Source organism: Somniosus microcephalus, chromosome 13, assembly GCF_052327205.1.
Source record: "Somniosus microcephalus isolate GS21.2 chromosome 13, FLI_Smic_1.0, whole genome shotgun sequence".
Classification (NCBI taxonomy): Eukaryota; Metazoa; Chordata; class Chondrichthyes; order Squaliformes; family Somniosidae; genus Somniosus; species Somniosus microcephalus.
In genome coordinates this window covers 134,407,280-134,551,458 of record NC_140999.1, presented here as the reverse complement: position 1 = coordinate 134,551,458, position 144,179 = coordinate 134,407,280, and the positions used below count along the sequence as shown (strand labels likewise).

Genomic DNA, 144,179 nt, shown 5'->3' with positions numbered 1-144,179 from the left:
CCAATCCTCTATCCTCCCACTAGATTTGGCTACCTTATATGCCTTTTTTTTTAGTCGAATACTATCCTTAATTTCTTTACTTAGCCACAGATGGCTGTCTTTTCTTTTACACCCTTTTCTTCTCAGTGGAATATATATTTTTTGGAAGTTGTAAAATAACTCCTTAATTGTACACCACTGATCATGTATCGTCTTACCCTTTAATCTATTTTCCCAATCCACTCTACTCAATTCCGCTCTCATACCTTCATAGTCTCCTTTATTCAAGCTTAGCACGCTTTTTTGAGATCCAACCTTCTCACCCTCTAATTGAATATGGAATTCAACCATGTTATGGTCACTCATTCCAAGGGGATCCTTTACTAGGACATTTTTAATTAATCCTGTCTCATTACACAGGACCAGATCTAAGGTTGCTTGCCCCCTGGTCGGTTCAGTTACATACTGCTCAAGAAACCCATCCCTAATACACTCAATGAACTCATCCTCAAGGCAGCCCTGCCCAATTTGATTTGTCCAATTAATATGATAGTTAAAATCCCCCATAATTATAGATGTTCCCTTATTACAAGCCTCAACTATTTCCTGATTGATACTCCGTCCAACAGAGTTGCAACTGTTCAGAGGCCTATAGACTATGCCCACTAGTATTTTTTTCCCTTATTATTCCTTATCTCCACCCAAACTGTTTCATTATCCTGATCTTTTGACCCAATATCATTTCTCTGTATTACAGTGATTCCTTCCTTTATTAACATAGCCACCCCACCTCCCCTTCCTTCCTGCCTGTCCTTCCTGATCATTAAATAACCTGGTATGTTTAATTCCCAGGCATTGTCACCCTGCAGCCATGTTTCTGTAATGGCCACAAGATCATACCCATATGTAGTTATTTGTGCCATTAACTCGTCTATTTTGTTACGAATGCTATGTGCATTCAGATAGAGAACTTTCAAATATGTTTTGTGACACTTAGTTCCTGCTTTTGCCCTTTTTATTACTTTACCTTTTACTCCATACCTTTTGCCCCTTCCTGACACGCTCTGTTTTTTAATTTCCCCACTGCTACCTAAGTCTATGACCTTCTCTGTTGTCATTTTTATTATTTGCTCTCTAGGAACCTCCCCTCCACTAGTTAGTTTAAAGCCCTCTCTACAGCCCTAGTTATATGATCCGCCAGGACTCTAGTCCCAGCACTGGCCAAGTGAAGCCCGTGCCAACGGAACAGCTCCCTTCTACCCCAGTACTGGTGCCAGTGTCCCAGGAAGCAAAACCCATTTCTCCCACACCAGTCTTTGAGCCACGCATTTAACTCTCTAATTTTATTTGTCCTAGCCAAATTCGCTCGTGGCTCAGGCAATAATCCAGAGATTATTACCCTTGAGGTTCTGTTTTTTAATTTGACCCCTAGCTGCTCATACTCCTTTAACAGAACCGGCTTCCTAGTCCTATCTACGTCGTTTGTACCAACATGGACCTCGACAACTGGATCCACCCCCTTCCAGTGCAAGTTTCTTTCCAGCCCAGAGGAGATGTCCTTAACCCTGGCACCGGGTAGGCAACACAGCCTTCGAGACTCTCGCTCTCAGCTGCAGAGAACTCTATCTATCCCCCTAATAATACTATCCCCTACCACTACAACATTTCTATTTACTCTCCCCTCTTGAATGGCCCCCCGTTCCATGGTGCTGTGGCCAGGTTGCTCATCCTCCCTGCAGTCCCTGCTCCTGTCCCCACAGGGAGTAAAAACCTCAAACCTGTTGGACAAGAGCAAGGGCTGCGGCTCCTCCAACACTACCTCCTGGATCCCCGTACCTGCCTCACTCATAGTCACACCGTCCTGTCCCTGACCATGGGCTACATCTGAATAAATTAACTTCATAAGTGTGACCACCTCCTGAAACACAGAGTCCAGGTACTTCTCCCCCTCCCTGATGTGTCACAGTGTCTGAAGCTCAGACTCCAGCTCATCAACACGGAGCTGGAGTTCCTGCAGCAGCAGACACTTGTCACAGACGTAATCACTGTGAGCCTCAATGGGGTCCACCGGCTCCCACATCTCGCAACAGTAACACATAACCTGCTCCATTCTATGTAATTAATTAAAATTTTTATTGTTAGGTATGGACACCCTCTGCCCGATTTTAGATGCTAGTATCCCCTTTAATTAATTGGATTTAAATTAAATCAATCCCTCTAATTACACCAGTTAAATGGTTTACCAACAGTCACTCTGCACCAGAAAGGCCTTATTAACTACAACCCACAGAGTTAAAGTTTGAAAAGAGCACCTAACACCCCACTTACCCTAACTCACACTTACCCAAACTCACAGCACTCTCTGCTGACTCGCACTAGGACTGGTCTTTTTATACTGTTTGTTTGTTTACAGCCAAATGAGTCACCCCTGCTGATTGGTTAGAAAACTGGTTTCCACGGCCTGCTGTGTCAATTTACTCCTACTGCAGTGTAACCTTGTTTTACTCTTCTTAAACCAACAGAATCCCAAATATTTAACTTTTCCCCTTTACTTAAACTGCTTAAGTAATCTTATCAAGAATGATTTAAAGAGAAATAACAATTAAAGAACTCTCACACTTACCCAAACTCACAGCACTCTCTGCTGACTCTTCTATGTTTCTATGTCTGCTGGGGAGGATACTTCCTCCCAGAAGAGGGGAAGAGCACCTCCTTGTTAGCTGTGACTCCCTCTACTAACACTTGGAGGGAGTCATCGGTGAATCTTGGCGAGGCCTTGGGCCTTGAGGTAGGATCCCCAGGCTTCCACAGGATCAGCAAAACAGGCGCATAAGGAACAAGCCAGCGTGGAGGCCTTAAATCCAGCTAGATAATTGGCAGCAGCAGAGGTGAATTTCAGTCACAAAACACTAATTGACACAGGGGAACCCACACGCCCAGAATTCATTGGCCAATTAGGGTAAAATTTCAACTTTTTCTGACCTGACAACGGTGGGGGGGGGGGGGGGGGCAGGAGGGGGGGGGCAGATTCGTGACCCTCCAGCCACCTGACCTGCACCCAACCGCCTCCAATGTGAAAATCCCGCTCTTTTTACCTGGCTGTTCAGCTTTGAAAGATTGGCTGCTCTTGGACAAAAGCAACATGCACACCTTAAAAGAAAGTAGACATTTGCACTTAACTATTGCAAGAGTTCATGTAGTTCCTATTTTCAAAAAAGGAGACAAATCAGAGCATGGGAACTACAGGCCTATTAGCCTAATATCCATTATCAGGAAGATGCTAGAAGAGATGCCCTTAATGATCACTGGGAAAGAGAAGGGGCCGTTTAAAATGCACAACACGGCTTCTGGAAAAATAGGTCATGCCTAACAAATTTAAGAGAGTTTTCTGAGGAAGTTACTAGGGTTGTGCATGAGTGGAATCTTGCTTACCTAGACATTCAGAAAGACTTTCATAAGTTGCCCCACACTAGGTTACTTCATAAGATAGAATCTTGCGGGATCAATAGAAATCTGAAACGCTGGATTAGAAATTGGCTCCAATCCCACAGCTAAAAAGTTGTATTCAACAAATGTGGTTCAGCTTGGAGATGTGTCAGGAAGGGACAGAAGGTATGGAGTAAAAATTAAAGTAGTAAAAGGGGAAAAAGCAGGAACTAAGTATCACAAAACATATTTGAAAGTTCTTTATCTGAACGCACGTAGCATTCGTAACAAAATGGACGAGTTAAGGCACAAATAACTACATATGGGTATGATCTTGTTGTAGGAACGGAGGTTCCTATCTGAATAATGAAGTTCGACTCAGTGAAACAAAATAATAAAGTTTATTAAACAAACAACTTAACTGGTATCACTACAGGAGAAGATGTACACAGGTCTGTGCAGCCTCCTAGCACCTCAAAGACTGCTGCAAAGTACTGGAAGCTGACGTCATGATGTCATCACGTTCTCCGCGCCAACTGGTGGTCACGTGATCGGCGTCATGACGTCATCACGCGGAAATGCAAGAAAGTACATACAGTTTAAAGGCACAGTCCACAGCTGCACTATACGGTAGTTAAAGGGATGATTACTAATTGCCCTGAGTCTCTTAGTGGCTCCGCCACAGGCGCCCCCCCAGAATTCTCTTTAACAGACAGTGTCAAACGAACAGGAGATTTGATGATCCTGCCCGAACGACTACGAACTTCAGGCAGTGGAACGTTGGGAGACGAGCCGGTGCTTGGCTGTGTCTGAAGCGGTGCATCCGGGGTGGAGGAAACAGTGGCAGAAGGTGTGGGCCAGGATGAGGCAGAAGCAGGCAGTTCAATGGTGGGCTGTTGCATAACTGGTCTGGTAGTCAACGGTGGTCGTCCACGGTGAGGTGGCTGGGCGGCAACAACTGGTTCACTCTGATCTAGATGGGCTGGTTTAAGTCGGTCGATAGAGATGGTATCGGACTTGCCTCCCACTTCGACCGTGAAAATTTTTTCTCCCGATGAGATGACACGAAACGGTCCAGCATAAGGTGGTCTGAGTGTATCTCTATGAGCGTCCTGCCGAATAAAAACGTAATCGGAACTCATAAGTTCTGCCGGAACATGAGGCCTATGTAGGCTGTGATGTGAAGTTGGAATAGGTAGGAAATTATTTGCCATCTCGTGATGCTGAAGGAGCTGCTGAGCAGGCGACCACGGTTCTGTATGTGGAGGGAGGAAGTCCCCTGGTACTCGAAGTGCTTGACCCTAGACTAACTCAGCCGATGAAGCCTGGAGGTCATCCTTGGGGGCTGTGCGGAGGCCAAGCATCATCCAGGGGAGTCTGTCCATGCAGTTGGGACCACGCAAGCTGGCACGGAGGGACGCCTTGAGAGGCCGATGAAACCTCTCGCATAGACCGTTCGCTTGCGGATGGTAAGCGGTGGTACGGTGCAGCTTGGTACCCAAGCCCTGTGCAAATGCGTTCCACAACTCTGACGTGAATTGTGGACCTCGGTCAGAGGAGATGTCAGATGGCACCCCAAACCGGGCCACCCACGACAAAATAAACGCCCTGGATACGTCCGCTGCAGTGGTAGCAACCAAAGGAATCGCCTCTGGCCACCTGGTAGTGCGTTCCACTATTGTCAGGAGATGCATGAAACCCCGCGAAGCGGGGAGGGGACCCACTAAGTCCACATGTACGTGATCGAAACGGTGTTCTGGCACCGGGAAGATGGCCACTGGAGCCTTAACATGACGATGGACCTTTGATTTTTGACAGTCCACGCAATTGTTTGTCCAGTCCCGAACGTCCGAATGCATTCCCTTCCAAACAAATTTGCGGGACATGAGCCGTTGTGAAGCTCGTATCCCTGGGTGTGATAAGCCGTGTATCGCCTGAAAAACCTTCTTACGCCATTTGACTGGCACAATGGGCCATGGCACTCCCATGGATGTGTCACACAAGAGCGTGGTTCCTGCTGATTGGAACATAACATCGGCTACCTGCAAACTAGAAGGCGTAGTCTGATACGCCTGAACTTCGGGATCTGCCAGTTGTTCTTCCGCCAACCCGACAAAATCAATTCCCAGGTGAACTGCCTGGACTGGGGCACGTGAAAGGCAATCAGCCACGAGATTATCTTTGCCGGACACATGTCGTAAATCCGTCGTAAATTCGGATATAAATGTAAGGTGGCGCTGTTGCCGAGCTGACCACGGCTCTGCCGTTTTGGCCATTGCGAAAGTGAGCGGCTTATGGTCCACGAATGCAGTGAACGGGCGCCCTTCTAGGAGAAAACGGAAATGCCGGATGGCCAAAAACAGGGCCAGCAACTCCCTGTCAAAAGTGCTATATTTTCGCTCGTTCTTGCGCAGTTGGCGGCTAAAAAAAGCCAACGGCTGCCAAGTCCTGTCGACCCATTGTTCTTGAACCGCCCCAATGGCGTAATCGGAGGCATCGGTAGTAAGGGCGATGGTCGCGCCCGGGAGTGGGTGTGCAAGCATAGTTGTATCTGCCAACGCCGCCTTGGTGTCAAGGAACGCCTGGTCCATCTGCGGTGTCCAAATGATAACATCTTTGCCCGACTTCCCTTTGAGTGCTTTGTACAGCGGCTGCATCAACTGGGCTGCCTTGGGGACAAAACAATGATAAAAATTTACCATCCCCAGGAACTCCTGAAGAGATTTGAGTGTGTGAGGCCGCGGGAATGCCGTAACTGCCTCTACCTTGGTGGCCAGTGGGATGGCGCCTTCTGAGGTAATCCTATGCCCCAGAAAGTCAATGCTGGTTAACCCAAACTAGCATTTGGCTAGGTTTATGATGAGGCCATGTTGGCTGAGACGGGCAAAGAGTATACGCAAATGGGCCATATGCTCCTTCGTATCCTTACTAACGATGAGAATGTCATCCAAGTAAATGAAAATGAAGGGAAGGTCCCGTAACACAGAGTCCATGAGTCGCTGGAAGGCTTGAGCCGCGTTTTTCAATCCGAACGGCATTCGGAGGAACTCAAAAAGGCCAAACGGTGTGATGACCACCGTTTTGGGGACATCTTGAGGGTGCACAGGAACTTGGTGATATCCACGGACGAGATCTACTTTGGAAAATACTGAGTTGCCAGCCAGATGGGCCGAAAAATCTTGTCTATGCGGTATTGGATACCTATCCGGCATAGTGGCTTCGTTAAGGCGTCTGTAATCCCTGCAAGGCCTCCATCCACCACCTGGTTTAGGTACAATGTGTAGTGGGGAGGACCAAGGACTATCGGAGCCTCGGACAATCCAAAGGCGCTCCATGGTCTGAAACTCCGCCTTTGCAGCTGCAAGCTTTCCGGGTTCCAATCTTCGTGCCCGAGCGTAAACAGGCGATCCCGTCGTAGTGATGTGATGCGCCACACCGTGCCTCGCGACTGCTGCCAAAAATGTAGGCCTGGTGAGCTCCGGGAACTCACTGAGTAGGCGCATAAACCCTTCCTGCGATGGAACCACACAGGCGACCGACCAGGAGGCAGCGGTGCTGCGGTGGCAAGGCACCGCGTGGAAAGTGGACGCATTAATGAGTCGACAATGTCGAACATCGACCAGAAAGCCATTGGCACAGAAAAAATCAGCCCCCAGGATGCCCTGTGATACTTTAGCCGTTACAAACTCCCACACAAAACGCTGACCTCCGAGAGTTAAATTAACTGTCGGTTTACCGAACGTGCGAATGGCCGCACCATTGGCTGCCTCGAGGGAAGGTCCGTGACCGCCGGATTGCAGATCCAGCTTCGAAACTGGCAAAATACTGCACTGAGAACCAGTGTCACACAGGAATCGTCACCCTGTCGTGGAATCCGTAATGTACAGGAGTTTTCCCGCTGAACCGACTACCATGGTGAAAAGGGTGTGTTTTTCAGACCCTGTCGTACTCATCGCAGCTCGCGGGCCGGCTGGAGATTTTTTTTCAGCAAAACTGCAGGGAGGACGGCAGCGTCGAGCCTTGGCGCCAAAACGGGCGTGGTACATACACCAGCCTGCAGAAGGAGGGCTGGGCTTCGCTTGCACAGGGGCAAGGCACCTCGTGGCTGCACAACTCAGCTGTGTGACCGTAAAAGTTTTGTCTGCCTCTGTAGCGAGCTCGGCACAGTCCGTAATCGCAGAACTGGCCAAGGCTGCCTGAACTGGTTCAGGTAGCTGGCAGAGGAAGAGTTCTCGTAACAAAAAACATTGAGGCTCCGAACCCAAAAGCGTGAGCATCTGGCTCATCAATTCCAATGGTTTTGAGTCCCCAAGGCCAGGCATAGCAATAAGCCTGCGTGCACGCTCTGACTTATTTAAACCAAACACCTGTAGCAAACAAGTTTTTAGAGCTTCACACTTGCCCTCTGCCGGTGGATTGCCAAGGAGGCTAAAGACCCACGAGGCCGTGGCGCTGTCGAGAGCGGAGACCACGTAATAATAACGGGTCGAATCCACTGTAATATCCCAGAGTGCGAATTGGGCTTCTGCCTGGAAAAACCATGCTGCTGGTTGCTGTTCCCAGAACTGCAGCAATTTAAGGGCGACGGCTTCGTATTCATTATAAATATCTCAACGAAAGTTGTCCGACGAGATCGGGGTCACCAATGTAGGAACGGAGGTTCCTATCCGAATAATGAAGTTCGACTCAGTGAAACAAAATAATAAAGTTTATTGAACAAACAACTTAACTGGTATCACTACAGGAGAAGATATACACAGGTCTGTGCAGCCTCCCAGCACCTCAAAGACTGCTGCAAAGTACTGGAAGCTGACGTCATCACGTTCTCCACGCCAACTGGTGGTCATGTGATCGGCGTCATGATGTCATCACATGGAAATGCAAGAAGGTACATACAGTTTAAAGGTGCAGTCCACAGCTGCACTACACGGTAGTTAAAGGGATGATTACTAATTGCCCTGAGTCTCTTAGTGGCTCGCCACATTGTGGCCATTACAGAAACATGGCTGCAGGGTGACCATGACTGGGAATTAAACATACCAGTTTATTTAACAATCAGGAAGGACAGGCAGGAAGGAAGGGGAGGTGGGGTGGCTATGGTAATAAAGGAAGGAATCACTGTAATACAGAGAAATGATATTGGGTCAAAGGATCAGGATAGTGAAACAGTTTGGGTGGAGATAAGGAATAATAAGGGGAAAAAAACACTAGTGGACGTACTCTATAGGCCTCTGAACAGTTGCAACTCTGTTGGATGGAGTATTAATCAGGAAATAGTTGAGGCTTGTAATAAGGGAACAGCTATAATTATGGGAGATTTTAACTATCATATTAACTGGACAAATCAAATTGGGCAGGGCTGCCTTGAGGATGAGTTCATTGAATGTATTAGGGATGGGTTTCTTGAGCAGTATGTAACTGAACTGACCAGGGGGCAAGCAACCTTAGATCTGGTCCTGTGTAATGAGACAGGATTAAGTAAAAATGTCCTAGTAAAGGATCCCCTTGGAATGAGTGACCATAACATGGTTGAATTCCATATTCAATTAGAGGGTGAGAAGGTTGGATCTCAAACAAGCGTGCTGAGCTTGAATAAAGGAGACTATGCAGGTATGAGAGCAGAATTGATTAGAGTGGACTGGGAAAATAGATTAAAGGGTAAGATGGTACATGATCAGTGGTGTATATTTAAGGAGTTATTTTACAACTTCCAAAAAAAATATATTACACTGAGGAAAAAAGGGTGTAAAAGAAAAGATAGCCATCCGTGGCTAAGTAAAGTAATTAAGGATAGTATCCGACTTAAAACAAGGGCATATAAGTTAGCCAAATCTAGTGGGAGAATAGAAGATTGGGAAGTCTTCAAAAGACAGCAAAAAATAACTAAAAGATTGATTAAGAAAGGGAAGATAGATTATGAAAGTAAATTAGCAAAAAATATAAAAACAGATAGCAAAAGTTTCTATAGTTATATAAAAAGAAAAAGGGTGGCTAAAGTAAATGTTGGTCCCTTAGAGGATGAGACCGGGAAATTAATGGTGGGAAACATGGAGATGGCAAAAACACTGAACAAATATTTTGTATCAGTCTTTACGGTAGAGGACACTAAGAATATCCCAACACTGGACAAACAGGGGGCTCTAGGGTGGGAGGAACTAAATACGATTAAAATCACTAAGGAAGTGGTACTTGGTAAAATAATGGGACTCAAGGCGGATAAATCCCCTGGACCTGATGGCTTACATCCTAGGGTCTTGAGAGAAGTGGCGGTAGGGATTGTGGATGCATTGGTAATAATTTTCCAAAACTCCCTGGACTCAGCAAAGGTCCCGGCAGATTGGAAAACTGCTAATGTAACACCCTTATTTAAAAAGGGCAGTAGGCAGAAGGCTGGAAACTATAGACCTGTTAGCCTAACATCTGTGGTTGGCAAAATTTTAGAATCCATTATTAAGGAGACAGTAACGGGACATTTGGATAAACATAATTTAATAGGACAAAGTCAGCATGGTTTTATGAAGGGGAAGTCATGTTTGACAAATTTGCTTGAGTTCTTTGAGGAAGTAACATACAGGGTGGATAAAGGGGAACCAGTGGACGTAGTGTATTTAGACTTCCAAAAGGCATTTGACAAGGTGCCACACAAAAGATTATTGCTCAAGATAAAAAATTATGGGGTTGGGGGTAATATTCTGGCATGGGTGGAGGATTGGCTATCTAACAGAAAGCAGAGTGTTGGGAAAAATGGTTCATTCTCAGACTGGCAATCAGTAACTAGTGGTGTTCCGCAGGGGTCAGTGCTGGGTCCCCAACTCTTTACAATCTATATTAACGATTTGGAGGAGGGGACCGAGTGTAACATATCAAAGTTTGCAGATGATACTAAGATGGGAGGGAAAGTAGTGAGTGAGGAGGACATAAAAAACCTGCAAAGGGACATAGACAGGCTAAGTAAGTGGGCAGAGATTTGGCAGATGGAATACAATACTGGAAATTGTGAGGTTATGCACTTTGGCAGGAAAAATCATAGAGCAAGTTATTATCTTAATGGCAAGAAACTGGAAAGTACTGTCGTACAAAGGGATCTGGGGGTCCTGGTGCACCAAACTCAAAAAGCTTGTATGCAGGTGCAGCAAGTGATCAAGAAGGCCAATGGAATGTTGGCTTTTATTGCTAGGGGGATAGAATATAAAAACAGGGAGGTATTGTTGCAGTTGTACAAGGTATTGGTGAGACCGCACCTGGAATACTGCATGCAGTTTTGGTGTCCATACTTAAGAAAAGACATACTTGCTCTCGAGTCAGTACAAAGAAGGTTCATTCGGTTAATCCCGGGGATGAGGGGGTGGACATATGAGGAGAGGTTGAGTAGATTGGGACTCTACTCATTGGAGTTCAGAAGAATGAGAGGCGATCTTATTGAAACATATAAGATTGTGAAGGGGCTTGATCGGGTGGATGCGGTGAGGATGTTCCCAATGATGGGTGAAACTTGAACTAGGGGGCATAATCTTAGAATAAGGGGCTGCTCTTTCAAAACTGAGATGAGGAAAATCTTCTTCACTCAGAGGGTAGTAGGTCTGTGGAATTTGCTGCCCCAGAAAGCTGTGGAAGCTACATCATTAAATAAATTTAAAACAGAAATAGACAGTTTCCTAGAAGTAAAGGGAATTAGGGGTAACGGGGAGCAGGCAGGAAATTGGACATGAGTCTAGGTTCGGAACGGTCATGGCCCTGTGGGTAGCGGAGCGGGCCCAGGGGTCGTGTAGCCTGGTTCTGCTCCGACTTCTTGTGTTCTAATTCTGTGTTAGATTTCAGGAGATGGTTCTATTCCTGTTCCTGGCTGGGGTGGAGATCACCTTTTACAGAAGGTAAGTACTGTGAAAATATAGGGACAGAGTGATCTCCTGGACGAGTTTCGATCACCTAGATGGGTCGGAGAGGAATTTCCCAGATTTTTTCTCCCAAATTGGCCATTGGGTTTTTATCTGGTTTTTTGCCTCTCCCAGGAGATCACATGGGTTCGGGTGGGATGTAGAGTGATAGTAGATTTGAGATTACGATCAGATCAGCCATGATCTTTTTGAATGGTGGAGCAGGCTCGAGGGCCGATTGGCCTACTCCTGTTCCTATTTCTTATTTTCTTATGTTCTTATGTTCTTATGGTGCCCCCCAGGGGGCGGTCCTCGACCCGTATTCTTAACGGTCTTTATTAATGACCTGGACAGTGGGTTGGGAGTATGATAAATATCTTTGCTCGGTTTAAGACAGTGGAGCAGTGTACTCAAATCCAAAAAAGATTTCCATGTGCTAAGGGAGTGTGCCACACATTGGCAACTGGTGTTTAATTTAGATAAATGTAATCTCATGCATGTTGGTAGGGCCAACACAGAATGCACATATCATTTGCAGGGATCAATACTGAAAGAATGAGAGAAAAAAGGGTCTTGGTGTTATTCTGGTGGGTGATATAGTGGCCTTGGAAAAGCTTCAAGAGGAGAGCTACAACAGTGATTCCGAGCTTAAAGAACCTCAGCTACTCAGATAGGCTCAAGGACCTTGGTCGATTTACTTAAGAGTCGCGTAGACTTAAAGGTGACATAATAGAGGTCTATAAAATAATTAATGGTCTGGATAGAGTCCCTGTTGACAGATGATTCCAGTTTAATATATTGGGGAGGGCCATGGGACACGAGTTTAAACTTTGTAAGAGTAGGAATAGACTGGATATTAGGCGGTTCTTATTTTCCCAGAGAATAGTGAGCCTCAGGAATATATTGCCAGCTAGTGCGGTGGGTGCTGACTCTCTGTACGCCTTCAAGAGGGAGCTGGACCAGTTCCTGACGGTAAGTGTCTTTATAGACAACACTTGGTCCATGTGATCTCCTGGACTGGTTTTGATCACCTGAGGGGGTCAGAGAGGAATTTACGGAGTATTTTTTTTTCCCTTATTGGTCCTGGGTTTTTCTCTGTTATTTGCCTCTCCCGGGAGATTACATGGCTGTGGGTGAGGCGAGGGGAGAGGGGTGGTCGGGGGAGGGAAGAAGTGTTTAGCCATAAATAAAAACAGAAAATGCTGGAGAAATTCAGCAGGTCAGGCAACATCTGTGAAGAGAGAAACAGAGTTAACGTTTCAGGTCGATGACCTTTCGTCAGAACTGAAAAAAAGCAAGAAATGGAACAGATTTTTTAGCAAGTGTAGTGGCTGGGAAATGGGGGAGGGGATGAAAGAACAAAAGGGAAGGCCAGTGATAGAATAGAAGGCAGGAGAGATTAAGAGATATTCAAGGCAAAAGGAGATGGTAATAAGACAGGTTAAGAAACAAAGGATGGCTCTAGATGAAGTGTAAATTGCGCTGGTAGAATGAAAGACAGCTGCCATGTGGGGGAGAAGAAAAAAAAGGCAGACAAAGAGCATCTGCAGTATTTCCAGCATCTGCAGTATTTTCTTTTTGTATAAGTGTTTAGCCATGATGGTTTGTCCATCATAGTGTGGGGCAGGGTTGCTGGACCAGCTGGTCTTTTCCTGTCCGTCAATTGTGTATGTTTGTATTTGTCAGTTCCTGTAGCATTTAAGCAAATAAGAGTAAAAACATCTTTGCTTTCTTACTCCCAGCATCCAGCAATCGTTTCCAAGTGAAATACACTAGACCTGTCAGTAATAGATGGCTTTTGGTGAAAACTCCACTGAGGATGGATGGCATTGTAGAGACCACATCATTTCCTGTGGGCTCATTTGTCAGCCTTTTCTTCACAATCTCCCTTGAAATTGATGATGTAGCAATGTTTTCACCTTGTAGGTCACTGATGTTCATGGCACCTGTCCAGGTCAGTGGTGTTCAGCAGTAACACTGATCCACAAAAGGCACTCTACGTCCACTGGTTACTGATTCAGGGGAAGAAAACGGTCTCAACACAGTTTCCATCTCTCTCTTTTTTTCTGTAGCCGTTGGTGTTCTGGTACCACTCTGAGAGGAAATATTCCCAGTATCTTGTTGTCCATTTGGGATTTTATACATTCACTGAACTTTCACCCTGTCTCTTAAGATTAAAATCATATTACATAGAATATAAGAGCAGGGAGGTTATGATGGAGCTGTACAAAATGCTAGTTAGGCCACAGCTGGAATACAGTGTGCAGTTCTGGTCGCCACACTATAGGAAGGATGTGATTGCATTGGAGAGGGTGCAGAGGAGATTCACCAGGATGTTACCTGGGCTGGAGCGCTTCAGCTATGAGGAGAGACTGGACAGACTGGGGTTGTTTTCCTTGGAGCAGAGAAGGCTGGGGGGGTACCTGATTGAGGTGTACAAAATTATGAGGAGCATAGATAGGGTAGATAGAAAGGAACTTTTCCCCTTAGTAGAGGGGTCAATAACCAGGGGGCATAGTTTGAAGGTAAGGGGCAGGAGGTTTAGAGGGGATTTGAGGAAATACTTTTTCACCCAGAGGGTGGTTGGAATCTGGAACTCACTGCCTGAAAGGGTGGTAGAGGCAGGAACACTCATAACATTCAAGAAGCATTTACATGAGAACTTGAAACCCCATAGCATACAAGACTATGGACCAAGTGCTGGAAAATGGGATTAGAATAGTTAGGGCTTGATGACCGGCACAGACACGATGGGCGAAGGGGCCTCTTTCTGTGCTGTATAAATCTATGACTCTATTTTGGTCACCTGCCCGAATTTCTCCTTATGTGGATCGGTGTCAATTTTTTTGCCTTACAATACTCCTGTGCAGCGCCTTGGGATGTTTTACTACGTTAAAGGCGCTATATAAATACAAGTTGTTGTTTGGCACCACGACATTGAATGAGGGGCCAGATGCTGGATGGTTGGGATTTCATAAGTCCAGTTGTAAGAGAGTTGAGAGAGAATTTTTTCCAGGGGCGGACACAGAAGGAAGTAGGGTTAGGGGGAGGTGGAAGGGGATGTGGGTTGAGAGCGATACGAGAAAATGGTCAGAGATGGCCTTATCTGCAATTGACATGATGGGAGTAGTGAGGTCACGAGAGATGACAAGGTTGAGGGGGTAGCCGTGAATATGGGTTGGGGAGTTTACATGAAGGTAGAGATTAAGGGAGGATGGAAAGCTAGTGAACTCAGAGGAGAGAGAGCATGATGAATTGAGATGGAGGTTAAAATTACCGAGGATGAGAAGTCATTCGGTGCAGAGGCTGAGGGAGAAGAACAGTGAAGAAATCTCAGTAATAAAATTTTTACGGTACTTAGGTGGGCAATAGAGAACAAGAATTTTAAATGAGGTGAGATGGGTGAAATAAGGTGAGATGCTCAAAGGAGGAGAAACTGCTGGAGGAATAGAGGGACAGACCAAGGTGTGATTTGGTGATGAGAGCCACACCGCCACCACAGCGGTCTGAGCTGGGCAAGTGGTGGAAGCTATAGCCAGGTGGGGAGGCTTCATTTAAGGGTAAGGTGTCATCACCCCTCAACCAAGTTTCCGCCTGGGCCATGATGTCGATGCAATCATCCACGATAAGCTCATGGATGGCAAGGGCCTTGTTCGCAAGTGAACGGACATTCTGGAGGGAGATGCGGAGAGCGTCGGTGATGGCTGCCCCACTGCCAGGGTCCACAGCATCAGTGCTGGGGGGGATGAGTTGGATGGGGAGGAGATTGGCAAGATTTGCCCCCCAGTGGGCGCGCTGGGCGGGAAGGTCAGCGAGAGAGTAGGATGGGACCGTTGGGATTGCTGCTCATAAGGCGGCAGTGATGAGTGCCTCGATGGGCCCTTCGTAGGATGCCAAGAGAGGCGCAGAGGGAAGCTGCGGGCTTATCTAAGAGGAAGTCAAGCCTGGGATGGGGCAGGAGAGTAGGAAGGTCGAAGAGTAATGAATGAATGGGGTAGGGATTTGGGAGGCAGTGTATCCGAGAGAGGAGAGATGAAAGGAGGCATGACGACAGGAGAGTGCGGTCAGGGAAGGATAGAGAGAAAAGGAAAATAGGGGGAACGGCAGCCAATGTGCGCACGTGAATGGACATGGGAAAAGCTCATAGGCCTGTTTAAATGTAATAATTAATGGAATACATATTTCCTGGTAGCAGGGAATAGGTTCGGGACAATAGTAGGGAAACCATATTACATTGAAACCATGGTTTGGATTTCTGCAACATGATATACTTCTTTGTCAAACCAAAATGCCAACATTCTGTAATCTATTGTAACAGTAACAGAACAGATGAGAAAGATAATACTAGTGTCAGCAGAAATGGAATGAAGTCTTTGCAAACGGGTGGTGGAAGTTTTGTATATTATTTTTAGACACAAAGGCCGTGATTTTGCCGGCGCTCAGAGGGCGGGTTTGGAGGCGGGTCTGGAGTTAAAATGATTGATGGCGGGTTGCGAACCCGCCGCCATCCCGCCTCCTCACAACTTTACAGAGTGTCAGGTCTGCGAGTCCCGATCAGACCCGACACCAAGCGGCGGGAGAGCTACTTAAGGCAGTTAACAGCTTGTTAACTACTGGTTTAATCCTATTTTGAGAGGATCTTCCCATTTTGGCACATTTTCAGCATGTTCCACATTGTTCAACAAACACGCCAGCTGATTGTATCAGGTATTGCAACAAGCTGAATAATTGACAGCTGCAACTGCAGCATAAAAGCGGACCTGCCACATCAGTTCACTTTTAGATGCCAGAACTTTCTGGTTTCAGGATTTGGAAGACATATTTCAGGTGTATTGAGGTTGTAAGTGTTTGTTCTGAGATCCATATGCACTGTGACCTCCTTGGAATACCCTCTCCCCACATTGACTGAGCGCTTATAACACCTCTTCCTCAACTGACATATATACCAGCAGAATGGGAACCATTTATACCCTCTCATCCTGGTCCTCAGAATCGGAGGAAGAGAAGCCGTGGCAGCAGCAGAACCAGGCACACCAGCAGTACCAACAACAAAAGCGCCAACCTTCTCCTCAGCCACCTGATGCTGCACACGGCAGAGGCCGGCAGCGCAGGGCTGCACCGCGCCGCAGGAGATACCCCCAACACAGAGTTTGCAGGCAGAGATGAGCTTCCTCAACATGACTGAGCAGCAGTACCAAAGGAGGCTGAGACTTTCGCGAGAGGTAGTCACTGACATCTGCAAAATGCTGCACCAACACCTGCAGCCCAGAGGAGCGGGTGGACACACCTTACCAGTGGATGTCAAAGTCACCACCGCACTCAACTTCTTTGCTTCAGGGTCCTTCCAGGGATCAGCAGCAGACATCAGTGGCATCTCCCAGTCGGCCGCACACAGTTGCATCACACAGGTTACCAATGCCCTCTTTGCCAAGTCCCACAATTACATCCATTTCTCCACAGATGAAGCAAGTGTTACCGCTCATGCGGTTGGGTTTGCAAATATGGCAGGCTTCCCAAGGGTGCAGGGTGTCATAGACTGCACACGTGGCCATTAGGGCACCCCATCACAATGCAGCTGTATTTGTTGTATTGATTTCTTTGTAGGTTCAATGATGAGACATTTATGAAAGAGAATGAGTTTTAATCTAAAGTCTGTTCAACTCTTTTATACAGCTTTTACAGGAGACACGATGCTGTGATGCATCTAGAACGAAACCGAAACTAAACTAAACTGCCTTGCTTGTCTCGGTCACATGACCTCTGCTGGTAAGGCACAAGCAATCAATACATGCAATCATGCTGGTAGGCATCATAATCGAACAGGCAAATAACATCACTATTTGCTGATATCATTACATCTCCTTTTCTTAAAACAAAAGTATTTTACTTTTAACTAACAACATGTTTTCTTTGTATTAATCTGCATTTTAACTGTAACACTTAATGAACTTACATTATCATTATCATGATCAAGGTTTTTTAACCTTGCTTTGTGTGTTCACATGAAATATGTAACTACACTAGAACTTGAAGAAAGAATAAGATAACATTACTTCCTTCTATAACAATAGTCCTTAAATTTGCTCAATGATTCTCTCAGGAGGCTTCACGTGTCTTGAGGATTTTCTGATTGATTGTCCTTGAATCTGAGTTGTTGCCTCAGATGATTGGTTCTCAGCTGTGTGATCAGGTTGTTCAACAGTATCAGTCTCTTGACCTGCTGTGGCTGGTCCCATGAGAAGATCTCGATGATTTCTTCTCAGAACAGTACCCTCATCTGTCTGAATGGTGTATGATCTTGGTTGAACTTCACTCAGGACAGTTCCCTTCTGAGTCCATGTGTTTGTTTTGTCTTTGAACCTTACTTGGTCACCAGTGTGGAGTTCAGGTAGGTTTTGTGTTCCTCTGTCATAGTAGTACTTTTGCTTTTCTTTCTGTTGTTCTTTGAACTTCCTCACTTTCTCCCCCCCTTTTGTTTTCAGGAGGTTCTCCGGGATGGGTAGGTTTGACCTTAGCCGACGTCCCATCAGGAGTTGGGCTGGTGACTTACCACACTCGAGCGGCGTTGTGCGGTATACAAGCATGCTTTGGTAGAAGTCAGTTCCACTGTCTTTTGCCTTGTACATCAGTCTTTTCACTGTGTTTGCAGGCTCTCCTGGGTCAACAGCTCTGGACAACGTGTCTGCTGTATACATCAGCTTACCCGGTGTGTACGCAACATTCAGTTCATCAACGAGGACTCTCTTTACCAGGTTCAGTCTCTCACAGGCTTTTAAACCTAGTATGGCTTGCATATCCTTTGGCACCACGATTAATGCTAGCGTGTGCTCTCTGTCCTTGTGTGTTACTTTGACAATGCATCTTCCTTTCACTGGTATATCAGTACCTGAGTATCCTCTCACTTTCACTTTTATTCCATGTATCTTTGGTCTGGGTCTAATTTTCTTAAAATCAGTCTCTGATATCACATTAACATGTGTTCCAGTATCCAATTTAAATGGAATGTGTATGTCATTCACTTTTAGTGTCAACATCCAGTCTCTTTCTTCTTCTTTGTTTTCAGACACAACATCTACATTGAACTCCTCTATCTCGCTTTCATCTACTGTATGGACCTTGCTTTGTTGCATTTGGTTCTTACAGCAACGGGCATAATGGTTGTTCTTGTTGCAACTATTGCATGTTTTACCATATGCTGGACACTTTCTTGGTGGATGCTGTGTACCGCATCGACTACATGACTTTCGATTGTCCCTTTCATTTTTGTTTGCTGGCCACGCCTCTTTTTTCACATTGGCGCTCTTTTTGTTAAACGGTTTGTATCCGTTCTTTCTCACTGCATCCACGTTGCAGCTATTGTCACTGAACAGCTCCTTTGCCTGCAACTTCACAGTCTCTGTAGCCCTACACAGTGCTATGGCTTTTCCCAGGTCTAGATCTTGCTCTCTTAGCAGTCTTTCCCTTAGACCATTATCCGGAATACCACACACCAGTCTGTCTTTTATCAGCGAGTCTGTCAGTCCTCCAAATTCACACGATTTGCTTCTGTTTCTCAGTTCAGTCACATACTGATCAATAGTCTCACCCGTTTTCTGTACACATGTGAAAAATCTGTGCCTCTCAAACGTCACGTTATGTTTAGGTATGCAGTAGGCCTCAAACTGTTCCATTATTTTATCTAGCTTCATTTTGTCTCCATTAGCAGCGAATGTGAAGTTATTATACACCTCCAGCGCTTCATCACCCACAACATGTAAGAACAGTGACGATTTATTTTTATTACTTTTCTCGTCAGCTCCGATTGCTGATAAATACAACCCCACACGTTGTTTGAACCTTCTCCAATTGTCAGCCGCATTACCTGTCAACTGAAGCGTCGCTGGTGGGTGTAAACCTTCCATTTTTTCACTTCGTTAGCTATTCTCCAATGGTAAGCAACGATGTTCTCTTTTGGCTTGCTAATTTGTGGAGAGCTGATTTAACTTCAGATGTTTTCTCTTCATCTCTTTCAGTCACTTCTGACACCATGTATTGATTTCTTTGTGGGTTCAATGATGAGATATTTATGAAAGAGAATGAGTTTTAATCTAAAGTCTGTTCAACTCTTTTATACAGCTTTTACAGGAGACACGATGCTGTGATGCATCTAGAACGAAACCGAAACTAAACTAAACTGCCTTGCTTGTCTCGGTCACATGACCTCAGCTGGTAAGGCACAAGCAATCAATACATGCAATCATGCTGGTAGGCATCATAATCGAACAGGCAAATAACATCACTATTTGCTGATATCATTACATTTGTCAATCGCAAGGGCTTCCACTCCCTTAACGTCCAGCTGGTGTGTAACCACAGGAAGATCATAATGCATGTTAGCAACAAGTTCCCAGGCAGTTGCCATGACTCGTTCATCCTTTGGCAGTCTACTGTGCCTCAGTTCTTCAATCCATCAACCTAACTTTCCGGATGGCTTCTTGGAGACAAGGGCTATCCCCTGAAGATGTGGCTAATGACACTGATGAGGAGGCCATCAAACAAAGCTGAAGAGCGCTACAATGAGAGCCACATTTCAACTAGAAGCATCATAGAGCAAACCATCAGATTGCTCAAAATGTGATTCAGATGCCTCGACAGATCTGGTGGAGCCCTACAGTACGCACCAGCTAGGATGTCCAGAATCATCGTGGTCTGCTGTGCCCTGCACAATATCGCACAACAGCATGGCTCACTGCTGCCTGAGGAACAAGTGGCACAGCGCACAGCCTCCTCCTCAGAAGAGGAGGAGCCGACTGAGGCGGCAGGTGAGGAGGACTGCGGAGGCGGCTGTGCCAGTGCCACCAGCACGTGAGCACATTGTTGGCCGTGAGGCAAGGGATGCACTAAACTATGCCACATTCGCGTAACTTTACGCTTTATGTGCTTTTACGTGGTGCTTCCCCTGTGGCTTCAGCAGATGTAGAGACAATTCTCATAACAGGGAGGTCTGTGTACCTCAGGTTCCTCTCCATGATAGATGCCCATCTATCCTCCATAGCTGACCATCTATTTAGAAGAGTCACCATGTTCATTTGAGTCTGGCAATTTATGTCCTCCATGGAGGTTGCCATCCTTTCCATGGCGGCACCTACATTCGCCATTGAGTGCTCCATGGCATTGCTCATGTTTGACATGAACTCCTCCATTCTCTGCACACTCACAGTTACCGTGGATACAAACCCAGTCAGAGCCTGCTGCACTTGTTCCTGAAGCTCCAGCACCGCACTCTTTCTGGATTGCCCCAGAGGCACAGCATCTACTTGCTGCTGAGCAGAGATAGGAGCATCCAGCACCCTCTGATGAGGACTCTCTACTTGTGAGTTGTGATGCACCAGGTGACAACACTACTCTATCTCGCAAAGGACCCACCGAGGTAAGCGTCTCTCTGCTGATGCTGGGTGCACTCACTTCTGCTAATGCTGCTTCCTCAGAGCCTACAGCTTCCTCTGAGGAGTCATCCGGCTCATCCGCCTGGACAATGGGGAGGGGGGCTCGCGATGGTCCTGTGGGGAAGTAAAAGCATGAGTTAGACATGTAATATTTAGGTAGCAGACACATTCCATTGTGCAGATGATCTGAACTCAATTTGTATGAACATCAGATGCCATATCAGTCACTCATGAAATCTAAATGAGAGGGTTGAAAATCTATTATGTCACCAGCTTGCTCTACTGTACCTGTCTCTCCGTCCCCCACTTCCAGCTCCTCTGCACCTCCAATGATCTCGATAGCAGCCTCCTCAGTGTTAGTTAAATGCGCCATCAAAGGTGGGGCTCCTCCTGTCCTCCCCCTCTCCCTCTTATTGTGGGCTCTCTTTTCCTGCAATGAGGGACACAAGTGGAGTTTCAGCGAGATTGATTGAATGAGTGTAGAGAATCGATAGCATAGATCACTCTCAAGTTAGCAGGAGTCCAGGTAAAGATAGAATTGGACACAGGATCAGCCCTAACAGTCATAAACCGACGGGACTACGAGCGGCTATTCTCACACATAACCTTGAGAGACACAAAAATTATTTTGAAGATGTATACGGGGCAAAAAGTCTACCCCAAAGGAAAAATAAGGGTGACCGTTATATATAACGGTAAGGAAACACCAAAACTAGACCTGTATGTATTGCAAGATGGAGGACCACCATTACTGGGACGTGAATGGATCCGGAAAGTACAACTGGATTGGCATTCCATACAGGCACTGACTGTGGCTGACAAAAAGGATGACGACGTCACACCTGGGCAACTGTCAAAGATCCTAACTGACGTGAAAGAAGTGTTCCAGCAAGGACTCGGAACACTAAAAGGCATGACGGCGACGATTAAAATTGATGAAAACGCAAGCCCAAAATGTTTTAAGGCTAGACCGATACCTTATACGATCCGCCCAGCCTTCGAAGCAGAGCTGGAGAGCCTGGAACGTTCAGGTGTACTGTCCAAGGTAGACTGGAGCGAGTGGGCTACACCCATCGTCCCTGTGATGAAAAAGTCGTTGAGCAGCACGCCTTGGGAACCAAGGAAGGTTCGCATCTGTGCGGACTTTAAGGTAACAGTGAACCTGGTCCTTCACACCGTACAATAGCCACTTCCGCGGATTGAAGATATTTTCGCCTCGCTATCTGGAGGGAAACGCTTCACTAAGATTGATCTGGCCCAGGCGTATCTGCAAATGGAGGTAGAAGAAGCATCAAAAAAATACCTCACAATCAACACCCATAAAGGTCTCTACAAATACAACCCGCTGGTATTTGGGGTAGCATTAGCTCCGGCTATTTGGCAGAGGGCAATGGAACAAGTCCTGCAAGGGATCCCAGGGACCCAGTGTTATTTGGACGACATCCTGGTCACGGGCGTAAATGACAGTGATCACCTTGCCAACCTGGAGCAGGTGCTCACTAGATTGCAGGAATATGGGCTCCGAGCTAACCGCCCCAAATGCGAGTTTTTTAGAAAACAGTTCTCGTATTCGTAGTGTATGTAACTGTTCTACCTTTAAGAGAACTATTGTATGTAACCATCCACCTTTAAGAGAACTATTTTAGGTGTGGCACTACTTTATCCTGGCTGCTGTATACTGTAATACCGACGGTGACCACACCGGTATATAAGTGCTGTGGCAGAATTTATTGGGCAGATTCGCCCTGACCTTCGAATAGTAAAGTCCTGTTTAAGTTACTCTTGTAGTCTGTGTATTACTTCGTTATACAACCCACAGACTTTACAGTGGCGACGAGTTCGATCTTACCCTGCGGCAACAATACTTCTGAAGAAGTAAATGAGCGTCGAAAAGAGGCACCCGCCCTCGTCGTTTTGCTGAGAGAAAACTCGAGTCTGCAGACCAAGAAAGGAGGAAGATTCAAACACGAAGTCTTCCATCAGCAACAGGCACGGATTGTCCCTTCTGCCATGGTGGTGAGTGAGCCGACCAACACGAGAAGCAAGTCGGCCACGGTGACTGTGAGTAAAGGGAAAATAGAAACAAATAAACGGAGGATAAGGGCGGTGCACTCGACCACGGTCAAGGGGGAAAGGAGCCGGACAGAAGTCGGTCCCAGAGGCGCTGAGACTGGGGCAGCGTGGAGCAGAAGCCGCGGTACAAGCGGGCTGGGGAGTGTCGTGAGACGACTAGACCGCGACGGCGAAAAAGGCCGGACAAATACCGCGACCACGAGGCGCTGCGACCGGGATTGTTAGGCGCGGGAAGATATAAACATAAATAAGCCACGGAGAACTCAGCCGCAGCCGGGGAGGAAAGCACCGGACTGCGAGAGGGCTGGGAGGCGCGATTGGAGCGAAAAAGGCCAGGCACCTACCGAGGCCGCGAGGCGCTGCGACCGGGATCATAAGGCGCGGAGGCAATAAATAAATAAATAACTATATAACCCGCGAAGAATCAGCCGCAGCTGGGGAGGAAAGGACCGGACTGCGGGAGGTCTGGGAGAGGCATTTAAAGCCGCTGAGGGAGAGCCGCGCGAGCGGGAGAGACAGAGCCCGAGAGAGAGAGAGCGAGCGAGCGGGAGAGACAGAGCCCGAGAGAGAGCGAGCGAGAGAGACAGAGCCCGAGAGAGAGACCGAGCGAGGTTCCGGCCAGCGGCTTGCAGCAGCTGCCATGAAGGACCAGGAGCTGGATCTGTCCGACGCCAACTGGTTGTCCCCAGCGCCGGTTGCCCCTGCCGAAAAGAAGAAGGGGGGGGAACAAGGAACGCGATCGGCTTTTCTAGCGCGCGCTTCAGAATAAACTGAAGCCGGCGCACAGGCTACAAACCCCGTAAACCAGCGGTCGCCGCCCGAGGGCAAAGCTTACCCCTCCCACCAGAGGAAGAAGTCAGGAGCGGGAAACCGCCATTTTGCCAGTAGGGGGGAAGAAGACAAGCGCGGGAAACCGCCATTTTTGGAAAAAAAAAGAAAAAGTTAAAAAGTTAAAGAGAAATCCTGTTGTTTCGCAGAAAGATAGTGAGAGATAGTGAAGATGCCTAAGCATGGTAACATCAACAACTTCGATGCCGAGGTGGAAGATTGGGCCACGTACGTAGAACGTATCGAGATATATTGTGAGGCCAATAAAATATAAGATGATGATAAAGCTATAACCTTGCTAAACTCGATGGGCGCGAAGACATATGGGTTATTGAAGCACCTTCTATCACCAGCTAAACCGGCGGATCAGACTTTCGATAATATTGTTGCTGTTCTGAAGGATCACTTGAACCCCACACCGCTGATGTTGGCGGAACGATTCAAATTTTATGTGAGAACGCAACGGAAAGAGGAAAGCAATGCGGAATACTTGGTCGAACTGCGTAGACTAGCGAAATACTGCCAGTTTGGAGGAAATCTGACAGAGGCATTGCGAGACAAGTTCGTGTGCGGGTTGTCGAAGGAAGGAACGCAAAAGCGACTACTCGAAGAGAACGACCTTACACTTGAGAGGGCTGTCCTTATTGCAGCATCGCACGAAGCCGCAGCGAAAGGAACTGCGGAAATGCAACTAAAGGCAGCGGTACTCAGTGTGGATCAAATGACTTCGGGTACAACGAAATGTTATCGTTGTGGGAAGACAACACACGACCAGAACCAATGCTGGTTTAAAAACCAGGAATGTAGAAAATGTGGCAAACTGGGTCACATAGCTAAAGTATGCCGGTCAGGAAAGAAGACCAACAACCAAAAAAAGCCATCACAGGGAAAGTACAACAAAGTACACAAGGTGGCTGAGAAGAGTTCAGACGAACAGAATTCGGATTCAGACCCAAACGGCCAGGAACTGGGTAGTCTGAGAATTCACAATGTGAGTAAGAAAGCTGACCTACAAACTATCTGGGTCATGCTAAAAATAGCCGGAGTCCAAGTGAAAATGGAGTTGGACACTGGATCAGCCCTATCAGTCATAAATCGAAGGGATTACAACCGGCTATTCTCACACATACCCTTGAGAGATACCAAGTTCGTATTGCAGACATACATGGGGCATAAAGTATACCCCATGGGGAAGATAAGAGTCAAGGTGAGAGACAGGGGCAAAGAACACCCAGGAATGGACTTATATGTACTACCTGAGGGAGGACCACCACTTCTAGGACGGGAGTGGATCAAGAAAATAGACATGGAATGGCACTACCTAAAAGCAACAACGAGTGAGGACTCGGTGCAGACAATCAGCTCAGACTCTGAAACGGATGACGATAAGACCAGCCCAAGTATGAAAGACAAGGCTAAAATGGACTTGCTGACTGAGGTTGGAAAAACAAAGGCGTGCATAAAGGCTTATGCGCCAGAGGAGAACAAAGTTTCAGAACAGAATTCCACTGAACAACAACAACATAGTTTGACAGAGAATTCTGAGTCTGTCCAGTTTACAGACATATACATTACTGAGGAACACCGGGCTCAAACTCAACTTTATTTCAAATTACAACAGCAATTAGAACAATTGAGTCGCCGTCTTGAGCAAGAGACAACAGCAATGAAAAAGTTCTTGGACACAGAGTGGGAGAATCTGGAAAGACAACAGAAGCAGCTGAGGGAGAAAATGGAGCAGGAGCACACAAACCATCTGCGCGAAGAGGCCAAACGAATCAAAGCTGATTCGGTCTCTGAAGGTGCGTGCTCTAATCTGGTGGAGCAAGATGTTCAGCAACTGAAGGCGCTTGTTAGCAGATTGCAGGCAGAAAAGGCTGATTTGGTCGCCATGAATTCCGAGCTCCTACTGAAGTCGGGTGCAGCATCACCGGACGATTCAATTGTGGAAATTCGAATGGCGGGGGCTGCGGATGATGGCGAAGTACAAACAGCAAAGCAGCCCCAGGGCAAGGTTCTAAACAGCCCTGCAGCTTATGGGAAATGGATGATGGCAGAAGAGTTAACAGTCAGCCAACTCCTTCATATGCTGAGGGACAAGACTCTGAAATGGGAAAAACTTGAACACGAGCCTCAATCTTCAAAGAAAAGGGGTTCGGAGCTCTCAAAAGTTATTGAAATAGCTGAAGTGGCAACACAGACGGAGAAGACGGCAGCAGAGCAGCCCTTGGATGCCAAAAGTACGCTGACTCACATCAATGTAGAACAACAGAATGCTGAAACAGCTACTTCAGTAGAGGGATTGAATAGTCCGATCAATCAATCTCCGAAGGAAGTTGAAGTATTGAAATCACAAATGAGGTCATTAGTAAAAGACTTGCTGAAAGCCCAGAAAAAGCTGGATGAAGCGGAACACATGAAGAAGTCTCTTCAGGAAAGATGTCTGGATTTGGAACAAAAGCTGGCTAACGTCCAGCTGGGTAAGGAGGAAATAGAAGACCCTCTCGCTGGCCTAGCTCAGGACAACACCGAATATTACCATGATCTGTTGAGTGACACTGAATATTACGAGGACCTGGTCTGCCCAGCTTGTGCCGAGAACTCCCAAAGTGCCGAAATCAGGATGAATCACTTAAAGTCTAAGGAACATAGGGAGATGGTGGCGTTACAGCTGGCAGCTGACAATGGAGCCCTGAGAGTCTCCAAGAAGCAAAAAAGGAAAAGACGAAGCAGAAGATGATAACCATCTGAACCATTATTACCTCTACCCGATCACACACGTGGTCCCCCGAACGGAGCCAAATCAGTTGGAAAGTAGGAAAATTTCCCAAGGCAATCCAACTGTTTTTTGTTTGTTTTAAAAAAGTCAGCAATGCTGGTTCAGAAGTGATGGAAGTAAAGCTGTTAAGTCTAGGGAAGGACTATGGGAGGAGTCCCTCTAGCAAGGTGACCCGACTACACCACGGAGGCGTGGTCCGGACCGAGTCAAGAAGATCAGAGACTGAATCTGTGAACTGTTTCCCGCAGAGACTGAATCTGTGAACTGTTTCCGCAGAGACTACCTCTGTGAACTGTTGTAACATGAAGTTGGATATGTTATGATGTTATGTTAATGGGGAATAAGTATGTTGTAAGCTAAAAAGGGAGGATTGTAGTGTATGTAACTGTTCTACCTTTAAGAGAACTATTGTATGTAACCGTCCACCTTTAAGAGAACTATTTTAGGTGTGGCACTACTTTATCCTGGCTGCTGTATACTGTAATACCGATGGTGACCACACCGGTATATAAGTGCTGTGGCAGAATTTATTGGGCAGATTCGCCCTGACCTTCGAATAGTAAAGTCCTGTTAAAGTTACTCTTGTAGTCTGTGTATTACTTCGCTATACAACCCACAGACTTTACAGTATTGTGGACACATTATCAATAAAGAGGGGTTACATAAGTCCCCAGAGAAGATTGAGGCAGTAGTCAAGGCTCCAGCACCAGAAAATGTGTCACAACTGAGGTCGTTCCTCGGGCTGGTAAACTACTACCATAAGTTCTTGCCAAATTTGTCTACAATACTACACCCACTGAACACCCTACTGCAAACTGGGGTGCCATGGAAGTGGAGTGACGAATGTAGACGGGCTTTCCAGAAGAGCAAAACACTAATCACATCAAAAGAGGTATTGGCCCATTACAACCCGGCATTACCAATTCGGTTGGCATGTGATGTGTCACCCTACGGCATTGGAGCGGTGCTAGCGCACAATTCTCGGACGGCTCAGGGAGGCCAATAGCCTTTGCGTCACGATCACTAACCTCAGCTGAGCGTAACTACGCCCAGATTGACAGGGAGGCCCTCAGCCTAGTGTGGGGAGTGAAAATGTTCAATCACTATCTGCACGGGCAGAAATTCACCTTGCTGACTGATCACCAGCCTCTTGTCTCCATTTTTAATCCGAAGAAGGGCGTTCCGGTGATGACTGCGCAACGACTACAAAGATGGTCACTTTTTCTAGGGGCGCACCACTATGAGATTGAATATAAGGGCACGAAACAGCATGGAAATGCTGATGGGCTATCATACCTGCCACTGCCTACTGCGGAGGAAGCACCAGCAGTGGATCCTGTTGAAATATTCCATTCGACTATAGTTGAATACCTACCGGTAACTAACGCTTGTATCGAAAAGGAAACCTGAAATGACACGACACTGTCTCGGGTATATGATTTGACGGTGAATGGATGGCCAGCACATGGCGACTCACTGTTGCCAGCATTCTCGACAAGGAGAGAACAGCTGTCAGTGTGCCAGGGGACCTTGATGTGTGGATCCCGAGTGGTAATTCCACCCATGTTAAGGGATAGAGTGCTCAATGAGCTTCATGAGGGTCATCTGGGAGGGGTAAAAATGAAAAGCCTAGCCAGGGCTTATGTGTGGTGGCCGGGAATCGATAATCAAATCGAGGACCTGACCAAGAGCTGCTCAGGATGCCAGAAAGTCTAAAATGCACCACCACAGGCCCCTCTACACCCATGGGAGTGGCCCTCATCTCCATGGCAACGGGTGTATATTGATTTTGCTGGTCCATTCATGGACTCAATGTTTTTAATAGCGGTGGATGCGCACTCGAAATGGCCTGAGGTCATCAAAATGTCCTCCACCACCACGGAGAAAACTATTGCAGTCCTACGGACCATTTTTGCCAGGAATGGTTTGCCAGAACAGATTTGCTCCGACAACGGACCACAGTTTGTGTCCGAAGAGTTCCGGAGGTTCTTGAAAAAGAATGGGGTAAGGCATTAAACATCCGCCCCATATCATCCAGCCACAAATGGATTGGCTGAAAGGTTCGAACAAACCTTTAAGGAGGCAATAAAGGCTATGTACAATGACAACATTCCGCTGCAGCACAAGGTGGACAATTTCCTGTTCGCCTACCGGAATGCGACACATGCAGTCACCAACCAGGCCCCAGCCATGATGTTCTTTAACTGAAGGTTAAGATCTCGCCTGGATTTGCTCAGACCAAACATACGAAGAGATGTTGAGAGTAAGCAATTCCAGCACATTCATGAGAATCCAACAAGGAGCTTCAAGATAGGGCAACCAGTCTTGGCCCGCGGCTACCAAAAAGATAAATGGCAGCCAGGAACGATATGCACACGGCAGGGTCCACTAATGTACACAGTGGACGTTGGGGAGAGCATCGTGAGATGCCATGCTGACCAGATCCTAGAGTCAGAGGAACAAGTCAACCCCATGCCTTGCCCCTACGTACCTGGTGATGAACCCGACGTACAGGTCGCATCTACCCCAGAAACAATAGCATCGGAAGCTGATGAACCAACCGACGACAGGGGGCCAGAATCGCCTCCGCACCAAGAGCAAGACACTCGGGAAAGGCGCTATCCAGAAAGGCTCAGGAAGCCTCCCCAAAGACTGAATATATAAATAGACTATTTTCAGCTAATGTTGCATGTTAAAAGTGTTAATTGTAATTAGTTTGATATTTAATTGTTAAATGAGTGTTATGGTACTGTTAATCTAAAAGGGAAGGAATTGTAATGTATATACCTTTAAGGGGGGAACTATCTTTTACAGCTCATGTATACTGTAGTACCGGCAGTGACCACACCTGTATATAGCACTGAGTAGTAATCTGTACAGATCAGTTCCCGTGTGAGCCACGTTGAGTAAACACCTGTTGTACTGTTCTCCTGCAGTCTGTGGCTTATTATACGCAGACACAACAACTACAAGGATGTGAGAGGCTATCCTAATCCAAGAAGGGACTCCTATATTAGTGAACAGGTCCCACCACGGTGGGGTTACTATATCCAATATGCTTGTCCCTATCTCTAAAGTCTTCTGCTCCAGTGTGTAAAAATGTTTCTGTGAAACGACAACGGCTTTGAATATCTTGGTGAGGTGTTCAGGGAGAGGGGGAATGATATATCCAAAATGTGCAACGAATTGTTGCAGATCGGTGAAATTCTCTTTAACAGTGATGTGAACAGTGGAAGGTTCAGGAATGGGGACAATTCGCTCTTGGGCCACTTGAACTTCTGCCTTGGGCTTGAAGCAGAAACTGCTGTCACTTACCGGACACCAGCCGTGCTGTCCATGTTGGTAGTGGGGCGCTGCAGTGGTGACACAGTATGTCCCACTTCCTATATATGCCACCTGCGGGGGCACATGGCCTTGTGCCATTGCCTCCATGGTGCAATTTATAGGCTTCGCGCCAGCAGTTCTGAACCCACACTGTGGTTTCGAATAGGCATTCAAATGCTGGGGACACAGGATGATGTGTGCTCCCTGGCTCCGGCACCCCGAGAGGTCGGTACCCGTCATTGCATGCTCCCATCGAATGACGTAAGGTGGGACCGCTGTATAGCAAATGTGTGCACCCCCCTGAATGACTCCAATGTTCTCCACCCTGTATACCGGGGCGGGTTTAGCTGTCTTTCCCATCACCGGCATTCTTACCACTATACCCATAATGGTGTGATTAGACCGCCCACAGTCCACTGGGACTGGGTAGGCTTCTGAAGCTAGTCTGAGCTGGCACGGACTTAATGCATTCTCAAAAGGGTGGAGGGTTGCGAGGTGCTTGTTGCTGATCCAGGAGGGGACTAAACCTTGTTTTAAATCCTCCAGATTACTGCGGCCCTCGCCCAGTAACCACGCCCCGTACAGCACGCAAGCTTCATTCTGCGCAGCCTGACCGGACGTATTCCGATCCTCCCTGATGAGAGCATTTACCGTTTTTGCGTGTTTCTCCAGCTCAGCTATAATTTCTTTTAAGTGTAGTGTCATGGCCTGGTCCTCATGTAACTCAGAACCCACTACCTTATTCTCATCCATCAGTATCTTTCGTAACTGTTTTTAAACCATTAATCTGGGTCTGCAGCTTCACGTCATCCAGAGTGTTGATGACGGAAGTCCCTGTGTTAAAAGCAGTGAAAATATCATTTACTGCAGCCCTTCTTTATCTCCCTATCCTGTCCAAGACCTCATGTGGTGTGGTGTACAATTCGGCTCTGTCTACATCAGAAAAGTCAAATTCGTAAAACTGCATGAACATGTTTGTTAACAGGACCTGGTACAATTGCTCCGTTTCCTTGGGGCACCACTCTGGCAATCGCACCTCGGTGAGGTTTAAAATCACCGAGGCCACCGCGTAGTGCACCCCTTGGTACAGCACCTGACCTGTGGGTACTAATACCAATCCGTTCCTGGGTCCCTGGTAGTGGTGGGGCACCCTTCCTTGCGGGCTTTGGCTACCGGAATCGTGGGCAGGGTCTTGCGGGGGCGGGTGATGAGCTCAGTGACGTTTACTGGGATCTGAGATTATGGGACTCCGCATGCCCGTGTGCTGACGTCCCACCTCATCCCTTTCCCAGCATCTTGCCACTGCCTTTGGAAATAGATGGAGACGCCTGTGGGGCAGGCGCATTCTGAACCCCACATACAGATGTAGATCCCCTCATCTGGTTCCCACCATTTGTCCCAACAGACACTCAACCCCCCTTGAGTCCTCGTAATAGTCCGATGGGTATTGTTACCCAGTCTCTCCCACTCGACCGTGGAGTTCTTCATGGTCTTACTCAGCTTCCAAAGCCACCACCAGCAGTCCAAAAGAACATGTCCATTACAAACCAGGCAAACCTTCTTCCCGATGGTGACGCTGACTCTGGGTGCGATGACCCTCACTCGGGGGCACATCAAGGAAGTCTCTCGGTACGCAAACCCAGAGTGGCTGGAGTATTCCGTAGAGTTCAACCCCAGCCATCCTGGCCACCTCCCTTCGTGGAAATAGGTGGCTGTCTCCTCAACATCCCGCGTGCCCGACCCATCGGTCGCGGTGGGGGCTGTGTTCCCCGAGCACCCGTAGATCATGGAGTCCTTGGTGAGGCCCCGATAGGCCCAGCTACACCCGATCACTGCGAACGCGACGAGAATTCCTCTCGTCATCTCTTTGGTCCCTGTAACAAATTAAACGATACAGCCAGGCTCCCGAGAGATTCTGGCCTAGGTGAAGGCATGATCGGGTCTTTCGACCTCGATCCCAAACAACACACATACTGGGCAGATTCCAAAACTACTTATAACACTAATCACTTTAATATTTACACACCTTAAACTTAATTAAACTTAAACTTAACTTATGTACAGCGCCGCCCGTCCCCGGGCGGCTTACCTAATCCCTGATTGGACTGCAGCTTGCCGCTCCTTGTGGCGGGACTGCACTGACCTGTGGTTTGGGTCCCCCGCAGCCTTTTGCCATCACTTGGGGACTGCGTTTTGCCAGGGATTTCCCAAGTCGGCGTTTACTGAAATCGGGGAAATCGGGCCAAGGTTTTACTGGCTGAGGCATTCGAGCCGACCTGCGAAGAGGCACTTTGGGCGTGGCTTCCTTAGCGAGTGGACCTTCGGTTGGGACTTTAGCCCTCACAGCCCGTGGCACCTCCACGGCTGCCGGCTTCGGCACCCTTCCCTCAGGCTCCGCCCCTTTGGGATTTGGGTCTGTGGCAGGTGACTCCTCCTCACCTGTCCCTACAGGTGGAGGATCTCCGCCCCCAATTTCTACCTCCCCTAAGCTTGAGTCGAGGGCGGGACCTCCGTCCTCCGACTCCACCTCCTCCAGAATCGTGTCGAGGGCGGGGCCTTGCTGTTCGGGCTCCCCCCGATGGCGTTCGGATCAGGAGGAGGGCCTTGGTCTTCGGGCTCCTCCTCGTCCGAGTCCCAGGCCAGTGGGGAAACCTCCCAGGTGGGCGGGACAGTTTCTCCCTCCAGGCAGGCTGCGGTTCCAGCCTGTGTGGTCTGTGACTTATTGCACGCCTCAGGCTGAGGATTTTCACCTTCAGACCTGGCCTCAGTTGTTGGCTCCTTTGCACCCGGCTTAAACAGTTTGCACTGACTGATGTGAAACCATTTAGTGCGCCGGGGCAGCTTCACTGCGTAAACCATGGGGCTGGCTTTGTCTACAATACTGTAGGGCCCCATGTACAGTGGTTCTAAACTCCCCACTCGGGCATAGTTTCTCACCATGACCTGATCTCCAATTTCCCACTCCTGTGTCTTACGGGGTTCGAGCAGCAGTCGGTTGCCCTGATGCTGTTTTCCCATGTTCCCAGCCGCTTGCCCATAAACCTGTTTTAGGCGCTCCAAAAGGGTCCGGGCAAACTTGTCTCGGAGCTGACCCTCAGTGAGCACCGGGGCTAGTACATGGATGGGGGTTCGCATGACTCTCCCAGTCATTAATTCATGCGGGGAGTACCCCGTACTTTTAGACTGGCTAGCCGCGGGGTCATAAACTACACACCCTGTGAGTCGTTCGCCAGCAGATACCGTGCTGGAACCGTCTACGTAGATCTCGCAGCCCGTGGGATGTATCCCGGCCCGTAATCCTACGTTTACTTCCCATACCCCCTCTACAGAACACCGATGGGCTGTTCCGGGATATACCATGTTGGCCGTGAGCTTGGGCTCGCAGAGACCCTTTACCTTCAGCTCCATCTGTGAAAGGAGGAGGGTCCAGCCCGCAATGCGGGCACTGCTTACTGTCCCATCCTTAATCCTTCCATCCAGAAGCATCCGAGTGGGTGTGTGATGGGTGAGGAGAGTGATGGGAGAGGTGCCTGTGAAGATCAGAGACCATTTCACAGCCCAATGCGTGGCCAAGAGATGCCGCTCGCAATTGGAAAAGTTCCTTTCCACATCGGTGAGCACCCTGGAGGAGTAAACCACCAGCCTTAGCTTGCCGTGTCGCTCTTGAAGCAGTACAACGCTCAAGCTATCCCCGCTAGCCGCTGCCTCCAGGAAGAACTCCTCCCCCCCTTCTGTGGCCCCCAGAGCTGGCGCGGTCAGCAAGTCCCTCTTGAGTTTTTCAAATGCTGCCTGGCAACCCTCATCCCAGGACCACTCCACTCCCTTGTGTAGGGGTCGGAGCAGCGGGGCTGCTGTGGCTGCATAGTCCTCAATGAAGTTTCTGCAGTACCCGGTCAGTCCCAGAAAGGACCTCACACCCGTTACGGTGGTGGGGATCGGTAGATCTTGTACCGATTCCCGCCTGGCCTTATCTATGGCTCTTTCACCGGCGCGGATGGTCAGACCCAGGAATTTTACTTCCTGCTGGCCAATCCGTGCCTTCTTCGGGTTCACCTTGAAACCCTTCCTTCCTAACAGCTTCAATAACTCGGCCAATAGTGGGCCATGCTCCTCTCTGGAATCTGTGAACAGGAGCAGGTCGTCCACATACTGCACTAGCTGATTGGGCTGGCTGAACTCATTTAAACTCCATGCCATGCATTGATGGAAAATGCTGGGGCTGTTGTGGAAACCCTGTGACAAGCAGTTCCAGGTGTACTGTTGCCCTTTAAAGGTAAAGGCAAACTTGTACTGATCCTCCCTCCTTAAAGGGATGGACCAAAACCCGTTGGAAATATCCAGCACCTTGAACGTGGTCGCGGAGGCTGGAATACTCCCTATCAGGTCGGCAACTGCTGCTACCGTCGGCGCGCAGGTTGGGATGTTGCTGTTGAGGACTCTGTAGTCCACCGTGGCTCTCCAGGAATCGTCCGGCTTCCTCACCGGCCACAAAGGAGAGTTTACATGGGTGACTATCGGCCTCAACACGCCCTGCTGCACCAATGAAGACATTGCCGTCTCCATGTCGGGCTCCGCTTCCCGGGGGAAGTTGTACTGTTTTTGGGGTCGGGCCATGGGGTCTCCGTCTACTCTGACCTCAAACCCGGTGACCCTCCCGCAATCATGTTTGTGAGTGGCAAACGTAGTCAGGTGGTCTGACACGAATGCCTGTAGATCTTGTGGGATGCCTGCGACCATGAGCTCGAGGTCATAGCCCTCTTTTGGCTTCATGGTGCACAGGGTCCCTCTTTCTCCTTTCTCTGGGATGACGACTACTTCGCCCTGTTTACCCTTACGCGCTCCCCAAAGACAATGATTTCTTAGATCCACGAGAATCCCGTGTTCTGCCAAGAAATCGGACCCGAGGATCCCCTTTCCACCCTCCACCTCCCACTTCATCAGTATACACTTCCACTTGGTGCGGAGTGGTCCTAAATGAACGGAGAGGGGAATGGAAAATGCACCAGCCTGTTCCTTGCCTGTGAAGCCCGACAGAATATATGGAACCCCGGTGGACAGAGGTGAGGTGGCAGGGTCATCTGTGTGGATCACGGTGCATGATGCCCCCGTATCCAGCAAATAGATCCCTTTCATCTCCTCCACCTCCATCTCCACGAGGGGTCGCCTCCATACATCATATCGCAGCACACACAAGTAAACGGGCTGCGCCGGCTCTAGTCATTTGGGCACAGGGGTCGGGGTTTCGGGAACGACAAGACCAGTGGTGACAGCTATCTTCCCCTGCGCGATCATGAGAGACCGCATTGTCTCTAAAATTGATTCTATCGCAGCGGGATACATTGCCGCACCGGCTCCCTTAGCTGGGACATGAGCTGTGGCTTGGGTTTGTGCTGGTGCTGGGGCGGTGGTCTGGGCTTGGGCTTGGACTGCGGGAGATTTCCCTTTATTATCCTTCCACGGATTTTTACAGTCCTTGCGCCAATATCCATCCTTCCCACACCCGTAGCAATTGAGCTTGGCTTGGGCAGGGCGGTTCCCCTCCTGACGCCACTCTTTCTTACTTGGGGCTGCGGGTTTTGCCTCATGCACTTTTCCCTTAGAGGGAGGCGTCTCCTGACTTCTACAATTCTTGTATGCCACGGTGAGCTGGCGGAGCACCGTTTCCTCCGTGACACCGGGACCTTGGGGGTCAAAGCAAGATTTGGCTAGGGCCTGTATCTGTGGCAAGCTGTTGGCAACCAAGCAACGGAACCAATGAACCCGCTGTTCGGCGTTCATTGCAACCCATTCAGGCATGCCCGGACAACTGCGTCGATACACTGGCCACAGCCTTTCTGCGAAAACCCGTGGGGGTTCTCCAGTTAGCTGCACAGTCCCTTCCACCCATTGGAACGGATTACCGTCGTCCACTCCCATAACTTCCAAGACCTCATCCCTGAGAACCGTATACCCTTTTCGCCCCCTCTTACTCTCGTCTGAGAGGCGCTGAAGGATTGTGCTATCCAGGGAGAAGAGCAGCATATTTGCCTGTTCAAGATCATCACAATCATTGATGGCGGCTGTCTCCTCTATCTCCCTGAAATAAACTGAGGGATCTCCCTTTACCGTGAGTCTTGTGAGGTGACTCACCATGGATCTTAGTTGTGGGGCAGCGTAGGGCACCACGATCTGGTTCACGTGGGGTCCATTTCTGCCATCTGTGGAGTTGGGACCGAACCTCTGGTGCCGAGTCGGACACATTGGTGCCGGCTCCGGCTGTACTACCAGGGGCTGTTCCTCCTCCTGTACCATCTCGGCTACCCTTTCTTCCACCACCCCCTTTTCGGGCCAAGCCTCACTATAGCTTGGCGGGGCTGAGGGTTCAGTGGCTGGTGCTGCAACTACTTCGCATGGAACCAGCTGTTTGGATTCCTGCAAAAAGTCGATCTGACTTGCTTTTGGGCTTACGAGGCATACCGTGCCTTTTGCCTTAACCAGGGCCGTTCTCAGGTCCTCTATGGTCTTTTGGCAGGGGCCATGGTCTGCGCTCTCAAACCCATGTTCAAGGGATAGCTTGTAAGCTGCCTTAACTTCCACTACTCTCTCCTCCTGCGCTCTTATCTGTTGCGCGAGGCGGGCATTTTTCTCCCGTATTCTCGCTTCATGGATCTTTGCCTCAGTAACCTGGCATTCCAGATACTCTATTCTAGCCTGATGTTGGCTGGCTACAACTTGGCATTCCTGATTCAGCGCATGAAGCGCTGTGATGAGTTTTTCCCCACCCATGGCCTTTTCCTCTATCTCTGCTGCCTGGGTTGTGATTCTGGCTGCCTGTGCTGCAACGACCCAGTTCAAAATCTGGACCTGTTTCTTGTAGCACATCAGCCACACTGCCTTTTCCACTGACTTCTTATGCTCTTTGCTCTCTGTCCACCTGATAGCTGGGTCTACCAGACGCCCATCCAGTAAGAGATCGGAAATCCACTGCTTAGTGAGATTTACCTTACCAAAGACATAATCCGCTATCCTCTCATCCATTGCATTTTGACCATTCAAACTTGGGTCTAATAGATTGCAATCCTGCTGCCAGTGTCCTGCCGTGGTCGCCATTTTCTGTATGGGGTTTTCCTCTCTGAGATCGCAGAGGTTCCTCTCGCCAGAGGCCTCTCTCTCTCTCTTGCACAGTAAAACCTTGAGTGGTTCGACCCACTCGCCCCTTAGATTCTAGACACTGGACTTAGGTGCAGGAACTACAATGCAGAGAAGACTCTGATAGACCAAGTTTAATGAATCAAAATGGAATTTTATTGCATATGGAAAAACAAATCAAGTGCAAGCAAATGAGAGGGTACATGGGAGGGAAAAACAAATCAAAACAATACATTACTGACTAAAATAGGTACAGGCATATTATACTTTACAAAAGTCATCATGAAATGGGGAAACACACGGAACATCGAAGGACAACAACTCATGTTAATTATACCCAAATTGACCACCCTCTTTAACCTATCTAGATCCGATTATGAAGGGCCAGAAACATGCTCACCAATCCAGTTGGAAAAGTATAGAGTTTTGAAACAGGTCTGTGTTTTGATCCCCTCAGGTGTCCTGTTTCGTCATGGTCAGTGGAGCCACAGCAGGCTGTGCCACACCTCTCACTCTGTCTCTCGAGGTGAAGGTCACGGACAGGCTGGACACTGACGGGCCTGGATGTCAGTGGAGATCATCTGCTTGACCACGGTTGGAAGCCCCTAGCCGGCTTTCATGTAGGTTTCTTCAGTAGTTTTTCTACCCTCCCATTTCGTCAACAGCCCGGGGTTGGTCGATGATCTTCCGATGTTTTACCCCGGGGCGGGACGCCGATTCGAACCGTCTTCTTCTCCGAACTCCAGCTGCTATTGAAGGTAACGGTTATTACCGAAGATCTCACGAAGATGATGAAGAAAGGGACATTTTGTTTTCCCGCCCTCCCCTCACCACAACTCTACCCTTGTGCCTTCCTCATTTCACACACCTAAGAAATGCAGCCTGCCCAGCCAGTGGGTGACCAAAAAGAAGGAGAGGAGAGTGCAGAAGAAGAAGAAGAAGAAGGTGACGACGATTGATTTGACACTCCCAGCTACCAGCTCCTCAAGGTCAACCAGCAAGGCCATTTGCAGTGTCCCCGACCGAAAGTCAGCAGCCTTCCACCAGCCATGCTGCAGCCACTGGGGTAGCACTGCATGACATCAGTAGGATAGGCAAAGGCACACATCAGACAGTCACGAAGGGACTGCATAAGGATGATGTGTTGTTTTCTTGATGTCATATTAGATGGATAGATGGATAAAGTTGGATTGGAAAGTTTGTTTTATGGTGGCTTTTAGTTCAGCATCATAGCCAAGAGGACGCTGTGATGGTCAGTAACAGAGGGAAGGGAAGATGTGGGAGGAATGCTGAAAGGGGGAATTGAGGTTGTGGTCACTGGTACCACAGGCGGTCATTCCATCCCAGATATCCCAGCCAGAAAGGGGCTGCCTGGGTTGCATCCTTTCTTATGCTTCCTCCTCTTCTGCGTCTTCCTCTTCGGATGCTGTAAATCTGAAATAAAAGCATAAAATGCTGGAAATACTCAACCGGTCAGGCCGCATCTCGACCTGAGATGTGAACTCTGTTTCTCGCTCCATGGATGTTGCCTGACCTGCTGAATATTTGCAGCATTTTCTGTCTTCTCGGAGACCTTCCTTTACCATCCGAGGCCTTGCAAGCTTCCAGCAGCACTCCCTGTCCACTTAAAAACTTTTAACATGTATTGCAGCAGCCCACTACTTTAATAAAATAAATAAAAATCCAGTCCAAAAACTTAAATGCAAACTTAGCTAAAAGCTGTGTGTGCCCCTTTAAGAGGTGCTGACAGCGCTCTGAGTCTGCTGAATGCTGGGTTTTCATGGTGAGCTTTGGACCCAGTGCTGAGCTCAGCACTAATGTCCAAATTTCCCACTCTTAAATATATCAAGGAATACTTTTAAAGCAAAATTTTTTTTTTTAAGTTCTAAAATGCTGCCCGATTGCACTGGTTTATGGCAGATTTTACGTTCGGCGGTCTGCAAATGTGTTTGAATAAAAACTTGAAAAAAAAAACACTTTGCAACACTAGTGCAATTTTGGGCTCAATTTGCACCCAGACCAGCGATTGCCCAAAGCGGAAACTCCAGGCCCATATACCTTACCAGTTCTTGGGTTATATAGTGGCACAGCAAGACAGAAAAATACTCAAACTACCCAGACTACTAGTCTTGCTTAAATGTTTCGCTACCCTTTGAAACCCAAGCTGTGACAAAGGTAGATCAAACGATACCTTCACAATTAAACAAAATTGTCAATAGATTTCAAAGGGATAACAACTGCCTGACAGGTTTCCTGATTCAAATTTTTAAACCTGTAGAACTAAGCAGCACTGCCACTATGGTGAGAGTCTCCCGCACTCTCCCTGCTCTCCCCATCCCCAACAATTTCCCTCCATGTGCTTCACCCAAGCAAACCTTTACCCCCAGTGCAATAAAAGGAAAATCTACACCCAATCCACAACTGCAATACAGAGAAAGAATCAGAAACGCTTTTGGTAGCAACAAAGAATCATTTTCTAATATGACATGAACCATTTGCCCCTAAATAGAACTAACTTTAGGCATGCCAGAGATTACAAATAAGGTAGTTAAATTTCCATTATCTTCAAATTTGGCACTTAACCTTGAAGTAATATACGCACTTAGAAAAATATCCATCTGAAATGTTCATATTTAAAATATTCTCTAAATGACAAAAATGCATGAAATTCCAACAAAATTGATCATTTAAACTATAAATACTTGATTAAACTTTAAATAAAGTAACACGCCATTAAACTCACCTCAATCTTAGTTGTTAGCACGTGCAGCGGGATGTACTAAGTTTATCATTTAACCAATTTAATTGTACTCTTTTTTAATGAGTGATTTTGTGAATTGCTTACACGTGTGCAAGCTTGTGGCCATAAACAGATAACCTGAACTTGTTTTGCAGGAACTAGATCATTTAGCAAAATAAATTTTGCAAGATAAGGAATGCCTATAAACTAAGCAAATTTCAATGGCAGTCATGGACCCCACTGCCATGTCACATCAAATATTCTGATAGCTCAATGAATAGTTAAGAAATGCAGCCTGCGAAAGGTCCCTGGCCTGACTTACCAGTGAAGACAACAGTATAGATTGTGCACTTAGGGCGCGATCTTGCTAGCCCTGGGGAGGCGGGTTTGGAGGCGGGACTGCAGGAAAAATGGCAGAATTTGGGGGCGGGTTGGGCACCCGCCCCCATGCCATCTTGCCAAGAGACGGGTAGCCGACCCGTGCCGGGTCCCGTCTCCTTGGAGGCGGGAAGTGATTGCATCCACTTAACTGCCTGTTAACAGGTAGTTAACAGGCAGAAAATAGGATTATCCCCTTTTTTCCTACACAAGTGCGGGCTTCCCGAAGGCTCCGAACCCCGCCAGGTCACCGAGGCAAGTAATGGGTCGGCGGGGTCCAAAAGTGTGCTGTGGAGGTGAGTGATGGGTGCAAGTGTGGAGAGGTGAGTATGTGAGCTAAGTGCAAAGTGTTAGTAAAAGTGTCCTTACCTTTGTTTCTTCCTGCAGGCTTCAGCCGGTGTGTATGCAGAGAGTCTCGCACATCCACGGTAGAGATGACAGATGGCCGTTGCATTCTCCAATGCAACAACCATTTGATTTCTGCAAAAGAAAGAGGTTTGATGAGGTCTTGATTTAAAGACCTCATCAAACTACAGAGAATGTCACTGTTTGACAGCTTCACAGAGCTGTCAAACGATGATATTTCATCTATCAAAAAATTTTGACAGATGAAACATCATACGTTGACGTTCTCTGTAACCGGCTTTCCCTTAATTGGCCTGCTAAGCCTGCTGGGCGTGATTGACTTATTGAACACTTTAAAATGGTTCCTGCAGTCCCCAGACAGCCTTTGTGGATTCAACCTACAGTAAGTTCTGGAAGCCCTGGATTAGTGGATTGGCGGTTAGGATCAGATCAGCCATGATCTTATTGAATGGCGGAGCAGGCTCGAGGGGCCGATTGGCCTACTCCTGCTCCTATTTCTTATGTTCCTATGTTCTTATAAGCCGTTTCTGAGAGAACGAAACCAGACACCCACACATACATAACGACTGGATGCAGATCCAGTCAGTTCGACCTGTAGATAAAGGCCATCTAAAGGTTTACCCAGACAAAGGGGACAGTTCCATATTCATAAAGAACACATCAAGGACCCGTTAAAGACATCAAGAAGACATTAAAACATTACCAGGTCATTCCAGACCAGAGATGGCCATCACCGGCCATCCCGAAAGCAGTTTAAATATAATAACTACTCCGCTGTGCCATAAGCCCGCCAAAAGTTAAACAACGACTAACCTTGATTTGGCGGGAGATAGAGGCTTCTTCTGAGAAGTATAATTGGAGACACCGGGGGTAGCGAAAGAGAATGCTCCATCTTAGATATTGGGCATGCGAGAAGGAGGATAACGTAGGAGGATACCAGCATCTTGTATTCTTTCAGCCCCGCTGCTGGCCAAGTGCTCAGCCATGCTCCTGCCAAGAATGGCCCAAGGGAGTGAGGTGAAGCTAGGAATGGGAGGTGTGCCTCGTGATTGGTACAGATTATTGATAGGTGAGTGATGGGGGTGGGGGGAGTCCTGCATTCAGAAGTGTGTGAGGCTATTGCTACAGTTGGTAGGTGACGCTTTTGAAGATGCATTCACTGACCTTGACCAGTGGTCTGAGGTCATGAAGCATCTTCGGGCACTGGAGCCAGGCGGTGGGAGTGACGCTATTGGCAGTGATGGCCTCGGTGATCTGGTCCCACATCGTTCTTTCTGGAGGGCCTCCTGGCCCCCGTGGGTGGAGGACCTCTCTTGCAGTGTTGACCCCCTGCACAATGCTGGAGTGCTGTGTGCAAGACCCTGGGTGCCCTTTCCCTGGCCTGTTGAGCCATTTGTGTTTGTGCTGAAGCACTTTTTTCATTTTTTGAGGTGTGGAAGGGAATTTGGCTTTAAGAACTGAAGACTCCCATTTGGGAATATTTTTTCAAATGTTAATTTTTTTTTAAAAATGCAGCAGAGCTGTAAGGGCTGAAAACTGCATTTTTTTTTTACATCATTTATATTTTTATCAGTTCAGAATGCATTGCCCTTTTAAAGAAACAACAATGCAATGCCCTTTTAATATCCTACAATGCCTAGCAAAATCATAGCCTTGCTTCCAGAGACTGTTGGAAGATGCAACGTCGCTTCTGGATGCCACATTCGGGACTGATGCCGGGACGAACGCCACCAGGCGGGCATTACACAGTCAGTTTAGGGCTGGGCTAATAATCTTTCGTCCCCAGCATGAATTTTTCACCCCTACCAGTGCCTCCATTTTCAGCGGCCGTTAACCTGCTGCCGCAGTGGCACCGGCAACTTTCGTGTCACAGCCGAATTTCTAGGCCTGAGAGTTTTAACCGAATAATCAATAGAAAATTTACTTTTACTGACTCACCATCCCAAATGATCCTTATAAGTATTCTACCAGATTAAGGGTCACCAACCATCCCTCTAAGCAAACCCTGCATCATCTATGAACTGGAGTGTGTCTTTAGCTGCTCCATATTTAGATAAAAAGTAATGAGGTCCAGGATTGAAACAGCGAACACTTGTAACTGGGAATGTATTATCTGCCATTGTATGATTTTCCTTATCTTTAGTAGGTGGATGAACATGCATTCTATCAAGCCATAAAGTAACAGACAATTTATTTAACATTAAGCAGGTAAATAAACAGCATTCAGTACAAACAGTATATTTCTAATAGTGTGTTGTGTATGTAACCTGTTCCACCTTAAGAGAGCTTAAGCCTGTTCCACCTTAAGAGATGTACTACTTTCTCAGGCTGCTGTAGACGTAATACCGGGGGTGAACACACCGGTATATAAGCACTGTGCAGTAATCTTGTATTCAGTATAGTCCCTACCTCCAACCAGTAAAGACCTGTTTTTATTGTTACTCATTAGTCTGTTTTAATTAACTAAATAATTCACAGACTTAACACTGGCGACGAGTCAGGTTCTTACCCTGTGGCAGTTATTCCACGGCGGTTGAAGAGAGGTTTCAAACCTCACCACTCACCACCCCACTGGAAGTGACAGGCATTAGGACCCTGAAGCCTCCATCAGCTTGTGAACCGGAGTAGAAGACAGGACTGGGGAAGAGAGAGGTATAGGGCGATAGCGATCGGCAGATAAGGGCCGGGCCGCTTTCAAGTGCGAGGCGCAGCCGGGCCATCGATCGCATCCGCTGATAAGGGCCGCACTCGGGGCTGAAGGGAGACGGCGTCGGGGGACGGGTGAAGACCGCCAAGCGCGGGAAAACCGCCATTTTGTGGGCTGAGGACGACGGCAAGAGCGGGAAGCCGCCATCTTTGATAACAAGTAAAGAAAAGAAAATCTGAGAAATTGCAAATCTACAATGCCTAAACACGGGAATATTAGCACCTTTGATAGTGACCTCGAAGATTGGGCCATATATGTTGAAAGAGTAAAAAATTATTGTAAGGCCAATAAAATTCGTGACCAAGATAAAGCTCTAACATTATTAAATTTAATGGGTGCGAAGACATACGGGCAATTGAAACACCTGTTATCACCAGATGAACCGGCGGATAAGACGTTCGATGAGATTGTTACTGTCCTGAAAGATCATCTAAACCCCACGCCGCTGATGCTAGCGGAACGATTTAAATTTTATGACAGAAGGCAGCTACAGCATGAAAGCAATGCTGAATATTTGCTGGAATTGCGTAAATTAGCGAAATATTGCCAGTTTGGAACGGGACTGACAGAGGCACTTCGAGACAAATTTCTGTGTGGTTTATTTAAACAGGATACACACAAGCGACTGCTCGAGGAGAATGAGCTGACGCTTGAGAAGGCGGTCACTATGGCAGCAGCACACGAAGCCGCAGCGAGAGGCACGGCAGTAATGCAGCTACGGTCACCGGAGCTCAGTGCACACAAATTGGGTGTGAGTTCTGGCAAATGTTATCGTTGTGGAGAGACAACGCATGATCAGAACCAGTGTTGGTTTAAAAACCAAGAATGTAGAACTTGTGGTAGGCTTGGACATATAGCTAGAGTATGCAGGTCAGCGAAGAAGACCAGCAACAAGAAGTCACCGCAAGGGAAATACGCAAAGGTACACAAGGTGGCCGAACAGGAGTCCGATTCAGACGCAAGCAGTATTGAACTGGCTAGCTTAAGGGTACTCAACGTTGGTAAGGGTGCAGACCTCCAGACAATTTGGGTTACTCTTCAGATAGAAGGAGTCCAAGTAAAAATGGAATTGGACACTGGATCGGCATTGTCGGTCATGAATAAGAAAGATTACAGAAGGTTATTCCAACATATTCCCCTACAGGATACGGAGATTATATTGACAACCTACACGGGGCAGAGAGTGTACCCCATCGGGACAATAAAGGTTGCAGTGGCCAACAAGGGCGAAGGAAGTCAAATAATGGACTTATATGTGCTACCGGAGGGAGGTCCACCACTACTAGGCTGGGAGTGGTTTAGAAACATAAATATGGACTGGCATTCGCTAAAAGCCATAAAGAGTGAGAACTCGGTGCAGATAATCAGCCCAGACTCTAGAACTGATGATGGTAAGACCAACCCATGTGCAAAAGACAAAGTTTCAGCACAGAATTCCACTGAGCAACAACAACATAGTTTAACAGAGAATTCTGAGTCTGTCAAGTCTACTGATATGCACATTTTTGAGGGACACTGGGCTCGAACTCAACTCCATTTCAAACTACAACAGCAATTAGAACAAATGATTCGCCGTTTTGAGCAAGAGATGAATGAAATAAAAAAGTTCTTTGTTACAGAGTGGGAGAATCTGGAAAGTCAACAGGAGCAACTGATGGAGAAAATGGAGCAGGAGCACACCAACCATCTGCGCGAGGAGGCCGAACGAATCAAAGCTGATTCAGGTTCTGAAGGTGCGTGCCATAATCTGGTGTCAGAAGAGTTAACGGTCAGCCAACTCCTTCATATGCTGAGGGACAAGACTCTGAAATGGGAAAAACTTGAACACGAGCTGCGATCTTCAAAGGAAAAGGGTTCGGAGCTCTCAAAAGTCATTGAGATGGCTGATGTGATGACACAGACTGAAACGACTGCAACAGAGCAGCCATTGGATGCCAAAAGTACGCTGACTCACGTCAATGTAGAACAACAGACCGCTGAAACAGCTGCTCCGGTAGAGGGATTGCATAGTTCGATCAATCAATCTCCAAAGGAAGTTGAAGTATTAAAATCATAAATGAGGTCACTAGTAAACGACTTGCTGAAAGCCCAGAAAAAGCTGGATGCAGAGGTACACATGAAGAAGTCTCTTCAGGAAAGATGTCTGGATTTGGAACAAGAGCTGGCTAACGTCCAGCTGGGTATGGAGGAAATAGACGACCCTCTCACTGGTCTAGCTCAGGACGACACCGAATATTACCATGACCTGGTGGACGACACCAAATATTACGATGTCCTGTCCTGCCCAGCTTGTAACTTCGACTCCCAAAGTGCAGAAATCATGGAGGAGCACCAAAAGTCTACGGAACATCGGGAGAAGCTGGCTCTACGACGGAAACAGGAGGAAGAGAAGGAGGAACTGCGCATGCAGCTGGCAGCTGTGGCAGCTGACAATGGAGCCCAGAGAGTCTCCAAGAAGCAGAAAAGGAAAAGTAAAAACAGAAGATGACCCATCTGAACCATTATCACCTCTATCAGATCACACACGTGGTCCCTCCGAACGGAGCCAAATCAGTTCGGAAGTTCAAGCTGTTAAATCCATAAAAGGACTATTGAATGAGTAACGTGAACCGACTACACCACAGAGATTGAATCTGTGAACTGTTTTCCGCAGAGACTGAATCTGTGATATGTTACGTTAAACATGAAGTTATATATGTATATATGTTATTACGTTATGTTAAATGGGGGGATGACTATAAAGCTAAGAAGGGAGGAGTGTTGTGTATGTAACCTGTTCCACCTTAAGAGAGCTTAAGCCTGTTCCACCTTAAGAGATGTACTACTTTCTCAGGCTGCTGTAGACGTAATACCGGGGGTGAACACACCGGTATATAAGCACTGTGCAGTAATCTTGTATTCAGTATAGTCCCTACCTCCAACCAGTAAAGACCTGTTTTTATTGTTACTCATTAGTCTGTTTTAATTAACTAAATAATTCACAGACTTAACATAGTGTACAAATGTTGTTATACTCTTCAAAATGCCAAAGCAATAAAGACACGTCTCCTGCCTTCAATATAATATTAAATCTTGGAATCAGTTGTTTACTGCTTACGTGATGAAACACTACTACAGAATGGGTTCAGTGCAGTTTTTCTGCTGGCCTCAGACTGACTGATTAGGTTGGGCACCGGCAGCCCAGGTATGTCAGCACTGGGAAGCTCAGTGCTGTACATGAAAGGAACTATGAAGAATCATTGGTGCTATCCCTTTCTCATAGGTCTGACCCATGCTCTTACTCCATCAGTCAGGAATCAATATCGCAGGATAGCTTGACTCATTGCTTTGTGCTGGATAACTCAGATAACCTGCTCAAACCCCCATGAAGATATGTCAGAACAAAAGGCGTTAACAAACTGTAGCTCCCATAACAATACTAGATCAATAGTCATTCAAATAATACTTTAAAACTGATTCACAGGATACTGGTCTAAGGTGTATTGATTGTCCCACCCCCAACTGTTGCTGCTGTAACATCTCAATTGTCGCCTGTTTGAAACCGCTGTTGAAACTCAATGGACCAGGCCATCCATCAGAGAATTAGTAATTACTTATTCACATGCCTTTGAGCCATGTGCAGGTTCTGATGTTTTTATAAGACTGTGTGATATCAATGTGGCCCAATGTGATACAAAGTTCATTGCTATTCAGCACTTGTTATTTTGCTGAAAGTTCAGTTCTAATATAATTTTTATCGTACAGCTGTATTCCTGAGAAGTGTGAATTAATCCCTTGATTGGCAGGTGAGGGTGTTGATCTGTCTGGTGACGATTTGATTTAATCTTTACAACTTGGATGTAAACTATTCACCACCATCACTTCAGAGAATCATAGATGTTTACGGCACAGAAGGAGGTCATATTGCAGATGACACAAAGCTGGGTGGGCGTGTGTGCTGTGAGGAGGATACCGAGAAACTCCAGGATGATTTGGACAGGTTGGGTGATTGGGCAGATGCAATATAACGTGGATAAGTGCGAAGTTATCCACTTTGGTGTCAAAAACAGGAAGACAGATTATTATCTGAATGGCAATAGATTGGGAGAAGGGGAAGTGCAATGAGACCTGGGTGTCCTTGTGCACCAGTCGCTGAAGTTAAGCAGGCAGGTGCAGCAGGCGTTTAAGAAGGCAAATGGTATGTTGGCCTTCGTAGCGAGAGGGTTTGAGTACAGGAACAAGGATGTCTTGCTGCAGTTGTACAGGGCCTTGGTGAGACCACATCTTAAGTATTGTGTGCAGTTTTGGTCGCTTTATCTGAGGAAGGATGTTCTTGCCGTGGCGGGAGTTCAGCGAAGATTCACCAGGCTGATACCTGGGATGGCAGGAATAACGTATGAGGAGAGATTGGGTCAATTGGGCTTATACTCGCTGGAGTTTAGAAGAATGAGAGGGGATCTCATTGAAACTTATAAAATTCTGACAGGACTGGACAGACTAGATGCAGGAAGGATGTTCCCGATGGTCGAGGAGTCCAGAACCAGGGGTCACAGTCTAAGGATAAGGGGTAAGCCATTTAGGACAGAAATGAGGAATTTCTTCACCCAGAGAGTGGTGAACCTGTGGAATTTTCTACCACAGAAGGCAGCAGAGGCCAATTCATTAAATATATTCAAGAAAGAGTTGGATATATTTCTTAAGTCTAAATGGATCAAGGGATATGGGGAGAAAGCAGGGACCGGGTACTGAATTTGGATGATCTGCCATGATCGCATTGAATGGTGGAGCAGGCTCGAGAGGCCGAATGGCCTACTCCTGCTCCTATCTTCTATGTTTCTATGGCCCATCGTGCCTGTGGTGGCCAAAAAAGAGCTAGCCAGCCTAATCCCACTTTCCAGCTCTTGATCCGTAGCCTTGTAATTTACGACACTTCAGGTGCATATCCAAGTACTTTTTAAATGTGATGAGGGTTTCTGCCTCTACCACGCTTATAGGCAGTGAGTTCCAGACCCCCACCACCCTCTGGGTGAACAATTTCTCCTCAACTCCCCTCTAATTCTTCTGCCAATTACTTTAAATCTATGCCCCCTGGTTGTTGGCCTCTCTGCTAAGGGAAATAGGTCCTTCCTGTCCACTCTATCTAGGACCCTCATAATTTTATGCCCCTCAATTAAATCACCCCTCAGCCTCCCCTGTTCCAAAGAAAACAACCCCAGCCTATGCAATCTTTTCTCATAGCTAAAATTCTCCAGTCCTGGCAACATCCTCGTAAATCTCCCCTGTACCCTCTCCTATAGTGCAATCACATCTTTTCTGTAATGTGGTGATCAGAACTGTATGCAGTTTATGTTTTCATGTTCTTTTATTGCAATGTCACTTTGAACAGTACTGTCATAAATCGCAACGTCTACAAGAAGTACTACTGAACGGCCAGCTGAGGGCGCCGCCCGAGTAGTATAAATACTCGGGCATGGGCCCACCTTGGCCAGAGACAGTCTGGAAACAGGAAGCTAGTGACTACTAACTAGGCCTCCATGCTTGTTACAAGTCGATTAATGCCTTGCTTTATGTACAACCAAGTGCGTAGTGAGACTTTATTACGTCAAGTACCACAAACTGAAATCAGAATTGCCAGATCGGGAGAAAAAAGTGAGACACTGGGTATAAAAATCAAGCACAAACTTTAGAAGAAATACTTCAGGAAAATAATTCCTGGGTCGCCACCTCAAAGTTACTCGGATTAAAATTAAAACGAATCCCATACTCCACAGAAAAATGTTGGCTGCAATACAAGAGTCATACTTTAGTGCATGCGGAAGTTTACAATTGAAAAAAAAAACCTATCAAACAAAGCAAAAGAGAGAAAAAAATCTAGAGTATGTTCTCTTAATGAGCACTTGCTTGGATCCTGCTGCTTAAGAAGTCATCAATAACCTGCCAATTTTTTGAACTTTTTTTGAAAACCTACTGACCTCCTACAATCAATCCTCCTTTTCAGTCTTGTTAAAATCACTTCCCACGTTTACCAAATTAGCTGATGTATCTTTCCAAGGGTAACTATTCTGCCAAGATTGTCCTCTCACAGAAGTTCAAGGCAGGACACCTGTAGTGTATGTAACCGTTCCACCTTTAAGAGAACTATTGTATGTAACCGTTCCACCTTTAAGAGAACTATTTTAAGAGTTGCACTACTTTATCTTGGCTGCTGTATACTGTAATACCGGCGGTGACCACACCGGTATATAAGTGCTGTGTAATGATTTATTGGGCAGTTCCGCCCTGACCTTCAACCAGTAAAGTCCTGTTAAAGTTTACTCTTGTGGCCTGTGTAGTAATTCGCAATATAACACACAGACTTAACAGTGGCGACGAGTTTGATCTTACCCTGCGGCAGAGATACATCCAAGGCAGTTTAACGGGCGTCGAGAAGAGGCATCCGCCCTCGTCATTCTGCTGAGAGAAGACTCGAGTCTGCAGAGCAAAGGAAGAAGGAAGAATTCTGACACGAAGCCTTCCATCAGCAACAGGCAGTGATCGTCCCTTCTATCATGGTGGTGGGTGAGCCGATCAGCGACGAGAAGCAAGTCGGCCACGTTGACTGTGAGTAGGGGAGAAAATAAAAAAAACGGAGGATATAAGGGCGGAGAACTCGACCACAGCCGGGGAAAGGAGCCGGACAGAAGTCGGGGCCAGAGGTGCTGAGACTGGGGCAGCATAGGGCACGGAAGCCGCGGTGAAGGCAAATGCAGCCGGTGTGAGAGACCGGGCTACAAGCGGGAACGCAGCCGGTGTGAGAGACCGGGCTACAAGCGGGAACGCAGCCGGTGTGAGAGACCGGGCTACAAGCGGGCTGGGAGACGCAACAGCGTCGAGAGACAGCTCGACCGCGACCGGTGAAAAAGGCCGGGCAGCTACCGAGGCCGCGAGGCGCGGGAGAAAATTAAAAAAAAACCACGGAGAACTCAGCCGCAGCCGGGGGGGAAAGGACCGGACTGCAAGAGGGGCTGGGAGGCACGATTGAAAACCGCTGAGGGGAGAACGAGACCGAGCGAGCGAGGGAGAATGAGACCGAGCGAGCGAGGGAGACCGTGCGAGCGAGGGAGACCGAGCGAGCAAGGGAGAACGGGACCGAGCGAGGGAGACCGAGCGAGATTTCCGCCCAGCGGCTTACAGCAGCTTTCCGCAAAGGACCAAGAGCTGGAACTGTCCGCCGCCAACTGGTTGTCCCCAGCGCCCGGTTGCCCCTGTCGGGAAAGGGAACAAGGAACTCAATCAGCTGTTCTCGCGATTTCAGAATAAACTGAAGCCGGCGCACAGGCTGCGAACCCCGAAAGCCAGTGGTCGTCGCCCGAGGGCAAAGCTTACCCCTCCCGCCAGAGGAAGAAACGCGGGAAGCCGCCATTTAGGCGGGGAAGAAGACAAGCGCGGGAAACCGCCATTCTCGGAGGCGGGGAAGAAGATAAGAGCGGGAAACCGCCATTTTTGAAAAAAAAAGTTAAAGAAAAATTTCGTTGTTGTTTCTCAAAAAGATTGCGAAGATGCCTAAGCGTGGTAACATCAACGATTTCGATCCTGATGTGGAAGATTGGGCCACGTATGTAGAACGCATAGAGATATATTGTAAGGCAAATAAAATATCAAATGATGATAAAGCACTAACCTTACTAAACTCAATGGGTGCGAAGACATATGGGCTATTGAAGCATCTTCTATCACCAGCTAAACCGGTGGATCAGACTTTCGCTAATATTGTTGCTGTCCTGAAGGATCATTTGAACCCCACACCGCTGATGTTAGCGGAACAATTTAAATTTTATGCGAGAACGCAACTGAAAGAGGAAAGCAACGCGGAGTACTTGGTTGAACTGCGTAGGCTAGCGAAATACTGTCAGTTTGGGGAAAATCTGACAGAGGCACTGAGAGACAAGTTCGTGTGTGGGTTGTCAAAGGAAGGAACACAAAAGCGACTGCTCGAAGAGAATGATCTTACACTTGATAAGGCTGTCTCTATTGCAGCATCGCACGAAGCCGCAGCGAGAGGCATGGCGGAAATGCAGCTGAAGGCAGCGGTACTCGGCGTAGATCAAATGGCTTTGGGTACAACGAAATGTTATCGTTGTGGAAAGACAACACACGATCAGAACCAATGCTGGTTTAAAAACCAGGAATGTAGAAAATGTGGCAAGCTTGGTCACATAGCTAACGTATGCCGGTCAGGTAAGAAGACCAGCAACAAAAAGTCACCGCAGGAAAAGTGCAGAAAGGTACATAAGGTGGCTGAGAAGAGTTCGGATGAACAGAATTCGGATTCAGACTCCAACAGCCAGGAATTGGGTAGTCTGAGAATTCACAATGTGAGTAAGGAAGCTGACCTACAAACTATCTGGGTCACGCTCAAGATAGCCGGAGTCCAAGTGAAAATGGAATTGGACACAGGATCAGCCCTAACAGTCGTAAACCGAAGGGACTACAAGCGGCTATTCTCACATATACCCTTGAGAGATACCAAGAATGTATTGCAGACATACACGGGGCAAAGAGTATACCCCATCGGAAAGATAAAAGTCAAGGTGAGACACAAGGGCAAAGAACACCAAGGAATGGACTTATATGTACTACCTGAGGGAGGTCCACCACTTCTGGGATGGGAGTGGATCAGGAAAATAAATATGGACTGGCACTCCCTAAAAGCAATAAAGAGTGAGAACTCGGTGAAGATAATCAGCTCAGACTCTGGAACTGATGATGGTAAGACCAGCCCATGTGCAAAAGACAAGTCTAAAATGGACTTGCAGACTAATGATGGAAAAACAAAGGAGTGCATAAATGCTTATGCTTCAGAGGAGAACAAAGTATCAGAACAGAATTCCACTGAACAACAACAACATAGTTTGACAGAGAATTCTGAGTCTGTCCAGTCTACAGACATGCACATTTCTGAGGAACACCGGGCTCGAACTCAACTCCATTTCAAACTACAACAGCAATTAGAACAAATGATTCACCGTTTTGAGCAAGAGATGAATGCAACGAAAAAGTTCTTTGACACAGAGTGGGAGAATCTGGAAAGACAGCAGAAGCAGCCGATGGAGAAAATGGAGCAGGAACACACAAATCGTCTGCGCGAGGAGGCCAAACGAATCAAAGCTGATTCGGTTTCTGAAGGTGCGTGCTCTAATCTGGTGGAGCAAGATGTTCAACAACTGAAGGCGCTTGTTAGCAGGTTGCAGGCAGAAAAGGCTGATTTGGTTGCCATGAATTCCGAGCTCCTACTGAAGTTGGGTGCAGCATCACCGGACGATTCATTTGTTGAAATTCGAATGGTGGAGGCTGTGGATGATGGCGAATTAAAAGCAGCAAAGGAGCCCCAGTGCAAGGTTACAAACAGCCCTGCAGCCTATACGTCAAAAACACATGACGACGATACTGGGAAACGTCTGATGTCAGAAGAGTTAACGGTCAGCCAACTCCTTCATATGCTGAGGAACAAGACTCTGAAATGGGAAAAACTTGAACACGAGCTTCAATCTTCAAAGGAAAGGGGTTCAGAGCTCTCAAAAGTTATTGCAATAGCTGAGGTTGCAACACAGACTGAGAAGATTGCAGCAGAGCAGCCCTTGGATGCCAAGAGTACGCTGACTCACGTCAATGTAGAACAACAGAATGCTGAAACAGCTGCTCCAGTAGAGGGATTGAATAGTCCGATCAATCGATCTCCGAATGAAGTTGAAGTATTGAAATCACAAATGATGTCATTAGTAAAAGACTTGCAGGAAGCCCAGAAAAAGCTGGATGAAGCTGAACACATGAAGAAGTCTCTTCAGGAGAGATGTCTGGATTTGGAACAAAAGCTGGCTAACGTCCAGCTGGGCATGGAGGAAATAGAAGACCCTCTCGCTGGCCTAGCTCAGGACGACACCGAATATTACCACGACCTGTTCTGCCCAGCTTGTGGGGAAATCTTCCAAAGTGCAAAAACCATGAAGAATCACGAAAAGTCTAAGAAACACTGGGAGATGGTGGCGCTACTACGGCAACAGGAGGAAGAGGAGGAGGAACTGTGCATGCAGCTGGGAGCGGAGCCCAGAGAGTCTCCAAGAAGCAGAAAAGGAAAAGACGAAGCAGAAGATGATGACCCGTCTGAACCATTATCACCCCTACCAGGTCACGCACGTGGTCCCTTGAGTCAAATCAGTTTGGAAGTAGAAAAACTTCCCAAGGTACTCGAGCTTTTAGAAGTCAGCAATGCTGGTTCTGAAGTTACGGAAGTTCAAGCTGGTTCTGAAGCTACGGAAGTTCAAGCTGTTAAGTCCAGTGAAGGACTATTAGATGAGTCACCCCAGCAACAAGAACCTACTACACCATCAAAAACTACTACACCACCGAGGCGTTATCCGGACCGAATCAGGAAGCGCAGGAGGCGCCACCGCAGAGACTGAATCTGTGAACTGTTTTCCGCAGAGACTGAATCTGTGAACTGTTTACATGAAGTTGTGTATCTATGTTATGATGTTATGTTTAATGGGGAATATATATATTGTAAGCTAAAAAGGGAGGATTGTAGTGTATGTAACCGTTCCACCTTTAAGAGAACTATTGTATGTAACCGTTCCACCTTTAAGAGAACTATTTTAAGAGTTGCACTACTTTATCTTGGCTGCTGTATACTGTAATACCAGCGGTGACCACACCGGTATATAAGTGCTGTGTAATTATTTATTGGGCAGTTCCGCCCTGACCTTCAACCAGTAAAGTCCTGTTAAAGTTTACTCTTGTGGTCTGTGTAGTAATTCGCAATATAACACACAGACTTAACAACACCCAAGCTCTAAATGATGATGCTGTATGACAAGAAAAGCAGGACACCATGCCACAGACATCAAATATACAAATCTACAGAGCAACTTGGCTATTGCTGCTTAATTACCTGATTGCTTTAGTTATGAATTTAAGTCTTTCATAGATGTCTTCTCAGTTCAGTAGCATCAGGAGCTTAAGTGGTCTGAGAGTCTGCCTTCAATGAGAGTTGACTCAAACTGCCCTGTATCTACTTGTACAATTGCATAATCTGGAGGAGTAACTGGAGGAGTAACAATAGCATCGCCTTATAATCTGGACTGGATAATCATGTCTTACGCCCTTGTATCGCTACAAAGACGGACTGAGTCAACACTAGATGAGGCGAAATTTGTTTGAAACATAAGCTGCTTTATTCCATGGAAAAATTAAATGTACAGCGCAATAGGTATGATTAGCATCACTTAGCTTAATCAATACAATTTGGCTTCACATAATGATATGAATAATTATGAATGTGTAACCCTATCCCACTAAACAGTTAATTTTATCTCCCTGTATACATATTTTTTTGGTTTTCTGCTACTATTCCACTTGCTTAAAACTTAGCCAGTTGGTTTTCCAGTGATCTTCTGTCCCAACACTGTGTTTTAGGGCTTCTTTACTCTAGATATTTTTGGTCCCATGTTTTAGACCACTCTCAGATGTGACCCCAGAAGAAGCGTTTTCACTTGTCCAGATAAATAGATAAATTCATAACATAACTATGGCTAGAACAGAGAACCATCTGAAATTTATTCCAGCTACTGGTTTGTACTCTGCTGTGCTCCTCATCTTCAGAAGAAGACAAAATTAATGTTACACTAGACTTTCATTTTGTCTTTAACTAACAAAAATGTCTATTAAACAATAAGAGAACAAGTTAAAACATAGCAGTAACATGACATTATTAGAGGAATAGTTCAGCTTAGCCAGCTCTTTGTGTAGTAAAATAAAATAGTTTGCCCATGCTGTGCTAAATTAGAAGTAATATTCTTACGGAGCAGTTCTTTTTCATTTTCTCACCATTTACTGACCTCATCTCCTCTGGAGATCTTCTGTCCAAAGCCTCCAACCTCATAGAATTATAGAATGGTTACAGCACAGAAGGAGGCCATTTGGCCCATCGAGCCCGTGCCAGCTCTCTGCAAGAGCACTTCAGCTAGTCCCACTCTCCTACCCTTTCCCCGTAGCCCTGCAAATTCTTTTCCTTCAGGTACTTATCCAATTCCCTTTTGAAAGCCACGATTGAATCTGCCTCCACCACCCTTTCAGGCAGTGCATTCCAGATCCTAACCACTCGCTGCATAAAAAAGATTTTCCTCATGTCGCCTTTGGTTCTTCCGCCAATCACCTTAAATCTGCGTCCTCTGGTTCTTGACCCTTCTGCCAATGGGTACAGTTTCTCTCTATCTACTCTGTCCAGACCCCTCATGATTTTGAACACCTCTATCAAATCTCCTTTCAATATTCTCTGCTCTAAGGGGAACAACCTCAGCTTCTCCAGTCTATCCATGTAATTGTAGTCCCTCATCCTTTGAACCATTCTCGTAAATCTTTTCTGCACCATCTCTAAGGCCTTCACATCCTTCCTAAAGTGCGGTGCCCAGAATTGGACACAATAATCTAGTTGAGGTCGAAACAGTATTTTACAAAGGTTCACCATAACTTCCTTGCTTTTGTACTCTATGCCTCCATTTATGAAGCCCAGGATTCCATATGCTTTTTTAACCACTTTCTCAACCTTCCTGCCACCTTCAACGATTTGTGCACATATACCCCCGGGGTCTCTGTTCATGCACCCCCTTTAGGACTGTACCCTTTAGTTTATATTGCCTCTCCTCATTCTTCCTACCAAAATGTATCACTTTGCACTTTTCTGCGTTAAATTTCATCTGCCACGTGTCCGCCCATTCCTCCAGCCTGTCTATGTCCTCTTGAAGTCTATCACTATCCTCCTCACTGTTCACCTTACTTCTAAGTTTTTTATCATCTGCAAATTTTGAAATTGTGCCATGTACGCCCAAGTCCAAGTCACTCATATATATCAAGAAAAGCAATGGCCCTAGTACTGACCCCTGGGGAACACCACTGTGTACCTTCCTCCAGTCCGAAAAACAACCGTTCACCACTACTCTGTTTCCTGTCACTTAGCCAATTTTGTATCCATGCTGCCACTGTCCCTTTTATTCCATGGGCTTCAACTTTGCTGGCAAGCCTATTATGTGGCACTTTATCAAATGCCTTTTGGAAGTCCATGTACACCACATCAACCGCATTGCTCTTATCAACCCTCTCTGTTACCTCATCAAAGACTCAATCAAGTTACTTAAACACGATTTGCCTTTGACAATTCCGTGCTGGCTTTCCTTAATTAATCCATACATGTCCAAGTGACTGTAACTCTGCAGCGAAGTACTGCTCTCCGGCATGGCTATCAAGTCCGCATGGCAAATCCGTTGATGTACAGCTGAATTCTACTATGAGAATTATCGACACCAACACCTTGGCTGCCCATGTTTGCAAACATCGCACCACCACACCTACGCCGCGAATATGCAGTCTCCAGAGAATACAACCGCTACACCAGCAAAGACATGCCGATCCAGGTCGACTTGAACAACCTACCACCAACCCATCTCAAATCTAAAAGGCCATTTTGGACTTTCGCCGAAGCCCTTCAGCGATCTCCCCTCAGCCTTGATGACTGATGGCGAAATGCTTGAAAGAACTGTGACATACGGAATGGATTCCTTAAGAGGACCACGCAGTACAACCTGAAGGATCAAACCTTCCTCGCAAACCTTCCAGCTTTTGCCTGGATATCCAACTTCGATATTAACATTTGATTTGCTGTTGGTATTGATTCTGCTATTGGCATTTAGATCTCCTTTTGTTTCTTTACCCATTACTATCCCCCTTTGCCTTGCACCATCATCCCTTTTGTCATTTAATCTCTCCTGCCTTCCACCCTATCACAGGCCTTCCCTTTTGATCTTTCCTCCCCCCTTTCCCTGCCTCTGCATTTGCATAAAACCTGTTACACCTCTAATTATATTACTTGGTTTTACAGGGCATAATTTCAAAGTTTTCAGGTGACTTGAAACTCGGAAATGCCGTAAACAGTGAGGAGGATAGTAACAGACTTCAGGAGGACAGAGATAGACTGGTGAAATGGACAGGCACATGGCAGATGAAATTTAACACCGAGAAGTGTGAAGTGATTAATTCTGCTGGGAAGAATGCGGAGAGGCAATATAAAGTAAATGGTACAATTTTAATGGGGTGCAGGAAAAATGATACCTTAGGGTGTATGTACACAAGTCTTTGAAGGTGGCAGGACAAACTGAGAAGGCTGTTAAAAAGGCATAGACGTTCTCGGGCCCCGGAAAAGTTAGCGCCCCCTCGCTGGAAATTGAGTGGTAGTTCCCCAAGAGGGAGGCGGGGCACTACTGGAAGCACCCTGCCTCCCTCTTGGGGCGCTTCGAGGAAATATCGCAGCACTTTGTGCCGTGGTATTGCAGGCCTTCCTTCTCTTCTTAAAGGGGAAGGGCCTTGCGCAGCATGTCCTGGTGCCCAGCTGGACCCCCGGGGATCGGGAATGCGGGCAAAAGAGCCCGGCACTCGAGAAGTGCCGGGCTCTTTGAGCGCAGCCGGCACTCCCGGGACGGGGGTGGACCGTTCAGGAGGCCAGGGACGGCAGCACAGGCAGGTGTTGGCAGGCGGCCAGCAACAAAAATAGCTGCCCCGCACCTCGCCTTTAAATTGTGCCTCCCCGGCCGCAGGTAGGCCCCCCTGACCCCATCTGACATAGCGTCCGGCGGTAAGTCAGGAGGCGCTCCCGAAGATCGCGGCCGTGGTGCGAGCGGGGCGCTGTGTACAGTGATGACGTCATTGCTGGAGGCGCAGCGCCGCAGGGTGCTACCAGTTAGCAACGTCGCTAACCTCCTGCTGAATTTCGTGAGAGGCATGGGTGGCACCACGCCTGGGCGCTAGTTGCTTTGTGCCCCATTAGTGCCCTCTTATGGTGCTAACGGGAGACGCAAAGCAACCAAATTTTTACCCCCTTGGTTTTATAAATAGAGGCATAGAGTACAAAGGCAAGGAAGTTACGCTAAATCTTAATTATAAAACATTGGTTAGGCCTCAATTGTGTGCAATTGTGGGCACCACATTTTAGGAAGGATATCAAGACCTTAGAGAAGATGCAGAGGAGATTTACAAGAATGGTTCCACGGATGAGGAACTTTAGTTATGTGGATAGACTGGAGAAACTGGGGTTGTTCTCCCTAGAGCAGAGAAAGTTAAGGATAGATTTGACAGAGGTGTTCAAAATCATGAAGGGTTTTAAAAGAGTAAATAAGGAGAAACTGTTCCAGTGGCAAGAGGGTCGGTAACCAGAGGACATGGATTTAAGGTAATTGGTAAAAGAACTAGAGGCAACAAGAGGAAAAGAAATTTACACAGCGATTTGTAGTGATCTGGAATGCACTGCCTGAAAAGGTGGTGGAAACAGATTCAATAATAGCATTCAAAAGGGAATTGGATAAATAAATTGCAGAGCTATGGAGAAAGAGCAGGGGAGTGGGACTAATTGGATAGCTCCTTCTAAAAGCCGGCACAGGCACGATGGGCTGAATGGCCTCCTTCTGTGCTGTATTATTCTATGATTCTATGCCACACCTGCCAGATTGGAAATAATACATTTCTCTATTTGCAGTTGCAAGTCAGAACTGGGAAGGTGCCAGAAATAAATGTCATATTGTCTATTTAATAATTAGACGCTAACTGTAAGAATCAGAAACAATCAGCTCAATGGAACAGGCTCAGTAATACGTGTTTCAAAAGTATAGATTTCTGGAAACAGATACAATGAAAACAAAAAGGACTTACGTTCATGTAACACTTTATCACATCTCTCAGGAATGTCTCAAAAGATTGGTCATACAGTGAATTATTTAGACGTGCAATGGCGGTTGTTATGTATTTGAGTGCAGCAGCTATTTTGAATATAAGGTCCCATAAACAACAATGAGAAGAGTGACCAATCAATCTGTGTCTTTGAGGTTTGGATTGAAAGTCAAATGTTGGCCAGGACACAGATTGACTCCTTGCTTTTCTTCAAATAGCGCAATGGGATCTTCATCATCCACCTATGCCAGCAGAACAGGCAGATGAGCCTTGGTTTAACATCTCATCCATAGGGGAGCCCCTCAAACAATACAGCACTCCCTCAGTACTGCACCAAATTGTCAGTTTAGATTATATGCTCAACTTCTGGAGTGAGACTTGAACCAGTAGCCTTCTGACCCTCTGGCAAAGGAACTGCCAGCTGAGGTAGTGATCCAAAGAATCGCCTTATAAATAGAAAACTCTGCCCATTGATCTCATTTGTTGTGAAATGTATAAAAGTCTGTATAAGAGAGTGAGTAATTTAAAAGTAGTTGGAAGTATTGATTCTAATATTACGTAAAGACACTCTCCCATGATTACAGTTTCATTACTTAAATGACTTGTTATTTGCTTTCTGCTTATCAGGACCTTCCATTCCCAGTGATTGAAACATTCCCATTTTATGCACCATCCAGACTATTCCCTCTGGGAATCACTGACGATTCTTGTTGCTCCACAAGTTTCTCCAATAGCTTCATGTGTTAGACAACATTTCAAGCTGAGTGATGGAAACAGCCAGTGCAAAACTCTTTGCCTTAACCGTCTCTCCATAGATTGTCGTCCTTTTTTAATGAACACTTTTTCCCTGCAGTTCTTTCTCTTTTTAATTCATTACATCCCAAATCATTTTACCTCCCCACCCCACCCCCTGTTTTTCCTTTTAACTTCTGAAAATGTAACCATGGCAAACGTAGACTGCAACAACACTCCCCACATCTCTGTGCAGAAGTTGGTAAACACCAGACTGTGAAGAATTACTCATTTTTCAGTTTGAATACATAATGTAAAGGATGAGGTCTACCTTTCTGACTAGCTTGCACAATATTGTATTGTGATTCTATTTCTGTCAACGCAATCCCAAACTGCATTTTGGTAGCTAAAGCAGAGCAGAAAAAAAGCTTATGGTGTTTAGAAGCTGTCTATAATAGGTGTTACTTCAGTCATAGTGCTTGTCTATTTTTATACAAGGTGTTGATAGGTTGTCTTCCTGGTCGTCAGTGTTCTTTCACAAAAGTACTTTTCTGTATTTGACATTGGAAGTCTTATGTTTCTTTATAAATAAGTTAGCAGCCTGAAAAATCTACTGTCAGTATTAACCAGCTGAGAAGTCTACTGTCAGATATGATGAAAGCTGACAACTTTAACCTATATTATCAGAAACGCATTGTTTGTGTTTACAAAACTGAGTGGAAAGCCAAAGGTGATCTGTGAGGATTGGGGTGATATGTAGGTGGAACTTAGTACAGGATAGGATTTGGTAGTCAAGTTTTGGATCAGTTGGAGTTTATGTTAAGTGGAGATCAGGAGGTTGGTGATGACAGCATTGGAGAAATTGAGCCTGGAGGTAACAAAGCCATGGATGAGGATTTCAGCAACGAGAAGGAGTAAGGTTGGGGTGAAGGCAGGTGACATTGCAGAGATGGAAATGGCAATCTTGGTGATGGACTGGCTTTGAGCTTTGAAGCTCACCTCAGTGTTGAACAAGACACTGACATGTACATTGTTAGGTTTAGGCTGACCAAGCAGCCAGGGATGGAGATGGAATCAGGGCTAGGGTGTAGAGTTTCTGGCAAGAAAAAAACAAAAGGGTTTTGGACATGCAAATGTTTAGTTGGAGGAAGTTCTGCCTTATCCATGACTTGCTGACACACAGGCAGTTGGATAGTGCAGCATCAAGTGGGACTTGAGATTACTGGCAGAATATTAAATGGTATGGATTAGGTATGCAGATAATGGGAAGAACTCCTTTACTCGCCTTGTTAAGATAACGGATAAAGGTGTTTCAACTGAATAGGTTAATGCACAGTGTGATTATAGCTTGTTGAAGTCTGTTGAGAGAATGAAGAATTTGATCCTTGGGTTTAATGCATAGAAAGGCCCTGAAATCTCTTGGGTCTCAATTAAGCAGATATGCTGGGATGGCCTGATGGTGCCCTCCAGCATTCGCCCCTTTTGAATTTGTGGGGCCAGTAGGAGGGCACCTCGTTAGCACAGCACAGGCAGGTGCAAGCAGCACTACATCCACATTTTTTGTACCTGTCTTCCCCATGTCCACAGAATATGGGCCGTTTGGCTGCCCTGGGGGAGGAGTTACCCAAACGCCCCTCACCTCTTCGCCCCCCCCCCCAAGCCTTGATGCATTCTCCCCTCAGAGTAAAAGAAAGGTTCTGAAGTCATCAGGGGTGCAGGCTGCTTGGTTGTACTGGATACACCGGTATGGCCCTCACACGCACTTGTGGAGGGCGGCGTTCTTCTGCTCACGTCGTGTATTGGTTGTAAAAAGAAAGACTTGCATTTATACAGCGCCTTTCACAACCTTCAGTTGTCCCAAAGTGCTTTACAGCCAATGAAGTACTTTTGAAGTGTAGCCACTGTTGTATCGTAGGAAACACGGTGGCCAATTTATGCACAATATAATACATTTGAAGTCCCTTTGGACTGTCTGTTCAACAGATCGAAGCTGACTTCATATTGTTAACAGCTATGATTTTTATTTAAGCATAATTGAGACTTAATACATTACAGTATTTGAGCAGCAGTTTACAAAGTACAATTGAAAAATATATTATCCGTTATTGTCCTTTGGGTAGAAGGTGTGACTCATTCCTCATACCTTCTACTCACATATGCGTCTACACCTGTCCGGTGTCCCCCTTGGCCCTTCTACATTGAGAATGATCCAAACCCCCTATAGGATATAGCCCAAAAACCGGGACTGCGGGAAAATCCATCCAATCATAGGCACGGCAAGTTCTGTCTTGGGCCTCCCTTATCTGTTTATGGACTTAGCATAAGCTTTTTCTGTTTTCACAGTTGATGACGCAACCCATGAACCTTGATGACAACAAGAGTTCTAACCGTGAATAAAACTTAGATTTAACAGCTTTTCCCTAATTCTATCAGAGGAGAAATAAAACTAAAGTAATAAAACAATAGACTAGCAACCTTAATATTAAACTGTAACCTAGCAAAGCTTAATACTCAATAATAGTAAAAGGGGATTATATTTGATTATATTTCAACAAATATCAAAAGTTTTCAGTGCATTCCCCCAGACATAAGGGATAAGAGATATCTCGCTGTAGATAGCTAGTTTTTGCAATAACAAGGACACTTAGTCAGAAGGTTGTGGGTTCAAGTCCCACTCCAGGGACTTCAGCATATAAAGGTTGGCTGACACTCCAGTACTGTGCTGAGGGAGTGCTACACTGTCGGAGGTGTCGTCTTTCGGATGAGACATTAAACCGAGGCCCCGTCTGCTCTCCCAGGTTGGCGTAAAAGAAGAAGAGCAGGGGAGTTATCCCCGGTGTCCTGGCCAATATTTATTCTTCAACCAACATAACAAAAAAACAGATTATCTGGTCATTATCACATTGCTGTTTGTGGGAGCTTGCTGTGCGCAAATTGGCTGCCGTGTTTCCCACATTACAACAGTGACTCCACTCCAAAAAGTACTTCATTGGCTGTAAAGCACTTTAAGACGTCCGGTGGTCTGTCTGTCTGTCTGTCTGTATGTCTGTCTGTCTGTCTTTCTTTCTTTCTATCTTTCTTTCTTTCTTTCTTTCTTTCTTTCTTTCTTTCTTTCTCATCATCCTGAGTGTATGAAAACAGAGAATTTTGCAGAATAGCAGTTCTAGCAAAAAGCTTAGGGTTATTTGACTCTTGCATTACTTTATCCCTCTAAATAAGCCTATATTCTTACAACAGCAAGGTCCAACAAACAGCAATTTGATAATGACCATATAACCTGATTTTGTTATGTTGGTTGAGGGATAAATATTGACCAGAACACTGGGGAGAACGTCTCTACTCTTCTTTGAAATACTGCCATGGGATCTTTTACATTCACCTGAAAGGGCAGATGGGGCCTCGATTTAACACCTCAGCTCCCCCAGTACTGCAGTGGAGTGTCAGCTTAGATTTTTGTGCTCAGGAGTGGGAAGACACTGCCCAAATCTATGCACTTCCATCAAGCTTTAATTTGCCTTACAAAGGGCACATGGAGGTCCCACCCTTTACAAGAAAGTCAGGAAAGCCCTGGATAGAGAAGAGACTGGGTCTCCACTGTGGGTTTTGCTGGTTTCCCACTGTACTCTGGTGGGAGGCTGGGAGAAACCCTGAAGAATTTCAGCACCAATGTGTTTCAAACACAATTATTGTGTAGCATTTTCAAAAATTAAATGAACTGTTTTTATTTGTAAAATTCTCTCCCCCAGGGCAGCCAAATGACCCACATTCTGTTTTTTTATAATTATAATTTGTGATAATATTTTCAATTGCAATATTCAAAATAAACATCTAGTAAGCACTCTTTGAAATCTGGATGATATTTAATCAGAGCATTCATACATTTTAAGATATCTTTCAATTTAACTAATCTATTCACATCTAGTTTAATGTTATGTAATGGCATGTCCATTGGACCTCCTGCGAACGTCATAGACTTATTTTGTAATGTAGAAGAAAGCAGACACTGAAGGCTGCATTCTCCTAATATTAAGGAATGAGATGCCCAGACTGTAGAGCTTGTTATTCAGCTAAACACAAGGTGCAGTTGGCAGTATGACTGCTGTCTGTAGAGTACCTGCAGTGCCATCAGAGTTCTATAGTTTGATGCACAGTTTAGCAGACACAAGCTCTTCAGTGTTTAATGGGTTTGTGCTGAGCTGTACAGGTCAGGAGAGTCCCAGGCACAAAACCTGGTCTGCTGAGTTTGCTATTACTTTCCTCAGCTAGGGGAAAAGAAAAATCTCGAGTGATCTTGCTTCTGATTGCTGTTGAGTGATCCCTGCTGTTGAGGACAGATTCATACTCAGCTGTGGCATTCTCCAAGATCAAATAACTTGCTAATACTAAGGGGGAAAAAATCAGTACCGACCATTTTGGGGCATTAACATCCCCTGGATGCTAACTTTAGCGCCCGGCGCTAATTAGCACCGGCGACTGCGAAATTGAGTTTTAGCGCCCCAAGAGGGAACTGGAGCGCTAAATCAAGCGCTAAACACTTCACTTAGGGCTCTAACGTCGGAAAGCGGGATGCTACCTTCAGAGCACTAATCAAGTTCTGGTGCTGTCTATTAGAAAGTAGTCAGACAGCCTGGCGCCTTCCAGTTCTTAAGTGGAAGGTTCAGTCATGCTGCACAGCCTCACCCTGATCATTGCTGCTTGTGACCTGGGCCTGCAAGGAGCTGCAAACCATCAACCACAAATCTCATGGCTGCTCAGAGGCCCAGGGAGAGAGCTCGCCGGTTCAGCGACCACACCTTGGAGACTCTGATTACGGCCGTGGAATGCCGACGGGCAGTGTTCTTCCCGAACACTGGCAGGAGGCCATTGCCACAGGTGTTTAGGATGTGGAGGGAGATCGCCCAGGATGTGTTGGCCAGAAGTGTGGTCCACAGAATTCTCACCAGTGCCGGAAGAAATTCAACAACCTCACTCGGGTGGTCAGGGTGAGTAGATGCTTCAAAATCCTCTGCATGCCACCATCTCAACCTCACTCTGTGCGCACACTGTATAAACCATCACATCCCTAACACTCAGCCACCAACTATGCCCACCTAATAAAAGTCACATCCACATCTCACGCCTTGCATACATTAACAGCTATTCAACAATGGTAGGCTGCACACTCACGCTTTCCTTTTACTTGCAGGCCAAACTTGCTCACACCAGGAGGGAGTAGCAACGAATGGAAGGAGGTGAGGCGGACCTGCAACCCCTTACAGACCTAGAGGAGCCAGTGGGCAGCATCATTGGGGCCCAGATCGTGGGCGCTGCAGCTGTCAGAGACATTGACCCCCTTGGGGACAACAACAGTATGTTCATCACCTCTCCCTCTTCTCTCATATCACTTCCCCCTCACACCACTTTCCATCTAAATATACTGGCCCAGAAATTCGGGTCGGAGGCTTCCTGCGGGTGCAAGCCTCCGACCTGCACTTACCTTGCGCGCCGGCCGTTGAGCTGTGGGCCCCCGTGGAATTCCGATCCTGGGCCTGCTCCAACTGCCAGCATGCAGTGCTTGCGTATCCCAGGGGCGCTGTTAGTTTGAAGCGTCCCCTGGGATCACGTGGGCCATGGAGAGACAATGGTAGTAGGGAATGCTTCATTCATAAGTTTGACAGGAAGACCTGTCAAACCTATAAATACTATAAGACCCAAAACATCACTAAATTTTCAAATAAATTAAAAAAATACATCACATTTTTTAAATAAACTATAAATTACATGAAATAACTATTTTAAACAATAATTTAAATTTTTGAAAAAAATAATTTTATTTTATAACGGGGCTAAAAATAAACTTACCTTGTTTTAAAGTATTTACAAATAATAAACCTGTGGAAAAAATGTTTTAATTTTAATTAATTCATCACTTACCTTGTAAAAAGCAGGCCTTGTGACTGCTTTTTAAATGTGTAAATTCTGGAGACTTACCCTCCCTCTAAATAACCTGCAAAAAAAATGTAAGTTTGATGCGCACGCGCAGCCTCTCCTGTGCACACGTTCGAACTCTGAACCCATCTTTCAGGGGAACGGAAGAGCCGGTTACCCACGCATGCGCAGTGCATGCAAGAAACCGGCACTTCCATTGGGCCTACGGGTGAGTACCCCGTGCGTACTCACCCGTGGAGACCCGAAGTTCTGGGCCATTGGCCTAGAAATTCAGTATAGCCACTTTTGGGGCGGTAAAGTCGGGCGGCCGCTAAAGTTTGCGCCCGCCGGAAAGTGGAGGCCACTTCGCCGATATTCAGTAGCTTTGGCCAAGGAGTTTGCTCGAGCGCTAAAACTGGCGTTGCACGCCTATCTTTAGGCGCTAAGCCGGCGGTGCAGACTGATACCGCCGAGGCCGGGCGCAGCGCAGGTGCGGTCATGTTTTGATTGACAGCAGACACCCTGGCGCCGGCCAGCTCTTAAAGGGGGAAGGGTCGACTTGGTCTGCTGCCACGTCCTGGATACTGCAGCCCTCCAGCTAGGCCTAAACACTGCTACTGGAGAGAAATAGCACCAGGAAGGATGCAGAGGGCCCGTGAGCGAGCGCAGCGCTTCTCTGCCCATGATTTAAAGGTGCTGGTTAGGGCTTTGGAGAAGAGAAGCCATATCTTGTTCCCGGACAGTGGCAAGAAGCCTCCCAAGAGGGTGTACAGGAGAGCCTGGAGGGAAATCGCCCAGAGGGTCACAGCCAACAGCGATGTCCCCAGGACTGGTGTCCAATGCCGGAAAAAGTTTAACGACCTCACTCGGATTGTCAGGGTGAGTACACTTTCCAGTGTCCTCCTCATCCTTGCATGTGCACCTCACATTATGGGCAAAGGGACCTCAAAGGCCTAATGGCCAACCCTCATCCAGCAGCTATGGCACTGGCATGAACATCAATTGCACTTTCTGCACTTTACACACTGGCCAAGCTATTCCACCATGGGAGGCAGTGCACACAACAACAGGGCACCACACTGGCCAAGCTATTCGACCATGGGAGGCAGTGCACACAACAACAGGGCACCACACTGTACTTAGAGGCCGTCCTTTCTCTTGCAGGCCAAGCTGGCCCAGAATCTGAAGAGCCGGACTGTCACCAGGGGAGGCCGTGCCCAGTTCCAGCAGCTCAGTGACCTGGAGGAGCGCGTGGGTCGAGTCATGGGTGCCCGGGTGATTGGCCCCGTTGCAATTGGAGATGCCGACCCTGTGCTGGGCCCCAATGGTAAGGACATGACCGTTTGGACCTCTCTCATTCCCCTTGCGCTTCAGATCTACATCCTTTGCCACTGTCCGACCAATGCGCAGAATGCCACCACTCATGCCTCCCTCGCTGATGCCCTGTCCTCACTCTAAAGCTACTCTTGTGCCTTCCTGCTTTCAGCTGGTGAGGAGGAGGTCCCTGAAGCTGCGAGTGTCAGTCCCTCGGAAGAGGAGGACGAGGAGGAGCAAGAGGAAGGCGGCACATCGGGGGAACCCTCATCCGCGCCAGGGGATGGCAATGGAGGGGACACGTCTTCCCTGGAGGAGAGCCAGGGGGAAGTGTTGCAGGGGGGTGTAGCTCCTGTGCCCAGTGGCGTCCAGCCACGCGGGAAGGGTCGGGCAGCTCGGCTGCCTTCTCCCCAGAGGGGGGAAGTGTTGCAGGGGAGTGTAGCTCCTGTGCCCAGTGGCGTCCAGCCACGCGGGAAGGGTCGGGCAGCTCGGCGGCCTTCTCCCCAGAGGGAGAGTCCGGCCTCCAGTCCGGAGACGGTCCTCGCCCAGGAGGTGCGCCTCCTTGATCAAATGTCCGCGGACTCGGATCGTCGGCACACAGAGCTCATGGGGGTTGTGGCACGGTTGCCTGAGGCCATTGAGTCCCTGGCTCATAGTGTGTCCGATTTCGGGGCCTCACAGGCCAGGGGTTTCGAACAACTCGCGGCAGCACAGGCCAGGGGTCTCGAACAATTCGGGGCATCACAGGACGCGAGTCGGGCTGAATTCGGGGCATCACAGGACGCGAGTCGGGCCGAATTCAGGGCAGCACAGGACGCGAGTCGGGACGACTTCAGGGCGGCACAGGCAGCGAGTGGACAGTTGATCAGTGGTGCCGTGCAGTCACTGGCTGGTCTGATGCGGGCACAGACCAGGGCAGTACGGGCACTCACTGCTGCCACACTCGCTGTGTCACGCATGCATCGCCCGGGCACCTGCCGCGCTGCTGCAGCACAGCGGTCTGGCCTTCACCAGATTGCTGCACTTGCTGCAGTGCCAACCCGGCCGAGTGCCAGTGTCTCTGGTGACCAGCGAGCGCCTGGCATCAGCCAGCTTGCCCCCATTGTTGCAGCCGCCACTGCCACTCCCCCAGCAAAGCTGCGACGAGCTGCTGGAGAGACTGATGCTGCCCAGCCACAGCTGCAGCAGTCAGCAGCCGGCCCCTCGAGGGCCAGAGCTTGTCTAGGCCGACCCACATGGGCATCTGCCGTCACGCAATGTGCCCCTCAGGAGCCTTCCCCCAGCCTTGCAACACCCACAGGGCCCAGGTTGAGGCGGAGCAGCAGGTCGGCCAGGGGCCGGAAAAGGCTGGACAAGGACTCGCCCTCTCGGCACACAAAGTAGAGTGTGTTGGCAAATGTTTTTTTATATGGGGGTGCTTGTGCTGTCTATGGGGGGGGTTCTTTTGGTAAGGCCGAGGATGAAGGCAAATGTTTTTTTATATGGGGGTGCTTGTGCTGTCTATGGGGGGGGTTCTTTTGGTAAGGCCGAGGATGAAGGCCATTTGGATGGACAAGTTTTGTTATTCCTCCCCAGGTTGTGGGAGTGAGATATGTTTTTGACTGTTTTTTGGGGGTGTTGTGTGTTTTTGGGTTTCATGTGGGAAGGGCCCTGAGTTTGTTCAATAAAGCTTTTTCTTTATTCAGCTTGTCCATGTGTGATGTTTCAAGTGGTTGTTGCGTTAACCGGCTGAGGGCTTGCGGAGCGGCTGCATTCATGTGCCTTCATTGCCACAAGCCATTCCCTGACAGGGGGCCTAGAAGTGTCGTTCAATAAGCAGCCGACGGACGGCCATTGGACCTTGAGGCTCCCTCCTGGGCTGGTACTCCTCCTCCTCCTCCTCCTCCTCCTCATGGTCCTCCTGCTCGTCCTCCTGAGGTGGTGGTCCAACGTGAGGTGGCAGTGCCTGAGTCCTGCGGATAGCCAGGTTGTGCAGCATGCAGCAAACGACGACGAACTGGGAGACTCTATCCGGCGAATACTGCAGAGATCCGCCGGAGCGATCCAGGCAGCGGAACCGTTGCTTGAGGATGCCAATCGTTTGCTCTATGATGTTCCTTGTGGCTTGATGGCTTTCGTTGTATGCCTCCTCAGCAGGGGTCCTGGGCGCGCGGAGCGGGGTCATGAGCCATGTACACAAAGGATAGCCTTTGTCCCCGATAAGCCATCCTCTTGGGGGAGGCTGTGCCTGGAACATGTCAGCCACAGTAGTCTGGCGCAGGATAAATGCATCGTGGCTGCTGCCTGGAAAGCGGGCATTGACAGCTAGGATGCGCTGCCTGTGGTCACACACTAGCTGTACATTGAGGGAATGGTAGCCCTTCCGGTTGCGGTAATCCTCGGCATTGTCGATAGGTGCCCGCAAAGCCACATGCGTGCAGTCAATGGCGCCCTGCACCATGGGGAAGTTGGCGATCCTCACAAATCCGACTGCACGCTGCTCCTGCCTCTCTAGGGTCATGGGGAAGGAGATGAATTGGTGTCTCCTTGTGAAAAGGGCATCGGTGACCTGCTGGATGCAGCGATGCACGGCGAACTGGGAGATGTTAGCTATGTCCCCAGCAGCGGCTTGGAAGGAGCCGCTTGCATAAAAGTTCAGAGCCACCGTGACCTTCACTTCCACCGACAGAGACGTCCTGCACATCAGCTGTGGACGCAGATCTCTGTGAAGCAGCTGGCAGATCTCTGCAACCACCTCCCTTCTGAAGCGCAGCCTCTTAACACACTGCGCGGCAGTCATGGTGAGATAGGACACCTGCTGGCGGTATTCCCTGAGTGGGTAAGGCCTACGTTACCGACGCCTGATGGCCCCTCTGCGTCTAGGCATGGCTGCCCCTCTCACACAGCGTCTGCGAGCCCTTCGCACATAATGCTGGAACTGAGGGTTGGAACCCCATGCAGCCCCCATAATATACTTGCAAACAGTGAAATCACAATGAGTCAAATTTCCAAGCTCTGGCCAGAAGCCAAAAATACCTCTCCTATGTTGGCCCAAATCAGTAAGGTCTCTTCCTTGGTCTCTGTCCAGAAATCCGTTGCACTAAAGTCATTGCAGCAAAATGGCTGGCCTTTATAGTTCAGTCTAAGTGCCCTTTAATTAGCGCTCCCCGAGGCCCGCAGGGCCTCTGCTGCGTTCCACTTCACAGTTCTTAACAGCGCCACGCCCACATTGGGCGGGCGCCACTGAAGTTCCGGTTTGGGGCGCACAAAGGGCGTTGCACGACGAAATGACGTCATAAGTTGCGCGCGCAGCTGAGCGCACGCAAACACTTTGCGCCGGCGCTAAATGTCTACTGAAGTTGGGCGTAGGCGCAGATCGTTCTGTGCCCGGCCGCTAAGTGCCTAGCGCTCGAGATCTACTCCTCTTATGGCGCTAACGGCTGGTGAACGCAACTGAATTTCTAGGCCATTGTCTTCATTCCTTGCTCCAATCCTGCCCCCCTCCCCTGACCTTAACCCCACTCATGTGCCTTTATGCTTTCAGATGATCAGCCACCATATGACCAGCCTGTCCCTCAGCCTTCCAGTGGCAGCGATGTGGGAGAAGAGGAGGAAGAACATGCCAGAGCCTCATTGCCTGTGTCTCCCGAAGGCTCTAGCTCCGATAATGAGGCGAAGCGGTCGCTGGAGGGGAGCCTAGTACAAGGGTCTGATGTGGGTGAATCCCCGGGGCCCAGCGGCCTGCATCAACGCCACAGGGAAAGGGAAGCTCCGGGGGCCATCTCCCCGGAGGGTGAGTTCACGCGCGAGTTCTGCTGCACAGGACTCAGATGAGGAACTTGATGTGGAGGCGATGACCAGACGGTCGATGGGCATGCACACCGAAGTCATGGGTGCAACGGGAAGGGTGCCCGAGTGCATGGATGCACTGGCTAGGAGCGTGGAGGAGTCCGCCTCCAGCATTGCACTCACCTCTGCACACACCATCGAGCCCATCCTTGGCACTTTGCAGAGGATGGTCGACTCACAGAGAGACCGTGGAGACCCAGGCCTCGTGCCGCACGTCATGGATGAGGTGGCAGCAGCTATTGCAGCACAGGCCGAAGCAACGCAATAGTTTAGTGCTGTAATGGAGTCAGTGGTTGCTGGCATCCGGTCTCAGATTGCCCTCATGCAGTCTCAGATTGATGCCACGCAAGCGTTGACTGCTGCTATCTTCCCTGGGTCGCCCACAGTCCACCGGGGATCTCACAGCGCTGCAGCAGGCCAACAATCTGTGCTCGAGCAGATTGCTCCGGATGCTGTGGTTCTGCCCCAGGGGAGTGGCAGTGTGTCAGTCGAGCAGGAAGGTGCTGTCCTCTCTCAGGAGGACAGCATTCCTGCTCCCACCACTGCCGCTTTGCCATTCCACTTGTCGCAGCCTGTAACCCAGCCATCCCAGACTGCTGCTGTCCATGCTGCGGTGGTGCAACCTGCAGCCAGGCCCTCCAGGCCCAAAGCTAGTCGAGGGCATCCTGCAAGGCCATCTGCAGTCTCTGGCTCCCAGAGTCAGCAGCCTTCTACCAACCTTGTTGCAGCCACTGGGGCCACATTATGGAGAAGCAGTAGGGTTGGGAGGGGGGAATTCAAAAGGGGGGGAAATCATTGAAGAAGGGGGAGTAAAAAATACTTTAGTAGAAAATGGGGGTAGTGTGTGTTAATAAATTGATGTGCTTGTAAATATAATGGCCCTGAAATTAGGATCGGGCGCTTGCCGCGCGTGCAAGCCCCCGATCTGCACTCACCCTGCGCGCCGGCCTGCTTGCATTTCCTGCCACTGGCCTGGTTCAGATGTCGGCGCGATGTGCTTACCTTATCCAGCGGTGTAGTTAGTGCGATGTGCCGGCTGGGATCAGGTGAACACTGTGCAGCCAATCAGGGGAGGGGAAACTCATTCATGAGTTTGACAGAAAGAGCTGTCAAACTCATGAAAACTCCTGGCCCCAAAACACTACTTAAACCTGAAAGAAAATTTAAAAAAACATTGCACTACTTAAATGAACAATAAAGAACTCTGAAAAACTATTTTAAACAATAATTTTAAAATTTGAAAAAAATTTTTTTTTTTTAAATCGGGGCTAAAACTAAACTTACCTTACTGTAAATTCTTTAAAAATAACAAACCTGTGGAAAAAAAAATTCTCAATTGTACTAAAAGCCCACTTACCTGAAAAACTAAGGGCTAGATTTTCAGTAGCTTGCGCCAGCAGTTAGCGCCTTAAGAGAAGTGATTTCCGGGCGCTATGCGTGTAGCGCCCGGGCGCAGCGCAGTTTGCGCTCCGCCCCAAATTAAGTTGCCCGTTAGCGCCGGCGCAAAGTTTAGCGCCCGCCCGGATGCGCGCGCAGAAAATGACGTCACATCCTCGTGCAACGCCCTTTGGCCGCCCCGATTGCAAACTTCAGTCGGACCGCCCCATTGTGCGGCGGGCGGCCGGAGCGTTTGGAAAAAGGAACGCAACACAACCAGCGCGGGCCCCGGGGGGCGCTAATTAAAGGGAACGTCCTCTCCAGTATAAAGGCCATCCTTTTTTCAGAAAACAGTCTTGTGCAACGCATTTCTGGAGACACAACAAGGAGGATAGCTAACTGGTTTCAAGCAGCAAGAGCCAGGTATTTTTGGACTCAGGCAACAGCGCTGCAAGTGGCCATTTGGAAATTAGAGTGTTTGCCAGGATTTGATGGGGGTTGCATGGGGTGCCAATGCGGAGCTGCAGCTCCATGTCCGTAGGGCTCGCAGACGTATTGTGAGAGGGGCAGCCCTGGCTAGAGGCAGAGGGGGCTACAGGCGTCGGCCACGTAGGCCTTACCCAGTCAGGCTATACCGCCAGCAGCGCTCCTACCTAAACATGAGTGCCGCGCGATGTGTTAAAAGGCTCCGATTCCGAAAGGGGGTGATTGCAGAGATATGCCACCTGCTTCGCCGAGATCTGCGGCCAAAGCTCAGGTGCAGGACGTCTCTGTCGGTGGAAGTGAAGGTGACAGTGGCATTGAACTTCTATGCCACCGGCTCCTTCCAATACGCTGCTGGGGACATAGCAAACATCTCCCAGTACGGCGCGCATCGCTGCATCCGCCAGGTGACCGAAGCACTGTTCAGAAGGAGAAGCCAATTCATCTCCTTCCCCATGGCCCTGGAGAGCCAGCATCAGCGCGCATTGGGATTTTCCAGACTCGGGGAATTCCCCTTGGTGCAGGGCGCCATTGACTGTACGCATGTGGCTTTGCGGGCCCCTCTGGAGCATGGCGAGCAGTATCGCAACAGGAAGGGCTACCATTCTCTGAATGTGCAGCTGGTCTGTGACCACAAGCAGCGCATCATGGCAGTCAATGCCAGCTTCCCAGGCAGCAGCCACGATGCCTTTATCCTGCGGCAGAGTACTGTGCATGACATGTTCCAGGCACAGCCTCCCCCAAGAGGATGGCTACTCGGGGACAAAGGCTATCCTTTGTGCACCTGGCTCATGACCCCGCTCCGCGCGCCCAGGACCGCTGCTGAAGAGGCCTACAACGAGAGCCATCAAACCACCCGCAACATCATCGAGCTAACTATTGGGGTCCTCAAGCAGCGGTTCCGCTGCCTTGATCGCTCCGGAGGAGCTCTCCAGTATTCGCCGGACCGGGTCTCCCAATTTGTGGTGGTTTGCTGCATGCTACACAACCTGGCTATCCGCAGGACTCAGGCACTGCCACCTGACGTTGGACCAGCACCTCAGGAGGAGGAGCAGGAGGAGCATGAGGAGGAGGAGGAGGAGGAGGAGCAGGAGTACGTTCCCAGGAGGGAGCGACCAGGGCCAAGGGCCGCACGACGCCACCTTATTACACGGTACTTCTAAGCCCCCTGTCAGGGAATGGCCAGGGGCCATGAGGGAAGATGAATGCAGCCGCTCTGCAAGCCCTCAGCCGGCGAAGCCAACAAACACTAAGAAGAACAACCATGGAGACTGCATGAATAAAGATAATTTTTTATTACACAAAAATGAAAAGCCCTTCCCACATGAATCCCCAAAAACAATAAACGGGCCCCACAAAAAGCCCAACAAACGACTCACTCCCACAAACTGGGGAGGAGCCACTCCACCTTTATTGAAACCGGGCCTCAACGTCGGCCTAACGCAAAAAAAAAGCCCTCCAAAAGCACAACCATGGGCAAAATAAAGATGGCCACCGCCATATTAAAGGAAAGCTGGCCACACCCTCTACTGAGTGGCCCGCGAGGGCGAGACCTTGGCCAGCATTTTGCCTCCCCTGCCCTGCCTGCTGCTCCTTCGCAAGCTCTGCCCAGTGGCTGCTGCGAGGCTGGGGGAAGGCGCCTGAGGCTCAGATGCCCTTCCGCCAGATGCCGCTGGGGGGCGGCCTACACGGCGTTTGGGCCTCGAGGGGCCGTCTGCTGAGTGGCGCACCTGAGCCTGGCCACCATCAGCTGCAGCCGCTTGCCGTCGACGCCCCAGAGGGGGAATGGCGGCGACGGATGGCGCAATGTGGGCCAGCTGGCGTCTGGGATGCGCTGGCTGGTGCTGTGGCGCGGTGGCACTCGGTCGGGCCCGCACTGCAGGATCCGCAGCAATCAGCCGACGGCCGGCTTGCTGGGATGGTCCAGCGCGGCGCCTGCCCTGGCGATGCCTGCCTGAGACAGCGCGTGTGGCAGCAGTGAGTGGCCCTGTGGTCCTGGTGTGCGCGCGCATCACATCCGCCAGGGTCTTGACGGCACCAGTTAGCATGCGGCCAGTCGCGGCAGTTGCTGCCCCGAACTCGCGCACACTGGTCGCCAGCGACTCGATGGCCTCAGGCATGCGCCCCACCACGCTCATGAGCTCCGTGTGGCGCCGGTCCGAGTCGTCGGCCATCTGATCGAGCTTCCGCTCCTCCTCCGAAGTGAAGGTGTCCGGACTGGAGTCGCGACTCTCCCGCTGGGGAGGAGGGGGCCGAACTAGGGGACCCTTGCCGCGTTGGTGACGGCGAGTGTGCCGAGCAGCAGCACTCCCCTCTGATCCTTCCCCCCTTTGGGGGGAAGGCCGCGGGCCACGCGCACGGCTGCTGGGTGGCTGGACGCCACTGGTCCCAGAAGCTGCATTGCCCTGCGACAGTTCCTCCAGGCACTCGTCCAGTGAGGAGGTGTCAAGCATTTCCTCCTCTCCTGCGGGACGTGACTGTTCCCCCGAAGGTCCGGCTTGCTCCTCCTCCTCCTCCTGGTTGGAGGTGCTGTCACTGGCAGCCTCAGGGTCCTGGTCGTCACCAGCTGAAAGCAGGAATGCACAAGAGTAGCTTCAGAGTGAGGAGACGGCGTCAGCGAGGGAGTTAGGACTGGTGGGATTCAGCGCATTGGTGGGACAGTGGCAAAGGAGGTAGCTCGGATGGGCCAGTGCGACGCGAGAGGGCCAAAAGGCGAGGTCCTTACCATTGCCGGGCAGTGGAGGGTCGGATACACCGCACGCTGTGGGGACAATCACACGGGCTCCCATGAGCACACACACGCGCTCCTCCAGCCGAGTGAGCTTCTGCAGCTTGGCGCGGCCACCCCTGGCATGGGCCTGGCGATTAAACGCTACTTTAGCCTGCAAGAGAAAGGACGGGCTGTAAGTGCGCAGTGAAGCCCTGATGTAGTGTGCACTGCCTCCCATGGTGGAATAGCTTGGACAGAGTGAAGCCCTGATGTAGTGTGCACTGCCTCCCATGGTGGAATAGCTTGGACAGAGTGAAGCCCTGATGTAGTGTGCACTGCCTCCCATGGTGGAATAGCTTGGCCAAAGTGTAGAGTGCCGAATGGCCATTTGATGCTCATGACTGTCCCAATGCTGCTGGCTGAGGGCTGGCCAATAGGACTTTCAGGTCCCTTTGCCCATCATGTCAGGTGTACATGCAAGAATGAGGAGGAGACTGGAAAGGCTACTCACCCTCACAATCCTGGTCAGATCGTTGTATTTCTTACGGCATTGTTTGTGGGTCCTGGGGGCCTCGCCGGTGAACGTCACCCTCTGGGCGATCTGCTTCCAGGCTTTGGTGTAGTCGTGGTGGGTTGGATTCCTCCCACTCTCTGGAAACAAGATCTTGCGCCTCACCTCCAGAGCTGTGACCATTATGTCCAGATCACCCTCTGAGAAGCGCAGGGCACGCTGACGGGCCTTCTCTGGCGTTGCCATGACTCCCTGGGGCTGAGCAGTAGTGTTGAGGCCTCTTTGCAAGGCTGCAGTGTGCAGGGCGTGGCAGCAGACCAATTCGTCCCTTCCCCCTTTAAGAGCTGGTCGGCACCACGGGGTCTGCTGTCAGTGCAAAAATGACCGCACCCGTGCTGCGCCCCGCCTGGGCGCTATCCCTCTGGACCGCCGGCTTAGCGCCTAAAGAGAGTAGTGGAACGCCTCTTTTAGCGCTCCACCAACCTCTTAGGGCGAAGCCACTGAATTCCCGGCAACGGGGCGCTACTTTGGGGCGGGCGCTAACTTCGGGCGGGCGCTAAAGCTAGCGCCCCAAAACTGCCTATACTGAAAATCTAGCCCTAAGTACTTACGTGTGGTTTTTCAATGCGTAAAGACCGGAGGCCTTTACACATGCGCAACTCTGAAAAAAAAAAGGAATTTCACTGCGCACGCGCTGCCTGTGCAGTCGCGCGCATTCTGCCTCTTAACTCTTGGGTCAGAGGACAGGAAATGCCGGTTTTCAGCGCATGCGCTGTGCATGCTGAAAACCGGCAATTCCTCCGGGCACACGCGTGAGTACCCCGTCCGTACTCACGTGTTGTGACCGGAATTACTGGGCCATTGTGTTTGTCGACAAATAGTGCTTGTACATGAATATTTGTGTGTGGTAACAAATTGTTCAGTTTTATAAAGAGTTGTGTTTGTTGATAAATGGTTGTATTTGTTTATGAATAGTTGTGTTTCATAAGAGAGAGTTGTGTTTGATAATAAATTGTTCATTTGACATTGCACATTTTGTGATGTTTCTCATTTGACCTTTGCCCGGTGATAGGGGCTGCGAGCTGAATGTAATGATGTGGTTGTGCTGCGCAAACACCATATGATTCATCATTTATTGTAAACAGTGTCTAATGAGGTGCTCACGCATGGCCCTTACAGAAGCAAGATTGAGTGCCCCCCTCCTCCGTTGCTGCTGCTCTTCCTCCTCTTCATCCTCCTCCTCCTCCTCTCCCTCTTCCTCCTCCTGAGGTGGACCTGCAATCCCTGGTGACAATGGCTGGGCCCTCAGAATGGCCAGGTTGTGCAACGTGCAACACACAACAATGAAAAGGGAGACTCGATCAGGGGAGTACTGCAAGGCTCCTCCAGAGTGGATAAGGCAGCGGAACCGTTGCTTTAGCACCCCAATAAGGTGTTCGATCAGGTTCCTGGAGGCACTATTGCTGTCATTGTATGCGTGCTGAGCAGGAGTGTTGGGGCTGTGGAAGGGTGTCATCAGCCAGGTGGCGAGTGGAAAACCCTTGTCTCTGAGCAGCCAGCCGAGAGCTTCATGTGGTGGATGGAACAGTGCTGGGACACCAGTCTGTCGCAGGATGAATATATCGTGGCTGCTGTCAGGATAGCGGGCATTGACGGCGAGGATGAGCTGTCTGTGATCGCACACCAACTGAGCATTCAGAGATTGGTAGCCTTTGCGATTACGGAACACCTCTGCATTGTGATGAGGTGCCCGCAATGCCATGTTGGTGCAGTCAATGGCGCCTTGAACCATGAGGAAGCCTGCTATCCTTGCAAAGCCACATGAGCATTATTCCTGTTTCTCTCTGGTCATGGGGAATGAGATGTACTCCCTTCTCCTTCTGTAGAGCGCGTCTGTTACCTCCCGGATGCAGCAATGGACGGAAAACTGGGAAATGTTTGCAATATCTCCTGTTAAAGCCTGGAAGGAGCCGCTGGCATAGAAATTGAGAGTGACTGTGACCTTAACTGCCACTGAGAGAGATGTCCTGGTCCTGAGCTGAGGCTGGAGTTCTGGCTGCAGGAGGTGGCCGAGCTCTGTGACCACCTCCTTGCTGAAGCGAAGCCTTTTAAGGCACTGCTCCTCTGAGAGATGAATGTAGGAGAAGTGCTCTCGGAAAACCCTGGGAGGGTAAGGCCTCCTGTTGCGAGGTCTGTCGGCCCTCCTCCTACCTCTGGCCACATTTGGCAATCTCTGTCTCTGCAGCCGCTGCCTCTGATGTAGTTGCTGGGGGGCAAGGTAGAGTGCCAGTACAGCCCCCATAAATGAGAGAAAAGAGCAGTTGGAAATGTTCAGAGCAATACAAGTGAAGAAACTGTTAGAGCAGCAACAAAGCAAAGGTGGAGAAAATGTGATTGCAGCCAAAACTCTATCTGACAAGCCAGCAATGAATCTGACCTCCCAATGACTCGATAGCTGATCCCTTTAAATAGCACCCCAGGAGCGGCAATCCTAGGTATCAACGCCTGCTATTTCTGTCATTCTCAGCGCCAGGCGGTAAGTCGGGGGAAGCGACTGAATTTCGCATCTGGGGCACTAACAGGGCATTGCACATTCATTGACGTCACAGTCTGAGCCACAAGGCCAGGCGGTAAGTGTTAGCGCCGGCGCTAAATGCCGACTGAATTCTGTGGGTGTCATTGCAAAAAGCTACCAAATTTCTAGCCCAAGGGAGAAAAATTCGGTATCGCCCTGTTTGGGGTGCAATTATCGGCCGGGCTCAAAGTTTAGCGCCTGGTGCTAATTATCACCTTCGACTGCAAACTTGGCTTCTATCGCCCCTGGAGGTGATTGGAGCACTAAATCAGGCGCTACACACCTCTCTTAAGGCGCTAACTCCGAGGAGCGAGGCGCTACGTCAGAGCGCTGGTGAAGCTTATGTGAGGTCAGTCAGCAATGGAACACAGACACACTGGCGCCGGCCAGTTCTTAAAGGGAAGGGTCGATCTTGCTCTCCATCCACACCCTGCTCATTGCAGCCTTGAATCTTGGCCTGGAGAGACCTGTACATCAATTCTGCTGGAAAGAACAATGGAGAGGCCCAGGGAAAGAGCTCAGAGTGCAGACCCCACAGTCTCTTCTAAATCGATACAAGAAAGGTCAAATCAAAATGAACCTGCAAAGTGCAGCTCAGTACCCAAAACTCCTTCACACAGCATTGAATCTCTCCAGAAGTCTCTCTCAGTTCAGTTCAGTTCAAATGCTTTATTGGCATGAAAGTTTACAGAGAACCATATTGCCAAAGCTTACATAGCAAAAAGGTACAGTTTTCCAACATTCTGTAGGTGTCAATCGATTTGACATTTGTTGGGTATATACAATATTACTTTTAAACAATATTAATTTTAAACAGTCTTTCTACTTCATTTGGTACGTTCAATATTAATTTTAAACAGTCTTACTTTTAAACAGTCCTCAGGTTGTGACATGTTGTTACATATTTAGCCCCAAGGTATGGTCTGTCTCCTTCTCCTAGGACTAATCTCAATTTTGACAGATCATCCAATTCCTTGAAATCTGGGGTTGTTTGGCTTAGCTTGTTGAATAATATGTTTCTTGATGTGTTGAATTTTTCGCATTTTAGGAGGAAATGCATTTCTGTTTCAACCTCGCCAGCCAGACATTGATCGCATATTCTATTCTCTCTAGGCTGCCAGGATTTCTTGTATCTGCCTTTTTCAATTTCCAGTTGGTGGTCGCTTAGTCTGTACCTGGTGAGGGTCTGTCTCTGTTTTGTGTCTCTGATGGTCGTGAGGTAGTCTGCCAGTTTATATTCTCTTTTTAGGGCCCGGTAACATTCTAATCTGCTTTGGCTTTTGGTTATTTTGTTCCAATGTTCCAGGTAGGTTTCTTTGCATTTTTTAATGATTTGGTTCACTCGGATTGGTGTTTGGACGGCTGTGTTGGTCTGGGGCTGGTCAGGGTCCGGCTGAGTACTTAGTTTCAGTAGCAGCTGACTCAGGGGACTCTTTTCTGGGTTTAGCTCTTGGGTCTGAAAGGCTTTGAAATGAAGGGTGTCTGGGGAGCTAGATTTGAGGTGATTTAGGAAGTTTAGTGCTCGTTTTTGGATGTTTATTATCAGTGGGTATCTGCCTAGTTCGGCTCTGCATGCATTTGTTGGCGTTTTTCTTTGGGTGCGAAGGATGCTTCGGCAGAATTCTGCATGTAGGGCTCTCTCAGAATGCGTGGTGCAAAAATGTCGCCGACAAAAAACGTCAGGAAGCGGTCATCTTTAAATAGTGCTCGCCCAGTCCCTTCCCGACTGCAAAACGTTCCCCTCAACCTGTTGTTGCTAGCAGCAGGTGGTAAGGCAGGGGGCGCCACTCAATATCTGGTTGGGGGTGTTGCACGCTCGACTGACATCACAATCTGCGGGCGCAGGAGATCGTGGCGGTAGTATTTAGCGCCGCCGCAAAATGTCTGGTCAATTTCGCTAGTGGCGCAAACATCGCCACACCCGGGTGCTAGTTGCTTTCTGACCTGTTAGCGCCGGAGGAGCAAAGCAACCGAATTTTTCCCCCATAGTCCTCACCACTTATAGCGCCCATGCTTATGCTGGGCAATCGTTTATACCAGGCAATACTCACCATTTGCCATCAGCATAGAAACCAATTTCAAAGGTGCCACTTACAACGAATTAAGCGCACCTCCTAGTTTGGACAATTCATTAAACTCTCGCACCTTTGTTACTGATGGGCATTTGAAATTCTCTAAAGTGTCCTGACATTTTAGTGGCCAAATGAATTATTTTCAAAGTTACCTAACCGCTGCTGCTGCGTTTGTGCATGCGTTTCAAAAATTAACATTTAATAATAAATACAATCAAATCAATTTAAATGTCAGCGCTGTTTCATGTAACTTTTAATGATACAGAGGGTTTGAAGTTTAGGGTTCCTGCAATCTGTGATGGTTTTACATGTGTGGCAGGGCAGCTCACACTTGTGGAATGCACATCCTGTGCCATGTGGGAAGTCCTGGACACCTCCCGTGGTCTGGATGACCACATGTGCGGGACGTGTCGCCAGCTACAGCAGCTCGAGCACTGGGTTACGGAGTTTGAGCGGCAGCTGCAGCCACTGCTGTGCATCTGCGAGGCTGAGAGCTACGTGAATAGCCCATGTCGGGAGGTGGTCACCCCGCAGCTTAAGTGTGTGCAGGCAGAGAGGGAGTGGGTGACCATCAGACAGAAGAGGAGGACCAGGCAGGTAATGCAGGAGTCCCCTGAGCCCATCTTGCTCACCAACCAGTATTTGGTGCTGAGTACTGGTGAGGGCGATGGTTCCTCTGGGAAGTGCAGCCAGAGCCAAGTCTACAGCACCATGGAAGGCCCAGCTGCACAGGCAGGAGGGAAGAGGAGAGGGAGAGCAATAGTGATAGGGGATCAATAGTTAGGGAAGCAGACAGGCGTTTCTGCGGCCGCAAACATGACTCCAGGATGGTATGTTGCCTCCCTGGTTCCAGGGTCAAGGATATCACTGAACGGCTGCAGGGCATTCTGAGGGGGGAGGGTGAACAGCCAGAGGTCATGGTCCATATCGGTACCAACGACATAGGTAGGAAGAGGGATGAGGTCTTGCAGGCAGAGTTTAGGGTGCTAGGAAAGAGGTTAAAAAGTAGGACCTCAAAGGTAGTAATCTCCGGACTTGGGTAATGCATTTGGAAAGGGCTAACAAGGAAAGGGAATACACATTAAATGGTAGGACACTGAGTAGAGTAGAGGAACAAAGTGACCTTGGGGTGCATGTCCATGGATCCCTGAAGGTAGCAGGTCAGGTAGATAAGGTGATTAAGGAGGCATACAGAATGCTTGCCTTTATTAGCCGTGGAATAGAATACAAGAGCAGGGGGATTATGCTTCAACTGTATAAAACACTAGTTAGGCCTCAGCTAGAGTACTGCGTGCAGTTCTGGTCACCACATTACAGGAAAGATGTGATTGCACTAGAGAGGGTACAGATGTGGCGACACGCCACCACTGGACATAATCCGCTCACGGCGGCACGAACAGTTTAAGCAGACGCCCCCAGCCGGGGGCCCTTTCCTCCAGCAACTTGTTTCCCACAGGGACAGGCTGCCGGGAGCACTTCCTGTCTGGGGAGTATTTAAGTGGTTGCGCGGGCTTTTCCAGTTTCTCTTTGCCATGAGGTTGATTAAAGCAGTTGTGTTTCACCAACTCTGGTCTCGACTCCCACGTTTGCCGCGGTATCTCAACACTGGTGACACTGATGCTCAGGACGAATCCTAAGCTAGCATGGCGGATACAAATGCAGTCACGGTTAAACTACCGGACTTTTGGGAGAACCTGGCCGAGGCCTGGTTCATTCAAGCCGAGTCCAGATTCCGGCTGAAAAACATTACAGTCGACGCCACGAAGTACGACTACCTCGTCGCCTCTCTCACCTACGCCACTGTCCCCAAGGTTTGGGCAGCGCTGCAGGATCCACCAGTGGAAGGCAATTACGAACATCTGAAGGCCGCGCTCCTTAAAAAATTTCAAGCGTCCTCTTAACAGCGCAACTGCCAACTCCTCGACCTCCCCGGCCTTGGTGACGCTTCACCATCGGATCTGCTTTCCCACCTGCTGTCCCTCTCGGACGACAAAAACCCCGGCGCCCTCTTTCGCACGCTTTTCATTCGGCAGCTCCCCTCCAGCATCCGCCCGCTCATTGTGGAGTCTGGCTCCACGGACCTGAATGAGATAGCCGAAAAGGCCGACTGGCTGCTCTCTGCGCAGACCGCCCGCGACGTCGCGCCCGACCTCACGGCAACGACCACGCGGTCTCCCCGGCCCACTAGGCCCAACCACCCTACCACTCCGGGTCACTGCTACTACCACACCCGTTTTGGCACTAGGGCCCAACGCTGCACGCCACCATGCACTTTCAAACCCCCCCCCGCACCGGCCCCCATGATGGCCGCGGGGCAAAAGGGGCCTCTACTGTACGTCACCAACGACAGCACCAACCGCCGATTTCTGTGCGACACAGGGGCCCAGCACAGCATCACCCCCGCCTCCGCCCTCGAAATCCAACGTGGCGCATGGGGTATCACGCTGGCCGCAGCCAATGGCTCTGACATCCGCACATACGGCACCTGCATGGTCACGCTTGACCTCGCAGGCCGCCGCTACCGCTGGGAGTTCCTCACAGCCAGGGTCCTCTGCCCACTCATCGGCGCCGACTTCCTACGCGCCCACGGCCTCCTTGTCGACATTCTGAGGCACTGCCTCGTCGACATCAATACTATGGCCCCCATCCCTGGCGCATTCACCCCGGCCCGTTCGGCCGGCCTGACGACCTACTGCCTCGCCAGAGCCACGGACGACTACTCGGCACTTCTAGCCGAGTTTCCCGCCCTCACTAACCCGACCTTTTCGGCCAAAGCCGCCAAACACGGTGTGGAGCACTATATCCCCACCACCAGCCCCTTGGTTTCTGCCCACGCCCGCAGACTCAACCCGGCCAAGCTGGAAATCGCGCGGGCCGAGTTCACCACCATGGAGCAACTCGGCATCATCCGCCGCTCCAGCAGCCCTTGGGCCTCGCCCCTCCACATCGCCCCCAAGCCCGGCGGAGGCTGGCGCCCCTGCGGGGACTACCGCCGCCTCAACGACGCCACCACCCCCGACCTCCAACTAGAGGCCGTCCCGCCAGCAAGCCAGCACAGCCGGTGGCGAACCGCCCGGCCCCACCAACTAGACCGGCGACCACTCAGAGCCGCTCCGGCAGAACCATTAGACCATCATCACGACTCGTCCACTCCTCCTAAGCGGATTCTGGGGGGAGCTCTGTGGCGACACGCCACCACTGGAAATAATCCACTCACAGCGGCACGGACAGTTTAAGCAGACGCCCCCAGCCGGGGGCCCTTTCCTCCAGCAACTTGTTTCCCGCAGGGACAGGCTGCCGGGAGCACTTCCTGTCTGGGGAGTATTTAAGTGGTTGCGCGGGCTTTTCCAGTTTCTCTTTGCCATGAGGTTGATTAAAGCAGTTGTGTTTCACCAACTCTGGTCTCGACTCCCACGTTTGCCGCGGTATCTCAACACAGAGGAGATTTACAAGGACGTTGCCGGGAGTAGAGAATCTTAGCTATGAGGAAAGACTGGATAGGCTGGGTCTGTTTTCCTTGGAACAGAGGAGGCTGAGGGGAGACCTTATTGAGTTGTATAAAATTACGAGGGGCATAGATAAAGTGGATAGAAAAGACCTATTTCCCTTAGCAGAGGGGTCAAAAACCAGGGGGCACAGGTTTAAAGTAATTGGTGGAAGGTTTAGAGGGGATTTAAGGGGAAATTTCTTCACCCAGAGGTTTGCGGGGGTCTGGAACTCACTGCCTGGAAATGTGGTAGAGGCAGGAACCCTAACCACATTTAAAAAGTACTTGGATGTGCACTTGGGATGCTGTAACCTGCAGGGCTATGGACCAAGAGCTGGGAAGTGGGATTAGGCTGGATAGCTCTTTGTTGGCCGGCGTGGACACAATGGGCCGAAATGGCCTTCTTCCGTGCTGTAACTTTCTATGATTCAATGCTTATAGCGAGTCAATAGGGGTAACACCAGTACCACCACTGTGAGTGGTACTTGAAAAGTAAAAATTTGCTGGGCCATGGGGAAAGAATAGGGGAGTGGGACTAATTGGATAGCTCTTTCAAAGAGCCAGCACAGGCATGATGGGCTGAATGGCCTCCTTCTGCGTTGTATGATTCTATGATATTTCAAAGTGGATTCTGAATTATTCTAGCCACGACTTTAATTTTAGATAAACGTGAAGTTTATAGTATGACGTCCCTTTAAGAGAGAAACAATATTGAGTAATTGCCTTATCAGAGTGGTTGTGCCTTGATGTATCGATTGGTTAGTTAATTTGAAGCAACACTGCTATCTTCTTAAATACAGTTCAGCAGGTGACCCACCTTCATCTCACTCCCTGTTGGTGAGGTTTCATCTTCACCATCAATCAAGCTTGTTCTAACCCTGTTATTTTAGGACTTTTTTTTTAGATAACTTTTCAAATGTCTCTCATTTGGACAGTTCTCTTTCTGGCACTGTGTTTTTACACTTTTATTAATATATAAATGGCTTGGCCGACATACATGACCATTTAGTGAAAGAGCGTGGGCCATGCACATTGAAAGATAATGCTTTGATGCATTTAAAGTGAAATATTAGATCTTCTAAGAGTTGTGTGTGATACATTGAGCCCCTCATTATTTAGCATAAAGGAATGGATAGAGGGCAGCATTGCATTGTCTTGGAATTCATATCACTGCAGTCTCTTCTACAGCTTGTATAGGCTGTATGTCTCTGAAAGCTGGATTAATGGGACCTTTCTAACTAAATTTGAGGCAAGATATTTCTTTGCCTTGACAAAATAATTTGCATAAAAATGTCTTTAATACATATTGCCGAGACACTGACTTAGGCACAGCCTTTCAATGTCTTTTAAACGCATGTGTCTAAGTTATCTAATCTATTGCTTTATGTTAAATTAATATTTTTATCACTCTGGTACACCAAAAATTCAATTTACTTGCCAAATTATGCATGTTATCAGGGGAACCATTTCTCATCAAAGAAAATCAACGGATAATCAAATATTTGCCATAGTTCAAAGGACTCTCAGATTATTCCAGCAAATGTATTCAACATGGAAGATCACAATGTAAATCAACATGTAAATACCTACCCTTTTAAGGAGTTTTCTTTTGTTTGTCTCCTGGTTTCAATGTCGGATTGTATTTTTTTCCCCCAGGTTTCCACCAAATATTTGGAAGTTATCACAAGCTTTGCCTCAAAACAATTACCATAATTAGGAACAATCAATGTCATGATTATTGCATCAAAACAATTAGCTGATTAGTTGACCAGAGAAAAGCAACATTAAAAGATGATGTGCTTGAAAATCAAGCTCATTCAACAACAACAACAACAACTTGATTTTAAAAAGCACTTTTAACGTGGAAAAACATCCCAAGGTGTTTCACAGGGACTACATCAAACAAAAGTTGACATCGAGCCACACAGGAGATATTAGGACAGATGGGCAGATTTTAAGGAGCATCTTCAAGGAGGAGAGAGAGGTAGAGAGACACAGAAGTTTAGGGAGGGAATTCCAGAGCTCAGGGCCAAGGGAGCTGAAGGCACGGCCACCAATGGTAGAGCGATGCAAATCAGGGATGCGCAAAAGGCAGAATTGGAGGAGTGCAAAATTGGAGGATTCCCATGGGAATCAGACCAATGTTTCTCTGACTCAAAACTGGTCCTCTGAACACTCTGGATGACTGTAATCAATGCAAGGTTAACTGAAGCATAAAGCTAACAATTTTAATTAAACATTACAAAACCTCTTCAGTTATTTTCAGCTCAATGGCTTGGTTATCTCATCTCATCAATGCTGCATAATATAAATAATCAAGATAGCTAGAGAAGCTGAAAGTGAATGACTCAAGAAAACTTGAGCCCCACTTATTGTTGCGACTTGTTCACTTTTTCAGCAAGCTGTCAGTTTTCTTTTAACTTGTAAATAAATGTCCAGTGTTGGACTCAGTTTCCATTTCATTTTCCAGGCAATGTGATATCTCAACTGTATTCGGCCATGCTGAGCTCCTACTTTTCCCCTCACAAACATACGAACTGTGCAGCTTCAAGCAATCCTGACTGCACTTTTTATGATCCCACAGTTATCTTCACTGAAAAGAAAGCCACACAAAGTTAGCTGTCTATAACTGTAAGGGGTTTTGGATCGCAGAGGTTTCTCTCTCTAGAGGCCTCTCTCTCTTGCACAGTAAAACCTTGAGTGGTTCGACCCACTCGCCCCTTAGATTCTATACTCTGGACTTTGGGGCAGGAACTACAATGTAGAGAAAACTCTTGTAGACCAAGTTTGATGAAACAAAATGAAATTTTATTGCATAAGGAAAAAGAAATCAAATGCAAGCAGATAAGAGAGTACATGGGAGGGAACAACACAAACAAATCACAATGACACAATACTAACTAAGGCAAATACAGGCATCTTATACTCTACAAAGATCATCATGAAATAAGGAAACACACGGAACATCGAGGGACAACAACTCATGTTAATTGTACCCTTAAGTCCACTCCCTTAAACCTATCTAGATCTGATTGTGAAGGGCCAGAAATATGCTCACCAATCCAACTAGGAAGTACCAGGTTTTGAAAACAAGTCTGGGTTTTGATCTCTTCAGGCGTCCCGTCTCCTCGTGGATCGTGGAACCCCAGTGAGCTGCACCACACCTCTCTCCTGAGGTGGGGGTCGGGGCAGCTGGACACCGGCTGCTTCTGTCATTTGTTTTTGTCTCTTCTCCCGAGCCGGAGCGGGTCGATGGCCTCTCGTTTCGTCAATGGCCCGGGGTTGGTCGATGATCTCCCGAAGTTTTAACCCCGGGGCGGGACGCCGGCTTCAAACGACCTTCTTGATGGTGGCTTAGTCTTCTTCTTCTTCCTCCGATGGTGGAGAGGAGTTTGTTGATCTTCTCCCAAACCAGCTCCTCTTTACCCAGCTCAAAAGCTGGACCGGCTGCCAACGCTCCAAGGCTGAGCTCGAAAGGCTGAGGCTCACCCCACCGCTCCGAAGAAGCTCCGACTCAACTACAACTTATCTTCACTGCTCAGCTGCCGAATTCCTACCCCAGTCTTCCAATTATACTTTTCCTTCAGAAGCTTCTACTTCCCGCCCAAAATCAGGTTAGTCTTTGTTTAACTTTTGGCGGGCTGGGAGCACAGCGGGGTAGTTATTATATTCTAAAATATTTTAGAGGGCCGGTAAAGGCCCATCTCTGGTCTGGAATGACCTTCATTGTTTTAATGTCCTGCTGATCTCATTATCTAGTCCTTGGTGCTGTTCTCATGAATATGAAATTGTCCCCTTTTGTCTGGGTCAACATTTAGATGGCCTCTGTCTCCAGGCCGATCTTGACTGGATCTGCATCCAATCCATATGCATGGGTGGGTGTCTGGTTTCGTTCTCTCAGAAACAGCTTCCAGAACTTACTGTGGGTTGAATCCACAAAGCTGTCTGAGGATTCGCAGGAACCATTTTAAAATGTCCCAATAAGCCGGTCACGTGGTATGGTGGCCATTTTGTATGCCCCTTTTTCTGGGCTTCTTTTAAAACAGTCTTTAAAAATCATGGCTTCTTCTGCCATTTGACCCTTTATAATATAAAGTTCAATTTTGCAAATCCTACACTCCCCCCTGATGATACTGTAACTTGCTTGAAGTATCATAATTCTGGGTGAGCATAATTTTCTGACTTTCCACAATCAAACCATCCCCAGTATTTACCTATCTATGACCCCACGACACATGCATTTCCCATTTCAGAAAAACCTAGTGTACATTGAGCATCTACAGATGGCAATACCTTGGAGTTATAATCTGACAACTTACTTCCAGGCGTGGAGGGGGGCCTTATACCCCTACATCACCTGGTGCATACACACTATCTTTTAATAATAACAACACATCTAATAAACTTCAATAATAAAATAAAGTACACACACGAAAATTACAACGCACATGAATACATATCAAAAATAATACAGAGGAGGGAGGGAAAGTTTTAACTTTATACAAAGCAGCAAAAATCTAAACGGGTGTCTCTTCTTCTACCCGCACATAATGCTCCCTCCATTCCCCTCTATTCTCATACTTTTGCGAATGTTTGACCTTTTTACAGTGTACAAACAGTAAATAAACTACAATGATAACCTGGCACAGTACAAGAATGTGGGAGGTTATCCTAATCCAAGAAGGGACTTCTATATTAGTGAACAGGTCCCACCACGGTGGGGTCACTATATCCAATATGTTTGCCCCTATCTCTAAAGTCTTCAGCTCCAGTGTGTAGAAGTGTTTCTGTGAAACAACAATGGCTTTTAACCTCTTGGTGAGGTGTCAGGGAGAAGGGGAATGATATATCCAAAATGTGCAACGAATCGCTCCAGATCGGTGAAATTCTCTTTAACAGTGATGTGAACAGTGGAAATTTCAGGAATGGGGGCAATTCGCTCTTGGGCCACTTGAACTTCTGCCCTGGGCTTGAAACAGAAGCTGCTGTCACTAACCGGACACCAACCGTGCTGTCCATGCTGGTAGTGGGGCACTGCAGTGGTGACACAGTATGTCCCACCTCCTATATATGCCACCTGCGGTGGCACATGGCCTTGTGCCATTACCTCCATGGTGCAATTTATAGGCTTCACGCCAGCCGTTCTGAACCCGCACTGTTGGTTTGAATGGGCATTCAAGTGCTGGGGACACAGGATGATGTGTGCTCCCTGGCTCCGGCACCCCGAGAGGTCAGTACCCATCATTGCATGCTCCCATCGAATGACGTAAGGTGGGACCCCTGTGTAGCGAATATGCGCACCCCCCTGAATGACTCCAATGTTCTCCACCCTGTATACCAGGGCAGGTTTAGCTGTCTTTCCCATCACCGGCATTCTTACCACTATACCCATAATGGTGTGATTAGACCGTCCACAGTCCACTGGGACTGGGTAGGCCTCTGAAGCTAGTCTGAGCTGGCACGGACTCAATGCATTCTCAAAAGGGTGGAGGGCTGCGAGGTGCTTGTTGCTGATCCAGGAGGGGACTAAACCTTGTTTCAAATCCTCCAGGTTACTGCGGCCCTCGCCCAGTAACCACGCCCCGTATAGCACACAAGTTTCATTCTGCGCAGCCTGATCGGACGCGTTCCGATCCTCCCTGATGAGAGCATTTACTGTTCTGGCGTGTTTCTCCAGCTCAGCTATTATCTCTTTTAAGTGTAGTGTCATGGCCTGGTCCTCATGTAACTCAGAACCCACTACCTTATTCTCGTCAGTCAGTATCTTTCTCAACTGTGTTTTCAAACCATTGATCTGGGTTTGCAGCTCCACATCATCCAGTGTGTTGATGACGGAAGTTCCTGTATTAAAAGCTGTGAAAATATCATTTACTGCACCCCTTCTTTGTCTCCCTACTCTGTCCAAGACCTCATGTGGTATGGTGTATAATCCGGCTCTGTCGACATCGGCAAAGTCGAATTCGTAAAACTGTTTAAACATGTTTGTTAACAGGACCTGGTATAATTGCTCCGTTTCCCTGGGGCACCACCCTGGCAATCGTACCTCGGTGAGGTAAAATCACCGAAGCCACCACGTAGTGCACCCCTTGGTACAGCACCTGACCTGTGGGTACCAATACCAATCCATTCCTGGGTCCCTTTGTTGTGGTGGGGCACCCTTCCTTGAGGGCTTTAGCTACCGGAATTGTGGGCAGGGGCTTGCGGGGTCGGGTGATGAGCTCAGTGGCTTTTACTGGGATCTGAGAGTATGGGACTCCGCAAGCCTGTGTGCTGACGTCCCACCTCATTCCTTGTCCAGCATCCTGCCACTGCCTTTGGAAAAAGATGGAGACGCCTGTGGGGCAAGCGCATTCTGAACCCCACATACAGATGTAGATCCCCTCATCTGGTTCCCACCATTTGTCCCAACAGACACTCAACCCCCCATGAGTTCCCGTAATAGTCCGATGGGTGTTGTTACCCAGTCTCTCCCACTCCACAGTGGAGTTCTTCATGGTGCTGCTCAACTTGCTCAGCCACCACCAACGATTCAAAGGTACCCGTCCATTGCAAACAAGGCAAATCTTCCTCCCAGCGGTGGCGCTGATCCTGGGTGCGATGACCCTCACCCTGGGGCACATCAGAGACATTTCTCTGTATGCAAACCCCGTCTGGCTGGAGTATTCAGTGGAGTTCGACCCCAGCCAGCCTGGCCATCTTCCTTCATGGAAGTATACGGCAGTCTCTTCAGCGTCCCGTGGGCCGGTTCCATCAGTCGCGATGGGGCCTCTGTTGCCAGAGCACCCATATATTGTGGAGTCCTTGGTGCGGCCCCGATAGGCCCAGCTCCATCCGATCGTCATGAACGTGACGAAGATCCCTCTCATCTTTTCTGGCTCCTGTAACAGGTTAAACAATATAGCCAGGCTCCCGAGAGATTCTGGCTTAGGTGACGGCATGATCGGGTCTTTTGACCTCGATCCAAAACTACACACATACTGGGCAGATTTCAAAACTACTTAAACTCTAATCATTTTAATATTTACACACCTTAAACTTAAAACTTAAACTTAACTTACGTACAGCGCCGCCCGTCCCCGGGCGGCTTGCGTAATCCCTGATTGGACTGCAGCTCGCCGCTCCCTGTGGCGGGGCTGCAGTGACCTGTGGCCTGGGTTCCCCGCAGCCTTTTGCTGTTAATCGGGGACTGTGTTTTTTCATGGATTTCTGAAGTCGGCGTCTATTGGGAGTGGGGGACTCGGGCCAAGGTTTTACTGGCTGAGGCGTACGAGTCGACCTGCGAAAAGGTACTTTGGGCGTGGCTCCCTTAGCGAGTGGACCTTCGGGTGGGACCTTAGCTCTCACAGCCCGTGGCTCTTCCACGACTGTGGGCTTCGGCTCCCTCCCCTCAGGCTCCGCCCCTTTGGGATTTGGGTCTGTGGCAGACGACTCCTCCTCACCTGTCCCTACAGGTGGAGGATCTCCGCCCCCAATTTCTACCTCCCCCACGCTCGAGTCGAGGGCGGGACCTCCGTCCTCCGACTCCACCTCCGCTAGAATAGTGTCGAGGGTGGGACCCTGTTGTTCGGGCCCCTCCTCGTCCGAGTCCCAGGCCATAGGGGAAGCCTCCCCCCAGGTGGGCAGGACAGCTTCTCCTTCCAAGCAGGCTACAACGCCAGCTTGTGTGGTCTGTGACTCATCGCACGCCTCAGGCTGAGGATCTGTACCCTCAGACCTGGCTTCGGTTGCTGATGCTCCTGCACCCGGATTAAACTGCTTGCACTGATTGATGTGAAACCATTTACAAGCCCTTAGCTGACCCTCTAAACTGCCAGCCCTCGCTGTTAACCTAGCGTTCTCCTCCCTTAAATCCTGCTCAACTAACTTAGCCTCTGCAAACTGACACCGTAGGTATTCCTCCATTTCACAGGAGGTCTCTTCCTGTGCATGTCTTTCTAGAGGATACAGGTCGACAGGCTGCGCTGGCTCTAGTCATTTGGGCACAGCGGTCGGGGTTTCAGGAACGACAAGACCAATGGTGATGACTATCTTCCCCTGCGTGATCATCAGAGACCGCATTGTCTCTATGATTGACTCTATTGCAGCGGGATCCATAACTGCACCAGCTCCTTGTGCTGGGGCAGGAGCTACAGCTTGGGTTTGGGCGGGTGCTGGGGCGGCGGTCTGGGCTTGGGCTTGGGCTGTGGGAAATTTTCCCTTATTATCCTTCCACGGATTTCTACAGTCCTTGCGCCAATGTCCATCCTTCCCACACCCGTAGCAATTGAGCTTGGCTTGGACAGGGCGATTCCCCTCCTGATGCCACTCCTTCTTGCTTGGGGCTGCGGGTTTTGCCTCATGCACCTTTCCCTTCTGGGGAGGTGTTTCCTGACCTCTACAATTCTTGTACGCAACATTGAGCTGACGGAGCACCGTCTCCTCCGTGACACCGGGACCTTGGGGATCAAACCACGACCTGGCTAAGGCCCGTATCTCTGGCAAGCTGTTGGTAACCAAGCAACGGAGCCAATGAACCCGCTGTTCGTCGCACATTGCAGCCCGTTCAGGCATATCCGGACAGCTGCGTCGATACACTGGCCACAGCCTTTCTGTGAAAACCCGTGGGGGTTCTCCAGATAGCTGCACGGTCCCTTCTACACGGTCGAACGGACTACCGTCGTCCACTCCCATCACTTCTAAAACTTCCTCCCTGAGATCCGCATACCCGTTCCATCCCCTCTTACTCTCAACTGAGAGGCACTGAAGGATTGTGCAATCCAGGGAGAAAAGCAACAGTTTCACCTGTTCCTGTTCATCACAGTCATTAATGGCTGCTGTTTCCTCTATCTCCCTGAAATGAATCGAGGGATCTCCCTTTACTGTGAGTCGTGTGAGGTGGCTCACCATGGACCTTAATTGCGGGGCAGCGTAGGGCACCACGAGCTGGTTCTGGTGGGGTACGACATCGCCATTGCCGGCGTTGGGACCAAACCTCTGGTGCCGAGCGGGACACATTGGTGCCGGTCCCGGCTTTGCTACCAGTGGTTGTTCTTTCTCACATTCCACCTCGGCTACCTCCTCTTTTACGACCCCCTGTTTTTCCAGCCAAGTCTCACTATAGCTCGGCGGTGCTGAGGGCTCGGTGGCTGGCACCACAACTATTTCAGCTGGAATCGGCTGTTTTGATTCCTTTAAAAAGTCCATGTGACTGGCTTTCGGGCTGACGAGACACACCATGCCTTTTGCCTTAACCAGGGCTGTTCTTAGGTCCTCTATGGTCTTTTGGCAGGGGCCGTGGTCTGTGCTCTCAAACCCGTGCTCGAGGGCTAGCTTGTAAGCTGCCTTAACCTCCACTACTCTCTCCTCCTGCGCTCTTAGCTGTTGTGCGAGGCGGGCGTTTTTCTCCCGTATCCTCATTTCATTGATCTTTGCCTCAGTAACCTGGCACTCCAGGTACTCTATCCTAGCCTGATGTTGACTAGCTACCACTTGGCGTTCCTGATTTAGCGCTTGAAGCGCTGTGATGAGTTTTTCCCCACCCATGGCATTTTCCTCTATCTCTGCTGCCTGGGTTGTGATCCTGGCTGCCTGTGCTGCAACGACCCGGTCCAAGATCTGGACCTGCTTCTTGTAACACATCAGCCACACTGCCTTCTCTACTGACTTCTTATGCTTTTTGCTCTCTGTCCACCTGATGGCTGCGTCCAACAGACACCCATCCAGTAAGAGATCGGAAATCCACTGCTTAGTGAGATTTACCTTGCCAAAGACATAATCCGCTATCCTCTCATCCATTGCATTTCGACCATTCAAACTCGGATCTACTACATTGCAATACTGCTGCCAGAGTCCTGCCGTGGTCGCCATTTTCTGTAAGGGGTTTTTGATCGCAGAGGTTTCTCTCTCTAGAGGCCTCTCTCTCTCTTGCACAGTAAAACCTTGAGTGGTTCGACCCACTCACCCCTTAGATTCTATACTCTGGACTTTGGGGCAGGAACTGCAATGTAGAGAAAACTCTTGTAGACCAAGTTTGATGAAGCGAAATGAAATTTTATTGCATAAGGAAAAAGAAATCAAATGCAAACAGATAAGAGAGTACATGGGAGGGAAAAACACAAACAAATCACAACGACACAATACTAACTAAGGCAAATACAGGCATCTTATACTCTACAAAGATCATCATGAAATAAGGAAACACACGGAACATCGAGGGACAACAACTCATGTTAATTGTATCCTTAAGTCCACCCCCTTAAACCTATCTAGATCTGATTGTGAAGGGCCAGAAACATGCTCACCAATCCAACTAGGAAGTACCAGGTTTTGAAAACAAGTCTGGGTTTTGATCCCTTCAGGCGTCCCGTCTCCTCGTGGATCGTGGAACCCCAGCGAGCTGCGCCACACCTCTCTCCTGAGGTGGGGGTCGGGGGCAGCTGGACACCAGCTGCTTCTGTCATTTGTTTTTGTCTCTTCTCCCGAGCTGGAGCGGGTCGATGGCCTCTCGTTTCGTCAATGGCCCAGGGTTGGTCAATGATCTCCCGAACTTTTAACCCCGGGGCGGGACGCCAGCTTCGAACGACTTTCTTGATGGCGGCTTAGTCTTCTTCTTCTTCCTCCGATGGTGGAGTGGAGTTCGTTGATCTTCTCCCAAACCAGCTCCTCTTTACCCAGCTCAAAAGCTGGACCCGGTGCATATGCTCCAAGGCTGAGCTTGAAAGGCTGGGGCTCACCCCACCACTCCGAAGAAGCTCCGACTCAACTCCAACTTAACTCCACTGCTCAACTGCCGAATTCCTACCCCAGTCTTCCAATTATACTTTTCCTTCAGAAGCTTCTACTTCCCGCCCAAAATCAGGTTAGTCTTTGTTTAACTTTTGGCGGGCTGGGAGCACAGCGGGGTAGTTATTATATTTTAAAATATTTTAAATGGCTGGTAAAGGTCCATCTCTGGTCTGGAATGACCTTCATTGTTTTTAATGTCCTGCTGATCTCGTTATCTAGTCCTTGGTGCTGTTCTCATGAATATGAAATTGTCCCCTTTTGTCTGGGTCAACATTTAGATGGCCACTGTCTCCAGGCCGATCTTGACTGGATCTGCATCCAATCCATATGCATAGGTGGGTGTCTGGTTTCTGTAATGATCAATAATATGTCATTCTATAGTGGACATAAATTTATAACAGAAATAGACAGTTTCCTAGAAGTAAAGGGAATTAAGGGTTACGGGGAGCAGGCAGGAATTTGGACATGAGTCTAGGTTCGGATCGGTCATGGCCCTGTGGGTAGCGGAGCGGGCCCAGGGGCCATGTAGCCTGATCCTGCTCCTATTTTGTGTGTCTAATTCTGTTAGATTCAGGAGATTGTTCTGTGATAGTGGATTGGCAGTTAGGATCAGATCAGCCATGATCTTATTGAATGGCGGAGCAGGCTCGAGGGGCAGATTGGCCTATTCCTGCTCCCATTTCTTAAGTTCTTATGTTCTTATGGACACTAGGTGGAGCCGTAGAGCTGTGTAAAGCTGTATATAGCTGTATGTATAAGACTACACTACCCAGCTATATGTATATTAAGACTACATTACCCATGAGGCACTAGGCTACCCACAAGGCAGCAGTCAAGATGGAAGCCTCTACAGACACTGTACCTAGTCCACATGTGCTCAATAAAAGTGTCTAGCAAAAGCTAGCTGTGTTCATAATAAGAATGTCTATTTATTAATGAACATAAGATGGTACCAGGATGGTGAAGATCTGCTGAAAATTGTGAAAAGGGACATGGAGAATTTGAAGCCACCAGAGCGTTTGAATCTCAAGGGAAATGTCGACTACAATTGGCAGATTTTTAAACAACAATTCGAACTCTACATTGCTGCCATCGGATTCAGTAGGAAGCCAGATGCAAGAAAAATAGCGTTGCTGCTTACGGTTGCAGGCCCACAGGCGATAGAGGTATTTAATACATTTGTATTTAATCCAGAGGAGAACAGAGAAAAATTAGAAGATGTGCTAAAAAAATTTGATGCACATTGCTCTCCCAAAAAGAATGAGACGTATGAAACATACATCTTCCGTTCTCGGACACAGCAACAAAATGAGACTTTTGATAGCTTTATAACTGATCTGAAACTGAAAGCACAGACATGTAATTTCTCTGAGCTCAAAGCATCCATGATTCGTGACCAGATTGTGTTTGGTATTCATGATAAAAAAGTCAGGGAACGTCTGTTGAGAGAAACCGAACTAAATTTGGAAAATGCGGTGAAAATATGCCAAGCCAGCGAGCTAGCTCGAAAGCACGCGAAGACTTTCAGTGAAATCAATAATGATGCGATTGTAATGAGTGATAATGCTGCTGTCGGTGTTGTGTCCTAGAAGGGGAAGAAATATGGGCAGAACAGAAATGAAAAGCAATCGGAGGATGACATTTTTAATTGTAAACGCTGTGGTTACAAACACCAGTTAAAACAATGCCCAGCATTTGGAAAAATGTGCACAAAGTGTAATGGAAAGAATCACTTTGCCAAACAATGCTTTTCAAAAGTAAAAACAACGAAAGGGCAACAAGTTAATGTGATTGAGGACACTGATTTAAGTGAGACATTTTTTGTAGGAATGGTGTCATGTGACGATATCAAAAAAGATACAGAAAATGTGCAGCCCTCAGAAATGGACAATGCTGAACATAAAGTCAATGCAGTAAAAGTGGACAAATGGATGATCCCACTGCAGATAAATGGAGCATTAGTTACATTGAAACTGGACACTGGGGCAAAAGCAAACTTAATCAGTATGAGTGACATAAAAAATATGAAAGAAAAGCCCAAAATACAGAAAAAGTCAGTGCTACTGAAGAGCTATAATGGACAGAAAATAGATAGCTTAGGTGTATGCAGACTTAAAGTGACAGTCAAAGCCAAAGTGCATCATCTCATGTTTTCTGTTTTGGCTGAAGGGCTTGATTCTCTACTAGGTGACAAAGCTTGTGAAGACTTAGAACTGGTCAAGAGAGTCTACCGTATAAACTGTGCCATAAGCAGACCAGATGACTCAGGTGATGAAGCAGAGAGCCCATCAAGGATGAAAAGGCCAAAGGGTGTCCATGTCTTCAAAAAGCCTAGTTTCTCCAAGAAGAAAGAAAAAGACTTTAAGGTCAAAGAGAAGCCAAAGGAAGAAAAGCACAAAGAGGAAAAATACAAGGAGAAAAAGTCCAAAGATATAACCGCAGCAGATGTTGTTAAGCAGTGGAAAGAGAAAAAGAAAAAGAAGAAGCCTGCACCAGAGCAGGAAGCAGTTCCGGTGGATACTCCTTCTTCCCTCAGGCCAATCTTTGGTGTTCCATTAGCCGAGGCTGCTGAGAGGACTATGCTGTATGATGGGATCCAGCTGCCAGCAGTTTTTCGAGAGTGCATTGACTACATTGAGAGTTATGGCATGAAGAGTGAAGGAAACACTGAAACCCTCTCCAAGCAAAGATCGCAAGGAGACCTCGATCTATACAAGAGCAGATCGATGACAATGCCGCAACTGCATCGTGTCATTCACCGCCAGAACAATCTCATGAAGACACATCAGACTTACCCGTGTTGAGAAGATCCACACGTGAAGTAAAAAAGCCTGATAGACTTAATCTTTGATTACAATGTAAAGCTTTGAAAATGTGTTGACTGTTTTGAAAATGTTTATGTTTATAGAGCACTAACAAAAGCGTTACTGATATTATCTTTATTGTTTTCTTGAAAGTTGATTGATATTGATTTTGTTAAACCTCAAAGAAAGGGGGATGTAATGAGCAATAACATGTCATTCTATAGTGGACACTAGGTGGAGCCGTAGAGCTGTGTAAAGCTGTATATAGCTGTATGTATAAGACTACACTACCCAGCTGTATGTATATTAAGACTACATTACCCATGAGGCACTAGGCTACCCACAAGGCAACAGTCAAGATGGAAGCCTCTACAGATACTGTACCTAGTCCACATGTGCTCAATAAAAGCGTCTAGCAAAAGCTAGCTGTGTTCATAATACGAATGTTTATTTATTAATGAACATAAGAGTTTATTTCTCTCAGAAATGGCTTCCAGAACTTACTGTGGGTTGAATCCACAAAGCCGTCTGAGGATTCGCAGGAACCATTTTAAAATGTCCCAATAAGCCGGTCACGTGGTATGGTGGCCATTTTGTATGCCCCTTTTTCTGGGCTTCTTTTAAAACAGTCTTTAAAAATCATGGCCTCTTCTGCCATTTGACCCTTTATAATATAAAGTTCAATTTTGCAAATCCTACATAACATTTCCTCATTCAATACAAGTAGCAATCACTGTGCATCAGCAAGTGAGTTCAGGTTTCAATGAGTACATTTGCCATTACATATTTTCACACTTAGCTAAAGAAAGCAACTAAATGACTACCCTGCTTACTAGTATGGCAGCTGCATTTAGTGTCAACAATATCAAATTATATGTAACATCATCGTATGTGACGTGATTTACAAAACATTTTAGACCCTTTCCTGACTCATAGAACCGTTTTTTTTTCTTGTAGGGGTTGGGCGGTGGGTGGGGGGTGCGGTGGGGGAGAGGGAAAGAGGAAAACAGGGTTTTTATACGATTAACAGCAAAACTAGCTGTTCACAGAGTGCACCAGGATTTCCTATTAATAATCCCTGCCCACTATCTGGTTTGGATTTAGTGGATGGAGGCTGCCCTTGCCCCAGTCCTCATGATGGATGAATTTAATGCCTATAAAACCCATATCTGCCCAATGATCAAGTTTTAGTAGGCTGCAGACAGGACCTCCTGTACTACATTTAGACCAGAGAACTTGATGAGAGCAGCCCACTCAATCCCAAAATACACTCCCTGAAAAACCAAAGCTGTGGTCTGGTTCTTACTCCTCCGCAGTGTTATGAGAGGCGCAAACCTCAGTTACTTCCGCTTAAGCTAGATCTGCATATTTGTGCCAGAGCATAAATGTATTAGCTGTACTCAACATTCTTTATTAACCCAGAAAATCTATATAAAAAGATAGTCCCAAACAACAAGGCTTCATATAAATTTCTCCTGCCTGCTGTATCTTCTACTGTGGATGTGCATTACTTTCTTTTATCATTTTATAGTATCTGCAGATTTGTCTGTTAGTGCCATTGCCCCTGTACACAGAAGTTCAAATGTTGAGTTAATCATCACTCGCCCATACCTGAGTATAATTATCAGGGTCACATTCAAGAGCTGTTTGTCTTTATTATAATTAATCAAACTGCGACTTGTTATTATCCCACCAAATATATAAAACAAAATGAGAGTACAGTTCGTTGATAAAGCATGTCTATTCATGTGAATGCAATTTTGCAATTGTGACAATAATAGCATTGATAATTGACATTAGCTGTACTCATTGGTAATATTATTAAAAGCTGATCAGGCAGAATGACTTTTAAAAATATATATGAGAGGGGATTTCCTTTACAGAAATGTTTGGCAAAACTATCTTCAGCTCGGGGAGAGCTGAGTGCTATTTTTGTTATATTGACATTGAGGGGGTGATTTTCATTCAGAAGCCGGGAAGGAGGCGGGACTACAACTTTCGGGGTTATAATCCCGCCTCCATCGAGATGCGGCCAATCCATGTGATTTTAACTTGATTGACCTTGTTGAGCCCACCCAGCGGGCTCAGCAGGCCAATTAAGGGCCACTCAGCAACAGGTGATGTCACAGACTGAAATTTCATCTGTCAAGACGTTTTGACAGATGAAATATCAGTGTTTCAGAGTCTTACTTCTAACCTGAGTCCTTCTACACAGACACAGTTGGAAATCTCACCGGCACAGAACGCTGCAGGCTGTCACTTTTGACAATTCGCAGCCATTCTTCTTTCTGTGCCGGTTAGATGATGGACTCCTGAAACCTAGAGGAAGGAAGGCTGAAAGGTAAGTAGAGGTAATTTAAACTTCTTTACACACCAAACACACTTACCTTTGCACTCATGCACCCATCGCTCCTGAACACCGACATCTCGACCCCTCCATGTCGTTCAACCCGACGGCCCAACTCCTCTAAGTTGGCATGGTTTGGAGCCATCGGGAATCCCACACTTCAAGCTTTAAAATAGGGATTAGGCTAAAAACTGCCTGTTAACTACCTGTTAACAGGCAGTTAATTGGCACTAATCCCTTCTCGCCTCGGGTAGGCGGGTCCCAATGCAGGGTGGGTACCCACCTCCTTTGAAACTTACATAGAGGCGGGTTGGGGGCAGGATGGTGTCGGGACCCCGAATTCGGGACATTAACCCCCCGCACGCCTCCAATCCTGACTCCACGGGTCAATGAAAATCAATCACTGAGTCTCATTTACTGTCACTCCAACTGAGCAAGGCACATGCATTTTAGTTTAAAGATGTGTCGTATTTGAATAAAGATTTTGTAATTGATCTTGCTCTTTATGATAATACGACTCTCTTGATCTTGCTTGACTGGTGCCCTGCCATTTGATTCAATATGCAGTCCCTCCACTACCAGTGCACTTTGTTGCAGTGCACGATCTGCAGTATTGCAGCAACTCACAAGGCTTTCCATCCCCAAGAACTCTACCAACAAAAAAGGACAACAGTACTATCATGGGAATGCCATCACCTCCCATGTCCCACCCCCAAGTCACTCATCATCCTGATTTGGATTGTATATCACTGTTCCTTCATGGGTCAAAACCATGGAATTCGCAACCTACCACCATCATCACCAGGACAGCAGCAATTTGCTTTTTTATTTTTCCTGCCAAAGTGGATCAATAAAACAACAAATGATTATTTAAATGGAGAGAGATTACAAAATTCTACAGTTCAGAGAGACCTGGGGGTCCTTGTGCATGAAACATAAAAAGTTAGCATGCAGGTACAGCAAGTAATCAAAAATGCAAATGGAATGTTGGCCTTTATTTCAAGGGAGTTGGAGTATAAAAGCAGGGAAGTCCTGCTACAACTGCACAGGGTATTGGTGAGACCACACCTCGAGTACTGCGTACAGTTTTGGTCTCCTTATTTAAGGAAGGATATACTTGCATTGGAGGCAGTTCAGAGACGATTCACTAGGTTAATTCCAGAGATGAGGGGGTTGACTTATGAGGAAAGGTTGAGCAGGTTGGGCCTATACTCATTGGAATTTAGAAGAATGAGAGGCGATCTTATTGAAACATATGGGGCTCGATTTTCATTGAGCCGTGGAGTCGGGTTTGGAGGCGTGCAGGGGGTTAAAATCGCAAAAACTGGCGGGCGGGACCGAGCAATTTTAACTCAGGCGTGTCTGATGGTCCTGACTCCATTCCACATCCACCAGGCGGGACTGGTCTTTAAGGCCATTAATTACCACTAAATGGCCTCTATAATGCTATTTTAACAGGCCCTTGCAACTTTAACCCTTTTCCCACGTAAAACACGCCTGGTGGGAATCACGAATGTGAAACCTGACGGGAGCACTATTGGATTGCTGACTATCAACTGCAGGACAACCATTAAAGAGGAGATTTGATCAGCCATCATTTGCAGGTGGCAGGACTTACTGGTCTCAAGTCTGGGGCAACATTTACAAGGCTTAACCACACCTGTGGAAGGTTGGAGCCTCACAACCATCTCCAGTGTGGCCTCCTGGGAAACCCCTCTCGCTACCTTCACTCAGCGCTTCCTCAATGGAAGCATATACCAGAAGTATGGGAGCCATTTATTTCCTTCCCATCTGGGCATTAGAGGAGCTCGAGCACCAGCTATGGCACCAGCAGAACCAGGAACAACAGCAGCACCAGCAACAGCAGCAGCAGCAGGAGCGCCAGCCTGCTGCTCACCCACCTGAGGCTGCACAGGCCAGAAGGGGTCAGCGCCTGGAAGCCTGTCGGCGCAGGAGATACCCCCCAAACAGTGTCTACAGACGCAGGGTCATCTATCCCAACATGTCTGAGCAGCAGTACCAAAGGCGGCTCCGGCTTTCGCGAGAGGTAGTGACTGACATCTGCGCAATGCTACAGCAAGACCTGCTGCCCAGAGGACCAGGTGGACAAGCATTACCAGTGGCCGTCAAGGTCACCACCGCACTCAACTTTTTTGCCTCAGGCTCCTTTCAGGGATCAGCAGCAGACATCAGCGGCATCTCCCAGGCGGCCGCACACACTTGCATCACGCAGGTAACCGATGCCCTCTTTGCCCTCGCGCACAATCACATCCATTTCAGCAAGGATTGAACAAGTGTCACGGCGCGAGTGGTTGGATTAGCTCATCTGGCAGGCTTTCCAAGGGTGCAGGACGTCGTTGACTGCACACATGTGGCCCTTAGGGCACCCCATCGCAATCCAGGTATTTTTGTCAAACGCAAGGGCTTCCACTCCCTCAACATTCACCTGGTGTGTGACCACAAGAAGGAGATTTTGCATGTTTGTGCCATGTACCCTGGCAGTTGCCATGACTCCTTCATACTGCGCCAGTCTAGTGTGCCTCCACTATTCAGTCTGCCAGACCAACTTAACGGATGGCTACTTGGAGACAAGGGCTATCCCCTGAGGACGTGGCTAATGACGCCGTTGAGGAGATCATCCAACGAAGCTGAGGAGCGCTACAACTCCAGCCACATTTCCACCAGATCCATTATTGAACAAACCATCGGTTTGCTGGAAGATGCGCTTGAGATGCCTGGATGCAGCGACCCTAGAGACAAAACCTGCCAGAGATTCCTGCACCTGTGCCTGGAGTTCCATCATCTCTGATCTTATGGATGGACCCAGATGCAGAGGGTCGACATGGTGCTGAGCCAAGCTGGCAGAGTCCTGCACCCTCTGATTTGGACTCTCCACTGCTGTCCCTGTCTCCACAATCTGCTGATGCTCACTTGTGAGCTGTGATACACTAGGTGACAACACTACTCTATGTCCCGAAGGTCCCACCGAGGTGTGAGTGTCTGCGCTGGTGCTGGGTTGGCTGAATTCTGCTGACGCTGCGCCCTCAGAGGTTGCAGCTTCCTCTGAGGAGTTGGCTGCTTAGCCTCTTCTTCCTGGCTAGGGGGGACGGATGCTTGTGATGGTCCTGTGGGGGAGTAAAGGAAAGAGTCAGAGATGTGATGCAAAGGCTACATGCACATAGTTTTTTGCAGATGCTCATAAGCGCATCTGTTACAGCTTCACAATCATTATCAGCGACTCATGCAATGTCAAAGAGAGAGATGGGAAACTTTTCTGTCACCAGCTTGCTGTGTTGCACCCGTCTGTCCATCCCCCATGATCAAATCATCCTCAATGCCAATGATTTCCGGGGCATGCCTCCTCCCAGGGGGCCAGGTGGGCTATTGAGGGTGGCCCTCCTTCTGTACTGGCTTGCTCTCTCTTGTTGTGAGCTCTCTTTTCCTGCAATGAGGGAGACAAGTGGAGGTTGAGTGAGAATGAAGGAGTGAGTGTAGAGATTGCATAGCATAGATACTTAGAAGGAGACAAAGATGGCGTGAGGTTGCAAGACCAAGGGCCCTCCCTGTGTGTAGTCAGTTGTGTTCAAAGCATCAGAGTGATAGCGAGTGTGAGGGCTGCATGGTGGAATAGTTATGTGAATGTGAGCATAGAGAGAGAGGGCATGCGTAAGGATGCATGGATCTTAGTGTCAAGTGGAATGTGGAGGAAGAGACTGCTAAAGCTGAGTGCTGGTGAGGAAAGGCAATAGGGATCAGATTGAGGGTGATGGGAAATTCATACTCACTTTTCCAGTGTGCTGAAGGTCATGAAATATTTTCCGGCACTGAATCCAGGTTCGCCGTGTGACTCCCAAGGAGTTGACCTTCTCAGCCACCTGCATCCACACAGCCTTGGTCTGAGTGGGAGGCCTCTTCCTCCCTGATGAAGGGAACAGGACCTCCCTGTTGGCCCTAGCCCCATCCACCAATGCCTGCAGGGCCGCCTCATCAAAACGAGGAGCTGCTCTTGCCCTCCCGCTTGTCATCTTTCTTGCAGGTCCCTCTGGCACGAAATGGAGGAAGCTTGGAAGCCTGCAGAAGAAGCAAGGCTTGCTGTGGATCTTAAATGCAGCAGCAATGATGGCGTCATCGGAGGGGACTTTCAGTCATGAAAAACCCATTTGCAAAGGCTTCCCACGCGTTGGAAATCAATTGGCCACTTAAGTTAAAATTGCATCAATCTCCCACATCTATTTAGATTCATGTGGGAAATACGAAATTCGGATAACACAAAACCATCCGGCACCTGAGTTAAAATCCCCCCCATAAGATACTGAGGGGGCTCGACAAGGTAGATGCAGAGAGTATGTTTCCCCTCGTGGGGAAATCTAGAACTCGGGGGCATAGTTTCAGAATAAAGGGTCGCCCTTTTAGAACTGAGATGAAGAGGAGTTTCTTCTCTCAGAGGGTCATAAATCTGTGGAATTCTCTGCCGCAGAGAGCTGTGGAGGCTGAGTCATTAAATACATTTAAGGTGGAGATAGACAGATTTTTGCAAGATAAGGGGGTAAAGGGTTATGGGGAGCGGGCAGGGAAGTGGCTTTGAACCCACGGTCAGCCATGATCTTATTGAATGGCGGAGCAGGCTCGAGGGGCAAAGTGGCCTATTCCTGCTCCTATTTCTTATGTTCTTATGTTCTTAAGAGGAAGGTCCACCACCACCACTATATCAGGGCAGCTAAGGTAGGACAATAAATGCAGCCTTGACAGTGTCACCCACATCCCATGAAATTGAAAAAAAACTTTTAAAACTTCTCTAATGTTGAAAGCTCTGCAGATATCACACTAAAAAAGCACAATTTACTTCAACTATTTATCTCATTGTTTCTTGGTTTGGTAAAAAAGTAATGGCCTGTATTTTGTGGTCAGTGGCGAACGAACGGCACTCGCCGTTCATTGCACTTACACATGCGTACAGCCGATCAGACGACTTGTGGTAATTAGAGAACCAATACAGCGTCACACCCTCTACAGGAGATCTGGAATCTGTGTGAACAGGGCAAGTGTGGCGGTCCCATTGGTTGTCCTTTACATTGAGATACATAATTCCCTTTAACTTAACTTACTTATGTATGTATAAATTACTTAACTGTATGTATTTAACTTACTTATTTGTATAACTTACCAGTTGGGGCTGTTGCCCCTTTAACTTACCTGTTGGGCCGTTGCCCCTTTAAGAGGCGACCTAACGCGCTGACGTCACGCATCACGTGACGCATGCGCGCCGGCCGCCGGCCCGACTCGGGTTTCCTAGACGGCCGCTGGCACAGCCCGAGCTACCGCGACTTCGGCCGCATCGGCCAGCAGGCGGGGGTGAAGCGATCCTCTATTCCCGCGGCAAGTACCGGCACAGTCCAGCCTTGCAACCTCAGCCTCAAAGGCCAGCCTCCGTACCGGGGAGATGTACCGATGCAACGGTGCAGGTCACGTGACCGCCTAAGCGCACGCGAACATGCTGACGTCACGATGCGGTCACGTGACGCCCAAAGCGCGGGAATATAGAGTAGAGCGTAATGAGGTCATGACGCTCCCCACGGGACTGGGAACTCAGTCCTTGTGGAGTCCCCGCTGGGACAAGACCTACAACATGGTGCTCCTGCAGTCAGCCATCTTACCTGCTGTAATTATCCTGTTCTGGTAAATAAACAACTTATTTATAGTTCGTCGAAGTTAAACTCTTTCATTTAGTGGCGATTTACACGAACCGCTACATTGGTGACCCCACGACGTGAGTACGGGAGCGCATCAATTCCAATGCTACACAAGCAACCAATCAGATGGAAGAATCCTTACTGAGGCATGCAGAGTCTGAACCAGGAAGTGTAAGTTAGAATATTTAATTCAATGTAAAACCATGTACAGAAAGTGAAATGAAGAGAGGGAAAGATGGGAATTAAAAAAGAGAGATAAGAGACAAAGAAATAATAAAAAATTAAAAAAATACATTATTTTATTATTATTTTAAATCTCCAACAGTAATTAAAATCTGAAGGAATGAGACTCCACACTTGTGAAAGTAAATTTTCAGTGCCAGAGAGGTTGTTTGGCAGTAATTAATTTGGCTGTTAAAAATTCACTTACACGTGAACGGACAAGCCCAAACCTTTTCTGGCATGTTTAGTGGGTATGTAGTGGGTAAGTATCGCAACTTCACGCCCTTTGTGTGTTTGAATGCTGAGTATCTCAGCGAGGTGCCGGTATAGCGAAGCTTGTGGAGAAGTAGGGCAACGTCCTGATTTCTGCATCGAACTGCACTTGTGCATCCAACGGAAGTTGCTGTCCAATTTACCCTTTAATAATGATAAGTGCTAATAGCCTCACCGTTATTCTTAATGCAAATTTGGGCCATTGTACTGAAAGATGCTGGTCTCACAGATGTAATATTTATAAAACTATTTACTTTACAAAAATGATTATTTCCTTCCCAAAATCTCTCATTCTCAGTTATTTATTCTACTAAGTGTCCGGGGTAGAGTTTCTGGTTTTGGCGCAATTGCTGATTCCGGCGTAAATTGCGTTCAAAATTGCACCTGTTTTGAAAAGTGATATTTTTCTCTTGAGTTCCGCTCAAACTCACTTGCATATTGCCGAATGCAAAATCTACCTTGAACCAGCGCAATCGGGCAGTGTCTTAAAATGTAACTTCTTTTAAAATTTTGCTTTAAAAAGAAATTCCTTCATATATTTAAAAGTGGTAACTTGGGGCTGGATTTTCTCAATGGGGAGCTTTTGGAGGCGAGACTCCCACTTGTCGGGTTTTAGTCCCGCCTCCATTGACTTGTGGCCAACCCATGCTATTTTCCTTGATTGACCTTGTTAAACCTGCCCAGCGGGCTTAGCAGGTCAAATAAGGGAAAGCCGGTTACAGGTGACGTCAGCGAGTGACGTTTCATCTGTCAAGAGCTTTTGACAGATGAAATGTCAGCGTTTGATGGCTCTGTGCAGCTGTCAAACACTGACAGTCTGTCCTCTAAGTTGAGTCCTTCCACTCAGGCTCAGTTAGAGAGCTCTCCTGAGCAGAAAGCAGAGGCTGCAGCTTTTGACAGTTCAGCGGCCATTCTGCTTTCTGTGCCACTGAGCTGAGGGACTCCCGAGACCTGAAGGGAGGAAGCCTGCAGGAAGAAGTAAAGGTAAGTAAAACTTATTAAAACACTTTACACTTACCTCACACACTTACCTCTCCACACTTGTACTCATTACTCACCTGCACACCGGACATCTCGGCCCCTCTGACCCCCGCAGACCGACAGCCCGCCTCGCTGACCCTGGCGAGGTTCGGAGCCATTGGGAAGCCCACACTTCAGGGCTGAAAATAGGGATTCTCAAAATCCTGTTAGCAGGTAGTTAATTGGCATTAATCCTCTTCCCGTCTCGGGGAGGTGGCTTCCAGCGTGGGTCGGGTACCCGCCTCCTGGGAAGATGGCACGGAGGCAGGTTGGGGGTGTGATGGGTACCCGACCCCAGATTCTGCCATTTTCCCGGCAGTCCCGCCTCCTTACCCGCCTCCCCAGGGCTGGCAAAATTACCCCCTTGGTGAAGTTTAATTAAAACAGCTGAAAAGAGATTTCTCACAAGAAATAGTCACACTGTCAATCCACCACCTCTGAGTAACCCAATTTTAAAAAATTGAAATGCACTTTTAAAAAATATATTAAACTATTTTCTAGTCATATTGAGGTACATTAGTCTGTTTCTTAGTAAATTAAAACAATAATCACTTTTAAAAGCTTTTAAAAGGTGCCTATTACAGTCCTTGCACCCAAAAGAACCTGCTAAATTTTTGGAGCCTCCTCGAAGGCCTGCAAATGAGCGCAATTAGCGGAAACTTCCAATGGTGATTAATTCACCCTATGGGCATGGCCAGTTTTGTGGGCTAGTTTTCTGTTTCCAGCGCGATGTTTTTAATGCTACTGCAAAAGATCACGTCAACTCGAGTTGCGCTAAAGGCAAATTACATTTAAAATTCCGTGAACTTTTGCACGAGTTAGGCTGATTTCGGCGAAATTGCGCCCAAAAATCAGTGCAATCGAGCAGATACTCCAGGCCTTCATTTTTTTCTCTCTCTCTCTTTCACATTGGATGTGTATTATCTGTTTTTTAATTTTACACAATGGCCCAGAAATTCGGGTCGGGGTCTTCCCGCGGGTGCAAGCCCCTGACCTGCACTTACCTACCGTGCTGGCCGTTGGGCTGTGGGCCACCGTGGGATTCCAATCCTGGGCCTCCTCCAACTGCTGGCACGCAGTGCTTGCGTATCCCAGGGGCGCGGTTAGTTCAATGCGTCCCCTGGGATCACGTGGGACATGGAGAGCCAATGGTAGCAGGGAATGCTTCATTTATAAGTAAACCTATAAACACTATAAGCCCCAAAACATCACTAAATCTTCAAATAATTTTTTTTTTAATCACATTTTTTAAATAAACTATAAATTACATGAAATAACTTTTAAACAATAATTTAAATTTTTGAAAAAAATAATTTATTTTCTAACGGGGCTAAAAATAAACTTACCTTTCTTTAAAGTATTTAAAAATAATAAACCTGTGGAAAAAATGTTTTAATTTTAATTAATTCACCACTTACCTTGTAAAAAGCAGGCCCTGTGACTGCTTTTTACATGTCTAACTTCTGGAGACTTACCTTCCCGGGAAAACCTGCAAAAAAAAACAAGTTCAATGCGCACGCGCTGCCTCTCCTGCGCATGCGTTGCACCTCTTAACCCCTTCTTTGAGGGGAACGGAAGTGCCGGTTTCCCACGCATGCGCAGTGCATGCACGAAACCAGCACTTCCATTGGGCTTACGGGTGAGTAACCCATGCGTACTCACCCGTGGAGACCCGAATTTCTGGGCCAATAAGTTTATGTCTTAGGATATAGTTTCATACAGAGTGCATGTTATAGCAAAAATTTTACAACATTGTAGGAAAATGCAGTTTTACAGTTCTGTGCATTAGTGTGATGTGAGTGTGATGACAGTTACTGGTCAGCGAGGAGGATTATGGTGTTGCAAGTATTTACTTAAGCTGTGATATACCTATCAATTCCTCCAATAAAAGGCGAAGAGTTACGAAGGTGACTAAAGGTTTTTATTGACTAAATAACAGCCCACTCTCGTGGGTGATCCGATCCAAGCAGGAGGAATACCAGCCAGTCGCTCACCTTTATACCTGGCCTGGTGGGTGGAGCCAAGGCGGAGTCGGCAGTGGTCATCCCAGGTATAGCAGTGTGGCAAGAGGCGACCTCGTACCGTGATACAATAGTGGTCAGTGATACAGTTATAACGAACAGTGGTGAACAGTGCTAACGATAGTGAACGTGGTTTACCACATTCACCCCTTGTTTAGAATTAAGTCCGGCGGGGTGAAGTGTACTACCAATTCTGGTAGGTCAGTCTGTCCGGAGGCTTCGTAAGCCTCTCCGATCGCCGCAGCGGTGGTGTTGCCTTATCCGGTGCTGGTGCCTTATCCGGTGTTGATGCTGGTGTTTGCGTGGTCGGCGAGGGCTCGTGGGGTTCCGGCATGCCGTCTACCTGGACTGAGGTTGGGGGGGGTGGTGGCGGTGTTTCCGGATCGGCTGAGGGTGCGAGGTCTCGTAGGGAGACAGTGTCCTCCCGCCCGTCTGGGTACGCCACGTAGGCGTACTGGGGGTTGGCGTGCAGGAGGTTCACCCTCTCGACCAGGGGGTCCGTTTTATGGGTCCTCACGTGTTTCCGCAGCCAGACCGGCCCCGGGGCGGTCAGCCAGGTTGGTAGAGTGGTTCCCGTAGTCGACTTCCTGGGGAAAACGAACATTCGTTCATGGGGGGTGGTGTTAGTGGCCGTGCAAAGTAATGACCGGATGGAGTGCAGCGCTGTCGGGAGGACTTCTTGCCAGCGGGAGGTTGGGAGGCCCTTAGACTTTAAGGCTAAGAGGACGGCCTTCCATACCGTCGCGTTCTCTCTTTCCACCTGACCGTTACCTCTGGGGTTGTAGCTGGTGGTCCTGCTTGCTGCAATACCTCTCTCTAGGAGGAATTGCCGGAGTTCCTCGCTCATGAAGGAGGAGCCCCGGTCGCTGTGTATATAGTTCGGGAACCCGAACAAGGCGAAGAGGGCATTCAGGCACTTAATGACCGTGCTACTGGTCATGTCGGGGCAGGGGAAGGCAAAGGGGAAACGGGAGTACTCATCAACGATGTTGAGGAAGTACACATTACGGTCAGAGGACGGGAGGGGCCCCTTAAAGTCGATGCTCAGGCGCTCGAAGGGGCGGGTGGCCTTGATCAGGCTTGCTCGGTCCGGCCTATAGAAGTGCGGTTTGCACTCCGCACAGGTCTGGCAGTTCCTGGTCATGGTCCTGACCTCCTCGATGGAGTAGGTCAGGTTGCGGGCCTTAATGAAATGGTAGAGTCTGGTGACTCCGGGGTGGCAGAGCTGGTCGTGGAGGGTCTGAAGCCTATCGATATGCGCGCTGGCGCATGTCATTCGTGAAAGGGCATCAGGGGATTCGTTCAGCTTGCCTGGCCGGTACAAGATCTCATAATCGTAGGTGGAGAGCTCGATTCTCCATCTCAAAATCTTGTCATTCTTGATTTTGCCCTTCAGCTTGTTATTAAACATGAAAGCCACCGAACGCTGGTCGGTGAGGAGGGTAAATCGTTTGCCTGCCAGGTAGTGCCTCCAGCGCCGTACTGCCTCCACGATCGCCTGGGCCTCTTTCTCGACCGACGAATGTCGGATCTCGGGGCCCTGTAGGGTCCTTGAGAAGAAGGCCACTGGCCTCCCCTCCTGGTTTAGGGTGGCGGCTAAGGCGAAGTCGGAGGCGTCGCTCTCCACCTGAAAGGGGATGGACTCGTCCACTGCGTGCATCGTGGCCTTGGCTATGTCTCCCTTAATGAGGGAGAAGGCCGCGCACGCCTCCTCCGTGAGGGGGAAGGAAGTGGCTTTCAGGAGGGGTCTGGCTTTGTCCGCGTAATTGGGTACCCATTGGGCATAGTAGGCGAAAAGCCCCAGGGTTCTCCTAAGTGCTTTAGGGCAGTGGGGGAGGGGTAGCTCCATGAGGGGGCGCATTCTTTCTGGGTCGGGGCCGATGATTCCGTTCTCCACTACGCAGCCGAGGATGGCAAGGCGCGTGGTGTTAAACACGCATTTCTCCTTATTGTAGGTGAGGTTCAGCCGTTGGGCCGTACGGAGGAATTTCTCCAGATTCGCGTCATGTTCCTGCTGGTCGCGGCCGCAGATAGTGACGTTATCTAGGTAGGGGAATGTAGCCTGCAGTTCGTTCTGGTCAACCATCTGGTCCATCTCCCTTTGGAAGACCGAGACCCCATTAGTGACACCGAAGGGGACCCTAAGGAAGTGGTATAGGCGCCCATTCGCCTCGAAGGCGGTATACTGGCGGTCCTCAGGGTGGATAGGGAGTTGGTGGTAGGCCGACTTCAGGTCGATGGTCGAGAATACTTTATACTGTGCAATCTGATTGACCATGTCAGATATGCGGGGGAGGGGGTATGCGTCCAGCTGGGTATATCTGTTTATGGTCTGGCTGTAGTCGATGACCAGGCGGTTTTTATCGCCGGTCTTTACGACTACGACCTGGGCACGCCAGGGGCTGCTGCTCCCCTCGATAATGCCCTCTTTCAGGAGGCGCCGCACCTCAGAGCTAATGAAGGCTCTGTCCCCGGCGCTATACCGCCTGCTTTTGGTAGCGACGGGTTTGCAGTCAGGGGTAAGGTTAGCAAACAGAGAGGGTGGCGGGACCTTGAGGGTGGAGAGGCTGCAGGTGTTACGCGGTGGGCGGTTTAACGTTTGCTGGTTGTTGACTGTGAGTGGGGGGAGGGGTCCACCGTATGCTAGGGTTACGCTTTGGAGGTGGGATTGGAAGTCCAGCCCTAGTAGGACGGCAGCGCAGAGATGGGGGAGGACGAGGAGTTTAAAGTTTTTATACTCCGTGCCCTTAACCGACAGGGTCACGACACAGTAGCCGCTGATGTCCGTGGCGTGGGACCTCGATGCCATCGAGATTCGGCTGCGCGTTGGTAGGACAGAGAGGGAGTAGTGGCTCACCGTGTCTGGGTGGATGAAGCTCTCCGTGCTTCCGCTGTCGAACAGGCAGGTCGTGGCGTGGCCGTTCACTTTGATGTCCATCATTGACTTGGACAGATGGTGCGGGCGGGCTTGGTCCAGGGTGACGGAAGCTAGTGTGTAGCTGAGCGAGTCGTTGTCATCTGCGGGCGAGGCGGTCGGGCGTGGTGAGTAAAATGGCGTCTCCCACGAGGTAGGGCCCCATGAGGCACTATTGGGGTCGGTTGCCTTAATCAAAGATGGCCGCCCCCATGACTCATGTGTGGGGATGCTGGCCTCAGTTGCCCTAAACAAAGATGGCCGCCCCCATGACTCATGTGTGGGGATGCTGGCCTCAGTTGCCCTAAACGAAGATGGCCGCCCCCATAGTTCGCATGCGGCACTGCTGGCCTCTGAGGATCCGCTCCTGCAGGCCTTGGAGAAGTGGCCTTTCTTCAGGCAGGTTCTACATATGGAGTTCTTGGCTGGGCAGCGCGACCTCGGGTGCTTCTCCTGGCCACAAAAAAAACAGCCGGCGGCCCGATCGCGGATGCCCGATGTCGGGGCCGGTGCCGGGGGTGGCAGGGCCGGTCGGGTCCGGGACGCCGACGCAGAGGTAGGTCCCGGGGGCGGCGCTGGGAAGGGTGCTGTGGTAGGGGTCGGGCCCGAGTCCCAGGGTCGCGAGCAGTACCTGGTGAATGCTTCCTGATCTTGGTGGGCCACTTCCAGGGAGATAGCGAGGGCTTCAGCTTTTTCCATGCTGAGGTCTTTAGCTTCCAGCAGTCTTTGCCGTGAGTACTCGGACCGTAGGCCTTTCAGGAATGCGTCGCGGATATTATCTTCAGTATTTTCGGCTGCCGACACCGATTTAAAGTCACAGTTCCTGGCGAGTGCATATAGCGCCTGTGAGAATTCTGCTACTGATTCTCCTGGCTGTTGCGGCCGTGATCTTAGGAGGTGCCTAGCGTACATGTAGTTTACCGGGGTCCGGTACTTCTGTTTCAGCAGGTTGATGGCGGTCTCGTAGGTAGTCATGTCCTCGATGAGAGTGTATACTCTCGGGCTCAGTTGTGCCTGCAGGACACTTAGTTTGGATGCCTGAGGGACGCTGGATTCTCTCAGGTATGATTCGAAGCAGACCAGCCAGTGTTTAAAGTCTGCGGCTGAGTTTGCTGCTCGTGGGTTCAGGTCCAGGTACGGCGGTCTGAGGGCTCGCAGCCAAGCTGGCTGGTGTGGCTGTGCTCCTGGGAGCTGCGCTGGTGGCTCCTCCGCCGGTTGTGACTCGTTGTCGGACATCATTAAATTTAGTCAATAAAATTGATATACCTATCAATTCCTCCAATAAAAGGCGAAGAGTTACGAAGGTGACTAAAGGTTTTTATTGACTAAATAACAGCCCACTCTCGTGGGTGATCCGATCCAAGCAGGAGGAATACCAGCCAGTCGCTCACCTTTATACCTGGCCTGGTGGGTGGAGCCAAGGCGGAGTCGGCAGTGGTCATCCCAGGTATAGCAGTGTGGCAAGAGGCGACCTCGTACCGTGATACAATAGTGGTCAGTGATACAGTTATAACGAACAGTGGTGAACAGTGCTAACGATAGTGAACGTGGTTTACCACAAGCTGCAAGTACTATATTTAGTTGCTTCTCCCTTTAGAAAACGTTCTTTTTTTTTTCACAGTTCATGATAAAGGAAGGTATTTGTTTCATCCTTACTTCCTACAGTGGATTTATACTATTTGTGAAGCAAGTTCTCCAAAGACCAATTTCTGAACAGATGGTCATTTACCATTATCTGGGCCTGGCTGACTGAGCCCAACTGCAAAGTACAAGGTCATCATCAAGGCACCTCATAAACATCCCCTGTGGTCCCAATGGAAACATCAATTCCCCTCAATGGCACAAAAACAACCTTATCCTAAACAACACTAATAACTTAATTTTATTTAATCACTTATATAAAATGCAGAAAAAACACTTTTTTTGGTGCAGAGGGGCAGGGGGTGGGTGGTGTTCACCACTTGTACCCTCAGTTTAATTTTCTGCCTGGTTCTCATGTGACACTGCTTGTTGCAGTCCTCCATAAATATTGTAGTTCAACAAGAGGATAGGAACATTTACAACTCCTATGATGTATCTCTCTCATACACACTGAATTTGTTCACAGTAGCTGGAAACTTCTGGCACTCAATCCTGAGGTAGAATTTTCAACTCGGGCCTAGGTTGCAGACAGTAGGGCAGATCTATGTTGGAGGTTAATTGTTAAAGGCATTTCTAGCATCAGATAACTCATTTTACAGCTGCCTTTTTTCCTCAAATTTGTTATTTTTATATTATTTCTAGATGTCTAGATCTGAGTGAAGAAAAAATAATTGCTGAAAATAATAGGACAAGATTATTGGAATCACTTGATTTCTGGTTTTGGCATAGCTTTGGCAAAACAATCAGGAATTTGAGCACTCAGTGTCATGCTGGTTACTCAATAGTAGTTTTTGCTACTTTTGATTTGTTCACAAGTGGTCAATCAGATATTGGATAGTGAACAGCTGGACCAAGGCTGAGCGGTGACTGCAATGGTGAAGGACAGAAAAGCAAGTTAGAGCAAGGTGGGGAGAGAAGAAGGGGGAGGAAGAAGTTTAGGGGAGGAGGAAGGGGAGGGCTGTTGGAGATGGAGACAATGTGGAACAGGTGTAGGGAGAGGTGAAGGCAATGGGGCGAGCTGGGGGGAAAGAAGTGGGGAGGAAGGGGGAAGCAGAAGAAGGAGGGGAGAAAGAAGGGGAACAGGAGGAGGATGAAGAAACAGGAGAAGGAAAAAAGGAGGAAGAAGGGATGAGGAGGCAGAAGAACGGGGAAGAAAGGAGGCAAAGGAAGAAGAGTGTGACAAAAATGTGACAACAGGAAAGCAAGTGCACTTGATTTTTAATAAGTTATAGATAGGTACTTTAATATATCTATTATTGCATTGTAGTTAATAGTGACTGTGCAGTGTTAAAAGCAATAATTCAATATCAGAATTATTGTGATCTCATGAAAACCATTTGATTGAATTACATCTTTGTTACAATTCTTTGTACATTCTATACACATTTTGTTGTTTTTATTGATCTTTTCAGAATTGCTGATACGTTGACAACTATTAAAGATTGCATTTTAACATCTCGGCCTTGAAATTATGCTGTGTGAATAATTGTATGGTAATTGTTACACAGGGTCATTTCAAGCTCTGAGTTTTGACAAGGTTCTTAAAGTGTGTTTTGACCCATTCACCGACCTAATTAGTTGCTGCTAGTGTTATAATGTCAATTCTCCTCTATGATTGAACAAGAAGCAGGAAAATATATAAATTTCAGTAAAAATGGACACTTGCGTGCACAATTGAGGTAAGACGGGCAGATTTGAAGGATGAGGTCAGGCAAGTCTCCCTGTTCTCCTCCATTTCCTGCTAGAATATAAACAAGGTCAATGTTAGTTTGTAACTAAAGACTCTAGTACTGTTTGAGCCTCTACCTTGTGTTGGATCCGTGGTTCAGTGGATATGCTATTATTAAATAATCACACGGATGCTGTACATTAACAATAAACAGGTCTTTACTGGAGGAGGGTAGACTCTAGACTGGGGGTACAGAGGCATGCGCAAAGCTTATATACCGGTGTGGTCACTGCCGGTACTACAGTATACAGGAGCTGTAAAAGTAGTTCTGACTTAAAGGCACATACACTACAATCCTCCCCTTTTAGATTAGTAATACCCCTAATATTCAAATAACAATTAACATTTCAACATGTACATTAAACAACAAAAGTCCTTTTGTAGATTCAGACTTTGGGGCGGCTTCCTGACCCTTTCGGGATATCGCCTTTCCGGAGGTTCTTGTTCTTGGTGCAGAGGCGATTCTGACCCCTTTTCATCGGGTAGTTCATCGGGTTCCACTGCTACTGGGTCTGAAGTAGATGCTACCGGTATGTCGGGTTTATCCCCAGGTACTCGAGACATGGGGTTGACGCGTTCCTGTGACGCTAAGATCTGATCGACGTGGCATCTCACAATGTTCTCCCCGACGTCCACTGTGTACATTAATGGCCCCTGCCTTGTACATATCGTTCCGGGTTGCCATTTCTCTGTTCGATAGTCACGGGCCAAGACTGGTTGCCCTACATTGAAGCTCCTTGTCGGCTTCTCATTGATGTGCTGGAATTGTTTGTCCTCAAAATTTCTTCGCACATTCGGTCTGAGCAAGTCCAGACGAGATCTCAACCTTCGGTTAAAGAACATCATGGCCGGGGTCTGGTTGGTAACTGCATGTGTCGCGTTTCGGTAGGCTAATAAGAAATTGTCCATCTTATGCTGTAGTGGAATTTCATCGCCGCACATGGCCTTTATCGCCTTCTGAAAGGTTTGTACGAACCTCTCAGCCAATCCATTTGTGGCTGGATGATACGGGGCGGATGTGTAATGCCTTACCCCATTCCTTCTCATAAATTTTTGAAACTCTTCAGACACAAACTGTGGTCCATTATCAGAGCAAATCTGCTCTGGCAAACCGTTTCTGGCAAATATGGTCCGCAGGACTGCAATTGTATTCTCTGTAGTGGTTGAGGACATTTTTATCACCTCAGGCCACTTTGAATGAGCATCCACTGCTATTAAGAACATTGAGTCCATGAATGGACCAGTGAAATCAATATGCACCCATTGCCATGGAGAGGAGGGCCACTCCCATGGGTGTAGAGGGGCATGTGGTGGTGCATTTTGGACCTTCTGGCATCCTAAGCAGCTCTTAGTTAGGTCTTCGATTTGTTGATCGATTCCCGGCCACCACACATAAGCCCTAGCAAGGATTTTCATTTTCACTCCTCCCAGATGACCTTCATGTAGCTCATTTAGCACTCTCTCCCTTAACTTGGGTGGAATAACCACTCTGGATCCACACATCACTGTCCCCTGGCATACTGACAGCTGTTCTCTTCTGGATGAGAATGCTGGTAACAGTGAGTCGCCATGTGTTGGCCATCCCCTCACCGTCAATTCATATACCCACGACAGCGTCGGATCATTGCAGGTCTCCATCTCTATATCCGCGTTTGTTACTGGCAATCATTCAATTATTGACGAATAAAATATCTCGATAGGGTCCACTGCTGGTGCTTCCTCCACAGTAGGCAGTGGCAGGCGCGATAGCCCATCAGCGTTCCCATGCTGTTTCGTGCCTTTATATTCTATTTCATATTGATTCGCCCCTAGAAACAGGAACCATCTTTGTAACCGCTGTGCAGTCATCACTGGAACACCCTTCTTAGGATTAAAGATGGAGACAAGTGGTTGGTGGTCAGTCAGCAAGGTGAACTTCTGCCCATGCAGATAGTGGTTGAATTTTTTTACTCCCCATACTAGGCTGAGGGCCTCCCTGTCAATCTGGGCGTAGTTGCACTCAGCTGAGGTTAGTGACCGAGACGCAAAGGCTACTGGCCTCTCCAACCCGTCTGGGTATTTGTGCGACAGCACCGCTCCAATACCATAGGGTGATGCATCACATGCCAAACGAATTGATAGTGCTGGGTTGAAATGGGCCAACACCTCTTTTGATGTGATCAATTCTTTACACTTCTGGAAAGCTCGTCTACGTTCGTCATCCCACTTCCATGGTACCCCTGTTTGCAGTAGGGTGTTCAGCGGGTGTAATACCGTAGACAAATTTGGTAAGAACTTGTGGTAGTAGTTTACCAGCCCGAGGAACGACCTCAGTTGTGATACATTTTCCGGTGCTGGAGCCTTGACTACTGCCTCAATCTTGTCAGGGGACTTATGTAACCCCTCTTCATTGATGACATGGCCACAAACGAGATCTGTTTCTGGAAAAACTCGCACTTGTGGCGATTAGCTCGTAGCCCATGCTCCTTTAATCTGGTGAGCACCTTCTCCAAATTGGCGAGGTGATCACCGTCATTTTCGCCCGTGACCAAGATGTCATCCAAATAACACTGGGGCCTAGAAATTCAGTTGCTTGCGCCAGCCGGTAGCGCCTTAGGAGGAGGAGCTGTTGGGCGCTAGGCGGCTAGCGGCCGGGCGCAGCGCGATCTGCGCCTCTCCCCAACTTCACTAAAGATTTAGCGTCGGCACAAAGTCTTTGCGCGCGCTCAGCTGCGCGCGCAGATCCTGACGTCACTTCATCGTGCAACGCCCTTTGTGCGCCCCAAACCGGAACTTCAGTGGCGCCGCCCTTCCTTGCGCCTGGCGCCCCCAGCGACTGGTAGAGGGGAACGGTTCCCAGTCGCTGCGGGGTGCGGGGGGCGCTATTTAAAGGGGACTCCTCCTGCATTATAAGTGACAGCCATTTTGTGCCAATCCTTCTGTGTGAGAGACAAAGGCAGAGAGCTTTCTGGTTTGACTCAGCGCTCGCACAGGTACTTCTGGCTTCAGGCCAGAGCTTTGCACTTGGATTTCACTTTCAGTGCCATAGCCTTGAGTCGCCACATATATTGTAATGGGGGCTACAATGGGTGGAAATGTTGGCTTTCTGCATTGCATTCAAAGGGATCAGAGACGCCGTGAGAGAGTGCCAGTCATGGCCAGATGGAGAAGGGCCACAGGTGTTGGCACAGGAGGCCTTACCCACCCAGGGTATACCGCCAGCACTTCTCATATCTGAACATGTCTGAGGAGCAGTGTGTTCGGAGGCTGCGATTCAGAAGGGAGGTGGTCACTGAGATCTGCCACCTGCTTCGCAGAGATCTGCAGCCACAGCTGAGGAGCAGGACGTCTCTGTCGGTGGCAGTGAAGGTGACGGTGGCTCTCAAATTCTATGCCACCGGCTCCTTCCAATCCACTACTGGGGACATTGCCAACATCTCCCAGTTTGCGGTACATTGCTGCATCCGACATGTGAACAAGTCCCTTTTCAGAAGGAGACGTCAGTACATCTCCTTCCCCATGGCCCTGGACAAGCAGCAAGAGCGTACAATGGGATTTGGAAGAATAGCGGGCTTCCCCATGGCCCAGGGCGTAGAACTGATGAACCAGCATTGGTCAGGCCTTGCTTCAGGGCTGCAGTGCGCAGGGCATGGCAGCCAGACAAGTCCACCCTCCCCCTTTAAGAGCTGACCGGCGCCAGAGTGTATGCCGTCAATCAGCAAGTCGCCGCACCTGCGCTGCGCCCGCCCTCGGGGGTATCGCCCCGGACCGCCGGCTTAGCGCCTAATGATAGTCGTGCATCGCCTGTTTTAGCGCAGCAGCAACCTCTTGGGGCGATGCGACTGAATATCGGCGAAGGTGGTGCGAACTTGTGCCGGGCGCAAACTTTAGCAGCCGCCCGACTGTAGTGCCCCGAACGTGGCTATACTGAATTTCTAGGCCTGGGTCCCTGGAATCCCTTGCAGGACCTGATCCATCGCCCTTTGCCTGATAGCCGGAGCCGTGGCTACTCCAAACACCAGCCGGTTGTATTGATAGAGACCTTTATGTGTGTTGATCGTAAGGTAATGTTTTGAAGCTTCTTTGCAAGTGCGCCTGGGCTAGATCAATTTTGGTGAAGCGTTTACCTCCAGATAGCGAGGCGAAAATATCCTCAATTCGTGGAAGCGGATATTGCACCGTGTAAAGTACTGGGTTCACTGTCACCTTAAAATCCCCACAGATGCGGACATTCTTTGGTTCCCCAGGCGTATTACTCAACGACCTCTTCATTACAGGAACGATGGGTGTAGCCCACTCGCTCCAGTCCACTTTGGACAGTACTCCTGAACGTTCCAACCCTTCCAGCTCTGCTTCAACGGCTGGTCTGATCGCATAAGGCACTGGTCTGGCCTTCAGAAACTTTGGGCTTGCATTTTCCTCTATTTTAATCATTGCTGTTATTCCTTTTAGTGTTCTTAGTCCCTCCTGGAACACTTCTTTTGCGTCAGTTAGCATTTATGACAGTCGTCCAGGTGTGACGTCGTCATCCTTTTTGGACTCAACCTTCAGTGCCTGTATGGAATGCCAATCTAATTGTATCTCCCGGATCCATTCACGTCCTAGCAGTGGTGGTCCTCCATTTGGCAATACATATATATCCATTTTAGGTATTTCCTGGCCTTTATATGTCACTTTCTCCCTTATTTTTCCTTTGGGGTAGACTTTTTGCCCCATATACGTCTTCAAGACAATCTCTGTAGCTTTCAAGGGTATGTGTGAAAATAGCCATTTGTAGTCTCTTTGATTTATGACTGTTAGAGCTGACCCTGTGTCCAATTCCATTTTCACTTGGACTCCGTCTATCTTGAGTGTAACCCAGATAGTCTGGTGATCCTCCATTTCTGTTACCTTATGTAGTTTCAGGCAACCCAGCGCCTTGCTTCCGGAGTCTGTGTCACTTTTCTTTTCGTCTGAACCACTGTCCATCACCTGGTGTACCTTTTTGTACTTCTCCTGTGGAGATTTCTTACTGTTGGTTTTCTTCCCAGACCTGCAGACTCTTGCTATGTGTCCTGCTTTCCCACACTGTCTGCACACTTGGTCCTTGAACCAACAATCTTTCTGGTCATGTGTTGTTCTGCCGCAGCGATAGCACTTCCCTGTTCCATAGGACATTTCATTGGTGCCATATTCTTGCGGTCTCCATTGTATCTCTGCAGCGCCCCTTGCGGCTGCTTCATGTGATACTGCCATACTGAAAGCTTTGTCCAGCGTAAGGTCCTTTTCTGATAGAAGCCGTTTCTGGGTTCCTTCATTTTGTAACCCACACACAAACGTGTCCCTTAACGTATCTGCTAGTCCCGCTCCAAACTGGCAGTGTTTCGATAGCTTGCGCAGTTCCGTTAGGTACTCAGCATTGCTTTTGTCTTTGTGTTGGTTCCTTTTATGGAACTTAAATTGTTCTGCTATCAGCAGTGGTGTGGGGTTTAAGTGGTCCTGTAGGATTTCTACTATGCTTTCAAAATTCTTGTTTACCGGCTTCTCTGGGGTTATTAGATTTCGCAGTAACCCATAAGTTTTTGCACCCATGGAATTTAACAGAACCAGTGCTTTATTAGCATCTGGCACTTCATTCGCCCTGCAGTACACCTCAATACGTTCCACATATGTCGCCCAATCTTCAACTTCATTGTCGAACGTAGAGATACTGCCACTCTTCGGCATCCTTGGATGTGAGTTAACTGTCACAAATGGCGCCTCCCGCGCTTCCCCTTCTTCTCCGCTGGCACAAAATGGCATCTCCCGTGCTTTCCTTCCTTCCCGCGCTCGCCCTTCTTCTCCGCTGTGGCTTCTAAAAATGGCGCCTCCCACGCTCTTCCTTCTTCTCAATGGCATCTCCCCTGTTCAGCCCGTGAGCCCTGGCTGTGCTCTGCACGTTCTTCTTTTTATATTTTTCGACGCCGCTCAGTCTAGAACCCGGCTGTTTCTTTACCCTCTCTCTCTCCGGTTTGTTTTCTTTTTCTCGACGCCGCTCGGTGTTCAACCCCCGGTTGCGCCCTGCGCTCTTCACCCTCTGTCTTACCCCGTCGACGCTGCTCAGCTTTCTCTCCGCCGTCGGTCGGCTCCCGCCACCGCTGCTCGGGAAGGTTCTGCGCTGGACCTGTCGTCGGGCTCTTACTGCTCGTCATGGCTGGGGAACCAAGCCCGGCTCTCCACAGCCTCCCCTGCGAAGCTGAATCTCTGCCTGACTGCTGGATGGTTGCTCGTGGTCGACGCCCGTGTTCCTGGCCTCGACTATTTTTTTTTTTATATTGCAGGTAGATTCGAATTGACACCCGTCGCCACTGTTGGATCCGTGGTTCAGTGGATATGCTATTATTAAATAATCACACAGATGCTGTACATTTACAATAAACAGGTCTTTACTGGAGGAGGGTAGTCTCTGGACTGGGGGTACAAAGGCATGCGCAAAGCTTATATACCGGTGTGGTCACTGCCAGTACTACAGTATACAGGAGCTGTAAAAGTAGTTCTGACTTAAAGGCACATACACTACACCTTGCTTTACTGGTCCTTTTCAAATTTCAATATTGGTGCCTGAACTCAAACAATAGTGGATAACTTTCAATTGCTACTGGAATGTGGAAGACGTGATTGGTTGGCATCTGATGATTTGTTCCATCAGTAACTAGTGGTGTTCCGCAGGGGTCAGTGCTGGGTCCCCAACTCTTTACAATCTATATTAACGATTTGGAGGAGGGGACCGAGTGTAACATATCAAAGTTTGCAGATGATACTAAGATGGGGGGGAAAGTAGTGAGTGAGGAGGACATAAAAAACCTGCAAGGGGACATAGACAGGCTAAGTAAGTGGGCAGAGATTTGGCAGATGGAATACAATACTGGAGAGTGTGAGGTTATGCACTTTGGCAGGAAAAATCGTAGAGCAAGTTATTATCTTAATGGCAAGAAACTGGAAAGTACTGAAGTACAAAGGGATCTGGGGGTCCTGGTGCACGAAACTCAAAAGGTTAGTATACAGGTGCAGCAAGTGATTAAGAAGGCCAATGGAATGTTGGCTTTCATTGCTAGGGGGATAGAATATAAAAATAGGGAGGTATTGCTTCAGTTGTACAAGGTATTGGTGAGACCGCACCTGGAATACTGCGTATAGTTTTGGTGTCCATACTTAAGAAAAGACATACTTGCTCTCGAGTCAGTACAAATAAGGTTCACTCGGTTAATCCCAGGGATGAGGGGATGGACATATGAGGAGAGATTGGGACTCTACTCATTGGAGTTCAGAAGAATGAGAGGCGATCTTATTGAAACATATAAGATTGTGAAGGGGTTGGATTGGGTGGATGCGGGGAGGATGTTCCCGATGATGGGTGAAACTAGAACTAGGGGGCATAGTCTTAGAATAAGGGGCTGCTCTTTCAAAACTGAGATGAGGAGGAACTACTTCACTCAGAGGGTGGTAGGTCCATGGAATATGCTGCCCCAAAAAGCTGTAGAAGCTACATCATTACATAAATTTAAAACAGAAATAGACAGTTTCCTAGAAGTAAAGGGAATCCAGGGTTACGGGGAGCGGGCAGGAATTTGGACATGAGTCTAGGTTCGGATCGGTCATGGCCCTGTGGGTAGCGGAGCGGGCCCAGGGGCCGTGTAGCCTGATCCTGCTCCTATTTCGTGTGTCTAATTCTGCTGGATTCAGGAGATGGTTCTGTGATAGTAGATTGGCGGTTAGGATCAGATCAGCCATGATCTTATTGAATGGCGGAGCAGGCTCGAGGGGCCGATTGGCCTACTCCTGCTCCTATTTCTTATGTTCTTATGTTCTTATGAGGCTATCTGCTGTTGGAATTGATTATCCACAGGTTTTTTAAACATGGGTATAAATACATCAGCGCCTGGTTTCGGGAGCGAAGGCAGGATTGCCACAGGCCATAAAGGGTACCGCTGCATAGTGGTTATGTTACTGGACTAGTAATCCAGAGGCCTGGACTAATTGATCCGGCAGACTTGAGTTCAAATCCCAGCAGGCCTGAGTCCTGCGATATTGAATTTCGAGGGGCCCTAAAACAAGCATTACGTCTCTTATTTACATATGGAAGGGCCTAACGCCCATTTTACGTGGCAGCCAGGGATGCCTCAAAAATCGCCCGACCCAATATGGTTATTCAACGAGGTACAATATCTATCCAACAATGTTCAGTCAATGCTCCGATTTTCAAAAATAGATTTTCTGGTGCCCATAAGATTGACTGCTATTTTACCTAGAAATGTGTCACATTTCTTTGTACCAAATGTCAGCATAAATATTGCTTCCCCAACCCACATGCATTCAAAATGGCCACACTGGCAGGCACCAGGTGTAATACTCCAATTAAAGCAGATGTTTTCATAAGTAATACATGTTAATGAGCAAAATGGTGGTAGGTTTTCAATATTGGATCTTCTACCACCATCAACTCCACTCACAGTTTACAATACCAGTGAACAAATAGTTTAATTTTGTTTTTATTCCTCCCTGTTTCAATTGAAATTGATTGTTTCACCCTCCTCTCCCAAAGCTTTTGGGTCCTTGGTGAGATATGCATCAGCTTCTCCCCAGAATCTTGCCTCTTGTAGGAGGGCGGGATCACTGCTGATCATCCTGCCCACACATAAGCACTTTTGGCCAGGTTCATTGGATAACAATCTGGATCAGGAACCCCAACTAATCTTTTTTACTTCCCTAAGCCAGGGCTGCTGATGTCAATTGTAGCCTCCCTCCCACCACCTTGGCTGAGATCACCTAACTCAGCGCAAGAAGAGTTGGGTGTTGTCCTGGTCCATATAGCTCCGCTACACACTGGTTTAATTAGCTGATTCACCGGGGCAGTGGTTTAATTATTTTTGAGTACTCTTTGTGGTACTCGGTGAGGGACTTCAGTTATGTGGAGAGCCGAAAGAAGCCGCGATTTTTCTCCTCAGAGAAGCTTAGGGGGGTATTTAATAGATGTGCTCAAAATTATAGCGTTGATCAGGAGAAACTGATTCCACTGGCAGCAGGGTTGATAACCATAGGGCATGGATTTAAGATCATCGGCAAAAGAACCAGAGGGGAGATGAGCAGTGTTGCCTTTCATTTTAATTTTTTTATTCAAAATACCGTGCGTGCGTGGTTTTTCCCTATTTAAAAGTTGGTGAGCTGGCTGCATGGGAGCTTCGGAGTGCTGCATGGCCACGCAGCTTAAAGGGAGCATTTGAGATGAGAAGAACACTTTTGAACGCTGCGAGTTGTTGTGATCTGGAATGTACTGCCTGAAAGGGCGGAGGAAGCAGATTCAATAGTAACGTTCAAAAGGGAATTGGATAAATACTTGCAAAGGGAAAAATATCAGGGTTATGGGGAAAAAGAAGGGGAGTGGGATTAATTGGATAACTGTTTCAAAGTGCCGGCACAGGCATGATGGGCCGAATGGCCTCCTTCTGTGCTGTATCATTCTCTGATTAACAAACACACTAGTCTGATATTTTAATAACAAATAAGTATGCTTGGAAAAAAGCTAAACATTTATATCCAGGAAAGGAAAGCATTTTATATTTAAATTAGTTCACTGCAGCATGCTGTGATACATTCACACGTAGTGATACATCTACGATAATCTCTGGCACCATATTTCAGGAAGAAATCTGCCTTAATTAGAAAGGAACTGTCTCTTTTTGATATTTTCTCACAGAAAGTAAAGTGAGTTCTGTTCTCCAACATTGAAATTTATACTTTTAAAAGGACAGTTATTATAACTATTAATATATTTTCTGTTTTCTAAAGAGTAACTTATGGGGAAACAGCTCTTAAAATGATCTAACTGTGCAAAGGATCTGAAATAAATGCTTTCTTCAAAATAGAGTTCTGGCATTTTATAGTTAGAATAGTTCAGTGGACAGCCATGGAGAACTTTGATAACTTCAGCAAAGGTATAAAGTGAAATTTGAACTACAGCCTTCCCATCCTTAATTATGTTTTTCATTAATAAAAGCAATATACCATCTGTTCCAAATAATAAAACCACATGGAAGCGTTAAAACAAACACTTCACTCATTTATTAAATGAGCAATAAACTCATGAATCATCACATTTGTATGTGTTTTTAATTCAACACAGCAGTTCTGTAACCTTATTAAATTTCAGCACCATCGACAGTTTGATGTTGTTGCAGGACTGGGTGCTGCAGTGGGTTAGCGCACTATCCTTTCACCCGAGGACCTGATATGGAATCCAGCCCAGAACGAGAAACTGTGAATCTTTTCTCTCTCACTGGCTGTGAGGATCTTACTTGAAATGCGTTAGGGCAGCATCAGCCCATTTATTATTGTTACTGCCATATAATGGACTAATTCACTGGCGTGACACGTGTCTTGTATTGAGATATGATATGAATGGCAGTGATATTCTGTGGAGGACAACAGGCCAAGGTTGAATAGTTAAGGTGCAGCAATAGAAGAATATTTTGAAGTTTTGCTTGATTACCTTTGGCGATCAGGAAAGATTTATTTCAAAACCCTCTTTCAGGTGATTAAATGGGTGGGTTAAAGTTCCTATACGGTTGATATATATCAAATTCCCAATTTTAACTCTGTGTGGGAATTGGGCAGGAGCACATAATCTGTGCAGTATTGAGAGAGTACTGAAGGAATGAGACTCCACACTTGTAAAAGTTAATTTTCAGTGCCAGAGAGGGTGTTTGGCAATAGTTAAGACTTATCATGCTGTTAAAAATTCACTTACACTGGAATGGACAAGCCCTAACTTTTTCTGGTGAGCTCAGTGGGTATCTACCACGTAAGTACAGCAACTTCATGTCCTTCTATGTGTTTCAATGCCAGGTCTCTTGGCAAGATATTGATATAAAAAGCTTCTGGAGGAACAGGGCAACTTGGACAGCAACTTCCTGATTTCTGCGTTTAACTGCTGTCGCTGGAAGTTGCTGTCCCATTTACACTGTAATAACGGTGAGCGCTGATAGCCTCATCGGTATTTTTACTGCAAAATCCTGGCCAATAAAAAACATAGAATCAACAGTATTGCATTAAAGATAATTTACTAGGGAGCAACATTCTCTCTTACCCATTTCACTTGAACTGATTAATTAAATAAACTATTAAAGATTTAGATTACCCCAAAAGTTGTACAGAGAATTATGTTACTTCCAAAAAAGATTTAATTGCTGTTCCATCCATAATAGGGATTGACCAAATTTATTTAATCTATTCTTTGAAGAGGGTGCAACCCCCTCCCCCAAGTAATTGTTGCAGGTTTTTAAATTAAGCAGTCCTAAAATGTTTGCGAAACTAACCCCTTGATAAGATGGAAGGACTTGAGATGTATCCCCGGCCCCACACATCACCGTCAAACCATTGATTGGCAGGGAATCAACTGTGTAAGAAAAAGGAGATATTCTCTCTCTGTATGCATGATGCAAAATTAAGAGCTAGTAAACGGTGTGGTAGATGTACAGCTAAATCAGTCATTTGATAGATTCCTCATTTTTATAAGTTTCATAATGTTATGGTATGTTATTATGCGTTTAATACCTGAAAGGTGACAGATGGTATTTCCCTTCATCTAAATTTTAGTTTTTTTTATTGTTTTTATTATTAACTTAATAGCTTACCTCGGGTTTGTAGGCAAAAGTTTATATATATTCTGAAATGCACCTCTTGTATTTAGCAGCAAATTTTTTAAAGAACAAAATTACCCTGAATATTGTCAGATTTGCAACCTCTCTCCGCTCCAAAGTTCTTATATGTGTTGTTGCCTCTCAAATCACTGCAGTTCCCTGTTTGAATCTCTCCAATCAGATTTACTCCCTGATACAGCACTGCAACAGCCATAACTAAAGTCATAAAGACATCGGGGGCAAAATTTGGGCAGCTATGAGGCCCCTTAAAGTTCCAAAATGACGTTAATGGTAAAGGGTTTATCACACGGGCACCTAATGTCCACTGGCAGTATGCAGAGTAGGCAGATCATAACGTCAATCAGCATGCAATGCTGAATTGATGCCAGCGGTGCCATTTTGGTGTTCCACGCTGCAGCCTCTCACAGCTGAACACGCATTAATGGCATGAAGGACACCCACCACCAGCTCTATTTAAAGGGATCATCTACTAACCTGCCTACAGGTTAGTTGCTGGTTTATTTCTTCTGGCTACTGTTGTAATTGTATAGAAATATAGAAGATAGGAGCAGGAGTAGGCCATTCGGCCCCTCGAGCCTGCTCCGCCATTCAATGCGATCATGGCTGATCATCCAAATTCAGTACCCGGTCCCTGCTTTCTCCCCATACCCCTTGATCCCTTTAGCCTTAAGAAATATATCCAACTCCTTCTTGAATATATTTAATGTATTGGCCTCTACTGCCTTCTGTGGTAGAGAATTCCACAGGTTCACCACTCTCTGGGTGAAGAAATTCCTCCTCATTTCTGTCCTAAATGGCCTACCCCTTATCCTTAGACTGTGACCCCTGGTTCTGGACTCCCCGACCATCGGGAACATCCTTCCTGCATCTAGTCGGTCCAGTCCTGTCAGAATTTTATAAGTTTCAATGAGATCCCCTCTCATTCTTCTAAACTCCAGCGAGTACAAGCCCAATCGACCCAATCTCTCCTCATATGTCATTCCTGCCATCCCAGGTATCAGCCTGGTGAATCTTCGCTGAACTCCTTCCATGGCAAGAACATCCTTCCTCAGATAAGGCGACCAAAACTGCGCACAATACTCAAGATGTGGTCTCACCAAGGCCCTGTACAACTGCAGCAAGACATCCTTGTTCTTCTACTCAAATCCTCTCGTTACGAAGGCCAACATGCCACTTGCCTTCTTAACCGCCTGCTGCACCTGCATGTTCACCTTCAGCGACTGGTGCACAAAGACACCCAGGTCTCATTGCACTTCCCCTTCTCCCAATCTATTGCCATTCAGATAATAATCTGCCTTCCTGTTTTTGCCACCAAAGTGGATAACCTCGCATTTATCCATGTTATATTGCATCTGCCATGCTTTTGCCCAATCACCCAATCTGTCCATATCATCCTGGAGTTTCTCAGCATCCTCCTCACAGCACACACGCCCACCCAGCTTTGTGTTGTCTGCAAATTTGGAGATATTACATCTAGTTCCCTTGTCTAGATCATTAATATATATAGTGAATAGCTGGGGCCCAAGGACCGATCCCTGCGGTACCCCACTAGTCACTGCTTGCCACTCGGAAAAAGAGCTGTTTATTCCAACTCTTTGCTTTCTATCTGCCAACCAGTTCTCTATCCAAGTCAATACCTTGCCCCCAATCCCATGTGCCTTAACTTTACATGCTAATCTCTTATGTGGGACCTTATCAAAATGAGTTTTGGGTACTTTCTATAGTTGGTTAAAAATAGTCTACAGGGAGTGGTCTACTTTTTTGCTAACCTAAAGGCATTGAGCATGACTAGGAGAATGAGCGGAGGCCTCACAGAGCAGGACAAGCTGCTTGAAGAGGGGGAAGGAGGAGGGGGAGAGGGCTCTCAGCAGGAGACCATATCTGCAGAGGGTCTTTAGGGAATGGGTCTGTTGGAGAACAGATTGCTGGAGTGCTGTGATGCCCTGGAAGCCGCTTTGCACACTGGTATCCAGAGCCACGATGGCAGCAGTCTGAGCTTGTATGTCAGCAGTCTGAGTTTCCACTGCAACATTCAGATGTTGGGTGGATGCTGCTTCTGCTGCAACGGAAGCTGAAGATCGGCCATCAGATGCTGCATCATGGTTGGTTCTACAGGTGTGCTGCTGGAGGTAGCCACCTGTTCAATGTTGGAAATGATGGGCTCCAAGCTCTGTGCAAAGCCCTGTACCCAAGTTAGTGCTGGACTCCTCCATGCTCCTTAACATTGAACGCAGGCTTTCTGGTAGGTTTCCCAGTGCACCAAATACTTGGGTGTGTAAACCCATCAGCCTTCTTCTGTAGCCTGGCCTATCAGAGTCATCATCTGTGTCCTCTGCAGCAGAACCAGTGTATGACCTCACTCTACGGTGAGCTGGCACCTGCACTTTCCTTTCCCCCTGCCTTGGTTGCAGTGCACTCATGCCCGGTGTCTCACTACGTGCCGATCCTGCCTCTATTCTATCCTCGAAATTATGCACAATGTCAGTATCTGAGCTGGTGGCTGCAACTGTGATGATGTGTCTTCATTTTCACTGTCGTCATGCTCCTTCTCCACTGCCTGGAAAGGTTGCAGTTCTTGGGTATGTGATAAGAAAAAGAGACAAGGGTAGGGTTGCGGTGAGGGGAGAGGAGAAACTAAGAAGTGTGTACTTACTGGCAGGTTTCTCAGTGCACTATGCATTTGGGGTGTACACCCATCAGCCTTCTTCTGTAGCCTGGCCCATCAAAGTCATCATCTGAGTCCTTTACAGCAGAACTAGTGTATGACCTCGCCCTCCTGCGAGCTGGCAGCCATCAGCAGCTTCTCTGTCAGAAGAGATTGTGGAATGAGGGAGAAGTGGGATCAGAGAAGGAGGATTAATTATGCAGATACCCTCACCTTCAATGGCTTCAGCCCCACCGGTGGCCACAGCCTCAGCAATAGCCTTTCCCATAATGGCCACCACCATCACCCCCATGGGGGTTCAAACATGCAGGTGCGTCTTTCCCCCTCCAGTTAGTTCCTGCTGCCTCTGGTTGTGCACCAGCTTCTCCTGCAAGAGAGAGGGAAGTGTGTCAGTGAGTGTCGTGCAATTTATGTGGGTGATGTGGCTGTCATGGTTGAATAGCTGGCAGAGTGTGCAAGCTGTGAGATGTGGGTTTGAGGCTTGCAACAGTGCTAAGTGTGTGAGGGTGAGATGAAGCTATGAATGTGAGGTTTGAGGCCTGATTGATAGAGATTGTTGGTAGGTGAGTGATGGGGGTATAGTGAATTGAGCAGTGGATGAGGCTAGTGCTGCAGTTGATGGGATATGGCATTTAAAGATGCATTCATGGACCTTGACCACTCGTGTAAGATCATTAAACTTCCTCCTGCACTGCATCCATGTTCTTGAAGCTATACGACTGGCATTGACCTCCTCCGGTAATCTCTTGCCACTGCCTTCTGAGCATATGTCTTGAGGGCTTCTGGCCCCCTCTGAGTGTACAGGACATCTCTCCTCCGTTCCACCTCTTCTATCAAGACCTCCAGTGCAGCGTCCGAAAAACTTGGTGCACACTCTCTCCCGTGGTCAGCCATTGTTGATTGTTGCACAGCACTATTCCCAATGATCTCAGCTCCTCCAGCATCCACAATGCACCTTCCCTGTAAGAGGTGCAGGCTAGCTTTAAGTCATGCAGGATAGATTTATGTAGTGCTAGGAAGTAACCATATTGGGCCCCCTGCTGATGCGTGCAGCCAATGAACAGCACGGGTAGCACTGGCTGCACACAGAAATCATTATAATGAGCAGGCAGCACAAAGTTAGCATGCTGTCTGCATTCCACTGAACTGGCACGGGTTAATCATGCATCACGATCCCTGCACACATTTTCAGGGGTTAACCAATTTAACCCCCATCATTTGTGTCTCCTCCTTCACCTTTCTACAGCCTTTGACATGGTCATTACAACATCATCCTGTTAACATCTTTTCACCATTGTCCAATTCAGTGCGATTGCCTTTGCTTGCTTCTACTGTTACCCAGCTGATCATAGCAAGAGCATCTCAGCAATCGATTCTCTTCAAACCCCCACACTGTTAATCCTGAGCTCCCCACTGAAGGATCTTTTCTTGGCTCCTTCTCTTCCTCAGTTACATGCTGCCCCTGGGTGACGTCATCTGCAGAAATGAGAAATGTCTCAGGTTTTAGATATACACTAATAACACCCAGCTCTAACTCTCTATCACCTCTCTCAACCTTTCATTGGCTCGGTGTTTTCAGACTGCCTGTTTGCTGTACAGTCTTGGATGTGCCACAATTTCTTCCAGTTAAACACTGGGAGGAGTGAAGCCATCATCTTTGGCCCCTGCCACAAACTCCATATCCTTGCCATTGATTCCGTCGATGACCTTTCATCGGACACTTTGAATTCTCCCTATCCTATTTAAGAACATAAGAACATAAGAAATAGGAGCAGGAGTAGGCCAATCGGCCCCTCGAGCCTGCTCCGCCATTCAATAAGATCATGGCTGATCTGATCGTAACCGCCAATCCACTATCACAGAACCATCTCCTGAATCTAACAGAATTAGACACACGAAATAGGAGCAGGATCAGGTTACACGGCCCCTGGGCCCGCTCCGCTACCCACAGGGCCATGACCGATCCGAACCTAGACTCATGTCCAAATTCCTGCCCGCTCCCCGTAACCCTTAATTCCCTTTACTTCTAGGAAACTGTCTATTTCTGTTTTAAATTTATGTAATGATGTAGCTTCTACAGCTTTTTGGGGCAGCATATTCCATGGACCTACCACCCTCTGAGTGAAGTAGTTCCTCCTCATCTCAGTTTTGAAAGAGCAGCCCCTTATTCTAAGACTATGCCCCCTAGTTCTAGTTTCACCCATCATCGGGAACATCTTCCCCGGATCCACCCGATCCAACCCCTTCACAATCTTATATGTTTCAATAAGATCGCCTCTCATTCTTCTGAACTCCAATGAGTAGAGTCCCAATCTACTCAACCTCTCCTCATATGTCCATCCCCTCATCCCCGGGATTAACCGAGTGAACCTTCTTTGTACTGACTCGAGAGCAAGTATGTCTTTTCTTAAGTATGGACACCAAAACTGTATGCAGTATGCCAGGTGTGGTCTCACCAATACCTTGTACAACTGAAGCAATACCTCCCTATTTTTATATTCTATCCCCCTAGCAATGAAAGCCAACATTCCATTGGCCTTCTTAATCACTTGCTGCACCTGTATACTAACCTTTTGAGTTTCGTGCACCAGGACCCCCAGATCCCTTTGTACTTCAGTACTTTCCAGTTTCTTGCCATTAAGATAATAACTTGCTCTACGATTTTTCCTGCCAAAGTGCATAACCTCACACTTTCCAGTATTGTATTCCATCTGCCAAATCTCTGCCCACTTACTTAGCCTGTCGATGTCCCCTTGCAGGTTTTTTATGTCCTCCTCACTCACTACTTTCCCTCCCATCTTAGTATCATCTGCAAACGTTGATATGTTACACTCGGTCCCCTCCTCCAAATCGTTAATATAGATTGTAAAGAGTTTGACCCTGTACTGAGCTTCTGACCCCATATCCTCTCCATCATGAAGACCGCCTAATTCCACCTGCATAATATTACCTGCTTCTGCCCGATCGTCAGCCCATCTGCTACGGAAATTTCACCCATGCTTTTGTTATCTCCAAACTCCTATCGCAATGCTCTCCTGGGCAACCTCCCATTCTCCACCCTCTTTAAACTTCTGCCTGTATCTTATCCTGTACCAAGTCTTGCTCACCCATCAACCTTGCTGACCTACATTGGCTCAAATATAACATTCTCATTCTTGGGTTTAAATCTTTTCAAGGCCTATCCTCTCCCTATCTCTGTGACATCCTCCAGAACTGCAACGCCACCCAATCTCCCATTCCTCTGACTCGAACCCCTTGTGCATCTCCCCTCTCTTTGCCCAACCAATGTCAACTGTGCCTTCAGCTGTCTCGGCCCCATGCTCTGGAATTTGCTCCCTAATCCCATCCTCCTATCCATCTCCATCACACGTTTTAAGGCCCTCCTTAAAATCCACCTATTTGACTTAGCTTATCAAAGGAGGACACAAATAACCTCCCAGAGATGTCAGGGAACATAGGGTCTGATGAAAGGGAGGAACTGAAAGAAATCAGTATTTGTAGGGAAATGGCGTTAGCGAAATTGATGGGATTGAAGGCCGGAAAATCCCCAGGGCCTGATAATCTATATCCTAGGGTACTTAAGGAAGTGGCCCGAGAAATAGTAGATGTGTTGCTGATCATCTTCCAACATTCGATGGAATCTGGCACAGTACCCATGGATTGGAGGGTAGCTAATGTTACCCCACTATTCAAAAAAGGTGGTAGAGAGAAAACAGGGAATTACAGACCAGTAAGTCTGACATCAATAGTGGGGAAAATGCTAGAGTCCATTATAAAAGATGTAATAGCAGAGCACTTGGAAAACAGTGACAGGATCGGACAAAGTCAACATGGATTTACAAAAGGGAAATCGTGCTTGACTAATCTACTGGAATTTTTTGAGGATGTAACTGGTAAAATAGATAAGGGAGAACCAGTGGATGTGGTGTATTTGGACTTTCAGAAGGCTTTTGATAAGGTCCCGCAGAAGAGATTAGCGTGTAAAGTTAAGGGACATGGGATTGGCGGCAAGGTATTGACTTGGATAGAGAACTGGTTGGCAGACAGAAAGCAAAGAGTTGGAATAAACGGGCCTTTTTCCGAGTGGCAGGCAGTGACTAGTGGGGTGCTGCAGGGATCGGTCCTTGGACCCCAGCTATTCACAATATATATTAATGATCTAGACAAGGGAACTAGATGTAATATCTCCAAATTTGCAGACAACACAAAGCTGGGTGGGCGTGTGTGCTGTGAGGAGGATGCCGAGAAACTCCAGGATGATTTGGACAGGTTGGGTGATTGGGCAAAAGCCTGGCAGATGCAATATAACGTGGATAAATGTGAGGTTATCCACTTTGGTGGCAAAAACAGGAAGGCAGATTATTACCTGAATGACAATAGATTGGGAGAAGGGGAAGTGCAATGAGACCTGGGTGTCCTTGTGCACCAATCACTGAAGGTAAGCATGCAGGTGCAGCAGGCGGTTAAGAAGGCAAATGGTATGTTGGCCTTCGTAGCGAGAGGGTTTAAGTACAGGAACAAGGATGTCTTGCTGCAGTTATACAGGGCCTTGGTGAGACCACATCCTGAGTATTGTGTGCAGTTTTGGTCGCCTTATCTGAGGAAGGATGTTCTTGCCATGGAAGGAATTCAGCAAAGATTCACCAGGCTGATACCTGGGATGGCAGGAATGACGTATGAGGAGAGATTGGGTCGATTGGGCTTGTACTCGCTGGAGTTTAGAAGAATGAGAGGGGATCTCATTGAAACTTATAAAAATCTGACATGACTGGACAGACTAGATGCAGGAAGGATGTTCCCAATGGTCGGGGAGTCCAGAACCAGGGGTCACAGTCTAAGGATAAGGGGTAGGCCATTTAGGACAGAAATGAGGAGGAATTTCTTCACCCAGAGAGTGGTGAACCTGTGGAATTTTCTACCACAGAAGGTAGTAGAGGCCAACACATTAAATATATTCAAGAAGGAGTTGTATATAGTTCTTAAGGCTAAAGGGATCAAGGAGTATGGGGAGAAATCAGGGGCAGAATGGCCTACTCCTGCTCCTCTCTTCTATGTTTCTATGTTTCTATCTCCTTTGTCTCGACGACCATTCACATAGAAACATAGAAGATAGGAGCAGGAGTAGGCCATTTGGCCCCTCGTGCCTGCTCCGCCATTTACAGAGATCATGGCTGATCATCCAAATTCAGTACACTGTCCCTGCTTTCTCCCCATATCCCTTGATCCCTTTAGCATTAAGAAATATATCTAACTCCTTCTTGAATATATTTAATGAATTAGCCTCAACTGCCTTTTGTGACAGAGAATTCCACAGGTTCATCACTCTCTGGGTGAAGAAATTACTCGTCATATCTGTCCTAAATGGCTTACCCCTTATCTTTAGACTGTGACCCCTGGTTCTGGACTCCCCCGCCATCGGGAACATCCTTCCTGCATCTAGGCTGTCTAATCCTGTTAGAATTTTATAAGTTTCCATGAGATCCCCTCTCATTCTTCTAAACTGCAGCGAATATAAGCCCAATCGACCCAATCTCTCCCCATACATCATTCCTGCCATCCCAGGTATCAGTCTGGTGAATCTTCGCTGCACTCCCTCCATGGCAAGAATATCCTTCCTTAGATAAGGCGACCAAAACTGCACACAAAACTGAAACTGTGGTCTCACCAAGGCCCTGTACAACTGCAACAAGACATCCTTGCTCCTGTACTCGAATCCTCTCGCTATGGAGGCCAATATACCATTTGCCTTCTTAACCGCCTGCTGCACCTGCATGCTTAACTTCAGCGACTGGTGCACAAGGACACCCAGGTCTCGTTGCACTTCCCCTTCCCCAATCTATTGCCATTCAGATAATAATCTGCCTTCCTGTTTTTGCCACCAAAGTGGATAACTTCACATTTATCCACATTATACTGCATCTGCCATGCATCTGCCCAAATCATACTGGAGTTTCTCTGCATCCTCCTCACAGCACACACGCCCACCCAGCTTTGTGTTGTCTGCAAACTTGGAGATAGTACATCTAGTTCCCTCGTCTAGATCATTAATATATATTGTGAATAGCTGGGGTCCTAACACCGATCCCTGCGGTACCCCACTAGTCACTGCCTGCCACTCAGAAAAAGACCCGTTTATTCCAACTCTTTGCTTCCTGTCTGCCAATCACTTCCCTATCCAAGTCAGTACCTTACCCTCAATCCTATGTGCTTTAACTTTACACGCTAATCTCTTATGCGGGACCTTATCGAAAGCCTTCTGAAAGTCCAAATACACCACATCCACTGGTTCTCCCTTATCTATTCTACCAGTTACATCCTCAAAAATGTCCAGTAGATTAGTCAAGCATGATTTATCTTTTGTAAATCCATTTTGACTTTGTCCGATCCCGTCACTGTTTTCCAAGTGCTCTGCTGTTACATCTTTTCTCATGGACTCTAGCATTTTCCCCACTACTGATGTCAGGCTTACTGATCTATAATTCCCTGTATTCTCTCTACCACCTTTTTTGTATAGTGGGGTAACATTAGCTACCCTCCAATCCATGGGAACTGTTCCAGAGTCTGTAGAATTTTGGAAGATGACCAGCAATGCATCTACTATTTCTAGGGCCACTTCCTTAAGTAACCTAGGATATAGATTATCAGGCCCTGGGGATTTATCGGCCTTCAATTCCGTCAATTTCCCTAACAGCATTTCCCTACAAATACTGATTTCATTCAGTTCCTCCCTCTCATTAGACCCTATGTTTCCTGACATCTCTGGGAGGTTATTTGTGTCCTCCTTTGTGAAGACAGAACCAAAGTATGTATTTAATTGGTCCGCCATTTCTTTGTTCCCCATTATAAATTCCCCTGATTCTGACTGCAAGGGACCTACCTTGACTTCACTAATCTTTTTCTCTTCACATATCTATAGAAGCTTTTACAGTCAGTTTTTATGTTCCCTGAAAGCTTGCTCTCATATTCTATTTTCCCCCTCTTAATTAATCCCTTTGTCCTCCTTTGCTGAATCCTAAACTGCTCCCAATCCTCAGGTTTGCTTCTTTTTCTGGCCAATTTTTATGTCCTCTCCTAGGATCTTATGCTATCCCTAATTTCCCTTGTTAGCCTAGGTTGAGTCACCTTTTTTGTTTTATTTTTATGCCAAACAGGGATTATCAAATTCTGTAGTTCATCCATGCGATCTTTAAATGTTTGCCATTGCCTATCCACCATCAACCCTTTCAGCAAAGTTTTTCAATCCATCCTAGCCAACTCACGCCTCATACCATCGTAGTTTCCTTTATTTAAATTCAGGATCCTAGTCTCTGAGTCAAATACTTCACTCTCCATCTTAATGAAGAATTCTATCATATTATGATCGCTCCACCCGAAGGGGCCTCGAACAACAAGATTGCTAATTAATCCTTTCTCATTACATAATACCCAGTCTAAGATGGCCGGATCTCTAGTTGGTTCCTTGACATATTGGTCCAGGAAATTATCCCATATACACACCAGGAATTCCTCCTCCACAGCATTGTTACTAATTTGTTAAGCCCAATCTATATGTAGATTAAAGTCACCCATGAGAACTGCTGTGCCCTTATTGCACGCATCCCTAATTTCCTGTTTAATGCCATCCCCAACCTCAGCATTACTGTTTGGGGGTCTGTATACAACTCCCACTAACGTTTTCTGCCCCATGGTATTTCTCAGCTCTTCCCATACAAATTCCACATCATCAGAACTAACAGCCTTCCTTACTATTGTGTTAATTTCCTCTTTAACCAACAATGCTACCCCACCTGCTTTTCTTTTTTGCCTGTCTTTCCTGAATATTGAATACCCCTGGATGTTGAATGCCCAGCCTTGGTCACCCTGGAGCCATGTCTCTGTAATCCCAATTATATCATATCCAGTTTACATCTATTTGCGCAGCTAATTCATCCTACTTATTATGAATGGTCCTCGCATTAAGACACAAAGCCTTCCCGCTTATTTTTTTTAACACTCTTAGACGTTTTAGAATTATTATTTACTGTGGCCATGTTTGATTTAAACCCTTGATTTCTCTTACTGCCACTTTTGCCTTTCTCCTTCCTGTCTTTTTCTTCTATCCTTGCTTCCCTTTCCTCTGTCTCCCTGCACAGGTTCCCAACCCCCGCCATTTTAGTTTAAACCCTCCCCAACAGCACTAGCAAACACTCCCCCTAGGACATCGGTCCCGGTCCTGCCCAGGTGCAAATCGTCCAGTTTGTACTGGTCCCACCTCCCCCAGAACCGGTTCCAATGTTCCATTTAGTCTGATTACCCCTCTGTGAAATGCCTTGAGACTTTTTTTTACGTTAAACACACTATATTCTGTAAATGCAAGTTGTTGCTGTTTGCAGGAAAAGAAATGTACAAATGCTAGGTTCAGTGACATATGTTTTGTGTTGTTATTAAGGGGGTAAAAAAGGCTCTGCTTGCTCGGTGTAGTGACACTGTAAATGTATTTGGAATATATGTGCTTTTGATTTTGCAATACATAGTGAAAGACCTACTCTTCCTCCTATGTCTGCCACTACAAACATTTTGGGTAGGATTTTCATTGGGCCGTGGAGTCGGGATTGGAGGCGTGTCGGGGGTTAAAATCCTGAAATCAGGTGTCCCGACCTCATCCCGCACCCAACCCGCCTCCATGCCAGTTTTAAAGGAGGTGGGTACCCGCCCCGCACTGGGACCCCACTACCCAAGGTGGGAAGGGATTAGTGCCAATTAACTGCCTGTTAACAGGTAGTTAACAGGCAGTTTTTAGCCTAACCCCTATTTTTAATGCTGAAGTGTGGGATTCCCGATGGCTCCAAACCATGCCAAGTTAGAGGAGACAGACCGTCGGGATGAAGGACTTGGAGGGGTCGAGATGTCAGTGTTCAGGTGAGTGATGGGTGCATGAGTACAAAGGTAAATGTGTTTGGTGTGTCTAAAGTGTTTAAAGAAGTTTAAATTACCTTTTCTTACCTTTTCAGCCTTCCTTCCTTTAGGTCTCGGGAGTCCCTCATCTCACTGGCACAGAAAGCAGAATGGCTGCGAACTGTCAAAAGTGACAGTCTTCAGGTTTCTGTGCAGGAGAGATTTCTAACTGAGTCTGTGGAGAAGGACTCAGGTTAGAAGTAAGACTGTCAGTGTTTGACAGCTTCAAACAGCTGTGAAACGTTGATATTTCATCTGTCAAAACCTCTTGACAGATGAATTATCAGTCTGTGATGTCACCTGTTGCCGGGTGGCCATTAATTGGCCTGCTGAGCCCCCTGGGCAGGCTCAACAAGTCCAATCAAGTTAAAATCGCTTGGATTGGACACATCTCAATGGAGGCGAGACTACAACCCCAAAAGTTGTAGTCCCACCTCCTACCTGACTCCTGAATGAAAATCCAGCCCTGAGTTTAACAAATAACAAACTTAAAATGTAAAACTTACATTGCAAGATTTCATACTACTAGATATACAATGGCCCAGTAATTCCGTTCCAAACGCGTGAGTACGGTCGGGGTACTCACGCGTCTGGCCTGAGGAAATGCCGGTTTTCAGCATGCACAGCGCATGCGGGGAAAACCGGCATTTCCTGTCCTCTGAACGAAGGGGTTCAGAGGCACAGCGCGTGCGACTGCACAGGCAGCACATGCGCAGTAAAATTCGCCGGTTTCATTCATGCTTTCAGTGAGGTTAAGTCCTTACAACTTACACATGAAAAAAGCATGCGTACAGTTGCTCCAGAGGCTGCGGAGGAAGATATATTTTATTGTGGAGCTTCTGAAAGGCAATATATTTGTTTGGGAAAGGGAGGAAAGTTATTTTAAGAAATGCTGAGGTAAGTTTTAAAGTTTAATTATTTTTTTTTAAACGGGTTTTCAGTACTGTAGGCAGAAGGAGCAATTGTGGCTGTGTGAATTGAATTTGCTGTGTTTATTAAATGTGAAAATGACTGTTCTAAAATGAATAATGTAATATTTCCAACATTTTTAAGAAAGAAACTTTTCATCAGTAATATATTCATTTAAGTAATTATGTATGTATGTCCGTATATATTCCTTTACGTATATGTATATATTCCTTTACTTATGTGTATGAATGTATGTATTTAATTATGATTTTCCAATAAGTTACTTTCTCTGAAAGTCATAATTAAATACATACATTCATACACATAAGTAAAGGAATATATTCATACATACATATACGCAAAGGAATATATACAGACATACATACATAATTACTTAAAAGAATATATTACTGATGAAAAGTTTCTTTCTTAAAAATGTTGGAGCCATTTTCACGTTTAATAAACACAGCAAATTCAATTCACATAGCCACAATTGCTCCTTCTACCTACAGTACTGAAAACCAATTTTAAAAAACAAAAATAAACTTTAAAACTTACCTCAGCATTTCTTAAAATAACTTTCCTCCCTTTCCCAAACAAAAATATTGCCTTTCAGAAGCTCCACGATAAAATATATCTTCCTCCGCAGCCTCTGGATCAACTGTACTCATGCTTTTTTCATGTGTAAGTTGTAAGGACTTAACCTCACTGAAAGCATGAATGAAACCGGCGAATTTTACTGCGCACGCGCTGCCTGTGCAGTCGCACGCGTTCTGCCTCTGAACCCCTTCGTTCAGAGGACAGGAAATGCCGGTTTTCCCCGCATGTGCTGTGCATGCTGAAAACCGGCATTTCCTCCGGCCAGACGCGTGAGTAACCCGACCGTACTCACGCGTTTGGAACGGAATTACTGGGCCATTGGAAAATCATCTCTGGCTGTGAAATTGATCAGGCGGGTATGATGTATACCAAGACGATAACGCGTTTCTCCTGCCATAGGCCGGGGTGATTTTCTAGCCAGTCACTTCATTAAAATTACTTTAACAACTCTTTCCATTACTTCCTTGCAAGGATGTCTGTGTAAGCAGGAGGCCTGTGAGCGAGAAAAATGTCCGGGAACTGCTAGTAGCCAACACCTTCACGAGCTAGTGGCGCCTTGTACCTCCCCCTCCCCCCGCAAGGCAAAGAAAGGAGCAGACACAATTTAAAGTGAAGCAGTGAACTTTTATTGCATCATAAAACAGTTTTCAGGGTCAGTTTTGATGCAGATAGTTTATAACTTTAAAATGTTAACTAGCTATTTCCTGCTTTTCAAACATTTGTAAACATGAATAGTTCAGAAAAAAATGTGTTTACATTTTAAAGTGACTTTTTCTGTTTTCTTAGTGCAATAAAGACATTCAAGGTGGAAACTAGCTATGTTCTAATTTTCAAATAGTTGTTGTAAAAATACTTTGGCTCCAATAAAAGTTGCTAATTTTTTTCAAACTGACTACAGGCTGCACTGTTTAAAGGAAAAGGTTACATATCCTTTCAGTCACAAATAAACATTTCAATGAAAACAGCAAACACAACATTTTACATGTCAATAAAATGAAAAATTTAACAATTGCACGATTTGCCCCCTCGCATCTGTGACTGAGGGTCCAAGGAGGTGCATTGCGCAAGAGGTCATCGTCGTACGTATCCTCACACTGTTCCCTTTCGGGAACTGTATGAAGTGGTGGAAGGATTTCTGGCCATGTTAACGCTCCTTCCGTGACCATAACCATCTTCATACCAGCCATTAGGGTGGTTAGTCCTATGGCGCGAGGGTTTTACGGGCTCCCACAACCCATCTGAGGGGGGGGGCCACCCACACCCGCGGACGCAAGTATCCCGCTGGATGTCCACCCAGAATTTATAGTTGGAGCTCCGACTCCACTTGCCGGGACTGTCTGGAGCAGGGTTTGAAACCCTACTCCCTCTGGCCCAGCGGCGGGGATGCTTACCGCTACGCAAAAGGCCCACTCCGCGCAAAAGGTGACACCCATACATTTCCTGCGCCTTTTTCCTCCCCGTGACTGGAGCCCTATGCTGCCACTTGAAAGACCAAGCTATCATCTGTCCTTTTTGCGGCGCCTTGGACTTCTCATTACCAATGATGAGCAGGCGCTGCGTCTCCACCTCGTTGAGGAGATTGCTGAGGTCATCATCAGTTCAATTGTGAGTTCTTTTAATGCTGTGAATTGTGCTCATTCCAGCCATTTCACGTTGCTAATTGGAGTGGGCCTTTGGCGTAGCGGTAGCATCCCCGCCGCTGGGCCAGATGGGGTAGGGTTTCGAACCCTGCTCCATAAAGTCCCGGCAAGTGGAATCGGAGCTCCGGCTCTAAATTCTGGGTTGACATCCAGTGGGATATTTGCGTCCGTGGGTGTGGGTGGCACCCCCCCCCTCGTATAGGTTGTGGGAGCCCGTAAAACCCTCCCGCCATAGGACTAACCACCCTAATGGCTGGTTCAAAGATGGTTACGGTCACGGAATGAGCGTTAATCACGGCCATAAATCCTTCCACCACTTCATACAGTTCCCCAAAGGGAACAGTGTGAAGACACGTATGACGACGTTGCTAATTAAATAAATGGAATGAAAAAAATGCTTTCAGGGCTTTTAAAAGTCTTTAAATTGCTTTAATTCTGTTTAAAACTACTTCAGATTCTTCAAAATAATGTAAACGTTTTTAAAAGTTACCAAAAGTTTCATAAAAATACCAAAAATCTATTTAAAATGCTGCTCTGCATGTAAAAATGCTTTGCAGCTTGTGAGAAACATTGGGGGCGTGTCCTATTAAACTGAGACCTCAAGGGGCGTGTCTCACTTGCACTGCGCGCTCCAGGCTTCGCGCTGGCTGCACTCCTGGGCGGCATGACGTCAGACGCTGCCCGGGAGTCATCATTTTAAAACAGGAATTCCAGGTGTCCCTGAAGCTCAACGGCCGGCGTGTCGGGTAAGTGCACATCGGGGGCTTGCACGTGCGGCAAGCCCTCGATCCTAATTTCTGCCCCACTAGATGATTTTCTGATAACATGTTGTCTGCCATTTTCCATCTTGCAATGGATGGGAATTCACAGCAGCATGCCCACAATTTCCCAATATGCGTAGTCAGTGGGTGAGGTTCAATGCCAATGGCACATACTTGGAATAAAAACAGAAAATGCTGGAAATACTCAGCAGGTCAGGCAGCATCTGAGGAGAGAGCAACAGAGTTAATGGGGGCAATTTTGCCAGCCCTGGGGAGGCAGATTTGGAGGCAGGACTGCTGGGAAAATGGCAGAATCTGGGAGCAGGTAACCATCCCACCCCCAACCCGCCTCTGTGCCATCTTTCCAGGAGGCGGGTACCCGACCCGTGCCGGATCCCGTTTCCTCGAGGCGGGAAGGGGATTAGTGCCAATTAACTGCAGGTAGTTAACAGGCAGCTTTTTTTTTGGCTAATCCCCATTTTGAGCCCTGAAGTGTGGGCTTCCCGACGGCTCTGAACCTCGCCAGGGTCAGCGAAGCGGGCCATCGGTCTGCGGGTGTCGGAGGGGCCGAAATGTCTGGTGTGCAGGTGAGTGATGGGTGCATGTGTGCAGAGGTAAGTGTGTGAGGTGTGTGTAAAGTGTTTTAATAAGTTTTACTTAACTTTACTTCTTCCTGCAGGCTTCCTCCCTTCAGGTCTCGGGAGTCCCTCAGCTCACCGACACAGAAAGCAGAATGGCCGCTAAGCTGTCAAAAGCTGCAGCCTTCTACTTTCTGCTCAGGAAGGCTTTCTAATTGAGTCTTGAGCAAAAACTCAACTTAGAAGACAGATTGTCAGATGGGTGGGCTTAACAAGGTCAATCAAGGGATTGGGTTGGGTTGGCCACAAGTCAATGGAGGTGGGACTAAAACCCGACAAGTGGAAGTCCCGCCTCCAAAAGCTCCCCATTGACAAAATCCAGCCCAACTTTTCAGGTCGATGACCTTTCGCCAGCACCTACTTGGATACTGGCTCTGTGGCACCAATTGCAGCACAAATTTACTCCATGGTAAACAGAGTAGAATACAAGCTAAGTTTACATAGCAAACCGCGTAAGGAACCAGTTCTGGCTAAGAACTTCCAGATGTAGCAATGCACCACGTGTGATTTCAGATCATTTATCTTTAGCTTTTAGTGATGGATCAAACTGTTACAACTCGGCCCCAAAACTTGCAGTGGCAGGCCAATGAACGGCGCCCGCTGTTAGTTAGATTTGCCTTGCCCGTTTAATGTCGATGATATTTTGCCCTGCATGTTGCTGGAAACGCTTACAGGGCATCTGGGACCTGTGTGAACAGGGCAAGCAACTGCTTGTCTCTTTAACCAATCTGATTGAAGCATTGTGAAATGAGCAATGCCAGGTCTGAGTAAGGAAGTGTCAGTTAGAATATTTAATTTAACACCAAATCAGGTACAGAAAGAGAAATAAAGAGAGGGGGAAAAATCAGCCATGATCGCATTGAATGGCGGAGCAGGCTCGAGGGGTCGAATGGCCTACTCCTGCTCCTATCTTCTATGTTTAAAGATTGGACTAAGAGAGAGTGAAAAAAGAGACAAAGAAAAAGTTAAAAAAAATGTTTAAAAAACCTCCAACAGCAATTAAAACCTGAAGGAATGAGACTCCGTACACGTAATAGTTCATTTTCAATACCAGAGTTGTTGACTGGCAGTAATTAGCAATTATCAATGCATTAAAAGGGTACTTAGACTGATATGAACAAGCCCTAACTTTCTGTGGTGAGTTTACTTCATATCTACCATCCAAGGACAAGAAGTTCACGCCGTTCAATGCATTTGAATAGAG

General features: G+C 47.7%; 1 protein-coding gene across 1 annotated transcript; it reads left to right on the top strand.

Moving 5' to 3' along the window:
• The first annotated feature begins 60,136 nt into the window (after positions 1-60,136).
• Positions 60,137-127,650, top strand: LOC147108604 (uncharacterized). The gene is made up of 7 exons (XM_086004287.1): positions 60,137-60,215; positions 70,230-70,384; positions 70,509-70,801; positions 91,834-91,860; positions 111,920-111,932; positions 118,325-118,332; positions 127,359-127,650. The coding sequence occupies exons 1-7, from the start codon at positions 60,137-60,139 to the stop codon at positions 127,648-127,650; spliced, it is 867 nt and encodes a 288-aa protein (XP_085860413.1).
• Positions 127,651-144,179: the final 16,529 nt, after the last annotated feature.

Coding starts and splice junctions, on each gene's coding strand:
- LOC147108604 (XM_086004287.1), top strand. CDS start 60,137: ATGATGAAAGCTGACAACTTTAACCTATATTATCAGAAACGCATTGTT. Junction 60,216..70,229: donor AACTGAGTGGAAAGCCAAAG/GTGATCTGTGAG, acceptor TTATGCTTTCAG/ATGATCAGCCACCATATGAC. Junction 70,385..70,508: donor GGTCGCTGGAGGGGAGCCTA/GTACAAGGGTCT, acceptor TCTGCTGCACAG/GACTCAGATGAGGAACTTGA.